The sequence below is a fragment of the Artemia franciscana genome, chromosome 11, assembly GCF_032884065.1.
Source record: "Artemia franciscana chromosome 11, ASM3288406v1, whole genome shotgun sequence".
Lineage (NCBI taxonomy): Eukaryota > Metazoa > Arthropoda > Branchiopoda > Anostraca > Artemiidae > Artemia > Artemia franciscana.
In genome coordinates, this window is record NC_088873.1 from 37,915,659 (window position 1) to 38,059,837 (window position 144,179).

The window sequence follows — 144,179 nt, forward strand, 5'->3', positions numbered from 1 at the left end:
CACCCCCGTCGCTTCTCCCTTGAGTCCGTGCTTGGTGTAACATCTATTTATATCCTTTTATAACGTCATAATATGGTAGTTGGTTTTTACGTCATATATTGTTGTAACCTAGGATTATAGCGCCATTCGTCATCTGGTATATGAAAATATAGGTTTTTTTGTAAAAATATTGATTTTGTATTAACACCTTTTTTTTTTACAAAATGCACTAAATTTTCAGTTCTTATTTCTCGATTGGGATTCTTAGTAATCGATATTTTAATTTAGGAATGATTCTTAACAATTTCGTTTAGTTAGGGAAATCACCCTTCCCCTTATTCTTCCTGCGAGTGTGCACAAATTTGTGTAGATCAATTTTATCTCGTAGGTGACATGCCAGCTTACCATTCTCAGCTTTTCAGCAAATTCCAGGTAGTTGGAAACACTGCACTTCTGCCACTACGGACCAGTGTTCGAGGTCCTGCTCCAAGAGAAACTACAGAACAAGATATTATTGACGAGACTTTGTACTACTTTAAGGCAAATGTCTTCTTTCGATCTTATGAAATTAAGAGCGAATCAGATCGTTTGTTGATCTACTTAACTTTATACATTACTGAGTGTTTAAAAAAGCTGACAAAATGTCCTACTAAAGACCAAGCCCTTAACAAGCTATATTCCTTAGCTGTAACAAGATTTGATATTCCAGGGGACTCAGGTTTTCCCCTTAATTCAGTCTATGCAAGACCCACCAATGCTCAGGAGGAAAAGCTATTACGTCAATATTTGACCCAAGCAAGACAGGAGTTGGGAATGCGACTCTGTAAACTTGTTTACAGTGCCCCAGATGGCAAGCCAAGCAAATGGTGGTTGTGTTTTGCAAAGAAGAGGTTTATGAATAAATCGTTGAGTCCTTATTAAAATAGGGGTCATTTAGAGCCCTTATTTGTAGCTGAAATATAGTCAACGGAATTCTAGAAACAAGGTTGAAGAGTTTTATGACTCGGATATGATTTGAAGCTTTTGAGAATGAACTTGTACTTTGAAAATGACGATCCACTTCAGAGTAATTCCCTGCTGAATGAAAGAAACTGATTAGTTTCCATTTTTAGTAGAATTCTTGCAAATTGTCTACAGTAAGGGTGAAAAAAGTCTCCGTGTATTTGCTTGGATTGCCCAGTTGATCTGTTCTCTTTCAGTGACACTCATAATTTAGAAAATAGGTAGAAGTTGACAGGGGCCATTTCAGGTCAACTTCTAGGGGGATGGGGTGCAGAAGCATCCAACCTTCTTGCTCATAGCTTACCCTTTACTGGGTTTTTTCTCACTTCACAGAAACGTTTCAGTCTTTTGTTCATAACACTGACTGTGTATGAATAATTTTACTGTGTGTGATGAAATTTGAAAATGATGGATATTTTCAGTTCTTATTTCTCGAATGGGATTCTTAGTAATCGATATTTTAATTTAGGAAGGATTTTTCACAATTTCGTGTTGATATCGTGCTTATGTAAACCAAAGATATTGTATGTCTTCGGATTGTGGTTGTTATTAAATAAAAAACAGTTCTTAAAATTGGAGGGCAACTAGGCCACCTCCCAAGCCACTTTTTTCCCAAAGTCGTCCGATCAAATTTTTGAAATAGGGATTCTGTTCAACATAGTTGAGAGGCCCAATAACTATGCCTTTGGGTATAACGTGACCCCCCCTCCCCACAGCCCCAGAGGAAAGGTCTTTGAGCTATGAAATTTGCCCATTGTTACGCATAGTATTTGTTATTGGGATGCGTGCATACATTTTTAGGCGGGGGGGGGGGGGGACAAATTTTCTCTTGGGGGGTTTCCACGGGGGAATTTTCAATGAGGAGGGAAGTTTCCAGTGAGTGAACTTGCCAGGGGAAATTATACACTGCGGGAATTTGCCAGAATTCATACAAAATTCTTTTTATATACCTTGCTTTCGCTTTTCCATCTCATTTTTAAGCGCGGAGTGGCTACGACTAATTGACCGGTGTAAAGAAATAAAATAAAGAAAAGTTTTTTCAATTGAAAGTACGGAGCAACATTAAAACATAAGACGAACAGCAACTATTACGCACAAGAAGGGAATTGCCCCTTCTTCAACACCTCACTCTTTACGCTAAATTATGAATTTTGTCTCAATTCTTTAAGAATGACTCCTGAAACACAAGGGCCGTTTAATTAGAACAATAAGAAGCTTTTTAAAATTTAGAAAAACTTTAGTGTAAAGAGCGAGGTGTTGAGGAGGGGGCAACCCCCTTCATATACGTAATAATTTCTGTTCGTTCTAAGTTTTATTGTTGCTCCTTACTTTTAGTTGAAAAAATTTGTTCTCTTTTACTTAATAACATAATTAGAGCGAAACCGACCCCTATATATTTCTGTTGAATCCCGGCACTAGTTCAGATTCTTCCTCGGCGAGATCAAAAGGAGTATGTGTATCTCTAAGGAGTATCTCTCTTCTGTATTTGTATTAAGGAGTATGATTAGTTTCTGATAAGTTTGTGATAATCCAGCAGAGTCCAAAAGGGAGGCATAAATACAGAGGTCACCTTAAACAGAAAGACTTAATTAATTATCTTTCTAGGTCGAGTTTTTTTTGTAATTAGTATGAGAGGGGAAAGAGTAATGATGATTAAAGATACTTCGTAGGAGACAGTTTGAGCCCCTAGCCGAATTCATCCCAACAGAGAACATTGGAGTTGGAAGACCATCCTGCCACTATAATTCCGTATACTCTCATGGCAGAAATGTATAATTCTATATATAATTGTATATATAATTCTATGTATAATTATATAATTCTATATATATATATCTATATATATAAAAATAAGTTGTCTGTCTGTGGATCAGGTGACGTCATGTTTCTGTGTCGGCTGACGTCATGAAGTTAGTTGTCGTCATTTTTGCTATGACGGTGACGTCATTAAAGATATTTAAGACATATATGTTCACGTAGAAATCTATTAATGTTTAAGTTTAAAATGACTGATGAACTTACAATGGCAAAAGCCGATGAAGATGCTCAAAGAGTCTATGCCAAAAAACTTGCTGCTGATAGAGAAAGTCAGAAAAGAAAGCGTGCCGAGGAATCAAAAGAACAGCAAGGAAACAGGCTTGAGGCTAAAGAACGCAAAACCGCGCAGTTAGATGAAGATCCACCTGGACAGCGAGAGTCAAAACATATCAAAACTGAAAATGATAGCGATGATGATTGGGTTTGGGATTTTGACTCGGATAAGGTCATCAATGCCTACCAGATTTTAGTTAAAAAAACAAAGGTTCGGCGATATGTATTTCATAGTGAAGCTGAAAAATAAAGAAGAAAACTGAAAAAAGAAAAAATGTAAAAAACTAAAAAATACTAAAAAGAAAAAACACTCAAAGAGAAATTACAGACCGGGACACAAATGACGACCGGGACAGAGGGAATATAAATAACGACCGGGACACTCAAGGAGAAATTACAGACTGGGATACCGGGACATAAATGACGACCGGGACACAGGGAATATAAATGACGACCAGGACACAGGTATTTAAGAATATCGTTCAAAGACAAATTTTTAATTGTAAGAAGACCGTTGAAAGAGAAATTTCTAATTGTAAAATGACTGAAGAACCTACAATGGCAACGGTACCACCATCGAAGTAGATAACCAGTGGGTTGTTCCATATTCCCCATTAGTGCGAAACGTCAACCCCAAGTCAAATTCGTGCATTGTTTGGCATCATTTTAACAACTTGCTCTCCATCAGCTCCTACAGAGTTATGGGAAAAATATAAGTCAAAAATGTCCGAAGATATACTCCATCGAAAACAGTTAGAGACGTCAGATATGACTTTTGATTTTACATCAGAAATTTATAACTACACTTTAGTTATTATAGAAGATTTGTGCGTACGTATGGCAAACAAACCTCTTCAGGATTTGGGAATGCCTTCACCTAACCGTATCGCTGCTGTTTCGACATGTGTAGAATTGGATTGTGAAAAAAGTTACAGTACGAATGATCTATTGTCGTATGTACAAAATAACATTTCCAAGTTAACGTCGGAACAAAAAGACATTTATGATACGATAGACTCAATTTCAGGACGTATACAACTACCTGCTGATTTCTGTAATTTAGTGACGTCCAAAAATTAATTGATTGAAAAAGTATTTCCGAATATTCTAAAAAATTATAAAAATAATAAATGGCTAAGTGAAAGAGCGATTCTCGCACCCAAAAATATAGACGTCCACGAAATCAACAATATTGTTTTGACCAAGATTCGAGACCAGGCAGTCCTTTACAAGTCGGTCGACACAGTTTTGGAACCAAATGAAGCGGTTAATTATCCATCTGAATTTTTAAATTCCATAGATCTTTCAGAGTTTCCACGACACGTGCTACAACTAAAAATAGGCGTACCAATAATACTTTCAAGAAATATCAACCCACCAAAGCTTTGCAATGGCACGCGACTTGCCGTAAAAAAAAAAACAATGGAAAACCTAATAGAGGCCACAATCTTGACAGGGCCTTTTGAGGGTGAGGCTGTTCTTATTCCTCGCATTCCCATGATTCCAACGGATCTGCCTTTTCAATTTAAAAGATTGCAATTCCCAATTCGATTAGCATTTGCAATCACCATTAACAAAGCTCAAGGTCAATCATTAGAAAAATGTGGTATAGATCTTAATACTGATTGTTTTTCCCATGGACAATTGTGCGTTGCATGTTCGAGGGTCGGTAAACCTGACAATCTATTTATATGCAGCGACAATTGGACAGCGAAAAATGTTGTATATTCGCAAGTTTTACGCAGTTAATTTGTATTGTATCTACCTATCTATCTATCTATATAAAAACGAGTTGTGTGTATGCATGTTTGTTTGTTTGTAAAAAGAGCGTTTGCATATGACGTCATTATTAGTACATACGGCTTTGTATATGCACAGACAATGGGAAAGCCAAGAATGTTGTATATTCGCAATTTTTACGTAGTTCCAACTCCTGCAGACGAAATGAATGCTTGCCTGAAAAATTCTAATTTATGGGCACACGTAAAAATATTAAAATTAACTACAAATATGCGTGTCCGATTGCAAAACGATGACTCTGGTCAAACATTTTCAGATCAATTGCTGGCAATTGGAAACGGAAAGCTCCCAGTAGTGGGAAAGCCAAAAATGTTGTATATTCGCAATTTTTACGTAGTTTGAAACACATATATAAATCTATCTATATTCACAGGTGGGACACAGGGACACAACTACAATGGCGCGTAACTAATATGGCGCGTAACGACTTACGCGCGCGGGGGGGAACTATGATTGTTTGAAGAAAAATAAAATTGATGATTTTCGCCCGTGCTATCATTTAAGGTCTTTTTATAAATAGATTCTAAATCTAAGGCATTTATCTGCCAAGTTGACACAGAAACCCATGAGGTCCTTTCGTACTATCATGAATGGATTTCCTTCGGGTAGAAACTAACCTGGCTTTTGCCGGTCTGAACTTAGATCACGTAGGGATTTAATAGTCGAAGAGACCACCTTACTGGGCTACTGCACCGAATAGGGTGCCTGAACCAACATCATTATCGCAAACTCTTTTGTCGATTTGGACTCTCCAAAAGAATTACGCTGTTATCCCTAAGGTAACTTGTTCTATGTCCATCTGAGGTCGTACCAGTGCTCGATTTGAATTATAAATGCAACGAGTTCTGTCTTTTCTTTTATGGCTTCTCCTTTACTCCTCCCTCATATTCTCCTTGACCTGTTTCTTTCTCTCCCTATTATCGCACTTATTATCGTCTTGCCCTATTATCGAAAATGCAAATACATATTCATCTTTCTTTGCTATTGTATATTACTTCCTTAGTTTCTTGACTGCAATTTTTGTTTTGTTTTAATTCAGAATTGGTTTCAATGCTTTTTCAAATGAGGATTTCGAAGGTCCCAAAGCGTAATAATAATGACATTTCTTTAAATAAAGACTTGGTATTCACTAAGTTCTTTATGCTCAAATTTAATTAAAAATGATCTAACAAAATATTTTAGTAAACCAATTTATAATAGTATTGAACTGGTTACAAAAAGGCCTTTGAGGCAAGCTGCCAAAAAAGCAAGATTAGCTTTTAAACTTGTATCTAATTATTTTTGTTCTGTTTGGTTTAAATGAATTTATCGTCTCATATCATTTTATTTATTAGTCCTTGTTGAACTTCGTTGATGTAAGGATGCTAGGGCTGTTTTAAAAAGTTTTTTAAAAATATTTTTAATTAGTTTTAATTTTCACATTTTGATGTAAGTTCTTATATATATATATATATATATATATATATATATATATATATATATATATATATATATATATATATATATATATATATATATATATACCCACTGAATTGAATTCCACTGTCTTGGGAAAGATTTTCCTATTGTTTCTAAGTTGTTTTCGTTTGATATGAAAAGGCAGTGTCGCTATTTATTTAAAATTAAATTTTTCAATTCTTTGTATTCTCTTTTTTCTTGCTGCATAGCATTTTTTCCCCTTTTTTAGTTATTTTTTTTCTTATGCTGTAGCGGGTTAGTGCAGTTTTATTCTCGTCGATAAAGGTATCCAGACGTAGTAGTGGTTTTACCAATACTTTGGTTTCGGGTGCATACAGACCATAAATGTCAAGTATTGTGGTGACTTTTGAAGTTACAATCGTGCAATTTTTATTTTAGTTCATCGTTTTCAAGGAGCTTCAAGGTTTTTTTCTAACTTAAAAAAAATTCGTGATAAACTTTTACAGTTGTGAAAAAAAAAACTTTGTAACAGCTCTTATCCCTGTACAACTTTAAGAGAAAAATGTTTCTCACTAGATGGTTTTCTAAAACGTATTTTTAGACTTACGGTTAGTATGGGCAGTGGTTCGCTCTAAGCCAGTATTAGACTACCATTACCAATTTGCTCCAAAAGTAACCAATGGACCAAATTGGTAATCAATTTGCTCCAAAAGAAAAATTGCGAGCTCCACAACAATCACAACCGACATTGTTCTCGGAAACCGAAAAGGAAACAGGAGTTTTGGAAGATACAAAATAAGAGGCAAAGAGTGGAAATAAGGTGGAAAAAGGGAAAATAGGAGGAAAGACAACAAAATTTGGGCTCCATATCTGTGTCCTATAAACATTTTCGTATTTTCCTGAACTCTAATGAATGTTTATAAAGAGCCTTTTGAAGGTAATAATTTAAAATCGATAATGTTCACCTGTTTTCTAAGACTAGAGTCAAGAATATCAAAAACTTTTCCATTGACTAACACTAAAATAATGGAATAATTTTTGATAATTTTGTTGCTACTCAAATTGGAATATAATTATCTACATATTCAGTTTAATTTGAATAAAAGATCGTTGAGATCCTAATTGCATGTCTTTTGAAAATTGCCATACAGAATTACCGTACATACATACGTATTTATTTTGGTTCTCAAATTTATTAAATCACGGATTATTTATATAACAAATAATAATAGCGTCTGAATCGCAACTAGAACATCCACTAGGCTTAAATAAAATTGATTGCCTTTCCAGAGTAGGCCATCAAGTTTGCTTCCCTCAGAGCCTCAGAAACAGTCTAGAAAAAAGAATATTAGACAAAATCAAGCTATGTAGTGTGAAGGCTCCTATAATATTACATAAAGAGGAGAACAATATAGGGAGAGAGAGAGTGAGTGAGTGAGTGAGTGAGAGAGAGAGAGAGAGAGAGAGAGAGAGAGAGAGAGAGAGAGAGAGAGAGAGAGTGAGTGAGAGAGAGAGAGAGAGAGAGAGAGAGAGAGAGAAAGACAGAGAGAGAGAGAGAGAGAGAAAAAAAAAGAGAATCAGAAATTCGTCTTCTTTTGGATATCTATTGTGCAGAAATTTCGCAAGGCCTCTGTCCATACTTTGCTTGAAATTTTTACCTCCGTTCAAGTCCGCTATTCCACTAAGCGGTGGTTGAGTCAGTGGAAGGAATAGGGCACCCCTAATAGGAGGGGAAAATACTATTCGCATTTCTACAAAACAATTTTTCCCCCTCCAACTCGCTCTCCATCATAAGTATCTAGTTGACAAGACTTCTTGAAAAGTAGTGTCTAACTGTTCGCTCATTTACTCTGTAGAGGAGCTTCATGTTCTGTACATTTTTTTTTACTTTTCTGACATTCTAGAACAACACATTCCCATGTCTTTTAGGGAAAGAACCGCATCATACAAGGCAATTGTATTTTATCTTCTCTTTATTAAATGTTTCTTTCACACGATATGTGTTCATTTTCCTTTTTTTATTCTTAAAACCCAAAAACCCCAGGTTATTGACATATTCAATGCTCTACATATTAAAAAGCGGTGGTAGTGCTTTTATGGAGATGGCGTTTATTTGCACCATCTTATACGCCAAGTGTTCGCTCAAACAATGCTTCAGCTTTTTTGGACCCTTTTAATAATAATAATAATAATTTAGTTTTAACCTCTTTCGCTACATTATCAAAATGCACTAGACAAGAATAATTGGAGAAAGAAAGATGTAAGGACTATACGATGAAGTGACCAACATATCTAACGGTAAAATTCTGTTTGATCCATCCCAAAAATCTCAACTAAATTTAAAAAAGCAAATATTAGATTGTTTACTAAAATTTTGATTATTCACCATTGATGATGGAAAATTAAAAATTAGACTATTTGATCTTCTTATTTGTGTGTTTTGTTTTTGGGTCCCTGTGTCTGGGATGGCCTCCCACGCCCCTCCTGCCCGATATTTATTTATTTGCTTATCCTTATTACTTCTCTTTTATGAGTTTTTTTCTATTTTGTTAATCTTTTGCCGTATTAAATTTTGGAATCATTATTACGATGAGATGTTGATGTTTTTTCTATGTTTTTGCACTGTCCCAGCCTTACGAGCTCTGCTCTCTGTTGAGGCATAATATTGTTTTTGTATTTTTTAAGTTGAATAAAGAAAAAGTTGAAGTTGAAGGAACATCAACTAGAAATTTAAATCAATGCTAGGACATTAAACATGTCAAAAACAGGGAATCTTTTTTTAACGTATGAATTCCAGAACCACAGAGGGGTACAAATAAAATACTTAGCATACAGGAAATTTTTTCTTTTGTCATAGCTCGAAAAGGCTTTTGTATCCTTCACGCAACTGAAGATTGGTTCATAAATACAGTATAGTAGAAACAGACATCGCTGTTTCAAAATTTTGCAAAAATCCTCGAATTACCAGGTCAAAAATACTAGGAAAATACTACGTCACCTATGTTTTAATGTCCTTCTTTGATTTATTTGATAATTGAGCTGTTTGACCTTTTTTTCGGCTCAAATTGCTGTTCGTTATTTCTATTTATTTATCATCTGTTTTAACGTTTAACCCATCATTTTTTATTATTATTTAAGAATTAACGACGCTTCTTGACTACTAAGGTCCCTGCGTCGGCCCTGCAGTGCATTCCTGCAGCGTGATTCGATCTCTGGGTCCCGTATTACCAAGCTAACCCATCATTTTTTATTTTTTGCAGACGAGTATTCAAATAAATTGAGTCACTTGTAAGAAGAGGAAATAGTTGGAACAAAAGAAAAGTTAAAAGAGAAAATAAACCATACTCTTCCAGTGTACCATTTGAAAAATACTAGATTTTCGGGCAAAGAGGATGAGAAAGAAGAGAGAGAGAAAAAAAAGTGAAAGGGACTTACTGGATGAGCATGGCACACTCGTGCAATATCTTCACATGATGCTCCATATTCCATTGCCAGTGCAGCTTCGTTGATTAGCTCGCCAGCAGCCTAATAATAATTATATATACATATTTATATATTTAAGTTATCATTTGCTCCCCCAGGATTACGAAAAATACCTTTTTTTTTGGTATTTTCACCGAAAAATGTTCTTTTTTGTATTCTTACAGAAAAGCTGAAGTAAACAAAAAAATTTGCGCACTCATAGATTCTGAAAAGTACATTTTTCCCCTCCCCTCTACATTTTCGTGAATTGACGTAACTGAATGAGCCCTATGTGCTTGCAATTTTTTGTAACAGTAACCCACTTCTTAAGCCCCCCCCCCCAAAAAAAATGGGAGTTCAGAAAGCCGATGATCTTTATTTTCAATTTCTACAGTCTAACACAAGAACCTTATGTTTTTGCTATTAATTATATAGACGTATAAGGCACTACCAAATGCTCGATAATACAAGAAAATCTGTTGTAATTACCATAATGAATTGGAATTCAAGGTAGCAGAGACTAGAATGAGTTGAATTTGACTAGTATTGTAAAATTTCCTTTCCATTCACAGAAAACAAAAATGTTTCCCCAAACACAAGAATAATTTTTAACACTAAGGGTTATAGCAATGAAACAAAAAAAATGGTTAGATATTAGTCTTATGATATTAATATTGCACTTTAGAGCCTTTCAGTCATAACTCAAATTTGTTAGAGACAGTCCACTAATTAAACTATGCTCATAATTAGAAAATATTTAAATTATAACTCAAATTTAAATTATAAGAATAAATAAATATTTATTGACACTAAAATAAGGAGAAGCTATCAGATATTAAACACCTAACTGAATAAGAAGAATATTTAATGATATTAATTACGTGTTCAACAGAGTCTATTCCAATCAGTTGCAATAACTTATTGATTAAGCATAGTTTTTGTGTTCTATTGAACGAGGATGAAGGATGACATATTACCGAAGATCGTCTCGGCCAACCATCTAGGCCAGTGATTCCCAACAGTTTTTCGGGCCATGTCCTACCTATGCATTTCTAAAATCCTGATGCCCTTCTCGTAATACTTGAATTCTGTAATTCAGAATTTTACGTGCTTCCTGAAGGGGGCTTAAAAGGCCATTAACTAGGCATTTTTTTCGGGCCTCCATCTATGCATATTTTATACTAAAGAAAAATATATCTTTTTTGTTCTTTAAATGTGTAGGAATGTGACGTCATTCACATAAAAATGTTTTTTATAATTAAGTCTCCAAGTATAGCCAGCTGAAAGGGCGCAAATCCTGTCCTTGACCCACCAAAATATGCCCATGCCCCACAGGCGAAGCCTGCGCCTCAAAATGGGAATCACTGAACTAGGGCCAAACGAAAAGCATGTAATCCCCAAATGGGGTAGGAGGGTTTCGTAAAGAAAGATTTAACGGAAGTTGGAACTTCTAGGGAGGGTGTAAAGAAGCTTCGAACAGATTGGGATTGAGGAGGAGCGTAGTTCTATTGGCCTCAGGCAATGTGGTGCTGCAGTGAGCAGTTGGTAGTAGAAGTACTGAAATGCTGTTTAAACATCAAAATTAATTGATAGCAAAAACCAAGAAAATAAACTTGCAAATCAAGAGAACATTTGAAACCAACAAAAAATATTGCTAGCTTACGCTAATAGATAAATACATGAAGATCTTTCTACTTAGAAAAGAACGAATTACATCTTATTGAGTGCAATGAGCAAAAAATTAGTTGCAATAGGTTTCAATATGTGCTTTTGAAAGCAAATCAAAAATTCCAATTGCATACTGAACGCTACAAATTTCAAAAATAAATTGCAATAAGTTTACTGAACGCAGTTAATTAGAATAAGTAGTTGCTACTGAATGCGTTTTTAAAAGTGCCTTAACAAATTATACTATTCTTTTTAACACCTCTACCCCTCCTATATACTCTCACTTCATAACACTGTTCATTAGTTATTAATTTGTGCAACTTTTTTAAACTTTTCACATGCTGACCAATGGTCTGCGTAGCGCAGGTACATATTCTCCTGATATTCTGCCTTCGGCCGGGAGTGCAATGCGCGTTGGGGGCAAATCATCCGAAGCTTCCCGTGTTTCCCCCAGATTTCTCCAAGTATTCTTTTAGAGCTGGGTCGAGTCTGACTGACCTTACAGAGTCACACACCTGATCCCCGTTCCAAACCAAATAACCGAGAGGACTCGGACCTCTGTCCAAGGGATTTCAAGCCTAGCGCGCCACTCGACTAAGACGGCTCTTCAAGATTTAAAATTTCTTTTTAAGATTTAAGCTCTTTAAGATTTCAAGCCGCTCGGCTAAGACGGCTCAATAAATTTGTATTATATAAAGTAATTAAATGAATGAGATCGGCTCAAAAATTGTTTCGTAGCTCAGAAAAATGATGAAGTGTAATAACTAAAGCAATGATAAGTCGTCTTTGTTACCTTGAGTGCATTTTTTTTAAACATCCTGTTCCAAGCTTAAAAATAATAATTGCCGGTAATTTTTTTTGGCGAAACAGAAGAAGTGAAAAAAAAAAAAAACCCTAGAGCCTTGTCCTCTCATTTTGCATCGTGAATATCCCTGGTAATTTAGTCATATTTCTAAGTTTCACTTGTGAAAAATCCCATGGCTCGTAAAAGCTCAAGACTGAACACCCGGGATCCCAAAGAGGTAATTTAGCTACCACTACCACTGGTAATTTAGCCAAAATCATGAGTTTCACTTCCAAAAAAGCTCGTTAAAGCTCAGAACTTGTAAAGTCCCAGGGTTCCAAAGTAGTAATTTAGCTACAGCATCACTACCACTGATAATTTAGCTGTAATCCTGAGCTTCACTTGCGAAAAATCTTAGAGACTGTGCAAGTTTAGGATTAAGTCCATGGATACCAAAGACGTAATTTAGCTACCGCATCCACTACCACCGGTAATTTAGCCATAATCCCGAGATTCACTTTCGAAAAATCCCAATGATCACCCTGATGAAGGTGAAAGTAAGCTGTTCAGCTTATCCAGACGAACTTCCACCCAAACTGATTCGAGAATACGGCCCTTTCATTGCAAAACCACCCTCAGTGCTGATAAACGTTTGCTTTCGTATAGGGATCTTTCCAGCTGTTTGGAAGAAAGCTTACGTTAGAGTAATTCCAAAGGTTACCAACCCTAAGAGCTGTGACGAACTTAGACCTATCTCGCAAACACCATGCCTGGCAAAAGTGGCCGAGACCTTTATCATGAGGGTCTTATTTGATCGAATCAAGGGATCTATCGACCAGAGACAATACGGCGGACTGAAAGACTGTAATAACTCAGTGTACCTAGTGCAGATGTACGATAGTCTCCTCAAGTGGATCGAAAAAGGTCACAGTTTTGTAGACCTTGGTGCCATAGATTTCCGAAAGGCATTTGATTTAATCAATCACATTGTAGCTGCCCTTAATCTCAAGCTAATGGGGGCTAAGAAAAAGACTCTTACGCTCGTGTTGGACTTTCTCAGTCAGAGGATGCATCGTGTGTTTGCTCTCTACGAAGGTGATAGTAATTTAAATGAAACATTTAGTACAAAACGGAGTTGTGACGCCACAATTCAGTTCAAATTTTTTCAGTGTTTTCGCAAAAGAGTGCGCGGAGCCAAATCTTGTGATTAATGTGAACAAGTCGAAGATAGTGCGCTTTAACCCCCTAAAAAGTGATGTTATGTAGCCAAATGTTCCATTCCTTCTAACAAACAGTATCAAGATCCTTGGAGTTACTTTCTCCAATGACTTCAGCTTTGCCGCACATATCGAAAGCGTGGTTAAAAGTGCAAACGCTAGTCTACAGACTTTAAACGGTATGCGTAGGTTCAGTGCGAACACAGAGAGTATTAAGTATGCATACATAGCTTATGTCCGCCCCATTCTGGAATATGCGTGCCCTGCTTGGGTGCCCTCAGCACTTAGAACAGTGTATCTTTGTCAGGAGCTTGAATCGGTTCAGAAGCGAGCGGTATCGATCATCTTGGGCCGCCGTGACATCCCCTACGAAAAGGCTCTGGAAGTGCTAGGACTGTCGTCACTCCAAAAACCGGTACGAAACTCTGATAATGAGTTTTGGAAAGTTCTTGCTTTCTAAATCTCAGCAGCGTGACATTCTACCTGATCAACCTCTACCATGAAGAACGAGAAAGCAAGATAAGTTAGTTCCCGTTAAAGCAAGAACAAACACATATGGTAATTCTTTCGTCCCAGTTTTCGTCAAAATATACAATAAGAGTAAATGTTTATAGTTTGATTTATATTTACAAGTGTAGTTTGATTTTGAATATGTTGTAAAGAAACACAAATCAGCGATAGCTGTCAAGTTTTTGCTATTAAACCTGTCTACTGCTACTACTACTACTACTGCTACTATTACTAAAGCTCGGGACTCAAATTCCAAGATTCTAAAGAAGTAATTTAGCTACCACTGGTAATTTAGCTATATTCCAAATTTTTACTTGCGAAAAATTCTAGGACGCGTGAAAGCTCAGGACCGAAGTCCCAAGATCCCAAAAACGTAATTTAGCTTCGGGTCATTTGGCTGTTCTGTTTTTTTTTTTATAATAATAATCCCATCTTTCTCTCTCATAATAGTATTTGCAAAATCTAGAATAAATGTCATTTAAAAACATTTAACATAAATCATGCAAAAAATCAGGTATAGGGCAAAGAAAATAAAGAATATTTTCAAAAACCGGTTTTACTAAAGGACCAAAGTGTCATACTTGACAACCCTGATGCTATTATAGAGAAAGCTGTAACGAAATCCAAAGATTTTTTTTTCTTTTCAAGTTTTAAAGAAATCCACAGTTTTAAATCTTCCATTAAAATCAAGAAACAGGACAGATTGAGGCCATTACAACAAGCAACTTCCTTTCATACTTCTACGCAGTAGAATCCCTGATCAGGCACATCCGTCAATATAGCAAAAAATATAAAGAAAATCACAAGAGTACATGGCGATAAAAATGATGACATTTTCAGAACTTTTATTTACTGTTTTTTTTGTTTTTTTTTTTCACTTGTGTTTTTACGAATTTAGGTCAATGGACCTACTACGCTAACACAAATTAAATTATTATAGGCTTTTATTTTATTTTTCATAAGGATCTTTAAATACAATTATTTTGAAAGTTTAACTTATTTCAGGTAACTTGCAGAGCAGCACAGAAAATGGGAAATTTCATTTTTTTTCTCTTCATAAAATGATAAAATTTATCATTTTATATTTTTTTTTTAAATATATGTATTTTTATATAATTTTATATATGATTTTTTAAATAAAATTTTTTAACTGATAAAAATAGTTAATTTTTTTGTCATTTTTTTTCTTATTCCATTTTTTTCAATATATCCTTATAAAATTAAGCAACTTTCAAGGGGCTTTATCTATTCCTTTTCGAAGGTTAATAGTTATGTTAAAATACTGACACTGTTAAAAGCTTCAGAGTTCTAGTCTCTGGAAGGTGTCTTCAAGGATTCTGAATCAGGATTTGGGACTATGTCCTGGAATCCGAGATATGACCCTGGTTTTGCTAAGCTGTACTCCTAGAGGGCGAAAGTCTATGACCCCTCATCAATATACAATCAACGTAAATAAATCGATGGCGGGAGTTCTTTTTACAACGCAATATAGTACTGTATAACACTGATAAAAAAAATCCTATCTACTTAAAAAATTTTACCTATAAATTATTAACAGCCAAATATAAAATGAAAAAAATTATTTGGAATTGTTCCAAGAACATAACAGTTGGCTTTCAAAAATCAAAAGTGAGTTAGAAATTAAAATACGTATTTAAAACTGTCCGTTTCCACTGTATTCAGAGAAATTTACCAAATAATATCCTACTATGCTTATCTGGGGGGAGGGGGTTGGGTTCACGGTAACAACTTACGGGTCCAATAATATGGGTGCCAAGCAGTCTATCTGTGTTTTTGTCGCTAAGTACTTTCACAAGTCCATCGGTCTCATCGTTAGTTTTTGCACGGCTATTGGCAGCAAATGGAAATTTGCCAACTTTGTATTCGATACCTTCATTCTTTAGATCTTCCTCAGTTTTGCCAACCCAGGCAACCTGGAAAAAAGGTTTTATGATACTTTTTCATCACAAAATGTAGTAGTTCAGGTACATACACAGGATCTTTTTCAGTGAGGGAGGGGAACTAATAAACAAATAATATTTCAGGAATTATAATAATGCAGGATATAATTATAAAATAAAGAAATTTTATTTGGCATTTTGAATAAGAATTGCTCAGACATGTAAATTTAGAATCCGAAGGGAGAGGGGGTGGGCTGCCAGTCCCCCCCCCCCAAACGTCTCTGTACTAATGTTACCACTCTTGGCAATTTATTACTAGTTTTAGCGATTTTCTCACATCCAAGTAAAACATTTTTCTTGTACCGACTCCTAGCAGTTTTAAATAATTTCGTAGACCACACTGCATTTCCATTAACAGAATTTAATAAGTGAAAATACAGAGAGAAAAAAACGGGTATAATATTTTAAACAAAGCAGTGGAAAGCACTTGTTCCACTGCTTTGTTTAAATATTATACCCGTATTTTAGTTGACTTTGAATTAAATCAAGTAGTTGTGGGCAGCTAGCCATGGCTAATTGTAGAAAAAGCCAAGAAAGATAGTATGATTAAGTGAGAGGCAAATCTGGCATAAGCCCTTATTAGGATTGTATAAAAATGATGTTAGTTAATTTCTTAATAAATAAGTCTATCGATCATCCAAGAACACATGATCTAAGAAATCATTTACAACTACATCTCGAAAGCATCTCTACACCTTCTCAAGCTGTTTAGTGCCATGTGGTTAGACTGTGTTTAGTGCCATTAGACTGGTTTTTATTCAATTTCAGTTCAAAAATTTCAGAACTATTGTGGTTTTTTCTAACCTGGCCAGAATTTATTCAACAAAAATATAGACAGAAAAAACGGATATAATATTTTAAACAAAGCAGTGGAAAGCACTTGTTCCACTGCTTTGTTTGAACATTATACCCCTTTTTCTCTCTATATTTTCATTTATTAAATTCTGGCCGTTTTAGAAAAATCCCAATAGTTCTGAAATTTTGAATATATTTTTTTATATTCCTTTCTCCAAATATGGTTGAATTTCGAAAGTTAAAGAAACATTTTGAAAGTTCAAAAAAAGTACAAAATAAAGCACAAAAAAGAGGAAAAAACAACAAAGAAACAAAAACAAATAATGACGCAACTTCAGTAGGATTCCGCTTATGGTGATTATTTCTCTAGACTAGTAATTTTTGAAAGATTTTAATTTTTCTTAGAACAAGAAATAACCCTGAACATCATGCGTCACTACACAAACAATAAGATAAACAACGAGGAATAACTCTAGGACAGTGAAAATTTTCACTGTCTTTGCAGTCTTCGTCGTTATTTTACCAATCACTACTGCATTTAATGCACAAATAATATTTTTCCAGAGGGGAAAGAGCGGAGGGGGGTTCTGCCTTATCTTTCATCAAATCTGTTGAAACTCGTCTTTGAAACTAGTGTGAAACCCGTCTACTGAATTTTCAAATATTCTGGTATACTTTGGTTAGTACTTACTTCTGGATGTGTGTAAATGACTGAAGGGACACAGTTGTAATCAATGTGTACAGGACCTCCGGCGATGCCTTCAACGCACACAATGCCCTCATCTTCAGCTTTGTGGGCCAACATAGGTCCATGAATACAATCCCCAATGGCAAATATATTGGGGATAACAGTCTGGAATCTATAAAATAAGGTTATTATTTTCTAATTTGTAAAGCACTGAGCAAATAGGCTATTTGTACTTAAAGCAATTTTTTTAATGAAAAAAAAAATCCTTGATGATAATGTGGATAAGAGAGGGATTAGTTGCCCACAAAAAATTGGGCAGTAGAAAGCGGAGTAACAAAGTATACAGAATAAAATAAATCGCGTGTCTTAAAACTGAAGACTCTGAGAGACAGAATTCCCCCCCTCCCCATCGAACTTTGTTTTTTTAAATTCTCTCAAAAAATCAAAATCTTTGCCCCCTCCACCTAAATTACTATTTCATAAATTAGTGCTCCTATGAAGAAATATTTTCGCTTCTTAGATGAATAGTTATGTGTTAATAGTTGTATTTTGGAAATAATTACACGATGATGGCGCCTATAGTAACTATGTTTTATTTATATCCAACAGCAAGGGGCAAGAAAAGTGGATCAATAAATTCTACAGAAGGAAAAAAAACAAAAGAGAAACAAATAGCTGTTAATTTTGTTTGAATGAATTAGTCTTTTTTTTTATTCCTGATTTAACTTCCTTGAAGTGATGATGCTATGACTTTTTTTTTGTTTAAATGGTTATATATTTCGTTGTGAGTCATATTTTATACTTACTTGCTGATAACGGCTCTTATGCAGAGCTGAAATATTCATTGTCTAATTATTTATTGTGAAATATACATTTTTTTACTGTCTTAAAATTATTCCTCGTTGTTTTACCTTTTGTTATTTATGTAACAAAAATCATAGGGCGTCTTAAGACTCTGAGAGACGGAATGAGATAATTATAAATTTGGAAAAATTATTTGAAAAAATCAAACCCACTGCCAAATCTCACTATCTTTTGCTCCTAGAAATACTGATACTCGTCTTCAACTGGCTTAGAGCCAAAAAAGTGAAAATGCATCGTTTGTTCAATTCGTGCTGCCTAATTTCGTTACTATGTATCACGATACCAATCATACAATGAAAATCATTTAGAATTCGTGACAGTACCCAAACCAGCCTTATATTACTTTAAGCTTTTCGCGTTTCCACTTTCCTCATATTAACAAATAAAATACCAACAGAACAGCCATGACATAGGCTAGTTTCTACAAAACTAGCGCACCTGATATATATTAAATTTAAAAGAGAAAATATGTTGGCTTGGTACCAATATTCTGTGCCAGTCATCACACAAGCTCCCTGAACTTTACCACGATTAAATAATTTCTGGCTAATTTAACTTTAGTTTTGGAGTTTCGTTGGCTTCAGTGGCCCATGTCGACACTGACTGGTGAAGGAGACGAGTTTACCCCTTTTTTGTACGTACTTTTTTTAAGTTAGTTCACCTACGACTTCAGTAAAGTTGATGTAAGTTTATGTTAGATTTGATTACGTTGGTCAGTAAAACGTGAGTTATATTTTATACGCTAAATGTTGGTTATTCTCCGGATCCGGTTAGGTTTGGAAAGAGAGTTTTAGATTTACTGTCATAGTATATACTGGGGGGACTTTCCTCCTCCAAAGATAATATATATATATATATATATATATATATATATATATATATATATATATATATATATATATATATATATATATATATATATATATTATATATCCTTTATGTATTACGTTTAACCGAAGGTTCCAGCAGTGAAAAATAGGGACTTCTTAACTCGAAAAAGAGACCTCTACAGGAATCATTCTGGACGCAAAAAGAACCACGAAACTAAGTTTTCAGAAGGCTTTTGAAAGAAAAGGCAGATACACAACAGAAAATTACAGTTGATTAAGAATAAAAATGGGAATGATAAAGGCCAAGTGATAATCAAGAAACCAACCACCTGAGAATCATCAAGTCATAGGAGGAGCTTTTTCCTTAATATGATGAAAGAGATAAGGGTACGGTAACTTGAACACACAAAATATTTGTTTCCATTTTTTTTGCACTGCCTTCGAACAGAGATGTGATCAGTAACTGTTTCTTTGACTCTAACTGCTGCTGGTTCTTTGACTCCGTTCTATCATAGACTGCGCTAACTGTATCTCGACCATGTTCTTCTTTTCAGTGCCTTTTTTGAGTCGGTTATGAGCTTCTTCAATAACTCCTCTGCGACCTGTTCCTTGAAACCAAACGCTTCTTTTTTTTTCTTTGAAAGATTTTTCAAGAGTCTCTATTGTTTGTCTTTTCAAAGAGGTTTTAACGAGCTACTGCTCTATCAGCTATTCTATTGCCTCTAAATCCTGCCGCTCTTTCTCAGTTTTTTCTTTCAGGTTTTTTGCTATTGTAGATACAAATCATAGCCCTTTCTAGCGGATTTGGCAAATTTTATCAAGTGTTCAGTGACAGCAAGATTTTGCACACTTCCTCCAAATATGTCCCACCTATCTATTACAAACAGTCTTACATCCGAAGTTCGTTCATTCATCGAAGCTCTTTCTTCGCTGGGAACTCACCCGGAAAGGGAGAAACCCCGCTCAATGCTGGCAGACCCGTGAGAAATGGTCAAAGCATTTTTTACGACTTCAGACAAGTTTGGAAATTTTCCTCCATGGATCATGTTGTTCCCCTTGCCGTCGATCCTTCCTGGCTCCGATGGAAGTCCAGGTAACTGGAATGCTTTCTGCCGACTTCATCAAGGCTCAATTTCCGGAAATAGGATCCAAGAGCTTCAGTAAAAAAAAATATGCAAACTTAGTTCGCCGAAGGAAAAGTTCTTGACCACTGTATCTCAGAAAATTTGTCCATATACATCTGCTTTTTTGTCTACAGATTTCCCTGAATAGTGAGACTCAATCATCTGCAGAGCTCATATAATTCTGCAACTGTTGTTTCATCCCGCACTACGTAAGCACCACGATGCATGGGCAGTTTTGCCGGTTCACCGCTCTCCATGGAAGATCCTGCCGAGCTGATTCAGCGTTAGCTTTATAGTAACACTCTTCTTATGTTCAGCACTTCTGGCGTGCTGCAGTAAAGCGTAGGAGCCCTTATGTCAGACAAGCGATGTATTGCAGATTGAACAGTAGAAAGAAAACAGATCCCCCGGAACGGCTCTACGAAACTCTTTCATTTAGTGTCTCATCGCATCTTGCTCTTCCAATCAAATCTCCCAGAATTTGCACTTTCCCATTCTAATTCAAACTGAAACTTCAAACCCTAAACTTAAAAAAGAGAAGAAGTTAATAGAAGAATATATAGGCTATAACCAGAAATGTATTCAAATAAAAAAGGACACTAGTAAGTAGTCTAATTGTTCAAGAAATGTATGTAAGCTCAACATCGCGCAAGAAACCAGGTTTTAGCACCATCTCCGTCGTCTTTTGTGCTTCGAGCCATCCTCTTATATTTTTATTCCTCTGTGTGCAACAAAGTGACACCCAGAAATGTTTTCTAATTAATTAACAAATCCAACGAAACCCTGCCACTCCTCCCCTATTGACTCCAGAGGTAAAGGGGGTCATTCCTTTTTGTTACTAGTCTGTCTGATCTATCCAGACAATAACGCTGTAGCCTATGTAACAACAAGTTTTGTCATTCTTGGACAAGCAAAAATAGGTTCCAAGAATCTCAATTGAAACAGAAGTACTGAATACCGTATGTATACCCACAATTACCAATGTAGCCTTCAGGATACGCTGCTTAAAACCAAAGCAAGAAAAGGAACTTTAGGGACCTTAATCAATTTAAGGGACCCATAGGGACCCTCACTCCGATTTTACGGATTCTGATAGATTTCTGTAGTTCATTTAAACAAGTATAAATAAGAAATTAAATATTCTCACACTTTCATAGCAAAAATTGCTAATTAACTTTGTGGTGAGCATTGGCTAAATTGAAATTAACACCTACGTCCAAATTTCAGATTGTTTTCAAAACGCCAATGATCGCAGCCAATTGGTCGATATCTCAACTGCGCAAATCCTACGCAAATATAAACAAAGTACAACTACTTCGTATATTTTTCACTCCCAATAATGCTAACTTCTTACCTTGAATTAACAGGGATGCGGCCTCGTTGATCTTTTTCAATGCCCATATCTTCTAAGCCAAGGTTAGCGGTATATGGTCGTCGTCCAACACAAACAAGAAGTACGTCACATTCCAAATCTTCTTTTTTCGTAGGATCTTTAACATTTTCGGTTGAAACGACAATTGTTGATCCTTCTTTCCGGCCTCCCATCACTTTAGTTCCAAGCTTAAATTTCAGACCCTACAAAAAATATATATTAGACATTTAACTTCTTTTGCATCATACCTTTAACAAGGGCAATTTGCCCTCTCATAAGATATTCCTAATAACGTTTACAGTTGAAGCAACAACTGATGGTTAGTGGCACCAGATCTGAAGGAGGCGGAAAGGGGACATCTCAACAATTCTGGATTTTTTTTTTTAGTATTTTCATTCAAAAATACCTCTTTTTTATGTTTTTTCACCGAAAAGAATTTTAAGAGGGAAGCGCGTAGCAATTAGGAAAACTTTACTTGAAACCCTCTTCAAAAAAGGTGATAAGAGTGAGTGTGGTAATTACAGAGGCATTAGCTTGGTTTCTGTAGAAAGCAAATAAGAGATACTGTAGATAACATTTTATGAGAAGAGTAGAAGGGGAGAGGATACGTCGACAGGATTTTCCCTCTTAGATTAATGCTTGAAATATGCCTGAGTCATCAGGCCCTTCTAATCCTCAGTATCATAGATTATGAACAAGCGTTTTTATTTTATTTTATCCTACCTCCTCTTTTCTCAGTGACACCAACTTTTAATTTCAAAATACATCTATATTTAACTTTAGACTTTTTCTAATATTAATTAGCAGTCGAACGGGAAACACTTCAAGTCACCATATAATGCAAAAAAAATTTCAAATTAACAACCTAGCCATTCCCGTGGAAAAGGGCGATCTCCCCCAAAAGTAAGCCCTTCATATGGTAGCTATTTTTTTCCCTTGCCTCAAAACTTTTCCAGATGGCAGCACTATGTGTCTCCATTAAAAACAAATAATAATAAAAAATGAAATCGAAACAAATTAATTAAAATTATTATACTAAAACAAAAATTCTAAATTGTCTATCATTACAACTTTCTTTTATAAAAAAAAAACAAATTGCGAAAACATCGAAGAAATTTATAGTGATACCATACTTTATCTTTTCATTTTTCCCCTTTAAATTATACTTCTGCTACTAATTAATTCCAACAAAAAAAAATGAAAAATAAAAAAATAAATAAAACTGGCAACGCTGTTTTCTCCATTTCTACTCACACACTCACAACAAATTTCCTCAAATATAACCTACATCTTTCCAATAGATTCTTCAACCAACAAGTCCATCCACCCACTCTTTCCATCTTTCACTCTCACTTAGACGCACTATTATTCTCCTACACTCAAAATCAAACCTTCTTAACTAAATCCCTTTACTTTTCTTCCTTCTTTTCGGTAGATATTTACATAATTTCATTACAATCAACACCGCAGATCTCTCTCTCTCTCTCTCTCTCTCTCTCTCTCTCTCTCTCTCTCTCATCTTACATTAAAGTGATAACTGCTATGTACAAGAACAACATTGCTTCGGTTAAGGTAGGAAATGAGGTTAGTAGCTGGTTTCGTACTGAATCAAAGTTAAGCAGGGTTGCATTCTATTCCCATTAATATGAATCATTTTGATTGACTTTGTCTTAAGAAACTTGGTGAAGACCGCGGGAAAGTATGGATTCAAATGGAAAAAAAAATCTCCCCAAGACTTAGATTTTGCAGATGATTTGAGTGCGCAGACGATTGACGAAGTGCGCAGAAACAGGAAGAGATAGCCACCCTAGTCTGGTTGTTTTCACTCATTTATTCACAGTAACACTTCAACATCCGTGCTCGGAGCTTGTTTGTCAATGCCCTATTGTCAAAGCAGCATTATAAGTGCGTAGTGTCAAGCCTGAAGACCACGGAAGAGTATGGATTCAAATGGGAAAGAAAAACTCCCCAAAACTTGGATTTTGCAGATGATTTGAGTGACCTAGATTAAAATGTTGGCAAAATGAACGATTTTGTCTTTTAGAGGTTTTGAGTGTTCAGAGTACAAGAATCGGTTTAAAAATTAATGTTAGGAAGACTAATTCTCTTAGACTGGGAATGACTGAATATGAAAAGACAATGTCAGGTAACGAAAAGATCAATCAAATGGATGGCTTAGCTTACCTGGGCAGTATTATAAGTAAAGATGGTGGATGCAGTGAAGATGTTAAAATTAGAATAGCCAATGCCTATAGTGTTTTTTTACAATTGAAAAGTTTGGAAGTATAGAAAGATAAGTCTACGAACCAACATTAAAATATCTTTATTAGATGAATTGTCGACGGAGTATGGGTAGGTTCAAGTTTCAATCGTCTGACTAACGATTGGTACCCGTCTGACTAACCGTATTTCAAACAGTAGGCTATATGAAAAATGTTTTTCTATCCCACTTACTAGGGCTACAATGAGAGAAAGGTTGAGATAGATAGGACACGGTCTTCAGATAAAGTATGACAGATTGTCAAAGATTGTCATTTTCGACCGACCGTCTAGTGCAAACGGAAAGCGAGTAGTCACCGACTGGAGTGGGAAGAGGCCACACGAAAGGATTTCAAGGAAAGTGGGACTTCCTAGGAGGGAGTCAAGAGGGAAGCTTTCAATACCTTGGGATACAGGAGTTAGAGTATAGAGTGTTTTGGGATAGAGGAGGCGGTTGAGTTATTAGTAGTAGTGGTCGTGAAATAAAGAAATAGTATTTTAGTATTTCAATAGTAATTTAGCATTTTTTCGAAATCTCCCCCGAGATTTTGAAAATACATTTTGCCGCTCTCCAAAGTTTTCGTGAATAGGCGCTACTGTTGTTGATCCTTGTCTATGATCTCTGATTATTTTAGTTCTACATCTACTTTTCAAACCATAAAAAGGATGCATATTCGACAAACAGCTTTGTATGTTTCATCCCCACAACCCAATAAAATGGTTCGCATCAGGGGGGGGGGGGCACATGCACTCCTTTATCCAATTAATGCCACTGCATTTAATTTTGTTGTTTATATGTTTTTTTTTTATATTCATCTTTCGTCACTTTTTCAGACTTAAAAACACGAATTTATCCCGTTATGCCTTGTGATAGGTTCATTATGCTTCATAAATCTTATCAAAAACAGATTTTCCGAATACGAAAAAGTTAATCCTATCCGAGTGGTAACACAAAGCCCTTTGATAATTCAGTTTTAGGATTACTATGCTCCACTACAAATACCCCAACTGTCACCGATAATACGAGGTCTAGCCGAGAAACACTGATCCTTTATAAGACTATCCACAAGACTAAAATTTAAAATAAGCTTAAGGGCCCTATCGGAAGACAAGAGAGGACTGGGCGAAAGGGGATGAGGTGTTACCACCTCCCCTTCCCTAACCCCCACAAAAAACTCGCAAGTTTGAAAAATCTTACCGTCAATTGATGTATTTAGACACAAACTAACCCAAATGATATTCAGTTCTCAATCTGTGTTTATGTGGCAAGTCCCAAAATTTTGAGCAAGTCCAAAGAATTTAAACGACAATTCTAAGATAACCTATTAATTGAAACAGTTGATAGTACTTGACAGATTGAAAGAGACGTTCTAAAGTCCTCCCCAAAATTTGGGATTCGTCATCTTTAAAATTTTAATGTACAGATAAAATCACAAAAAAATCCAATATCAAAATGATCTTCTGCTATGCACATACATTAACATCAATAACTGATAAATAGAACCCAGATTCGTATGTATTTACATACTGAATCATCCAGAATATTTATTTTACATATTTCACCGAGAACACATTTTTTCATATATTCTATCCATCCTTATATACACCTATTGCCTACACTCCATTTCTTAAGTACTACGCTTCCAGTTAGTTTTTTTATTCAGTAGAAACTAATACTTGGATGTAGAAATTTGGTTTCAACTGCCCCACTCGTGCTGCTCGTTAGGAAAGATGATGGGTGGGTGACCGGAGAGGAAATTATCTCAGAAATTGACGAAGTGCGCAGAGACAGGAAGAGATAGCCACCCTAGTCTGGTTTTTTTCACTCATTGATTAACAGTAACACTTCAACATCCGTGCTCGGAGCTTGTTTGTCAATGCCCTATCGTCAAAACAGTATTATAAGTACATAGTGTCAAGCCTGTAGAGCAGAGATGAAAATGCATGAAGTACCAACAAAAAAATTGGACCTAGTGAAGGAGTATCAGCGGGAGTTCCGCGATGAAACATTTAAAAGCGATTCTTCCGTATTATGCTGTTCATGCTGCAATACAGCAATGTCTAATTCACAGAGTTTTCAAGTTATTCACCATATTGCTACAGCTAAACATAAAGGGAATTTATGTCACGAATTAATTAGGGCAGACACCCCCTTTCAAAAACTCAGTAGCCAAGATTTTAAGAGTTTTTTAGAACGCTATTCAGGCAAAAAAAGTCCCTGATCAAAGCACATTATACGCGAATTTTTGCTAAAGTTCGAGGTAACGTTGGAGATGGCTCGATTTGGGTTTCAGCTGATGAAACAAATGAAGCTGAAGGGAAAACATTGCCAATTTATAAGTTGCAAGACTAAGCACCGATTCACCTTCACAACAGTTTCTTTAAACTGTGAAGTTTAGGAAAAGTGTAACCATACAACTGTCGCTCGTTTTTTCAATGATTCGATGAGTCTTCTTTAGCCAAATGGTGTATTGCACGAAATTTTTTTTTATTTTTGTCAGACGCTATTTCGTACATGGTAAAAGCGGGAAAGGCATTGAAGGTATTCTACCCGAATATGGACCATGTAACTTGCTTCGCACAAGCACTTCACCGAGTTGCAGAAATTGTCAGACTTAAATTTTCCGACGTTGAAAAACGGATTTTTAAAAGCCCCGATTCAAATAAACACTTTTAAAGCGCTTTATCCTAACCTATCCCTACCCCTCAGCCAGTAATCACGAGATGGAGAACATGGTTAGAAGCTGCAGGCAATTAAAGCAAGAGCTTTTTTTAAAAATTAATTAAAAATGTTCTCTCTGAACTAGACTCATCCTCGGCTATGGCAATAGAACAGGCTAAAGCCGTAATGGAGCAACCCACACTAAAGAATAACTTGGCTTACATTTCTTCAAATGCTTGTTATTTAATGCACTCCATAACAAACCTCGAATCTCAAAATATGACCTAAATGGATAGTTTAGCTGTTGTTAATGACGCTATTGAGAAGCTGCAAGAAGTGCCTGGGGAAATTGGAACTACGATGTGGAAGAAAATCTACGATGTGCTCAACAAAACCCAGAATGGAGAAATATTGAACTCCTGGCCAAAATCAACAGTGGACAGAACGTTAAAGCAGACTTTAAATCCTTCACGTCATCAGACATTTCATGTTTCGAGTCTGCGCCCATTACATCAGTGGATGTGGAGTGTTCCTTTATTTGTTTCAAGACAATCTGAAGACTAAACCGTCGATCTATTGTGTGTAATAATTTGAAGACGTATGTAGTAACAATTTCAAACAACGAATTGTTTATAATTGTTTAAAAGATAATTATTTTTATAACTGAACCAATTTATATATCTTAGATACCAAATTTCTTTTTCAATTATCTTTCTCGCACTAAACGTCGAATTTTTCTTAATGTTTTTTTTTAACATATTCTGCCTTTTTTCTTACATATTGTCCAATAAATAATTACATATATATGTACATGTTTTATAATTTTATCATATATAAATCCGGGCCCTATTGATAAGGAACTAAAAGACCACCCACAACAAACAATAGTAAAAACAAGCATAAAGACCTGAAAGGAAAGAAAGAAGAAAGGGAAGCCTCTAAAGGAAAGAAAGAAAATAAAGGAAAGACTGAAGATATGTTAGAAACCTCCCCAAAAACTTGAAATTCGCAAGGTTACTTGTATCGTAATTACCAAAATATAAGCAAGTCAAAAGAGTTTGAGCGACTCTTACTCTTCCAAATTCCTATCACAATAAAAAAAAAACATAAATGCAACACAACATTTAGTCAATAAACTAAGATACAATAATAAAATCACTACTTCTTTTTTGTACCATTCCTTGAAAACTCTTAACTACTAACCATTTCATCCACAAGGGACTTTTATTTTTAAATTTAATACTTTATTCAAATTTGTTTATAAATTATATTTATGTATATAATTTTTTATTTGAGAGTGTTACCACTTAAATCTTTACACAACCTTACGTTTTTACTTACGATTTAATAAGTCAATAAAATTAAATTTTCCACATGTAAAATTAAAGAAAAATATGACAAGTCCCCTGTTTTTTTTTTCAAACATTTTTAATAACCACCAAGATTCTAAATGATCCTAAGTTTTGTAAAAGCATAAACAGAAAAGAAGACAGAAAAGGGTACAAACTTTACCTGCTTTTGTAGTATCCTCTGGAAATTCTTTGCTATTTCAAGGTCAATTCCCGCGCCACCAATACTACTTAAAAACTCGATTGCAGTGACAGAGGATCCTAGTCGGGACCAAACGGATCCCAACTCAAGACCAATAACTCCACCACCAATGATGATCATCTTTTCGGGTACTTTTTTCAAGGAGAGTGCCCCAGTAGAACTAACGATTGTCTCTTCATCAATCTGAAATTTTCAGTTGAATGATCAAACTTAAATCTTGCTTTTCTGAAGATAGACCAAAAGAGTTATATATGATAAAAGAATTATGAACTGTTTTTTTGTGGAACCTATTAAACGTGAAGGATTAAACGTGCTTAAATTAAGGGATTAAAACGTCCTAAATGGTATATCATCACTTTTGCAGCCTATTGTCACTTGTGATAGAGCCGTGAAGGTAATGAAAAAAGAGGGAGGGTACCCACCCCTCAACCTTGTTGTTTACGCTCAAGTCTAACACTGAAGACTTGGTTCAATAATACGTTCAAGTCTAAGCTAGTTTGAGAAGGAGCATAATCCTTCATGAAATATTGCATATCTCGAAATATATTTTGTGGAAGGCGATTCGAAATACAAAAAATGTATTTTGGGGTCACCATTTTCAAGTTTTTCAAGGGCATTTCATTCCGACAAATCGTTTTATAAGGGATGCTCTAAGATGATTTGCCTCACATGCTTGGAAAAGAATGAAGTAACAAGAAAAATTGACCCCCCCCCCACAGATACACCCGGCGGAATGATACGAGAGAAATTTCTGGACCTTTAGCCAGTGGCGGTTCTGGCCTCTCTTGCACCCCGGGCAAAATCGTGACTAACGCCCACTCCTATCTCCCAAAAAATTGTCAGGCTAAATTATAACAAAATTTTTTATTTATTTAACAAAACTATTTTCAATTTATTACTTAAAATTTATTACTTAATTTGCTTTCGCTTGAGTCCTTTAGGTTGCTCAAAATTCCAATGAATTTCTTAAATGCGTGAAAGTTATGAAAAAAAAATCCTGAAAATGGACAGAATTTTTGGTTTCAAATAATTTTTTACTGATTATAAAATACTAAGGCTAGGTAAGCATGAAGTAGGCTGGCTTCGAAAAAAGGGTGTTTTGGAAAGATTTTTTCTTTTTTACCTTGGGCCCAGCACAAAAAATGGATTAAAAAATGACCATGATATCTAATTATTTTGAAATCATTAGCTACGGTCTTACTGAAATTAAACAGTGTGAGACCGCCCAGATGGTAAGAAACAAAAATATATATTCAAAGTGCAAATCAAACATGGCTTCGACAAGAATTTGACCAAGAGAATGTAGGAACGCTTTTACTAACCTTTCGTAATTTCCACTTTTAGGAAGAACAAATTTTTGGGCATAGCAAAAATTATTAACAGTTACTTTCAGTACCAATCATGGTCGTATACAGAGAGAGAGGTAATTGGATTTGAACCCATTTTGCCCAACTCGCAAAAACGTGACAAAATTACATAAAAACTATTTTTGACGTTTTTTAAAGCCCCCCCCCCCCCTAAAAAAACTCCCATGGTAACAACCCATCATAAGTACAGCAGGAATAATTATATTTCTGCATAAATGTTATTCAATCCATAATTGAAAGAGTTGAATAAATAATTATGTGTTTCCTTAAATCAAGTCAAGTTAAACAATTAAATAAATAAATAATTAGACAAAATGGTATTTGTACATAGAAGTTGTACTCGTGCTTTTTATACGAAATTCTATTTAGTATACGAGTACACTTTACTCAGTGGGAAGACATATACACAGCATATACACAGCCTCCAATCTCACATGAGGAAAGATTGGAGGCTACTCACCGATGCCCTGTGTGCCTCCGGAGGCACTGGAGGAACTAACGTCTAAGGTAAGGTACCCTGTATTCATATTTGTACATAACAATGATATTATACATTTTAAAATAGTAATCATGGGTGACTTTCACTTTGATTTATTAGATGTTCAAGCCAAAAATTTGGATTTCCTTAATGTCATACTTTCATTTGGTCTTTTCCCGTTAAATTCTATCCCATCCTGATTAACGGACCATTCTGCAACTTTGATTGATAATGTTTTCGTCAGTGGAGTTTTGGTGGAAGATAGCACGTGTGACCTATTAACCCATTCTGTTTCGGACCATTTACCGCTTCTTTGTTCGTTGCAGAAGTTAAAAGTTTGTAAAATTAAAAGGAAAAATAAGATTCTTCGGTGTGACATGAAAGAAGATAATCTGGCTAAATTTAAAAATGAAGTTAGTTCGTTGGATTGGGAGGTGGTTTACAATGAAAAGGATGATGCTTCAATAGCTTTTAATATTTTTTCAGATATCCTTTATCCTGTGTTTGAGAAAAATTGCCCATTGAAAGAAATTAATTACAAGAAAGCTAAACCGAAAAAGCCGCGGATTAATGATAAAATTTTGAGTTTAATTAGCCAAAGAAATAAATTGTATTGTCAATATCTTGATAATCCATCTGAAGTGATTTTAAATGAGTTTAAAGAGTTGAGAAATTATGTAAATAATTCAAAAAGAAATGCAAAGAACGAGTATTATTTAAATCGTTTGAAGAGTAAGGAAGGTAATATAAAAGATACTTGGGGAGTTGCCCATGAAGTGATAGGATGTGAAAAAAAAAAGATACGAGTATAACCGATTTAAAAACTAATAAAAGAATTATTGATGATAAACTGGAAATAGCAAATTACATGGGTGATTATTTTTCGAAGATTGGTAGTGTTATACAGAATGAAGTGTCTAGAGGTGGCGGTGCCGTCAATATTAACACACATCCTTTAAGCATGCAGAATGGGTTTGAATTTGTACCATGTACTGTTGAAGAAGTTGAAAAAATCGTTTGTAGCCTTAAATCAAATTCTTCTGGTGTAGATGGATTGAACCTAAAGGCTTTTAATTTTGTGTCGGTTTATCTTTTGCCAGTACTTGTTTATTTAATTGATCTCTCAATTGTTAAAGGACATTTCAGTTGGAACTGAAATGGTCTAAAATCATACCTTTACATAAAGATGGGGACCCTTCGGACCCCTTAAATGGCGACCGATTTCCATTTTTACCTTAATTTAGTACAATTTATGAGAAAGTTATTTATAAGCGATTGTGTGATTTTTTGGATTCGAAAAAAATATTGTATAATAGACAGTTTGGTTTCAGAAGTGAGCATTCCACTAGTCCATGCAATACACCATCTTTTAAGTTTTGTTGATAATGCGCTTGAAAATAATATGGTTCCTTTAACTGTTTTTGTAGATTCCCGTAAGGCTTTTGACACTGTTGATTTTAATACTCTTCTAAGAAGACTAAGTGGGCTTGGGTTAGGTAGTACTTGTGTAAAGTGGTTTTCATCGTACTTGCATGGCCGGAGTATCAAAGTTACTTTATCAGATATATTAAGCAGAGAGTTCGGTGTTAAGTGTGGAGTGCCTCAAGGTTCCGTGCTGGGACCTCTACTTTATCTTATTTATGTTAATTCGTTGGTTTTACATGTTGGAGTTGAGGCGCTGACCTCTTTCGCGGACGACACTGCGATAACAGTAATTGGTAGCCAATTGGTGCTGGTTGTACATATGGTTAATTTAGCACTTGAACGTTTGCGTAGCTTTACAGTAGGTAGTTCCCTAGCAGTTGACACATCTAAAACAAATTACATTATCTTTAGTAGAATAGGTAGATTACTTAATGATAATAATAACATTTTTGTTTGGACATTTACCCATTAAACAAGTTTTTGAAATTAGGTATTTGGGGTTTTGTTTAAATAATAATATTAGTTGGAAAAAGCATTGTAGTGTTATTGGTGCAAAAACGGCTAGGGGCCTAGGAATTCTGAGACGTGTAAAAAAACTTTTCCGTTCAAGATTTAAAATCATTTATTTTTCCCTTTTCCATCCTTATATAGATTATGGTTGTGTTCATTCGGCTAGCAATTTCTTCTCTAATTATTTTAGGATCCAGATTTTGCAAAATAAAAGCATTCGATTGATCGCGGACATAAAAGAGGAGGTTGAATCCAAAACTATTGCTAGCTTTTCCTTGTGTAATGTTTTAAATGTTGGTCAGATTCGTGACTACCACGCATCAATTTTTGTGTTCCAGGGCATGAAACATACATGCCCTGAGTATTTTCATGATAGTTTTTCCATGAATCAGGAGCGCCATAATTATGATACAAGAGATTCACAACTTTTAAGCCATGAAAAAAGAAAAACAGTCAGATCATCATTTGTGGTTCATAATTTGGGGCCTTCTGTTTTGGAATAATCTGCCAGCTAGCATCAGGGAGTCTGTCACTTTATATGGGTTTAAAAATAAATTGAAAACATTTTATTTAACTAACAGATCTTGAAGGGCAGGAGGTTTTTGATATTTTTTCGCAGTATTTTGGAGTGGGGCGGGGGGCTGAAACCGGTAAATAATATTTAATAGGATTATTTTGTTGTATTGTGTTCATGTGTATGTGTTGTTGTTTCTTATATATAAGATAGGCTAGGTGGATAATCATGAGTTGTTATGTTTAGAGATCTATTAATAAGATATAAATCATAATATGAATTTGCAGCACAAGTCCTTAGGACTTTCTTTTTGCTGCAATAATTTATTAGTCATGTCATTTTTATTTATGTTTATATTATGGATAAAAATAAAACCTACCTACCTACAGCTATGAATAATTTTTTGTCAAGCAGTACTAAGATAATAAAAATAAAGAGAAAAAAAATATGATAGGGTTAATAGTTAATTAAAGGATTAGTACCCCATCAGCGTCTTTCAGCAGTGAAAACAAACCTCTGAAACCTCTGAAACAAACCTCTTTTTCTCACTAAAAACAAACCTCTAATCCAGCAAATGGCGTAACTTCTGAGCCAGTGGCAATTAAAATATTTTTGGTATTTATGATTTCCTGGCTTCCATCTTCTTTCAGGACAGTCACCTGATTTGCTCCTGTGATTTTACCATGACCTCGGAAGTGAGCAATCTAAAATACAATAATAACAATAATTTTAATGTATTTTAAGCCACATCTTCAGTCACATTAATGTATTTTAAGCCACATCTTAAGCCACATTAATGTACTCTAAGCCACATCATACACAAATATGATACTTCCGGAGCATAACAAGAAAAAAGAAAAAAATACACTACTTACGTGAAATACACGAAAACTTTACAACAACAGAGGAAATAAAGGAAGGAAAAATGAAAAGAGAAAAGAAAAAAACAGAAGGAAAGAATGGAGTATCATCTAGTAATTGATCCACGTAAAACCATTTCATACATGGATTAAAGAAAAATTTGACACAGCACATGTGCTAATAATCCACTTCTACTCCCTTTCCCTTCTTCTAAGCTTTTACTGTTAATGAACTTGATTTACATTTACCTTATAACTATTGTACCGGACAAACACGAAAATAAATACATAATTAGGTCATAATTTTCAAAAGGACGCTAGATTTTAACCAATCTTAGCAGTGGGCGAGAATGCCTCCCCCCCATCAGTTATGATCATAGTATTTGCTAGCCGCATATTTCGTCACTTACTCTATACTAGAGGAAATTAGCCCTTTTTCTAATGCATAATATTATCAAAAATAATGATTGATAGGAGAATAACAGCATACCCGTACATAATTTACTAAATGACGATTGATTTCAAACGGACGATTGATTTTAACCAATCTTAGCAGTGGGCAAGAATGCCTCCCCCCCCCATCAGTTATGATCATAGTATTTACTAGACGCATATTTCGTCATTTACTCTATACTAGAGGAAATTAGCCCTTTTTCTAATGCATAATATTGTCAAAAACCATGATTGATAGGAGAATAACAGCATACCCGTAAACTATTTACTAAATCATTTTACTAATATACTAAATTTACAAAAAAATATACATAATATTATGACATAATATACTTCTTTTTTGACATTACACAACTCTTTTTATATATTTACTGCTGTTTACCACTTTTATAGCTTTCGCAGATATTTTTTAACGCTTGGTGGCGCTAGTGACTAACATAGACATTAGAGCCTTAAAATCAGAAGCAAATCGCTTTTTAGAACGACTAGTTAAAGAAGACTGAAGAAATGGCCTTCATTTAGAGGAGTCACAAAGGGAGTGTTCTTTTCTGATTGAAAGGCACATTGTCATCTCAGCGGGCAGTCCGTTTAATCTTAACAATTCATCCTTTGCAATGCGACATTACCAAGTCTAGCCCGAAATTATACCATTGCCATTGCCACACATGCTGAGGTTCCCGTCGCCACACATGCTGAGAATCAGTCAATAATAACTGAATACAGTCTATACAATACAGTCTAGTCTAGACTGAATACAGTCTAGAATCCGCCTATAATACAACTAAATACGCTTAGTGTCAATCGGAATATATGCTGAGAAGCCGTCAATAGTTACCTTTTGTAATAGCCTGTATTATAGTTATTACTGTATTAGAGGATTATGTAAGGGTATCACTCAAGTGCATTATTAAGTAAAAAACATATTTTTCCACTGTAAGTAAGAAGCAACATTAGAACTTAAAACGAACATAAACTGTTTTGTATCTGAGAGGGGCTGCTCCTATTGACGTCACTCGCTTTTTGACTTTTTGGGTAATTTTTTGAGAATGACTCCTGAAACGCAACAGCCGGTTAGCTTGAATGAGAAGTATTTTTAAAGAACTTAGAGCAAAGAGAAAAGGACGAGGAAGGGGCAGCCCTCTTATATAAGGAATAATTTCTGTTTAATTGTTTTAAGTTTTAATGTTGTTCCTTACGATCGGAAAAAAAACTGTTATTTATTTAATTCTCAGAAAAAGTGATGATAACACTTTGAACCCAGTGCACACATATCTGCAACTCAACATCTACAACTGAATTTTCTAAATTAATGAGAAGGTCACATGGACTTTTAGCTAAACTTTAAATGATTTTGAACAATCAATAATAAAGACTTTATTCTAAAAAAGATTTAAGATTTTACAATAAGGCTTTGATTCAAATTTCGATATGAAATTTAATATGAATCAGAATTAAATTTCACGATTAAAAATTTCCTTAGTATTGATTTATAAACTGATAAATCTCATGTAGCTCATATGGGTTACAAAAACAAACTGTAAAAAACACATCAAAAATTTGTTTATATTCATTTTTGTTACGTTTTTACAAGTCGGACAAACATTTCGGGGGAAGGGGGGGGGTTCAAACCCCCATCTAAGAGCCAGAGCTGTGAGGAGAGGGTTGAAGTCGCACAAATGGTGCATTTTGAGGCAACTATTTAAAAATTTTCCGGAACAAGGATTAATGTATGTTATTTTATATACTTAAAAAAAGGCAGTGTGATCTAAAATTATTAACCTTAATAGGAAGAATATAAATCACTGCCTAGTCGAAAAAAATAACAATAAAAGGAACAGCCATTGGCCAGGAATAGTCAAGCACTGAACAAAGTATGAAGAATATTATAAGCATAGTAACTTAACAACTATTATACGCATTTTCAATAAAACTTTATAGGACACCCAGAAGGACTAAGTGGCTCTAACCCCATCCCCCCAAGATATCTCGTGTTGCAGAACTATGCCCATTTTAAATAGATGATTTTATTATTTACATAATTCATGTTTATAATTCGTACTTTTGTAATTCTTGTCTTTTTTGTTTGAAAAACACGACAAATTAGACTACAAAAGTAGAAAAGTCCCACCCCCCTCAGAGCCAATTCTTTCGTCCTAGCTTTTTAGCCCCTCGCCCCTGCAATTAGTAAATTTACCTTAATTTCTGGATGCGCTCACTTCTTTTTACTGGCTTAATGCAGTACAAAGGTGATAAGTAAACAACACGAGGCATGATAATTACATTAAATACAAGAGCAAGAATATACATGTTCACATTATATTTATAAAATTTTACATCATCGTATCTCAAAATGAAATAATTAGTTACCTTATGCCGGTGCACTGGAAGAAGCCGAGTCTTTTGTTTTAAATGTTATGTCGTTCAATCCCGCACGGCACAAAAAAGCGGCGCGTATCTAATCGTTTCTCGTCTATATTTTTTTCTTGTTTCTAAAACTGGACAGATTTTGTAACAGTAAGAATTACGCATTTCAAACTTTATCTATTTTGGTCCTTAATCGTGGCATAAAAAGTTAAATCAAATTAAGTTCAGCAATTTCTGAAGAAATTTAGAAAATTGATATTTTCCCACTGATTGTAGGTTCACGTGCGATTTGATTTGTTCCTGCGTGCAAGTGGACAAAAACTGACTTTTTGGTCAATAATTGATCAAACTGATTTGCCAATTTGGTCATTAAACAAAGTCAAAAACACCAGTACATAATTTTTGCATGCGCCATCCTAAATTTTGTCCCACCATCCCAGACATTAAAATACTTTTTTTGGTGGTTCCATCGAAAAATGCCTTTTTTGCGGTATTTTCAGTGAAAAAAAAGAAAAAAAAGATAAAAATTGCTCTGCTAGATTTTGAAGAAATACATTTGCCCCCCCCCTTAATTGTCGTAAATTGACACTACTTCAAAATGCAGGTTATTTATAGGGTTTAGTCCAGATAACCTTAATTTCGTAGTGAAACCCTGGTACTGGAGTTTTCTGATTCGTTGAATCTGAGTCTGATGAAATTCACATATAATTGGAAAAATTTTAGAGCCAATTCTCTTGATGCATACATTGTTACCAAAATTTTCGTTTTTGGATTTTTGGTTGCTATTAGCACAAGTTACTCCTCAAAGTTTGCTAACAGGAATAGTCTAATTCTAGCTCCAGTAATTTTCAGGAACAAATTTCGTAGTGAAATCTCTGTTCTAGGGTCCTCTGATGTGCTGGAATTGTCGTCAAAACTATCGTCCTTAAACTAAATTCATTTAATCAAATCAGTTGCTTTAATGATTTCATTGAAGAAACTCTATCAGTGGCACTAACCCAAGTGGTTTGTTGTGACACTTGTAGTTTAATATTGGTGGTGTTGTTTATACGTTTTTAGTTTATTTTTGTTTTTTAATCTTAGTTTCTTATATGCTGAAGACACCTCGTTTTTATACAGGCAAAATATCTGCGTCCTTTTAGCTTTTTTTTGTCTTTTCGCTACTTGCCCAAGTCTCATTTTGTCTGTTTTCTTCATTGAGCTTTCTCTCTTTGTTTCTTTGTTGGTGACTAAACTTTATTTAAAGAAAGCTCAGAAATGAGCACTTTAATAGCTGAATACAATGAGCATAAATACTATACAGGATGGATTAAAAGCAATCGTCAACCATATAGAGGAAATTGGACAAAAATCAGTAACATCTATTGAAAATCAATAACAAATAGTTACAGTTCTGTTTTTGTCTACACAATCTTAAAATAAAAGTTTAAAACCATAGAATAAGTCTCAAAAACATAAGTTGCATACTATAATTATTTAAGCAGATTAGCATAATTGTAGGATAACTATGAACTACATATAGACATCAAAATTTTAATTAACTAGAACTTACAATGTAAATGTAGAAACATTTGCAAATATTCTTTAAGACAAAATCGAAACATCAATCAAGCTTTGGGGGGAAACATCAATGGGGGGGGGGGGGGGGATCAGCAGAAGATCAGAAGGACATATTGAGTCTAACTTCTCCAGCTGATCCTCCCAGTGAATGGAGCTCTGTAAACTGTTTTTGGCAGTCGTTTCAGAGGTTTAGAGATGTCAAATATGGCCTTTAAGCATAACAGCAACAAAATTAACTCCTTATCACTAAGAGACATTTACTTATATTGATATAGTTTGGAATGAGAGTGATAGGGCATAACAATAAAGTAGTGATGGTGAATACTTTACTAAAAGAAGAAGAATAAAAAATGGTACCTTATTCTGTTTAAACAAATGGGCAATTCCACCAGTTAGGGACTTCACAGCAGTGTCTTTGGCAGACATCATCTTTTCAAGGTTTAAAGACAGACCAGTAACTATAAAAATAAATACTTTAGTCTCTTACCAATACCTATTCTAATTCATAGTATCTCTAGAAGTAAGAAATTTTTATCAATACATCTAGAGCTTAATAGAACAATATCGGCATTATGACAAATTTGTACGTAGTAAAAAAAAAAAAAAAAAAAAAAAAATTCACTTTCGATAGTTGGCAACCCTTTTGGGGAACCTAAGGGCCAATTTTGAAATTTCAAATGGTTCTGTACTTCTAATTTCACTTTTGAAAATTCGAAGAAACGGGATGGATTTTCAGGGAGAAAAACTAGAATTTTAGTTGAAAAAATTGAAGATTATCAAAATGAGATTATCTACTTTGATAATTAAATTTTTATTGATAATTTTAACAAGTTTTATTGATAATTAAATTTATTGATAATTTAGTTGGATATGGGCGACCCAACCCTAACACTTGCTTAACTATGTTTAACTAGGCCTGACAAAATGAAGACCAAAAGACAGAGAATTAAGCCAGAAAATCCTTTGAAGCTGAAAGAATTCTGACCTAGACTCTAGTAGCTGAGTTCAGGCGATGAAGGAGCTGTCTTATGTGAAACAAACGGTATTAAATAAAAAGAAACAACATTTCATTCTTATTCTATATTTTGTTCAAAAGGATTCATTGGTTGTGTCATACATTTCATGTTGGTACACCATCTTAGTAACAGTTAGTGAGTGGCTTTTCAATCTAATTTTAAAACAGAATAGAAAAAAAAAATCAAACCAGACAAACATGGGTGGGTCATTGTCAAATGTTTACTGCAGAGTTTACCATAGAATTCAAGAAAATTGCGCCACAAGCGCAGTTTAGTAATCAGCACAAAGCTTGGATGAAATTCCATGAAATCTTTTTCTTTTCTTTTTTTTTTAATTTCCAGAGAAGCTAATTTTCTTTCAGAGAAATCACAATTTCGGACAAATCCCCCAAAGTCAAAGATGATGGAAACACTGCCCTCCCCCTTTTTAAAACCGTAAGAACTGAGAAAAACGTTTAGCCATATAGAACAGTGTTCTGAAGATCTTGATCAGACCGATACTTGCCACCTTTTGCTTTACTATTCTCTGATTTCAATGTTAATTTACTTTACGATTTGAATGCTTGAGCTTCCACAGGGCCATACTCTTAGTTTTATAAAAGAGTAAAGTCCTTCTGGTGGAGAACTGGTTATAGGTAAGCCTAGATTATATAAGTGCGATGCAGGTTAATACATGAAGAAGCAGCCCATCTCCACCCCCTCCCAATTAAGCAAATTACCATTAACAGAAATATGAAGAATCATACTCTCTTAAATGTATATAGGATCAAACTTCTTCCAAGTTAATGGGACAATTAGCCCTCCAGGCTTTGCAAGGATGAGCCCCTTGTAGAACTAAGCATATTGTAGAAGAAAAAAAGCCTTGGTCTTGTCTTTTTTTATACTCCCAAAACTTCGCAAGATTTCGCATGTGTTTATCCAGGCAAAAATAAAGTCTGCCAGACAATTATCAGATTCTTATTTTCAAATAAAAAAGAGAAAAAAAAAGAGAAAAAAACATAAAGGGGATTAAATGCCTTGAAAGATTACCTTATTTCACCCATTATAAACTTTTTAATTTTGTGTGGCCAAAGTATTCAGAATTGATTGGGCACTCTTGTCATGACTTGTAGAGATTGGATAAGAAATATGAATTACAACACCTAATTTACCACCCATCTTAGAAAAATCATTCAACTTGTTTCATTTGTGACAGAGATATAGATATTCAGATTTAACAAAACTTGTTTTTTTTTGGTTGAATTTTGTTTTTTGGTTTAACAGAGCAAAATTTTCTTTTAGATTTTAGGAAAAGGCAGTCCCAAACAATATTCTAGAAATCTGCAAACGTTCTTATTAGCAATAAATATATGTAACTTATGAATTAACTTCCGCGACGAACTTCTATATTCGTAAAATTTTATTACGTATATGAGGGGGTTCGCCACCTTGTCAATACCTCGCTCTTTACGCTAAAGTTCGAATTTTTTTCCAATTCTATAAGAATGACCCCCTGAATCACAAAGACAGTTTAATTAGAATAAATAGCTCTTTTGAAATTACTAAAATACTTAGAAAATATAGCAGAAAGAGCGAGGTATTGAAGAGTGTATGCATTCCCCTCATACGTATAATTTCTGTTCGTTTTAAGCTTTAATATTGCTCCTTACTGTCAGTTGAAATTTTTTTTTTTTTGTTAAATTTCTGATTAATTTTTAAATAATGCTAGAAAGCACCTACTTGGAAACGTTAAAAATCGACTCGAAGTAAGTATCATTTGAGTAATTTGACAGGTTTGTGAGTTCCCTGTTGCATCACCTACTTGATTGAAAACCTTGCTGAAAGAAAACGTTGATTATTTATGTTGTGTGCACATTGAATAGACAGCACTTTGGTTAACAATTAGTCTTTGCTTTAAACTAGCCTCTCGTTAGCATTTTAAACTGCTGACACATTTAGCATCTCTAAGCAATTACTACCAAAATCGCTTTGGGAGTTCCCTGTGGTGCTGAAAAAATAATTCTCTAATGAACCTGTTGTCTTAGAGACAGTCAGCCAAAGCTAAGAATCACAAAATGACTCCCTGAAATTTTTCGACCCCCCTCCCCCCAAAAAAGAAAATGAACAAATAGCATCATGAACCATATATATATATATATTTATATACATATATATATATATATATATATATATATATATATATATATATATATATATATATATATATATATATATATATATATATATATATATATATATATATATATATATATATATATATATATATATTCATATTTTAGTTGACGTGTACTTGTACATTACTGTTTTGACTTTCACTGAAATTTAGCAACAACGTCCTCAGCAAACCAAAAAATTTGGACTTTAGTACAAGTCATAAACATTTATTTCTCCATTTAATAGTCCACATACAGTTATTCCAACTTCTACCCTTTATTTTATTTTACTTTTATTTCTTTGTGTGTCCGTATTCTCGCAATCCTTCCCTAAATTTATTCGAAGCCCCCCCCCCCAAATAAAAAGGAACAAATTACATCATACACTTAAAGATCAATTATTGTTGAAACTCAGGGATCCTGTTTTGAAAGAGTTCAAAACTATGAGAAAATTCTTTACTATATATGAATATTTTAATTGTCAAACATTTATGCATAACTGCATAGGCTATTACTGAAAATTCTCACAACTTTATTAGGCATAGAAAATCAACTATATAATTAAGCAATAAGAAATAAAAAGGACTAACTCTCAATTCCTTTTTTTTTAAATTCCGTGTGTGCCATATGATAGTAATGGGAGTTGTTTAACAGAGCTTTGGAAGGGATGCAGCCAACATTCAAACATGTTCCTCCAAATGTGGCATTCTTTTCTACACAAACGGTCTGAAACAAGAAAAAAGGGGAGGAAATTAGATTTATAAACGACGAGAATAAGTAATCAGACAATGATAAAGTGAAAGAAAAGAAATTATAACAAGGGAGAAGAATCCATAGAAAGGAAGGGATTAAGAAATGACAAAAGGAGTCATGAAGTAAGTACATTAACATCCACCTAATATGACAAATTCAAAATAGCAAATATGTTTAATATAAATACACTAGCTAGAAGAGAGAGAGAGGAGAGAAAAAGGGAGAGAGAGAGAGAGAGAGAGAGAGAGAGAGAGAGAGAGAAGGGCAGTGACTGCGATTGAGAGATGAGGAAGAAGGAGAAAAGTAACGAAAGAGAAAAAGAGACAGACGGGCGGGGGAATAGAGATAGGATAAAGAGAAACAGAGAAAAAAGACAGAGACTGAGGGGAAAATTAAGAGAAGGATACAAAACTAGTCAGACTTAATCTCACATATCTGAATTATGCCTTTTAGGGCTATATTAAAGAAATTAAGAAATTTTAACTTTTTTTTATTAGGGATTGCTGACCAGCCAAAATCCCATAGTGGAGTTTGAGGTTGAACCAAAGATTATTTGAAAAGAAAGCAGAGATGACTGGTTCACATAGAAGTACAAGCTTACCTTCATTCCAAGCTGTGCTGCCTTAATGGCTGCCACATAGCCTCCAGGACCAGACCCAATAACGACTAAGTCATTTTCAATTGCATCTGAGAAAAACCTAACACCAACAATCCTTCCATTGCAGATTGTCTAAAAAAGAAAATAGAACCAAAAGCTCGATATTATATACACAAAGGGGGAAGGGTGAGAAATGGGGATGCATAGAACCAGCTCCATTTAAAGCTGAGGAAAAACAAGCTAAATAAGCACCATTAGGAATAAGCACCATCTGGATATTTATGGGGGAAAATGTTAAGTATCTATGGCTTTCTTTATTCGTTAAATTAAACAAAACAAAAAACAAGTTTTTTTTTAACTGAAAGTAAGGAGCGACATTAAAACTTAAAACGAACAGAAATAATTCCATATACGAAAGGGACTGTCCCCTCCTCAACGTTGCACTCTTTATACTAAAGTTTGACTCTTTCTCACAACTCTACTTTTGAAAATAATAAAAAACTTTAGCTTAAAGAGCAGGGCGTTGAGGAGGGGACAACCTTTTTTCATATACGGAATAATTTCTGTTCGTTTTAAGTTTTAATGTCGCTTCTTAAGGTCAGTTGAAAAAAAAACTTCTTTTAAAATTTAATTTCTGACCGTTTGAATTAATGCAGGTTTTGATTTTGGCTCACAGTACATGGATAATTAAACCAAAACTTGCATATTAATTTTACTTTTTTTTGGCTAAATGACTTTCTCAAATTTTTGATCGGATGATTTTGAGAAAAAGGGGCAGGGGTGGGGCTTAGTTGCCCTCCTATTTTTTTGGTCACTTAACAAGGGCACTAGAACTTTTAATTTTATTTTCAAACGCTCTTATTAGTAATAAATATATGTAACATACGAATTAAATTAAGTGATGAACTTCTATATTCGTATAACTTTATTACATACATGAGGGGGTTCGCCTCCTCGTATTCTGTTCCAATTCTTTAAGAACAATCCCCCTGAAACACAAAGGCTGTTTAGCTAGAATAAATAACTCTTTTGAAAATACTAAGAACATTTTAGCGTAAAGAGCAAGGTATTGAGGAAGGGACAACCCCCCCTCATATACGTAATAATTTTTGTTCATTTTAAGTTTTAATGTTGCTCTTTACTTTCAGTCGAAAAAACTTGCTCCTTTATTTAATTTCTGATTAATTTCAAATAATGCTAGAAAATCCAGCACCCCCTTCATGGAAAATCTCTTCCCCCACATCCTTCCACGTAACCCCCTCTCCACGACCCTCTCCCACCAGAAAAAATTCCCCCTAAATACGTATGTATACTTCCCAATACGCAATACTATATGTAAACAATGGACAAAGTTTATAACTTGTAGCCTTTCTCCCGGGAACTGTGGGGGATTAAGTCATCATAGTTATTAGATTTTTCGACTATGCTGAACAAAATGGCTATCTCAAAATGTTGATCTGGTGATGTTGGGATAAATGAGCAAGAGAAGGGCCTATTTGCCCTCCAATTTTTTTTGGTCACTTAAAAAAGACACTAGAACTTATAATTCCTGTTCAAATGAGCCCTCTAACGACATTTTAGGACTACTGGGTCCATACAATCACCCATGGAAAAAAAAAACAAATAAACATGCGTCTGTGATCTTTCTTCTGGCAAAAAATATAGAATTCCATATTTTTGCAGACATGAGCTTGAAACCTCTACAGTAGAGTTCTCTGATACACCAAATCTGATGGTGTGATATTCATTAAAATTCTATGATATTTAAGGGGTGTTTCCCCTTTTTTTTTGGAAATAAGGCAAATTTTCTCAGGCTTCTAGCTTTTGATGGGTAAGACTAAACTTGATGAAACTTATATATTTAAAATCAGCATAAAAATCCCATTCGTTTGATGTATCTATTGGTATCAAAATACAGTTTTTTAGTTTCAATTACTATTGAGCTGGGTTGCTCCTTACTTACAGTCCCTTACCACAAACTGTTTGATTTAAAGAAGGCAGGATACACAACTTCAACTTACCCAAACGTATATGCATGATCATGGGAGACTAGGAAAAATACCTAACCCAGATTTGCCCTAAACGATTATACATCCCCTAGAAGTATTGTCACATAAAAATACAATTTGTTACTACTAACAAGTCACTGCGGCACCAAGCTACCCGAAGCCAACACAGCTACACACACTCCTCCTCCATCTAAATCTCCTTAAAGTCTCCCTCTTTACACCCACTAAGAAGTTCCAATTTCCCTTAAACCAACCCATAATAGAAATATAAAAACCTTCACTGTATTTATCAACTTTGGAATTTCTAAAAACCCATGTTTCCAAATCCCTAAACAAATTTTGTCTTTTGTGAGGGACACTGACACTAACACAAAACGCATCTCATTATTTTAGAGAAAATGCTACCCCTTTTATGCCTTTGTGACTACGATAACTTCGAAAATCACACTGCCTTTCCATGACGAAAGTAAAACAGTTCAAAATAGGGATGAAACCTTTTTATTGACAGTGAATAGATATAAAATTATTTAACTGGATATTTCGAACACATATACAGTGTTCATCATCAGCAGTTAAACTGATGAACACTGTATATGTGTTCGAAATATCTAGTTAAATAATCTTTTATCTATTCACTGTCAATAAAAAGGTTTCATCCCTATTTTGAACAGTTTTACTTTTGTGACTACCTTTTACCTTTCTATTTATTCTTTGTTGAAATTAGTCTACCTGAAGCTAAATCTTTCTAACATCCTGGGAAGGGATCTTTGCTGGGTTTAGAACTAAATCTGTTGGTGTTTGACACTGAGTTTTAACTTAAACTAATATTAGCAACTGCAACTCTCCCTAATTTGTAAGTAAACACTTAATAGATAGAGCAGGGATGCCCAACCTGCAGCCTGCAGGACATAAGAGGTGCATTGTGAATATTTTTCAGGCCAGCAAGATCCATGACACTTGTGGTAACAGTTTTTTCAGAGAGTTTATTCCAAGTGTTCATGATTCTCGAAGAAAAGAATTGAGTATGGACTCTGGATAGGGTAGGCTGCTTAACAAGTTTCAACTGATAACCTCTAGTTCTTGAGTTAGGACCAACAGTGGGAAACAATGCTGGGAGTGTATTAGCCCTCATTAACTTATAGGTTAAAATGGTATCACATCTATTCCTCCTGGGTACATGAGTTGGTAGTTTCAGCTTTGCTAGACTTGCAGGGTAGGAAAGTTCCTGCACACCAGATATCGTTTTGGTGGCATGTCTGCACATTTTCTAACACATTTATGTCTTTCTTAAAATAAGGGGAGGTTACAGACATTCCAACTTTAAGCTTAGGGCGCACAAGTCCCTTGTACAGAAGACTGATGACTTTAGCAGAATGAGTGGAAAGAATATACTTAATCAGCCCCATGGTTGAATTAGCACCAGCAGCAGACTTCTTTGTATGAGTACTATATTTTAATTCATTATCAATAGTGATTCCAAGATCTTGCTCAGTATTCACCGAGGAAAGTTGCTGACCTGAGAGACATCGACGAGGGTTCATTTTGTCACGGTGAATGACATGGCACTTGACAATATTAAATTTAAGAAGTCAAGCCTCAGTCCATTGATCAAGCAGTCCCAGATTATTTTGTAGAAGGGTATGATCTTCACAGGACAAGGCTGGTCTGATGAGCTTCAGGTCGTCAGCATAGAGCATTAGCTTACTGCTGACAGTGGAAGGAGGATCATTAATGAAGATGTTAAAAAGTTTAGGACCCAAAACACTACCTTGAGGAACTCTACTCAAAACATACTTTGACAAAGAAAAAATAAAGCTGCCAAAGTCATAAAATGACTGAACATTGAGATTGCATATAAAGAAAATCAAGGATCAAGAGCAGGAGCTTCTCTCCAAGCATGACAGCATGTGATTTGATTGCAAGTGGCTTGAGACAAACTTTGTCAAAAGCTTCAGAAAAATCAAGAAGAATCATGTCAGTAGGCACCCTTGCATTAAGTAACCTAGTGACATGGTCATAAAATTCAAGGAGATTGGTATCAACAGATCTTCCAGAACGAAAGCCATGCTGTGAGCTGTGCAAAAGATTATTTGCTTCAAGATGTCTAATATTTACAGAATTGATTATTTTTTCAAGAACCTTAAATCTGCTGATGTCATGCTGATAGTTTGGTAGTTTTCAGCAAGGTCCTTTCTACCTTTCTTAAATATTGGAATGATATGGGCTGTTTTCCAATCCAGAGGTAGTCTGAGAAGATTTAATGATAACTTGAACAGTAGGGAAAGAGGTTGACACAAGACTGTTTGACATTCATAGGGGATACAGGGATGAATGCAGTCTGGCCCAGCAAATTTATTCAATCTGAGTGACAAAAGCTCCTTTAGAACTCTTGAATCAATAATCAGAACAGGGTTCCATAGTATGTGATACATCATACATAGGAGGTGGGGGAAAAACAATACTGGAATTGGAAGAAAAACAAATGCAAATAGTTGGTTGAAAATTTCAGCTCAGGATCAGCAACTGGTAGACTATCATACAGGATATCAGGGACAGTCCATCTGTTGTGATATTTTTTAGAGGGTGTGGTTATTTCATTCTTAATAAGAAGGTCAGGATTACTGAGAATGACCAGATCAAGAGTGTTGGCAACTTGCCCCTCCTTGAAACAAGTTGGTTATGAAATTGTTTGAAAAAGGGAATTATCAGAGAGAGCAGACAAAAAAGGAGAATCTCTGGTGCAAAAACCAGATCCATCAATCCATTAGATTTCAGGAAGGTTAAAGTCCCCTACAAAGAACAAAAAACATGTGATAACATAGCAACCAAATTAGATTTGGAGTCCAAAACACAGGGGGCACTGGGGCTTCTATAAACAAAACCTGCTATAATTGAGATTGTTTGATTATGTATTTTTATCTGAACTGACTCAATTCTATCAGTAATGAGAGAATTAAAATAAATGAGAGTAACCGTTAGTCCATCTCTTACATATAAACACACTCCTCTGTGACAAAGTAGGGAATACATTACCTCCAGAGAGCAGTGTATTTCTGGCAGAAGTTTATGCCATTAAGAAGGTGCTGGAGTTCATTGAGGAATCTGTTGAAGAGGACAAGGTGATCATTTGCTCTGATTCAAAAAGTGCTATTCAAGCAGTTGTAAATGCTAATACTATGGCAAAACCAAATAGAGATGTCCTTATATGTTACATTAAACTACAAGACATATTAAAAAAGAAGAAAGTAGTTATCCACCCACATTGGGATCTCAGGAAATGAAACAGCAGATTTGAAGGCCAAATCCACAGTTGACTCAGGAACTTGTAACTGACATGGACACTCCTTACAAAGAAATGATATTTGATAAAGTGATTAAAGATATTGATCATCAGGGTTTTAAAGCAAATAGAGATTTGACTGGGAATCTTTTTGTGACTATGAAAAAACAGAGAAATATAGAAACAAAGGTGTATAAAGAACTCACTAGATATGAAGTAAAGAAACTGTTTTGACTCCAATCACACCATGCTGGAGCTGGTTGTTACAAAGCAAAATTTTTGGGACAGAGTGAGGAATGTCCTAAGTGTGGTGCATCAGAAACTATAGAACACTTGATGATAATGTGCTGTGAAAGCAAACAAGAAAGACATGAAATAACCAAATTTTTCAGACAGAAGAAATTGCAGTTGAGCCTATATATGTTATTAGGAGGATTTGATAGTGAGGAAGAAAATTGTATGATAGTTAGTCTTGTCATACAGTTTCTGACAAGAATTGCAAGATTAAATTTGAATTAAAGTTTCAGGAAAGACAATTTCCTCCTACTAATTATTAAGAAGTGAGAATCAACTTGCCATAGAATGTCCTCTAGGCTGAACAGCAAGAGGGGAATTAACATCAACATCAATGTTTTATTCTAAATTTGGGCAATGTATTTGCATATATCTTTAAAACCTTATAAAATGGAATTGAGCAAAGTTATGATGCTGAAAACAATTTTGTTGTACTTCAATTAAGCAGAAGACCTATTATGCAAGGTTTCACTTATATAACACACATAGCCTATGTTTAAAGGTCATCAAAGGTCAGGGCCCTCTAGAGGGAGAAGGAGTTGAGGTAGTTGCTTCAGAATACTTTCCCGGGACATGCTTTAGCATGTAGATTCATCCCTGAAAGTTTCATTTTCCTAACCTAAACCCTTTCTTAGATAGCAAGAAGTCAATTAACTAGAATTTTACCCTTGTTTTATTCATTTTAGAATAATAATTACTTATTGACAGAGCCTATATTGTACTGGGAAAAATAGGCATATTGGGAATCAAATGGTGTTTTTTCCAAGGCTATCCAATTTCTTTCCTAGGCTAAGCAAAATGATCGAAATTTTAATTTGTGAGAGCATTATTTATAGCCTAAAAAATCACGAAGAAGTCTATTGAATGTAAACTTTAAATGCTCACTTTTAGCAATGACGAGGCTTTAGCAGGGGACTGCATAACTTCTAAAAAAAAATTTACAAGTGCTAAAAAATTCTGCCTTTCAGTAGGTGCTATTAGGAACGAAATTCCTTAAAACTGAATATCCTTATCAAAGGATTTTATTTCAAATTGACAACACTTAATTTTTAAAATAGGAACACATGGGTAGAATCTAGGTGAGAAAGAAGAGAAGAGTTAATAGAGGGATACAAGTTACTAAAGCAAACACAAATCCTTTAACAGCAGGAACATTTTAAATGGTAGGTCTACCGATATTTAGGATTACTTGTCCATTATTAACGTTCCAAAAGGTGCTAGTGCAATAGTTATACTTCTGAGAAGGAAACAGTAGTCTATAAAATTATGAAAACAACTTAAAAAACTATAAAATGCTTTCTTTGATCTATCTTTCCCAACCCTTGGTCAAATATATAGACTACACTTAGGATCACATCTTGTAAAGACTTTGTCTTGTATTATTTACCTTGGCCTACCAATTGATTCTAGTTTAGCTAAGACTGTTTTATCTGAGAGGTTGTTCCAGTGGTAAAAATGACAAAACATGACAGGTAAAACATGGTAAATGGTAAAACAGGTAAAATGGTAAAACATGACAGGGGAAAAAAAGTTGTTGGTGTCAAGTTTTGGCAGATGGCTTGAACAGCTTCTTTGAGCATTTGAAAAAAAGAAAAAAAATGGTAAATTTATAGACAACAATATAACTGGCTTTTATATAAAGTGAATATACCACTTTATGCCTTTTTTATGCTATTTACAAATATAATAATCACTTTTATCTTAAATTGATATTTAAGCACTTTTTTAGCTCCTAAAAATGACAAATTTTCAAAAAATTATGACAGTTCATATAACTAACTTACCAATAAAGCAAACATACAACTTGATGCCTTTTTTATGTTCCTTACGAATATAATAGTCTCTTCTACCACAGATTCACATTTAAGCACTTTTTAAGCTCTTAAAAATCATGAATTTTCAATTAAAGTAGGCCTACAAGTGCATTTTCTCAGTGCAAAGAAGAAAACAACATAACATTTGTAAAATTAATCTATCCAAATTAATGTTGGGGAATCAGTACTTGTGGATTATCTAACATTAAAAAAATGGATTTGTAATGAAACAATAAATTCAAGATCAATGTTTTAAAGTTTAAGACAAATGCTTTTAGCTTTTTTTATACCCCATATTTAGGTCATTTTTAAGAGCTCAAAAAGTGCTTAAATCTAAATTTGAGGTAGAAGCAATTATTATATTTGTAAATAGCATGAAAAAAGGCATTGAGTGGTATATACACTTTATATGAAAGCCAGTAATATGGTTTGCTATAAATTTACCTAAAAAACTATGGCAAATATCTATTCAAATTTTGGAAATTATGGCTAAATATTCAGTAATTGTTTATTTTTGTCACATGCTGTCTAAACTGTAAACTATACTGCTAAGCAGCATAGTTTCCATACTATGGCACTTAGAAATGCTAAATCTAGAAGCACAGCCATTTCTGGTTGACCCTCCTCCTCCATGGGGCAAACAAAAAATGCATGTAGTGGGCAGGGATTTGAAGCTGAAGGAAAAGTGGGGGTTGTACAATATGAATGAAACTATATTTTAAATACAAATTCCAGTCATCACTGGTAATTTCTGTATAGTAGGAAGTTGAAAGAAGTTGAATTGAAAAAGTCACACATCCACTGATGTTAATATCCAAGATGGTTCACTTAAAAAAAGAAAATGTTTGATTTTGCTTACAGGTAACATTGCCTACAGAGCAATGCATAGTAGTCCATGAGCCCTGTTAGCAGTGGGGCAAGGTCTGTATTCTGATTGGTTGAATTGTTAGTTGATGCTTATGACATACTTTAGCCCCAGAACAACACCAAACAGCTTTTTTCAATGCCACAAATCACTAAAAAGCTGCTTTTTCTCCATTTTACTCTTTGAGGTTTCAGGTCAAATAATTATTTTATAAATATATAATACAGATCTCACCCCTCTGTCTGCAGGGCTCATGGACTAATACACTTCACTCTATAGGTAATGTTACCTGTAAGCAAAATCAGACATTGTGCTGCCCACCTTCAAATCAACAGAATATAAATGCAATATTTGACTAATTGCTCTGACTCCCAGTTCAAATTTCATCAAAGGCCAATGTCACAACAGCTAGTATTGCAATTGTTCAGAAACAGCTGGTTAATTTTAACTTGAAAGTGAAAGTGAACCATCTTGGATGTTAGCAGCAATTGAAACTTGAGTTCTTTAATTATCTTTTGACTTCCTACTATACAGAAATTACCAGTGATGACTGGAATTAGTATTCAAAATATAATTTCATTCATATTGTACAACCCCAACTTTTCCCTTAGCTTCAAAACCCTGCCCATTTTACAAATTTTTAGTTTATCCCATGGAAGAGGAGGTTCAACCAGAAATGAATACACTTCTAGAATTAGCATTTCTAAGTACTATAGTACAGAAACTATGCTGCTTTGCAGCATAGTCTCCAGTTTAGATAGCTTGTGATGAAACTAAAGTCTAACCAAATATTTAAACTGTCTGTTGATAATTTTCTACATAAATTGTTTGTGTTTGTTAGGGCAAAAGGTAGCCTACAGATAGGCTATATATTAGTGTGGGAATCAAATAGTAAAAAAAATCATGAATTCATCATTCAATGCTCTTTCCAAATTTAACAATCAATACTGTTGCAATTGCAGGTAAACTTGTTACAGTTGACCATATCTAAAGGAAACATGCTAAAAAGTAAAAGTAGTACCATTAGATTTAGAATTTTATATATTTTCTAAATATCATGGTTGCTTTCTGAAAATATCTCCCCACTTTTTATGGTCCTCAATAGTCAATAGGTCCTGAATCTGATGGTGTGAATTTTCATCAAAATTAAATGACTCTTTGGGGGCGTTTGCCCTCTTTTTAAAAAATAAGGGAAATTTTCTCATGCTCGTAACTTTTGATTGGTAAGGCTAAACTTGATGAAATTTATATATTTAAAATCAGCATAAAAATACAATTCTTTTGATGTAATTATTTGTATCAAAATCAAACTCTATGAAAAATCATCTTCTCTTACCCTGTTTTTGTGTGGAGTTGTGTCTCCTAGTTAATTAGCTTGGTAGTGATGAACAGTGTGATATTTAAAATCAGTTTATCAACTTCAAAATAGTACTGTAACTAAATTTGCATTAGAAAAACAAGTTAAGAAAACAGAAAAGTGGAAAAAATGTGTGGTCAAATTCAGAAGTGTTTCTCAAAGTATCCTACCTTGCTTGTTTTGTGACCAATTGTCATTTTTTTTTTTTTTTTGACTAAGCCCTAGCTTTATTCTCTTTGAAGGACTAAGCCAAGACTAGCTTAGGCAAATCAGAAACACATTGCTAGGCTAAATAAAATGGAGCAAAGACACCCTGTCACTGCCTAACCTAGCCTTAATTTTTCATTGATGCTTCAAACCTGTAATGGTCTATCACTGTATAGAAAGCCCACAAACTTTGAAGCTAATCTGGGAAAAATTACATTTTTGGTCCTCTTGTCCCAGCTGGGGAGGAGAATAATCTTGCAAAAAAGTCATTTCCAAGTGTCCAAAGCATATTCCTTCCCTGTGATGTTATTAACAAAAATAAAGTATTAACTTGACTAGCTGGATTTTCCACTTTCTCTAGTCTATTTGTAATTTTTTTTTAATTCTGTATCTTTTTTTCAGATAAAGGATGAATGGAGCAAAAGTCGGCTTTTTTTCAGGTACTGTTTTTATTGTAGTATTTAGGTATAACCACAAGGAATGATTACTTATTCTTACCCAAACGTGTATCCATGGGTGGGGGGTCACCTGTTTCAACAAGTGATATTCAAATTGAACAAAAATACATGTAAACATACTTTTGCTATGTTTTGTAAGTTTGTTTTGTACCCCCACCCCTCCATGAACGAAAATACCCCCTGCCAATAAATTCTTGATATTGCCCTATACCAGATATTCTTTTAAACAAAACTAAGAGCTTGCAACCAACAGATGTTCTTAGGGTCTTACAAAGATTATTCTTAGGCCACAAGAAAAATTGCTAATAATTGTAAAAACTGAATGTTAGCCTATCCACATATGTCAATTTTTGCCAGTATGTATCACTCATGGGGATGAAAGGGGAATAAATATAGAGGAACTTACATGTACCCTGTCTCCCAAGGCTAGTCCTAATGGAACCTTCCTGTGGAAAAAATTTGGCCTCAAAGCGATTTTTTTTCATCCCCTATCCTCTCAAGGAAAGATTCTTTGACCCTGCCCTGTCCTCTAGACGGTTGAAATCCATTTATGTTTTAGAGGAAGCAACATTCCTTTGAATTTTTATAATTTGGAGTGTTTGAATTAGACTGTCATTAAATTAATCTAATTGGAAATCGAGATAGAAGACTTTAGTTTCTTCCTTTACATCCATCTCTAAGTGGCTAGCCATTTAGCTGGAAAGGCGTCCCAGGGGGATTACAAGCTACAAACTTATATCCTTAGTAAAGAAATCGGTTTGTAAATATTGTAATTTGGTAATATGGCAGTAAAGCTAGATGAACCCTTTGTTTTTGGAAGAACATATATCTTTTCTTTTTTAGTTACTATATATAGGTCCTCTTAGCAAAGGGCAGGGACTTAGATCCAGCATTTTTATTGGGGGGCAGCAAGAAGGGGTCCGCAAATCGGTAGTCAAGGGGAATTTTCTATCCTTTAGGGGAAAGTAGTGGTGGTTCTGGCCTCTTGAATTTGCATATGCTCACAGCAAGTATTAAGCATTATTATATAAGTATTACAGTAAGTAAGTTACTGCCAACCATAACCTCTACTTTATTTTAATATGGATAAAATTTTAAAAATTCCGAAATTATTATAAATGTTATATTTTTTTTTTGAAATTTGTGCCCCTACAATTTCTGCCTCTGGGTGAGTTCCCACTTAAACCTCCTCCTCTAAACCAACCTATGGGGAGAGGGATGTCGGAAAACTTGTGGAAAACACAAACCTAACTTTTTTTAGGATGTTGAAAATTATGATGATTCTGTTCCGAATTTTTATCCTGCTATTCTAAAGGAAAATCAAGTCTCTTTGTTCAAAGGGTTTATCGCAGATATGAACCAAAGCTGAGACTGGACCAATAATTGGATCACGTTTGTTAATTAATTTGAAGAAAATTGAGCTGCTTTCACTATTAAGATTGTCTTTACTTTTTTTTATTGTGTTAGACCATAGGTGGGAATCAAATTACTTTTCAACTATCCTTTTATTACTTTTCTATTACTTTAATTACTTACCCTTCTTCTTGTTGTTCTACTTTCAGTTGTTGTTTTTTTTTTAAATTTCGTTCTGAGCCAAAGAAAGTAAGGAGCTCTCCCCCTTCTTTGTTGGTAACTTTATAAAACGCATCAAAGTTAAGAGCTAGACAAAGCTGTTTTTTACGAAACTGGTCAACGAACCGATAGTTTGGCCATCTTACATCGCTTAGCCTACAGACGCGCTTATTTGGAATGGATAATTTACATAATCTGTAGCAGCCCAGCTATCCGATCTGGGACCTGTGTATGGGCTCCTCCACCTGACAGGGAGGATGTACCAAGCGGTTAAAAAGTAAAGATGACTCGTTCTTTACCAAGTCTTCAGTAGAACATTTTTCTTCAAGTGATAACGAAGAACTAATTATGGGCTCATTTATAAATCCTTGTTTATATTTAATTGCTCTTTATAAATTTGACTTCGTAAGGTAATCATAAAATGCCACAAGGCACCCAAAAAGTGAACTTCGGGTTGCTTTTCCGTTAAAAAAAAAAGTAACAAAAAGAGTTTTGTCCAATGGACGAATTTCATCTAGAACTTTCCCCCAACCTTGCGGAAATTCTCCTCCATGGAGAATCTCCTCTGGAAGTTTTGTTTATATTTGAAATAGCGATAGTATTTTAACTTAAAGTATTTGAAAAGAAATATGTGAAATATTAACTTATCTGTTAAACATTGTTTGATCAAGAATAGCCCATCCAGTAAATCTGAACAATTCTTGGCATTATTGCAGCAGATTTACATTAATAAAACTTGCCAGGGATGACGATCGGATGGGAAAATTTGACACGTAGAGTTTAAAAACTCTCTTCCCCTTTGCATCTTTATAAAAGATTTTGAAATCTAGAAAGATTACACTGAACTTTTTGTGTAAATCAGGATGTGAGAGGTATACATTTCCGGAAGGGGGGGGGGACTAAATATTTTTTATGTCTAAATCCCTTCAAGCGAAGCTTGGTCTCCTAGGGCTGCAAGTTAAAACTGATTATAATAGATAAGAGTATGTTCCGCATATATGCGAGCTTAAAATATTCTAAATTCTGAGAAAAATATATATATATATATATATGCTCACTTTATTTGACTAGTAGCAGGCATTTCTCACGAGTAGCGCTGGTGTTATGTGAAATGCAACTAATAACAGTAATAATTCTCAATACATTTATGTCAATTCTTGTTTTAGAGCTGGTTAAAAGAAAAAAAAATTATACAAGCAAAATTAGCAAAAAGTCAGTATGGTATTGTAAATAGGGAGAGTTCAATATTAATGCCTTAGTATGTGAATCCAAAACGTAAGCACAAAACGTATCAGCACTTATTAGATGCTTCAATTACAAATTTTAGAATTTGGAGCTATATTGGACTCTTGATTTGAATATTGGAAGTAAAAACTAGCTGATCCCCCTCCCTACTAGCTTCTATGACCAAACTACAACCGATGGACTTATCTAGCTACATACGAGTGTTATTATAAAAATCACCAAGTCTTATTTTTTTCGGTGATTTCTCAGTGATACCATTTCTGTCCTATTTGCAGATGTAAAGGCTGTATTCGTATCCATTTTTGAAACTTTTAAAACAAGAAAATCTAATCTTGAACTGATAGATTTTAGGATGTAAAAGACTTAACTATCAAGGGAAAAATTTGACCTAATTAAACGTGGTGAAACAGAAAGTATAGTACATTTTTGCAGTTTTTCCATTAACTAGACTCATCTAGTTACTTGATGATGTAACTGAAAAATTACAAATTCCCCCCCTCCACCCTACACATTGAAAAATACATTTTGTACCCCCTATATTCGTGTGAATTTACTCTATGCACAGGTATTGGGGGGGGGGGCAGTTAAACTAGAAGATATTCTGAAAACCAATAGGTAGAAATTTCCTTAATAAAAATGGATTCAAATTTTGTTAAGTTGTATTTAGTTTATGACATATGAATTAGATTATCACTCATTTTTTTCTATTTATTATAAATATGCTTTGATTTTTATAGGGTCGAAGGCAGGGGCGATCAAATTATCTAGTTTTTTTTTATACAAATGACCTCTACCTTCCCAGGAAAAGAATTTCACTTATGACTTCCGGTTTAGTTTTTTTCTTTGTGTGATATGCTCTCTGCAAACACACTCTCTCATTGTCCAATGTAGCCTAAAAAAAAAAAAAAAAAAAAAAAAAAAAAAAAAAAAAAAAAAAAAAAAAAAAAAAAAAAAAAAAAAAAAAAAAAAAAAAACCTCAGTAAAACAAACGCTTCTAAAAACGTCAATTGCGTTTCGGATCTTAGGTTTTTCTCAGGTTGCCTTGCGACTAGCGGCTGTAAGTTTCAAACTCACCAGAGATAAGGAGATTTTGTACCATAGGGTTAACTCTCTCCCTCCCACTCCGTCAACAAAATATGTGTTCTTCTTGGTCAAGGAAACTATCCGTGAAAGTTTAGAGGCCGCTAGACACTCAAGACTAAACATACCCCTTATTTTCCTCCGTGAAACCTATCTGTAAAAAATCACCATTTTCTACAATTGACATTTGACCCTTGCTCCAAGAGTTGTGGGAATAATTTCATTCACTAAGGTATATTTATTGGACTTGACGACTATTCTGAACAAAATGGTTATTCCAAATTTTATTGTATGTCTTGGGGGTCGAGGGTCGGGTAACAAGGCCACAAGTGGATGCCTGGCTGCCCTTTAGTCACTTTCGTATCTTAGAAGAGATCTAGCAGTTCCATTTCTAATCGGAAGACCCCCCCCTTCCCAAGTATCTAAGATTCCCTTTTGATGCAAAGTGACCGAGTCAGAAAAGGAACAAATAAATAAGTAATAAATTGAAGGCCCTTGGATCTTTGTTTAGTCTGATAAGGCTGTTGCCCCTTTCAAACCCTCCTCTTTCTGCTTTAATTTAGCCTTTTCACAATACTTTAATGCAAAATAAAAGATTTTCGAGATAAAAATTGTTAGAGAGTAAATGTTTTCCAGCTCGGCAACCATAAATATCTGTACTATATATTGGACGGACGTCGCGTTGAAAGTTTGAAATTTGGGCCTAAAAATGTTTTTTTGGAGCTTGAAATACCCCCATCTTACGCAAAAAGACTCCCTAACCTCTATCCTAACAAATGTGGGGATCTAATGCAATGCTGTTTAACTGTATAACTATTAGTATTACTCGTTGAACGATAGGCTTGACGCCCTCCTTGCCTTCTAAGGACTAGAACATAATTTAGACTTTGCTGAAAACAATTCTAATTTCGAGCTGTGTTTTTCTACTTCTCATATTATAGAAAATAAATCACCATCATAACAAAGATTACTAAGAAAATGAATGTGGATTCACAGTTTAATATAAATACTGACATTCAATCCTCAAAATCTGAATAATAATAAATTTATTAAAGTTAAAAAGTGAAAACATTTAAAATGTATTTTGTTTTCAATAAAATGCAAATTATGTTCTGGTCTTTAGAAGGCACTTTGGGTGTCAGCCCTACTACTCTTAGTTTTTGCTCGTTTTGTGTTTGACTCGGTTATAAGAATCAATATCAAGGCATACTATTTATATGTCGGAAAATATTTTTCAACGATTTTCTGTAATATACGCCCTTTTAAAAATATGGACACATATAGTATCTTTTTATTCAGTTCTACACCTCAACTTTCCCTTAGAAATAAAACTTAATATTCTATTATGTTTTCAAGACATTGTGTCTATGCCTACTATACTACTATAATAGTAGTAGCCCTGAAAGTCTAAACTTAATGCCCTCAGTCGCTCTTGAAATATTGCTGTCCTATTGACAACCAGCATGCATATAGTTCCTTTATTTAGTTTCCCTTTCCGTGGATAAGAAACAACTTTTTAAATTAAACCATCTAAAGAAAACGACAACGAAACGCAAAAAAAGAAAAAAAAATAACGACAATCTTTTGTTCTGTTCAACTGTTTTATTTAAATTAAACTCGTTTTTCTCTCAATTTTTGTAAATGAAAAAATTGTGGGGTCTAACAAATTATTTACTTCACCTTATACCCTTGGCTTTATCAGTATGCATATAGCATATTTTGTTGTTGTTTTTTCAACATCCCCTTAACACACGCTAACAGTTTCAACAAAATACCGTAAACAGCTGTTCCAGTATTGCAGATACGTCCTTTAGACAACCAGCAAGCTCGTAATGTGTTTTGATTTAGGTCAACAATGTCTGAATATTTATTGAAATTTTTACCTTTTTAGTTTTAACTTTAGTAATAGTAATAGTAGTAGCAGCAGCAGTAGTGGTAGAGGTGGTACTTGAAGCAGTAGTAATAACATACAAATATTGCCTTTTGGTTATTTAAACACCCCCACAACAATCCCTGTATGTTTTAACTTCATACTCTGAGCCGCTTTTAAGATATTGCTAATTGCCCCCTTTTGATAAACCTCAATGCACACAGAGTATTTTGATTCAGTTCAACTTCCCCCTCAACATTCCCTGAAATTTTCACCTTCATACCTTTAATCTGGGTTGTAATAGTAGTCACAGTAGTAGTAGCAGTGGTGGTTCTGGCCTTTCTCGCATCCAGAGCAAAGTCTTGATCAAAATGAAAATCACACTATATGAAGAGAGTGAAGGTTGTTTGCCCACAGATAATTGGGATACGCCTTTCTTCAGGATAATGTCAAACAGGGATGTGTCCTATCCCCATTCCTGCTTCTTGTTGCTATGAACTACATTCCGAGGCAGTATTCACCCTGGAGTGAATTTTTGCAGTCGACAAATCTCCAACATGGACTTTGCGGATGACGTTGTTCTCCTCGAAGAAGGAAAAAGCAGCTGCAACTGCTACTCGACGCCATAGATGAAAAAGCCAAAAAATTTGAACTTATAGTGAATGTCAGTAGCACAAAGAGCATGGCTACATCTGATTCTCTGCTGACACTGAAAAGGAATGATAAAATAATTGGAACAGGCCAACGAGTTTAAGTACCTCGGTAGTTGGATTGATTATAATGGTGAAATAACCAACGAAAACAGACGAGGATTGGACAAGCTATATTGGCTTTTAATAAGTTGGTGCAGTTTTATGGTGCAGTTTCATAGTATTTTATGGTGCAGTAAGAGGGTGTGCTTGAAGCTCTGCCTAGTAAATAACAGAGTGAAGTGCATTCTCCTTTATGCAAGTGGATGCTCAAAGCAAAATGTTCAACCGGAGAAACGTGTCCTAGCCTTTGGATACATATGCCCTTAAAGAATGCTGAATATACCGTGGCAAGACAATATCATGAACATAGTAGCTTGCTAGAAAACCGGTCAAACATTAGTTACTGACCTTTTGAAACATAGGAGATGGACGTACCTTTGTCACGTCCTTCGTATGCCAGAGGATCGGCTCCCATGTACATTTTATGAGTGGTGCCCTGAAGGGAGGTGCAGAAGAGGTCGCCCGAGACATACGTTGTGACGGTGGTATAAACAGGATCTGAGTAGAGGGTAGATTTCCCTTAAACCACAGTAGAGGGGAGATGTCTCTGCAGCTCAGCTCTGCAATATGTAGCGCGGTTTTGTAGATGCCCTATGCACCATTCCTGGCTCTGGAGGGTCTAAGGTAAACAACCTCTCACTACTGGCCACCGACACTGTAATCGCTAATAGTATTTGATTAGCAACTCTTACATTTGTGAAGATTCTTTCGTCTCCTCGTTGCGCAATAAATTCTAGCACATCTATAGGTTTCTTTCAAGGAAATATGTCAGTGTTGAATTATTTTCTGCATGTCTTGGAGTTCGTGGGACAATTGAAAGGGATCTAAATCACCGCAATATATCGCTTTTATTGCTACTTAATTTTATTTTCAAGGAATGGTGATGAGGATACGGGGAAGATGAAAATATTGGATTCAATTTGCTAATACTTACTGCGAAATGTGCCCTCTAATTTATCTGAATAAAAATAAAACTTCAAAATATCAAAATGAAAATAGCCATTAGCTTATTTATTTGAAATTATGCGCCCCTAAAATTTCTGCTCCCGGGGAAGTACCCCCCCCCCCATTGACTTAGTGGTGGAATTGTGGTTGCGACCGCTTGCTCTGGTTTGGGTTAAGACGAAAGTTATCTTTTTTTATAATTGGTTTTAATATTTGAGTTTTTATTAAGTTTTTAATTATTAAGGCTGTTTCGTTTTGTAAACAAGTTTGAAACAAGCTTTCAGTTACTTTGTGCGGTCTCTGTTAGATTTTACTAATGACGCATACCGCCAAAAAGTATTTAATTATATTTAGGTTTATCATAGGAATCCGTCCGCATTACCACAAAAGCCAACTGAGAGTCGAAAATCTTCATTTCGTAATAGCAAGGAGGAGAAATTTAAAATCCTAACTTTTTTAGGCTGTCGAAATGATATTTCAGAATTGCTGTCACAACGGGTTGAAAAGCAAAATACTGTCAAAAATTTGTTTTCGAATCTTGCTATGGCACTGAGGCGAATAAATTGATATCATTACTTTTTCTGGCTGTCTGTATGGGTTTTTGGGTTTGCTTTTTTTGCAAAGCAGGGTGGTTTTTACAACAGGTGGTTTTGCTGGTTTGCTGGTTTTGGTGGTTACAACAGGGTGGTTTTTGCTGTTTTTTAGGGGATTTGTTTAATAGAAAGTAAATGTATGAGAAATGCAAAAATTATTAATTTAAGTTTTGGATTTTGGTGAGCAAATGGTGGCCCCTTTACCGCCTATATTCACCTAATTAATGCTCTGCAATATGTGACATCACCTCCTCTGTTCATCCTAAAACATTAAAATAAAGGACAAACTATTAGAACTTTAATTAAGGTTCGTATAAGTATATACTTAAGACTAAGTAAATGAGTTGAAATGCTCCTTCAAAGTTCGGGGTAATCATTTACGAAGAATAGATTTTCGAAAAATCGTTTATAAAACAAGGCAAATAGTTATGTGTTTTTTTTTTTTTTTTTTTTTTTTTTAATCTAGCTGGTACAGATGGGTCTCTGAATTCTCAGTTTGAATTAGTGGACTGGTATCAATTTTTTTTTCAAATATTTACTAATAAAATGTTGATAAAAAGTGGATGTTCACACAACCTGAATTAACCGCGGAAATGGAATACAACTACATTATTACTTCAGAATTTCTCACCTTTTCAATAGCAACCAGTCACAAAATATAGTTATGTTTTTGTATAGGATTACAATTATTTGTCCATAAAATTGTCTAAACTGCTAAATATACCGCTGAGGATTTTAATACTTATTTTGATACATGTCATCGAATCATAATTCTCCGATTAGTTCTTTATAAATAAAAATTTTAAAGGGCAATTCTCTTACTTACTGCTAAATTTGAGTCAAATTTCAAATTTTTATTTTTTTGCTCAACAGACATATCGAGATTTAAAGTTTGGATTGAATCTATGAAAATCTCAAGATTAAAAAGAAATAAATTAGATATCTACCAAGTTAGAAACCAGCTATACCTACGTGCATTTTTATTAGAGTTAATATTTTTCTGACGATTTTGGTCTTTATTCTTCGAATATTTTAGGATGAATAGAAGAGAAAATACTAACGAAGATCTCTAAAATGACAGGACTAGCCATTATAAACATTCACCAAAATATTAAGGTGGACATCGACCGCGTAATAAATAGATATGGCGGTTGTGGAAATACAAAAAGACACTTTTCTTATAAAATTGTCAATTCTGTAACTTAAGCGAAATATATAAAACTTTAAAAAGTGAAAAGATATGCCAAGTTGTTTTGAAAAGTATAATTTGACCTTTCGTCAAAGTTGATACTGTTTATTAAAACCTTATTTTTAAAAATAATCAGTGATTAGTTAATAGGCTACTTTATTGCCTATACTTAAAACCCTCGTTTTAGGTTTCTTCTATGCATTTCTATCTCTTCGTTCTGTTTTTCTTGTTACACCCCTGAAAGAATTAGTATTTAATGTTTAATATATATTTCACGAATATACAAGTTATATCTTTATCCTCATTTCGTACTCTTCATTACTATCGTAGTTACTAAGCGATGCCATAAAGTTAAACGACATGCTAAATGGTTTGACCTATAAAAATTGTCACAAAGAGTGCATGACCCCAAAAGATGGTTCAAGACCAATCTTTTTTTGACCATAAAAAGCTGAACTCACTTGCTATAGCGGCCAGAAGTGTAAAGCCAAAAAATTATTCAGAAAATATTAAGTATCATATTTTTTTAGTTGGTGAACAGCTTTTATTTTTTTATGGCGGGGTGGTTTTATAACTTACTATTTTTGGTATCAGTATTTTTAAACCATTTTAATTTCAACAGATGTATTAGAACTTTAACCCTCACCAGATTTTAGATTAAATTTACGACCATTTCCACTACCTACCTACGACACATAATTGTCGAGGTTCCCTGTAAATTGCAGATATGTCTTTGCTCGCAAGTTCATCGAAGTAACCTATTATCCCCCCCTAAAGAAAATCGTGGATCCTCCCCTGAATGTGGCCCTTTGAAGCCCAAAATCTGGAGATTTCAACTGTTATTCTTTTAGTAATTTTTACACTGCAGGTAACGCTAGGATATTGCTGACCTTGTATCATAGGCAGTACAAAAGCGCTGGTTAATTAAAAAGTGATGTGGGCACAATGTATTATTTTTTTAATTACTTATTTTCTTTTAGACCAGGGTGCCTCGTAAAGGAGTAGTTGTCATAGAAACCTCCAAATGCTTCATTCGAATGGAAATTGGAAGTATAATGTCCTTTTAATAATCGGAAGTGATTGAAGGGCAACCAGCCCCCCTACGCCCATCATAATCCCAAATGCATTCTATCAAAATTTTGCGATTTTCATTTTGTTCAGCGTATTGAAAGGTGCAGTAGTTATGTTTTTGAGGATGATGACCCCCCCCATACGGCCCCTATGACAAGCATTGTAACCTCTACTACTACCGCTACCACTACTACTACGACTACCACACTACTCTATTTTCAATATTGAAGGGAAATTTTGTACTAAATAAAAAGACGCTATGTGTACCTACATTGTCAAAAAAGCGTATGTCAAGAACTGATTTGGGTATAAGTTTGAACTTTCAGAGAATGCCTAAAGGGGAAGATCATCTGACCAAAAGGCAAAATATGCACGCTACTACTAATACTACTATCACTGCTAAATTTATTACTACTGCTTCTATTGCAACTACTTGTAAAGGCAATACATGTATACTACTGCTGCTATTAGTACTACATCGAGCGGCGTAGTGCTTCCAAGCGTAAAACTACCACAAATCCCCCACCAAAAAATAAATGAAACCATTAACTAACAGAAATCACAACAAATAAACGAGTCAAACTCAAAACGAGCAAAAATTGACATAAGTAGGGCTGACAACCCCTATTCCTCTTTAAGACTAGAACATATTTTGCACTTTCCTAAAAAAAAAAATGACCGCGGATTGTCAGTTTAATATACATATACTGATATTTGTTCCATAAAGTTTTAATAATTTTTATTCATTAAAGCCAAAATTGAAAACATTTAAAATTTATTTTGTTTTAATAATCAGAAAATTCTTACTGAAATAATCAGGGAATTCTTTCGCCTAATTTTTCAAGTATCAAAATGCTGCAATACTGGTTTCCCGAGATACAAGCCTGAAAAAACAGTTACAGGATTATTACGTAATTTTAACAATCATTTTGACCATGGATCACTTTGAATGAACTAACTGAGAAATTTATTTATCCGAAACTCAATCGAGTTTGTCTCAGTCTTCAGTTGAGCACTAGACAGTTCTTATTTATAATTATGAGGATAAAGAAAAGTGAGTCTCTTATTACTTTTAAATAAAAAAAAAAAAAAACGATTTTTCAACTGAATATAAGAAGCAACATCAAAACCTAAAACGAACAGAAATTATTAAGTATATGAGGGGAGTTGCCCCCTCCTCAATGCCTCGCTCTTTACGCTAAAGTTTGACTTTATGTTGCAATTATTTAAGAATGGCTCTTGATACACAAAGACCGTTTAATTAGAATATATATTTTTTTTAATTAAAAAAACACAAAGCTACCCCCTTCATATACGCAATAATTTATGTCAATTTAAGTGTTAATGTTGATCCTTAGTTTAAGGTAAAAAAAAACTTGTTTTATTTATGATAGTTTTTTTAATTAATGCCGAAAAATCCAGCTCTCACTCCATGGAAAATTCCATTCCCCCACGAAAACTCCTCCATGGAAAGATATTTCCACGTAAGCACCCCTGCCAGAAAATCCTCCCCACTCTCCAAAAATATATTCGTAATTCCCAATAGCCAATACTATATGCAAGCAATGGGCCAAGTTCATAACTTGTAGCCCTTCCCCCGGGGGCTGTGGGGGTCATATCATCCTCAAAGACATAGTTATTAGATCTTTCCACCATGCTGAAGAAAATGGCTATCTCACAATTTTGATCGAACAATTTTGGGTACAAAAAAGGGGATATGAAGGGGGCTATCTGCCCTCTAATTAAAATATTTCTCTATGCAGCTAAAGTGTTACACTCCCATATCTACGAGCATAGAGGTGGAAAAAGTAAGACAGGTTATCATATCTTTATATTATATGATATGTTTTATATGTATTCTATGTTTCATTAAGCTTAGTCTTATCCATCGAATGCTACAAGCCTGAGGAAATTTGTCTGATTTTTGAAAAAGGGGGGAACAGCCCCAAAGTTCTTAGAATCCTAATGAAAATCACTCTATAAGATTCAGCGTATCAGAGAACCTTACTGTAGAGATTTCAAGCTTATATCTTCAAAAATGTGGAATTTTGTAATTTTTGCCAGAAGAAAGATCACGGATGCATGTTTATCTGTTGTCTTTTTATGGCACTTGGTATTAACCAAGTGACATATAGCAATCGCCAATTCTTTCGGTCTGTCTGTCTCTCGGTCTGTCGGTCCCGGTTTTGCTACTTTAGGCACTTCCAGGTAAGCTAGGACGATGAAATTTGGCAAGCGTATCAGGGACCGGACCAGATTAAATTAGAAATAGTCGTTTTCCCAATTTGACCATCTGGGGGGGGGGAGTGGGGGCCGGTTAATTCGCAGAAAATAGAAAAAATGAAGTATTTTTTAACTTATGAGCGGGTGATTGGATCTTAATGAAATTTGATGTTTGGAATGATATTGTGTCTCAGAGCTGTTATTTTAAATCCCGACCGGATCTGATGACATTGGGGGGAGTTGGAGGGGGGAAACCTAAAGTCCCGGTTTTGCTACTTTAGGCACTTCCAGGTAAGCTAGGACGATGAAATTTGGCAAGCGTATCCGGGACCGGACCAGATTAAATTAGAAATAGTCGTTTTCCCGATTTGACCATCTGGGGGGGGGGGGGAGTGGGGGGCCGGTTAATTCGGAAAAAATAGAAAAAATGAAGTATTTTTAACTTATGAGCGGGTGATTGGATCTTAATGAAATTTGATGTTTGGAATGATATTGTGTCTCAGAGCTCTTATTTTAAATCCCGACCGGATCTGATGACATTGGGGAAGTTGGAGGGGGGGAACCTAAAATCTTGGAAAACACTTAGAGTGGAGGGATCGGGATGAAACTTGATGGGAAAAATAAGCGCAAGTCCCAGATACATGATTGACATAACCGGAACTGATTCGCTCTCTTTGGGGTAGTTGGGGGGGGGAAAGTAATTCTTAAAAATTAGAAAAAATGAGGTATTTTCAACTTACGAACGGGTGAGCGGATCTCAATGAAATTTGATGTTTAGAAGGATATCGTGTCTTAGAGCTCTTATTTTAAATCCCGACCGGATCTGGATACTTGGAAAAGACTTAGAGTGGAGGGATCGGGATGAAACATGGTGGGAAAAATAAACACAAGTCCTAGATAGATGATTGACATAAACGGAACGGATCCGCTCTCTTTGGGGTAGTTGGGGGGGGGGGGTATTTCTGAAAAATAAAAAAAAGAGGTATTTTTAACTTACGAACGGGTGATCGGATCTCAATGAAATTTGATATTTAGAAGGATATCGTGGCTCAGAGCTCTTATTTTAAACCCGACCGGATCTGGTGACATTGGGGGGGAGTTGGGAGGGGGAAACCTAAAACTTGGAAAACACTTAGAGTGGAGGGATCGGGATGAAACTTGGTGGGAAAAAAACATGAGTCCTAGATACATGATTGACATAACCAGAACGGATCCGCTCTCTTTGGGGTAGTTGGGGGGCGGGTTAATTCTGAAAAATTAGAAAAAATGAGGTATTTTTAACTTACAAACGGGTGATTGGATCTCCATGAAATTTGATATTTAGAAGGATATCGTGTCTCAAAGCTTTTATTTTAAATCCTGACCGGATCTGGTGACATTGGGGGAAATTTGGGGTGGGGAAACCTAAAATGATGGAAAACGCTTAGATTGGAGGGATTGGGATGAAAATTGGTTGGAAAAATAAGCAGAAGTCTTGCATACGTGATTTACATAATTGGAACGGATCCGCTCAATTGGGGGGGGGGGTAATTCTGAAAAATAAGAAAAAATGACGTATTTTTAACTTACGAAGGAGTGATCGGATCTTCATGACAATTCATATTTAGAAGGACCTCGAAACTCAGATATCTTATTTTAAATCTCAACCGGATCAAGCGTAACTGGGGGGGGGGGCAGTTGGGGGGGGACCGGAAATCTTAGAAAATACTTAAAGCGGTGAGATCAGGATGAAACTGAATGGGAAGAATAGAAACCTGTCTAAGATACGTGATTGACATAACTGGACCGGATCTGCTCTCTTTGGTCGAATTGGGGGGGGGGGTAATTTTGAAAATTGAGGTATTTGTAACTCACGAAAGGGTGACCAGATCTTAATGAAATTTGATATTTAGAAGGATCTTGTGCTTTAAAGTTGTAATTTCAAATTCCGGCCAGATCCTGTGACATTCGGGGGAGTTGGAGGGGGAAACCGGAATTCTTGGAAAACATGAAAATTGGGGTATTTTTATCTTACGAATAGATGATTGGATCGTAATGAAATATGATTCTCAGAAGGAATTCTTGTCTCAGAGCTCTTATTTCAAATCCCGACCAGATCTTTTGACATTGGGGGGAGTTGGAGGGGGAAATCTTGGAAAAACACTTGGAGTGGAGGAATCGGGATGAAGCTTGGTGGATAGAATAAACAAATGTCCTTGATACGTGATTGACAGAATCGTACTGGATTCACTCTCTTTGGGGGAGTTGGGGGGAGGGGTTCAGTGATTTGGCGAGTTATGTGCTTCTGGACGTGCTAGGGCGATGAAAACTGGTAGGCGTGTCAGGGAGCTGCACAATTTGACTTGATAAAGTCTTTTTCCCAGATTCGACCATCTGGGGGGCAAAAGGGAGAGGAAAAATTAGAAAAAACTAGGGATTTATAACTTACGAGTGGGTGATCGGATCTTAATGAATTTTGATATTTAGAAGGACTTCGTGACTCAGAGCTCTTATTTTAAATCTTGACCGGCATTAAGCCTCTTATTTTCCTTTTTAAATCAATCTATTGATTCATAGAATTTTGTTAGAGCTCATACCATATGATCTCTTGGCTCTTAGCTCTTCTCGCCTTGTCACAAGTGCCATATGAGCTCTTAGCTCCTGTTTTCCAGGGGTGATCGTATCGACCCAGTGTGCCTCGAACGTCGGGAAAGGGCTAATTCTAACGGAAATGAAACGTTTTTGTGCCATTTTTAATTGGCCAAAAAATTTGGAGGACGACTAGGCCCCCTCCCACGCCGCTTTTTGCCAAAATCGTCCGATCAAAATTTTGAGATATGCTTTTGTTCACCATAGTTGAAAGACCCAATAACTATGTCTTCGGAGATAAAATGACCCCCTACAGCCCCTGAGGAAAGGTTTTTAAGTTATAAAATTGCCCATTGTTTACGTATAGTAACTGTTATTGGGAAGTATGCATACATTTTTCGGGTGGTGAGGGTAGGACAAATTTTTGCTGGGAGGATTTTGCACCAGGAGAGTTTTCCAAATGAGAGGAAAGTTTCCAGGGGTGAACTTTTCAGGGAAAAGTTTACACTGGGCGAATTTGCTAGAATTCCTGTACGAAATTTATTTATATGTCTTGCTTTCTCTTTTTCGATTCAATTTTACGCGTGGAGATGTTAAGGGTAATTGGCCGGGGTAAAGCATTGCCAGGATTGAATTGTGAAGAAGATATTTCTGTTGGGAGAGAGATTTTTCTGTGGAGGTGGAGCCAGGTATCCTGGCGTTATTTAAAAATCGATCAGAAATTAAATAAAAAATAAAGTTTATTCAACCGAAAGTAAGAAGCAGCATTAAAATTAAAAAACGAACAGAAATTATTACGTCTATGAGGGGGGTTACCCCTTCTAAACACCTCGGTCTTTACGCTAAAGTTTAAACTGTGTTCCAATGCTTTAAAAACGACTCCTGAAACACAAGGCTCGTTTAATTAGAACGATTAGTAACTTTTTTTTAAAGTGCCGAAAAACTATAGCGTGAAGAGTGAAGTGTTGGGGAGGGAGTATACACCCCTAATATACGTAATGATTTCTGTTCGTTTTAAGTTTTAATGTCGCTCCTTACTTTCAGTTGAAAAAACTTGTTTGTCTCTTATTTAATGGCGGTTAGATACAAACATTTTTCTAAAGGCAATAGAAAAAAAAAATGTCAGTCAAAGTAAAAGTATATAGAAAAGAACAAATTAAGTAATAACAAAAAATACACAAATTAAAAGCCTACTTACAAAAACTAAAATATAAACTCCCAGCTTTCAATTCTGCTGAGCATTGCCGAAGCGTTGAACGGATATTTTTTAATAATATCAACAGTTTGGAATTTGGTTATATAACTCCAAAATATTTAATGTCTTTAGACTCAGTGTTTATAAAAAGTAACACATTATCAAAGTAGTTTGTTCTAAGTAAAACGTTAAAACTAAGATTAAGAAAAATCAAATAAAAATTTGTAATTTAATATTTTAATTTAATTTCGATACCAAAAACCAGCTCATGGGTGCTCTTGCAATGCAAGCTAAAGTTGACGGCATATTTTTTGTCGGAATTGCTCCTTATTAAGTTGTTTTTCTTATGTTTTCTATAATTATATGAACTTTCTTGTGTACTAGTATCTGCACTAATTACTAATAAACAAATACATATTTAGGATTGTCATAAAAAGCTGATTCTTTGATTGAATGTTACCAATAGTTAGGCTCTTATACTTTCCTTGTTCAGAAGGATCATTATTTACCTACCATTCATTACTATAAAGAATTTGGTTATTTTTGTTGCTCCAACCAAACCATCTTGCAAAAATATTGTGGAAAACTGGAAAGGGGTCATTCAGTCACAAATTGGAACTTATATTTTCTTATTAAGGGTCAAAATCTATTGGCAGGCAGCAAACAATGGGGCAACGCACATTTTTTTCCGTGTTTTTTTCCTAATCGGCTCTCTTTCCTTCGGTTTCCTTATAATTACTTTACAGTCTCAAATTTCCAGGGGGCATGGCCCCACTGCCCTCCCCCTGCTGGCTTCCATGAGTGGTAGTGGCTCTAGCGATAGTAATATTAGTTGTCGTGTTCACATATTGCCTTTTGGTCAATTCATCTTTCCCCAAAGTATTCCCTGATACTTCCTACTTAATATCCTAAACCATTACTAAGATACGGCCTTTTAACAACCTATATGCACATAGTTTGTTTTAATTTACTTCAGCTTTCCCCTGAATACTTTCTTCAATTTTCACCTTCATACCCTTTGTCTTAGAGTACTAGTATAATAATAGTAGTATTATTATTAGTAATGTTAGTAGTAATACCCCCTCTCCCAATAGCAGGGGCTCAATGTAAATAATGGACTATTACATAACGTACAGCCCTTGCCCCAAAGGGCCTGGGGGTAGATATCCCCAGATATATAGCTATTGGACCTTTCAGCTATGCTGAAAAAAATGGATATCTCGAAATTTTGGTTTAATGTGTTTGGGAAATAAAGGGGCGAGGAAGGGGGAATGATTGCCCTGCGATCACTGTTGACTCTTGAAAAAGTCACTAGAACTTTTAATTTCCAATCTAATGAGCTCAAAAAAATTCAATGGTGAAAATTCATTGGTGAAAAAAATATTGTTCCCACTTCGCTCTTTACTTAGTCAGCGGTATTGCCCTGCTTATGATATACATATATGTATATTGATAACTGGTAATTTAGTGGTTTAATGAATACATTGCAGGAGACAGAGAAAAACCGACCCTTTTATTCAAAAAGAATAAAAGCATAAATATAATAACTATTCAGAAGGTTTATCATTATTACTTGCATTTTTTTTATTTTGTATAAGGAATCTTTAGTACTTTCTTTACAGAAATTGAAAAGATAATGCATGGTTTTGGAGATGTTCCAAACCCACTCCGAATGTCTGTCGAGCTTATGGAAAATCTGATAAAGAAAGAGCTGAATGAAATAATTAGAGAAGCAGAAACAGTTGCTGAGTTTCGGATGTCATCAAAAATAGACATAGAAGAGATTGTATTCTTGCTAAGAAGAAATAAATTCAAATTGAGGAGAATATACAAATGCTTAGGTAATGTGATTCTAATCAATTATTTTTGTTTTTCTTCATTTTCTTATGCTCTTTTCTCTTTCTTGTTTTTCTTTTCTTCCGTTCCTTTTTGCCTAATATGAACTGATATCTGCTTGGTAGTCTAGGGCCCATTTCACATTCCAGCTGGTACAGGTCTATCGCAAGGAGCTTTTTTGTCAGGAGGTTTCGTTAATTGTACAGACTAAGCTAGGCTTAGGTAATGGGTTTGAATTCTTTGATGTTAAACATTAGCAAGCCTGTTGTCAAATAAACGGATTTGAGATAACACATCACAAACCCTAAAATAATACTCATAAGAATGCAACTGTCCAGTCGAATAAATTTAGCGAGCGAAATGAAAGATAAAGATAAGGAAGAGGAACAAAAGGTGAGAAGTGAAAATTTGTGGAAAATACGCGAAAAAGTGCGTTTTGCTGACAATTATAACTTCAAAAATCAACGTAAATTAAAATCATAGAGTACAAAATTTACGGCCCGGGATACATTAAACTCTTTATGCCTGAAACATAAACATGCATTATTTATGTTTCATAATAACATAATGTTTATGTTTCAGGCATAAAGAGTTAAATGTATCTCGGGCCGTAAATTTTTTTACGTTGATTTTTGAAATCAAAGTAAAATGTAAACATAATCTTGTTTATGAATATTGACAATAATATGGATATAATTAGATAACTTCGAAGACCACACTGCCTTTCCATGACGAAAGTAAAACAGTTCAAAATAGGGATGATACCTTTTTATTGACAGTGAAATATAAAATTATTTAACTGGATATTTCGAACACATATACAGTGTCCATCATCAGCAGTAAAATCAGCATCATCATCATCAGCACTGTATATGTGTTCGAAATATCCAGTTAAATAATTTTATATTTCACTGTCAATAAAAAGGTATCATCCCTATTTTGAACTGTTTTACTTTCGTCATGGATATAATTTATTATAAATTATGAATAATGATCAATATTATGAATATTGTCAATTGTTTCAAATAAAGATACAATCAGCAAGATAGAAAAGAACTGGCGTCGGTTCACCAAATTTAGACAGAAAGAGCAAAAATACTTTTTTTTCTCATAATCAAGGGGAAGTTAATTATGATGTTATTTCCAGTTTCTTCATTTATGAACTTGTAGCCAGCTAAGTGTAAAAACTGCATACCTGCGTAGAACATATCGTGCACATATCGTAGAACATATCGTGTATTAAACATTGTGCTCCTGGGTTTTCTCAGTTTTCTAACACACATATGTTTGTGAAAGTTTCCAATTGATCAATATAAAGAATTACATTTAATTTTTAGTGGCCTTGGTACTTTAAGAATATACCAAGCACCGAATAAACTGAAAAAACCGAAAACCGAAAAAAAAAAAACACAAAAAGCACCGATTTTCAATGTATAATTGTTGCATAAATTGCATACCAACAGCTGTAGTTGAACAAGCAATATCATACGTAAACTCCAAGCGTGAAATTCTCAATTTGTAATTTAACGAGATTTTGTGGTTTATATTTTAGAAAGAAAACAGATTCGTTGCTTATGTTTTTGGAATCAATCTGATTATTTCTTTAGTTTCTAGAAACCAGTCAAATTATTTGTTTATTTTTTAGATACGAATCAGATTAACTTTTGTATTTTTAGAAATCAATTACACTTTTTTTTTGTTTTACAGAAACCAATCAGATTACTGGTATTAGTTTGTTTACCAATCAGATTGTTTTGTATTTTTTAGAAATTTACCTGATTATTTCTTTAGTTTTTAGGAACCAAAATAAATCGTTTGTTTATTTTTAGAAACCAATTACTCTATTTGTTTTATTTTAGATACCAATCAGATTATTTGTGTATTTTTTAGAAATTAATTAGATTTTCCTTTTATATTTTAGAAACCAAACAAATTTTTCAATCAATCTAATTACTTCTTGTTTATTTTTCACATACCAATCAGATTAACTTTTGTATTTTCAAAATCAATTCAACTATTTATGTATTTTACCCAAACCAATCTGATTACGGATCGACTCTTTATACCTAAAACATAAAAATGCATTTGTTTTAAATAAAGATATAATCAACAAGATAGAAAAAAAGTGGCGTCAGTCCACCAAATTTAGGGAGAAAGAGCAAAAAATTTTCAGAATAAAGGGAAATCAATTATGATGTTATTTCCAATTTTTCGGAGCAAAACACCATAAATGTACTTTTCATTGAAAATACCGAAAAGTATATTTTTAGCAATATAGAGGAGGTACCCCCCCCCCCCTATTTACAGTCACTGTACAAATTGTATAAAACAGCCTGTAAAGCCCATTCTATTGCATTATTGTTTATTTTTTCCCGGTTTGAAACCACCCTCCCTACCCCTAAATTTTTGTCCGGCTGGTAAAAAAGTAACAAAAATGTACGTGAAGAAAATTCTATGAAGTGTTTCTCGTTAAGAACAGAACGTCGTTAAATTTAACCCATTTAAGCCAGATCGAATTCTATGATAAATTTTTGAAAGGTGCTTTTTGGAGAAGGGAGATAAAATTGGATTATTCTTATTTAACAATACCTATGATAATTTCCAGCGGTGTATGCATCTAATGGGGATTGGTCTCCCACTTGGCTGGTCAAAATTTAAAGCATTTTTGCAATTTCATCCGCCCAGTGGTTACCAGTTATACCTGGGTGGCTTGAAACATACTGAAGGTATGTTCTTATGCCTCTTGAAGCAAAATCATCAATAATGCTAAGACAGTGAAATGTGTCTATATCCATCTTATACTGAGAAGCTGTTGACAGCAGCTCTAGGCTTGGCAAGGAGTCAGAATAAACTATAATATTTTGTAAATTAGTAATCAAGGGTTGATTACTCATGAGGTGCTCTAATGCCATGATTATGGCTTTTAACTCTGCAGACATTATAGACACATTTTCATACATTCTTTCACTCATTGCAATATTACAGGGTGAGAGAAAAGCTCCACTTGCCACCTTCTCATTCGTTTTAGACCTATTAACAAAATTTTGGAAAGGGTTTTTATATGTAATTGTAATAATTTCAACAATTTTTTTTTCTGTATGCAAGCAATGGGGGTAAGTTACCTTGTCTACTTTGAGAAATTAGTGCTTATTATGGGGATTGACAAACTCCATGGGGGGGGGGAATGCAGGTACAATAGACTTTGCTGGCCCTTGCAATTTCTTCTGGATATTGGCATATTCATTTGCAATGCCTATATACATGGATGGATTTCTTAACCAGTTATACAGCGTTTTTGACCTATTGGCTTCAGTTTTTGTCAGAAAATTTATCAAAAGAAATCTTTGTCTTTCATTTATTGTTGATAATCCACTCTCAGTAAGCAGAAACGTAGTGCTTGTTGGTTTCCTTAGACCAAATATGAGACGAATTATATCATTTTGTGTTGTTTCGATTTTTTGCATCAGGGTCTTTGCACAAGCACCATGAGCAATGAGCCCGTAATCAATTTGGGGTCTTATATGTGATTTATAAAATTGGAGTAAAGTTTTCTCATTACAACCCCAGGATGTGAATATTAGTCTTTTTATTATTCTAATTTTTGTATAGCATTTTTTTATTGTGTTTGTGATGTGAAGTTAGAAATTAAGTTCTTGATCAAGTATGAGCCCTAGGTAGTTAATTTGACTGTCCTCTGGATAAATGTACTTTTAGCACCAGATTGGTATTCTTCTTTCATGTGTATTCCGAGGAGTCTCTTATTTCGGTAAACTTCAGAGTGTAGCTGTCAACTATTCGAATGCATATAGCGACATTGCCTGGCCAATTTTGCGAAAATAGTCATCTTCTGTTTTTGCTTCAAAGTAAAATACTTTTACACCATTTTTTATTTTTCAGAACCTATTGAATTAGTAGTTTATTTTTAAAAGCAAATTGGATTATTTGTTTATTATTTAGAAATCAATCAGATTATTCGTTTATTTTTAGAAACAAATCAGATTAATTGTTAGTTTTTTAGAAACGATTCTGGTTACTTGTTTATTATTAGATATCCATCAGATTATTTGTTTATTTTCCAGAAACCAACAGGTAGTGCCAATCAGATTACCAATCAATATTTTTTCTTTATGTTTTAGAAACCAGTCAGATTGTTTTTTTTTTATTTTTGAAACCAATTACACTATTTGTTTGTTGTTAGATACAAATAAGATGATTTATGTATTTTTAGAAATCAAGCAGATTATCTGTTTATATTTTAGAAACCAAATAGATTTTTCGGTCAATCTGATTATTTCTTTGGTTTTTAAAACAATCGGATTATTTGTCTATTTTTAAAAACCAATTATACTATTTGTTTGTTTTTAGATAACAATCCAAGAAACGAATCAGATTATCCGTATCTATTTTAGAAACCAAACAGATTTTTCGATCAATCTGATTATTTCTTTGGTTTTTAAAAACCATTCAGATTGTTTCTTGATTTTTAGAAACCAATTACACAATTTGCTTGTTTTTAGATACCAATCAGATTATTTGTGTATTTTTAGAAATCAATTAGATTACCCGTTTATATTTTAGAAACTAATCAGATTTTTCGATCAATCTTATTATTTTTTTTTGGTTTTTAAAAGCCAATCAGATAATTTGTTTATTTTTAGAAACCAATTACACTATTTGTTTTTAGATACCAATCAAATTATTGGTATATTTTTAGAAATCAATCTGATTATCCGTCCACAATTTAGAAACCAAACAGATTTTTTGATCAATCTGATTATTTCTTTGGTTTTTAAAAACCAGTCGGATTATTTGTTCATTTTTAGAAACCAATTGCACTATTTGTTTGTATTTAGATACCAATCAGATTATTTGTGTATTTTTGGAAATTAATAAGTTTATTCTTTTATATTTTAGAAACCAATCAAATTATTTGTTTATGTTTTAGAAACCAATCAGATTATTTGTTTATTATTTTAAAACCAATCAGACTTTTTATTTATGTTTTAGAAGCCAATCAGATTATTTGTTTATTTTTTAGAAATCAATCAGACTTTTTATTTATGTTTTAGAAACCAATCAGATTATTTGTTTATTTTTTAGAAACTAATCAGACTTTTTATTATGTTTAGAAACTAATCAGATTATTTGTTTATTATTTTAGAAACCAATTAGACTTTTTATTCGTTTTACAAACCAATCAGATTATTTATATATTTTTTAGAAACCAATCAGACTTTTATTTATGTTTTAGAAACTAATCAGATTATTTGTTTGTTATTTTAGAAACTAAGGCACTTGGCTCTAAAATTGAAAAAGATGCTTCAGAGGAAATCATCAGTCAGCGAAACTCGAAGAATGAAAGGAACCTCATTCATTTTGTTAAAGCACTAGAGGAGCTTGATACATTTGGTGATTTAGTTGATTTTTGCAAAGAAGAGGGTGAACCAGATTTAGCAAGAGTTGATAGACTTCTAAGACTGGAAAAGGTTTCCAGAGATCTAGATTCAGCTAGATATGAAGCGTTTGCGAAGGTAAGTTTTGTCCTATCATTGTCGCGACTTTCCTATTTGTAAGGGTAAGGCTAGGTTCTAACAAGGCATAGGAACTATTTGGAAGGGCTCTGGAAGCTTTTAGAAATTGGACAAAGACTGATTGAAGATCTTCGGAAAAGTTGCAGCTGAAAGAGGACAGTTCCCGCTAGTTTCCACCAAAATTCAATAAACAGGATCGAACAGGAGTCAGATTTTGCTTTGGCAGCCGGACCTAACGTCGCCCGTAGAGAAATATCTTTTGGCGGCTTAATAATGATTTTTGGATCATAGTTGAAAATATGTTTCTGTAGCTGAATAGTACTGAGGCTGGCGTATTCCCCCCGAAAAATCACCCCTGAAAAATCACCCTTGTGTAATACCCCCTGGAAAATTCTCCTGAAACATGAAATTGAGCAGCCCATATATTGTACCTATATTTTGGAATATTGGTAAAATATTCCAAAATAGCTTCTTTTCTGATTATTTTTATTTGTCATAATTTCTCTGTAACTGCTCAGTTTTATATGTGTGGATATTTTCCACGAGGGGGAATTTCCAGAAGAGAATATCTATTATCGAAACAAATAGTACTTAATAGCAAACCTTTTATAGAAGTTCACTGTTTATTCACCGGTAAAATCTGCCATTGATTTTCTTTTTGGCATGAATTCAAACGAGTCCGTTTTATTAATTTATTGGGCGAGTTCGGAGGATTTTAACCATAAATACTAGTTCTTTTAGGCATGTATTGAAACGCGTCCGTTTTGTTAATTTATCGGAAGAGTTCGGAGGATTTTAATGATAAACAATAGTTTGGGGGATGCTGCGTTTTCGTTATTGCTTGACGCAGTTTATTACTTTCTGTCAGACATTATCTTAAGAAACAGAACAACATCTGAAACCACAGTCAGCTTGCTTTTCGAGTGGTGTTGACTATAAAAAAATATATGAAAAACTTTAAATTTTAGATATAAATTTGACGTAAATATATAAATAAAATAAACATAAAATAAAAATATATAAACTTTATATTTTAATCATTTTACATTAAAAACTAAAAAAATTTTAAACTATAAAATTTAGATCTCATTAATTATGCAATTAGTTCAAAATTTTCGCCTAACAATTCTCTAGTAACCTCAATTTGGGATAGAGTAATTTTAAAAAGTAATTTTTAAGTAATGTTTACTTAAACTTTTTTTTTTACATTAAGTTTACAAAATTAAACTTAATTTTTGTAACTTAAAAATTTATTTTTAATTTTTTTAAGTAATCCCAAAGTGTTTTTAACTTTAAAAACTTCAAAAATTTTAAAACTTTAAAATTTGCATCTAATTAGTCATGCAGTTAGTTCAAAATTTTCCCCTAACAGATCTCTCAGTAAGAGAATGGAGAATTATGAAAGTAAATAACCTCAATTTGGGGTAGGCCTATACTTTATGCTTACTTTCATTATTTCGGCAGAAAACCCTATTTAATTAATCCCTAATTCGCCTAGGCCATTGAAAGGGCTTAATCTACCCTAAAGTATAGCAACATGAGCGTTGTCACCTCCAGGATGCCCGAAAACGGGGTGTATATTTAGGCATTTTTCTAGTTTTAGGCTTTTATTTGACTGTTTTGTTCGGATGACAGAACATAGTGATATAAGATATAAAAAGGTAAAATAGTATTTGTTTCAAAGGGGCTATCACGAACTCTGAGAGACTGAATCCGCTTCATACGTAACAAAACCTTAAAATCATGGGCAACAACTAAATTCATTATACGTATATATAACTAAAAAAATATATATGTCGTATCAAATTGTTAATACACTTCATATGGAAAAATACGATTCAAGCGGTCAGTTTAAAAATAAGTAAAATAAAGCATATACAATTTTTTTCAAAAATGTTTAGTATGGAAGACATGTCAAAATTGGCCATGCAGAAACCCCCTTTTTTCAGGGAAAAGAGAAAGAAAATCTCAATTTAAATTTCTGTAATATTTTCTTGATTGAAATGTTATTTTCTGTTAATTCAAGTCCAAGAAAACCGTACATGACATTAGAATTAGAAGACTTAATCATTTAGTACCCGATTTCCAACTACAGGAGGTCAAAAGGGGTAAAAATACCATCTCTTGTATTGTAATTATATAACGTATAATTGATAGGTTGTTTCCTACTAATTCAAGTCCAGGGAGACCAAAAAGGACATCAGAATTGAAAAATTTCATCACTTGGTATCCGATTTCCACCTCAAGCAAACCTCAAGCAAACATTCAAACCTCAAGAACATTTTGGTGCCAAAAACATTTCTGTTGCTCAAATGCCGAGTAGAAACCATATTTTTGCTGGACTATTTGATTTATTATTACCTGGAATCAGCAGTTTTCTAAGATTATTTTTTAGTTGTTTCAAAATGATGAAGTTTTTAATGCAGTTTCACCTTTTCGTCAGTGTTGTCACATTGAAATGTGAAAATGGATAATTAAAACTAATTAGTTAGATTTGACAACGCTTTTTGTCTTTAAAAAATGTAAATGTTAACAGCTTGTTGATTTCAGAAGTCAACTACACATTCAAAGGAAAGCCATACCTTCTTACGGTATTTGCTGCCATATGTTTATAGTTTATTTTTTGATTTTTTCACTCATGTTGCTTTTTTAATGTTGGGTCCTCTGCTACCAAAAATTAAATAACTTTATATGAAAATCTTTTTCATTAAAAATTTAATTTCTGGTTTTCCCTAGTTTTTTTTTTTTAAGATTTATAACTATAACTTTCCACTTATTCAATTTAAAGAATAACAAATGAAACAATCATTTCACGTTTTATTATCCTCGGTAATTTAATAAAATAAATTTTATAAATCAATTGATTATTTAAAAAATAAGGGGATTACGGGGAGACTAATTCAGTTATATAGGGCATACAATTTTCATTTTACTTCATTTGGAGAATCATATCAGTGTAAAAATAGGAATTTTCGTCGGACTATTACCAGGGAGGTAGTGTCTAAAAGGAAAAAGAACCAGCTAGGTGTTCAGTGATTAAGGACAGCGTATTAGTAAAGGACAGCGGAATTTTTCTGCTTATTCCCTCAAGGATAACAAGATTATTTTCGCGAAGAAATAAATAGATAGATACTACTACTACTGCTAACAATTCACCGCAGCACCAAGCCGCCTGAGGCCAACACAGCTACACACGCTCCTCCTTCCCCCCAATCCATTCAAAACCCCCCTCTTCATACCGTCCCAAGAAATTCCCATTTCCCTCAAATCTTTCTTTACAACATGCTCCCATCCCAACTGCGGACGACCTGCTTTTTGTTTGTCCATAGACGGTTGGCCGAAAAGTACAATCATCGACAATCTGTCATAGACAGTATCTATCATCTATATATATATATATATATATATATATATATATATATATATATATATATATATATATATATATATATATATATATCCAATAGACAGATAGATAGATAGATATCGCTACAGAAACCTACTCCGGCCATGGCAAAAAACACTTTCGGAGATAATAAAATATACAAAACAGTAATGATACCATGATATAATTATAATACAGCAATAACAGCTGTAATTACAAAAACCCGCATAATAAGACGCATAATACCTTAGTAGCACAACAAAATATAATGGAGCATTACAGATGATTCTTACGCATCTTTTATGAACTGCCGCAATACTTTCTGATAACTCCTTGAAGATGTTGGGATGCAAAACTGGGCACATGTATTCGAGTCTACTGGCCTGTTTGTAGTTATTTTTGAATAACTGGCCGTTGATTTTTGAATTTAAAAAAAAGGGAATAGTTGTGGGAAAAGTCAAAGTTATGGCCCATTGTAGAAAAAAGCCAAGACAGATTGTTCTGTATAAGTATCCCTTTATACAGTTATGTACATCGCTAGGTAACTGAAGTGGTATAGCTCTTTGTTGCCTGAAAAATACAGCCCATGACTATTATTGACCATTATTGGCTATTATTGAGAGTATTTAGATGCTGTCGGAGCCTGATGTCGGAGCTGTCGGAGCATTAAAAAAAAAGAATAAAAACAGTATTTAAAAAAAGTCAGTTCAACTATAAGCAAGCAATTAATTCATAAGTAATGAATCATAAATAAAAAACGTTTTAAGGTTCCTGCTAATACTAATAGCCTTTGAAGCAGGGAAAACATAATTGAAACTTATATTATTGCATCATTCCCTTGTGAGAAAGTAAGGAAAGAAGGAAAAAGGAAAAGAGCAAAGAAGGAAAAAAGCGAGTTACATTATCGTCAAACATGACAGTCTAAAGAAGGACAGGTGATACGAGGGACTCTTCCCAAAATCCCCTCAGGGAGTCCTTCCCTCCCCCTAAAAGCAAAGCGAGGGGAGACACATTTTTTGACTATGTGCAGCTACGGTTAATATATTTTGAAAGACATTTGATGAAAGGCTATATTGTCAGGACATATTAGAGCCATATTAAGGTTGTATTGTCGTGTCGAACGGAAGTCTGCATGTCAAATTATCGTAATTTCGCAAACTGCAATAAGTTTTTTTTTACTCCTGCAGTGTTTTTTAGCATTTAATGGAGGAAAACCCCTAAAAAATTGAATCGGGTTGTTTAATAGTGTTGCTTCAATTAGGCGTCTAGAACAAAATGATGCTATATTTTTGAAAATCAGGGATGGCAAGGCTCAACACCAATGAACTAAATATGTGTGCGATGATCCAGTGAATAAAATACCCAAAAGATGTGTCTTTTTTCACTCTATATTACCTTTCTTAAAAAAAAAAGAATAAAAAAAAAACGCTGCGAAACAGGCTTTTGTTTTGAGGCTGACGATATAAAGGAATGATAACTAATACAAATTATAATATTTTTTTTACATGCGATTATTATTTTAGCCTAGAATAATAAAGACAGGGACCATGCACCCAATTCAGTAAAAAATTTAGTATTTTGAACTAAAAAATATATTATCTTCAATTTTTTGTATTTATCTTCTTAATTTCTTTTATATTCTTAGACTTGGTTCAATTTATTTCATAACTTATTAAAGTTGCCCTAAATGCTTACTTCCTAAATAAAAATAAGACTGATAAATATTAAGTGAGCCAATAAATAAATTAATAAATATTAGATAAATAAGTTAATAAAAATGAACTTATTAAATGAAAATTTCCGAGCTGAAAAATATCTTGTTGTCAATTTGACCTCACCTGACTTATATCCCATCCAGCCTTTGTGGCTGTATTTGGGTTTCTTCTCTTTACACTTGTCCTTGAATATTGCGACGGTATTCGGTTCTATCTGGTGCTGGACGAAGGAATGGGGGAAGTTCTGGCCATTGAAGTTGTCGTAACGTATGTCAATTTATTCTTTTCAATTTGTCTTATTAGTTCGTCTCGTTAATCTAATTTTTTAGGCCAGAACAATCAGGTTTTCCTGTGCCAAACAGAAATTTGCACAATGGGCCCTATCTGGCTCAGAGCTGTCGTCTAACATTACTGAACTGGCATGGCTTGCTCTTGATTTCCTTGCTTTTGAAGCCATCGGTCAGGTAAAGTAAACAATTTAGGTACCTTGCCTAGAGATTATGTGTGTAGTCTAGTAAAACTGTGGTTTGACCTCAAACAAATTGCTATGCTAATGATTCTGTCACTACACAACTAAACAATATGTGCTGAATCTGAAGGATTTACCGCTCTAGCTCTTTCAAAAATTAAGAGTTTTTTTTTAGGTTGAATTCGAGGTTGAGGCGAAAAATGTTGATTGAGTTAATACCAACAAATGTGATTAGATAATATCATTTCTACGCTCTTTTTTTTGCTGAATAACATGAAACTAAATGTTTAAAGTCAAAACCAAATTTTTTGGAGCTTAAAGCTTTAAGAGAAAGTGAGGTTGGGGGACGAGTTCTAGGAAAATTGTGAGGGGTCAACCCCAAACAAAATGCTATACAAATATTTCTTTCATTGTCCGACCAAAAAATGTGCTGATTGAATCTGAAAAGTTTGCCACCTATCTCTTTCACAAATTTAAGTTTTTTGAGGCTGAGTTTGAGGCTGAGAAAAAATGTTGATTGAGTATATGCCAGCAAATGGGATTAGATACGTCATTCTGACGCTCTTTTTTTGTTGATGAACATGAAACTAAATGTTTGGTAAAACTCTAGTTAATTGACTTCTTGCTATCTCGGAAAGGTTTAGGTTAGAAAAATGAAACTTTCAGGGATGGGTCTAGAGGCTAAAGTATGTCCCGGGAAGGTATTTTTAAGTACATACCTCTACTCCTTCTCCCTCTAGAGGGCCGTGAAATTTGCCTACATGACAGGTCTACATACCTATTGAAATTTTGACAAAACAAATTTACCTGAATTTTCAGTTACTAGTTGCTTTTTCTCTGCCTTTAGTTCTGAAAATGCAATTCCTGTTATTTGAGTAGAATTTTGAGCCATATCAATGTTTTTTTTTCAAAATTTAGGAAATGTATTCGCATATCTTTAAAACCATATAAAATGGAATTGAGCAAAGTTGTGAAGCTGAAAACAATTTTGTTTTACTTCAATTAAGCAGAAGATCTATTTTGCAAGATTTCACTTTTGTAACACACATTTTTTTAAAAATCCTCAAAGGTCAGGGCCCTCTAGAGGGAGAAGGAGTGGAGGTAGTTGCTTCAAAATACCTTCCCAGGACATACTTTAGTCTGTAGATTCATCCCTGAGAGTTTCATTTTCCTAAACCCTTTCTGAGATAGCAAGAAGTCAATTAACTAGAATTTTACCAAATGTTTAAAGTCAAAAGAATTGCTTGAGGCTTAAAGCTTTGAGAGAGAGTAAGGTTTGGAGACAGGTTTTAGGAAAATTGGGAAAACAAAGGGGTCAACCTCGAATAAGTTGTCATATGTCTATAAATGATTATTTCAGTACCCGCCCAAAAAATATGTGCAGATTCCGAATCCGAAAAGTTTACGGCTCTAGCTCTTTCAGAAATTTGATTTTTTATGACACTTGCCCTTCGGCCAAGTGCCATATAGCGATCGCAATTTCTGTCGGTCGGTCCCGGTTCTGCTAGTTTGGGTACTTCCAGAAAAGCTAGGAACATGAACTTTGAGACCGGATCCGCTCTCTTTGGAGGAGTTGAAGGGGGGTGTTAATCCAGAAAAATTAGGAAAAATGAGGTATTTTTAGCTTAAGAACGGGTGATCAGATCTTAATGAAAATCGATATTTAGAAGGACCTCGTGTCTCAGAGGTCTAATTCTAAATCCCAACCAGATCCGATTTAATTGGGGAGAGTTGGGGGGGGGGAACCGGAAGTCTTGGAAAACACTTAGAGTGGAGAGATTGGGATGAAACCTGGTGGGAAGAATAAGCGCAAGTCCTAGATACTCTATTGACATAACTGGAACGGATCCGCTCTCTTGGGGGAAGTGTTGGGGATGGGATTTCCAGTGCTTTCGTGAGTTCGGTGCTTTTGTACGTGCTAGGACGATGACAATTGGTAAGCGTGACAGGGACCTGCACAAATTGACTTTATTACGGTCGTTTCATCGTTTCGAACATCTTGGGGAGGGGCTTGAGGGAGGGGAAATCGTGAAAATTGATGTATGTTTATCTTGCGAATGGGTGATCGGATCTTAATGAAATTTGATATATAGAAAGATCTCATTTATCAGATGCTCCATTTTTAATTCGGATCGGACCTGTGGACATTAGGGGGTAGAGGGGGGAAACTAAAATCTCGGAAACCGGAAATCTTGTGAAACGCTTAGAGTGAAGAGATCGGGATGAAACTCGGTGGGTCGAATAAGCACAAGTTCTAGATACGTGATTGACATAACCGGACCGGATCTGAGCTTTTTATCGAAAACTCTAGTACTGAGTCTAATTTTAGGTTCCGACCTCGTCAAAAGTACCATATGAGCTCTTGGCTCTTGTTTGAGGAAGAATTTGAGCCTGAGACAAAAAAGTTGATTGAGTAAATACCAGCAAATGTGATTATATGTGTCATTTCTAGGCTCTTTTTGGGCGATGAAAATGGAACTAAATGTTTAAAGTCAAAAGAATTGTTTGGGGATTAAAGCTTTGAGAGATATTGAGGTTGGGGGGGGGGGAGATTCTAGAAAATTGTGAAAAAAGGGGTCAACCTCAAGTTAATTACTTTACAAATGATTATTTTCTACCCGACTAAAAAATACGTGCTAATTCCAAATCTGAAAAGTTTGCCACTCTAACTTTCACAAATTTTAATTTTTTTTAGGTTGAGCTTGAATTTTTTAATGCAAAGAATGTCATCCTGAAAAGACAATGCCGAATTTAGGAAGTGGTTTAAGGTTTTGGTTTAACATCCCTAATACATCAGAACACTACAGCAACTAGTATTGAGTATGGAGAGGGTGAGGTAGTCTCTGAGGCAAATTTGAGTTACATAAAAGTGACCTTTTCGAAAATCGTCATAGTCCATCGAGTTTCGAAGGATTTTCGTGTCTCCGATTCTTTGTTTGAAAATTTTACTTTCTAACTGATGGGGGAAGATACAATTTTGTGAAATAGTTGGAAGGGGATAGAATTATCCAAGGCTAAAGGGGGAAAGATATAATTGTGTGAAATAGTTGGAACAAGATAGAATCGTACAGGGTTAAAAGGGGAAGGATATAGTTGTGTGAAATAGTTGGAAGAAGATACAATTGTACAGGGTTAAAAGGGAAAAGATATATATTCTAGATATATCTCTGAACCGTGTACAATTCTATCTTCTTCCAACTATTTTAAACAATTATATCTTTACCCTTTTAACCATGTACAATTCTATCTTTTTCCAACTATTTCACACAATTATATCTTTCCCTTTTAGCCCTATACAATCCTATCTTATTCCAACTATTTTTCACAATTATATCTTTCCCTTTTAACCCTGTACAATTCTGTCTTCTTCCAACTATTTCAAACAATTATCTTTTCCCCTTTAACCGTGTACAATACTTCTTACGACTATTTCACACAATTATATCTTTCCCCTTTTAGCCCTATACAATTCTATCTTCTTCCAACTATTTCACACAATTATATCTTTCCCCTTTGAACCCTATACAATTCTGTCTCCTTGCAACTATTTCACACACTTATATCTTTCCCCTTTTGATCCTTTACAATTCTATCTTCTTCCAACTATTTCACATAATTTTATCTCTCCCTCTTTTAGTCCAGTAGAAACCTATCTTTTTCCAACTATTTCACACAGTTACATCTTTCCCCTTTAGCTTTGTACAATTCTATATTCTTCCAACTATTTCACACATTTTTATCTTTCCGCTTTTAGCCCTATACAATATTATCTTCTTCCAACTATTTCTCACAATTATATCTTTCCCTTTTGAACCCTGTACAATTCTATCTTCTTCCAACTATTTCACACATATACATTTTCCCCCCTTTAGCTCTGTACAATTCTATCTTCTTCCAACTATTTCACACATTTATATCTTTCCGCTTTCAGCCCTATACAATATTATCTTCTTCCAACTATTTCACACAGTTATATCTTTCTCCTTTTAACTCTGTACAATTCATGCACAATTCATTTAAATAAATTTCTCTTACGTCATTTGTACTTTCAGTTTGAGAATTCCTTTATCAAGCTCATTCGTTCTGTGACTACAGGCAGGCTTTCAAACTGAAGGAGCATTGCAATCTAATAGGCCCAATTTTGAATTAAGTTAAAGTGTTCAGTTAATCGATTTTCTTTTTGAAATAAAGAACTTAGCTAGATTTTGGATTCCGCAAAATAAATTTAAGATTTCGCATACACATAATACTATGTAATCATAAATCGTAAATACGCATATAATTTACGATCACGCACAATATTTCTAATAGATTTTGCAGCTAAATAAATAGAAGTTAGTAGTCATAGCAATTTAGTTTTCCTAAAAACAGTATGTGCCTAGTTTTTTACTGATTTTTGATTTTGTTTTCTTTTAGGCTGGTCTCACGTGTGCAGGCCTCCTAGGCAAGCCTTTAACACCTGATGAAATAAGTGAAGCCTATAGGCGATTAACAACTAGAATTAGGGTATGTCTCAGTGGCCATCAGGAATTGCTCCCTAAGTGTCTCTTAATTTAGCTACATTTTGCTCCAGGGGTTTCGCACTCGCTTTTATAAACATGCGAGTTTGTGTCTCTCATCATGCCTTTGATTTTACTTTGTGGTACTCTTATCGCCTTCTAGGATCACAGACCTTTAGATAAATTGAGTATGCAGTAACCAATTGAGTACGTACCCCCCCCCCCCATTTCGATTTAGAAGAATGGGGCTACTCTTTGTCCGTAACATTTCACCTAAAGTTTTAAAATTGATGGTAGTTTGGAGTTTTAGTATGTTCATTCACGCTATTCAATAAGATTCATTAAAGAAAATGAAGATCAGATATAGCAATCTTTTGTAATACTCTCTTTTAAAATTTTAACTGGTTTTAGCCTTTATAATAAAATTTTTGTTGTGTAAGTGTGTTTCTTTTTATTGCTTTTTTTATTTTTAATAATAGTATCAAGTTTCGCAGGAACTTCCACTTGATGTATTGTCTGTTCTAGAACGTCTTAGTTCACATAACGGCATTTCATTGTATGAACTCAAAGACTTTGTACATAACCCATGGCCGTATCCAGGATTTTTTCTGGGGGGTGGGGGGGGTACAAAAACTTTAAAAAATGTATCAAAATTTGTTTATATTCATTTTTGTTTTTGCGTTTTTACGAGTACGACAAACATTTTGGGGACATTTTGGTCGAATTAACCCCTCTGGATGCGGCCTTGACGTTACCCCTGGATCTTGATTCGTCGAGAAGCTATTCTATGTCCATAGCACCTCGTCAGGACTTTTAGGAGTCTTCAAGCATGCAGTTATTTTTAGTTTTTCTCTAATTATTTGAAAGTTTTTTAACCTTCTAATTCACGGTAGTTTCCTCTTTCTATTTCAAAATAGTTGCTCACCAAACAGACTATTGAGTGCGTTTTTATTGCTGCATTCTGTTATGTACAAAGCAAGTTATCAGTTGGGTGGTATATTTAGTTCAGACCAATCAAGGCGGCTTTTGAAAAGGTAGAATCATATGTTTTAAACGAACACGAGTGATCAACGGCGTTGTAAAAAATAATGATTTCTAAAAATTAGTGCCTTCTAAGGCCTACATGTTTATCGTCACTGGGGCATGGGCATAACGTCAGTGTCACGTCTAATTGTCGTTCAGGCTTTTCACGAGAAGACTTTTCAGAAGCGCTGTTCTAGTTTCTCTTGCTTCCAGGACAAAATCTTGATGAGTCCCCCGTCTTCCAGAAATTTTTGGGTTAAATTTTGACAGAATTTTCATTTGTTAACAAAATCTTCATTCATTGATGAAAATCGAATAGAAAATATCATAAAAAACATTAATATTAATTAAAGTCGGGTTGATTACTTTTTATTTTCAAGGAATGGTGATTTCGAGAATCTCAAGGAAAATTTCGGGTTCAATTTGCTAATACTTACTACCAACTGCGCCCTCTACTTTATTTTAATAAAAATAAAACTCCAAAAATTAAGACGAAAGTAAAAGAGTTCAAAATAGGGATGAAACCTTTTTATTGACAGTGAAAAGATATAAAATTTAACTGGATATTTCGAACACTTATACAGTGTTCATCATCAGCAGTAAAACTAAAAGACATGAATAAAAAACCAAACAAAATTTATACCTAATAAACTAATTACATATAGTTTATTGCTCTTATTTTTTTCAATGCAACAGCGGAAGCCAGTCTCTTTGACCTTTTCGGTTCCGGTTCATTAGATTTATCTGACATATTACGTGGACAGAGATCATAGCTTTTAGGTGAGGTGATATTTACTTTATTTGAACTTAGTAAATTATCATAAATTGAATTCAATCCAAATTCACCCGTATCTCTGTTTATGGAATTATTCTTGAATAATTTTTTTTTTTTTTTGATTGTTTCCCTGAAAATTTGCTTTAAACCTTGGTCCCTAGAAATCAAAGAAACATCTTCAAACAAAATAAAATGATTTGGAAAATTATTGATATGTTCCGAGAGGGCCGACGTGAAATCTTCAGGTTTGGTATTTTGCTTTATAGACGATGAAATAGAATTATGGTGTTGTAGCAATCTCATTTTTAAATACTGGTTAGTACGTCCCACATAAGAGCTTCCACAAGTACATGGGATTTTATAAACCCCACTTTGTTGCTCTTCGGACGTTCGATCCTTTCCAGAATTTAAAAAACTAGCCAAAGTATTACTACCTCTTAAAGCTACCTTTAAGCCATTATTTTGAAAAATTCTTTTAAGCTTTTCACTCAACCCTGGAACATATGGTAGAGAACAAAAAATATCTTTCTTTTCTGTTGTTTCCAGAATATCGTCAGAAAATTCTAGAATTTTTTTTCCTTCTTTTCGAAAAAGTCTGGTCAATTAACCAACCCGGATAATGGTTACTTATTAAAATCTCTTTTAACAACAATAATTCCTCCTTAATGAATTTTGGAGAGCAAATTCTAAAAATGCGTTCAGTTAAGGATATGATTAAACCAATTTTTACTTGGCGAGCATGACCGGAGAAAAACGACAAAAATCTGTTATTGTTAGTAGGTTTTCTGTAAATCTTAAAATCCAGACTATTTTCATTTTTTAAAAGAAGAACATCCAGAAAAGGAAGTTTATTATCCTCTTCTAATAGAGAAGAGATTTTATAGATATGTTATCTACAAAAACTAAGAAATGATTATTACCGTTTTATCTATTTGAAATTTTGCGCCCCTAATTTTTTGTCTTAACAATGTTACTGATTTACAGGAGTTGCTAAAAGAAAGAGAAATTTATATGAGTTGGATATTCGGCAATTTAACATGGGAAGATAAGGATTCAAAATTCTAGCGCTACTCATAGGGTAATGAATGGCAATGTCAGTAAAAAAGTTGAAAATTTCAAAGAAAATTGGATAATAGTGTATAATGCAATATGAATGAAGTTTTCCAATTTCTCTTCAAACGACAATTAATCAGTATTTGATATATGTGGTAGTGTGATGAATAGTGTGGTAAATGATTTGTTCAAATATGGTGGTTATGGAGTTGGAGATAAGTTACTGAAGATTATGAATATGATTTCTAAAAAGAGGAAGTACCTAGCGGTTTTATGAAAACACTAATTAAACCCCTCTATAAGAAATTTGATAAGAGAGAATGTGACAATTATAGAGGCATTAGCTTGTTGTTCGTAGGAAGCAAATTACTTAATATGATGATACTTTTTAAGCTTAGAGATGCTGTAGATAGAGTTTTAAGGTAAGAACAGTGTGGTCTCTAGGAAGGGGAGAGAATGTGTCGACCAAATCTTCACTCTTAGGTTATTAATTGAGAATTGCCTGGGTCATCGGACACTTTAGTCTTCAGTTTTATAGATTATGAGCAAGTGTTTGATTCTGTTTATAGAAGAGCTTTAGCAAAGGTCCTATCCTGGTTTGGTATACCAGATAAATACATTAAAATGATTAGTGCTATATACGAGAATAAAATTGCTGCGGATAAGGTAGGAAATGAAGTTAGTAGCTAGTTTCGAAGTGAATCAGAAGTTAATCAGGGTTGAGTCCTATCCCCATTTATAGGGATTATTTTGATGGACCTTAGTCCTTATAAGCAGAGCAAAGACAGTGAGAGAACATGAAATTCATTCGGAAAGTAAAACTCTCCAAGACTTAGATTATGTTGATAATTTAAGCATCCTAGATCAAAATGTTAGTAAAATGAATGAATTTTTAGAGATTTTGCGAGTTCAGGGTGCACAAATAAGTTGAAAAATTAATGTTGAGCCGACTAAGTTGCTAAAACTAGGAATAACTGAAGGTGAAAAGTTTGGGTAAAGGAAAGATCGATCAAGTAGACGGCCTCACTTACCTCGCTAGTATTATTAGTAAAGACGCTGGGTGAAGTGAAGATTTGAAAAGTGGAACAGCCAAGGCTTAGGGTGTTTATCCACAATTGAAAAAAAAAAATTGGAAGAATATGAAGATAAGTCTGCGCACGAAGATTAGAATATTGGAAGCTACGGTGATGACGTTGGTCAAGTATGGTTCTAAAGTGTGGGCGCTCCGAAAAACGGAAATTGTACCCAAAACGGACTGTTTTGGGTACGCGGCAGACTGATTGTATCTCAAACAGAAAGCTGTGCGAAAAATTGGGGCCACAATCCTGCTTCCTAGGGCTATAATGAGAGAAAGTTCGAGATGGATAGGAAACATTCTGCAGATGGAAAATGATAAATTACCAAAAGGCCAGCCAACCGCCTATTTCCAAACAAAAAACAGGCTTTTAATGTAACGTGATGGAAGATTGGAGGCTTTTAATGTAACGTGATGGAAGATGAGCGCGTATAGCTGTGCTGGCCTCATATGGTTTGGTGCAGCAGTGAGTTGTTAGTAGCACAATAGTAAAGGAAATCCTATGTAATAAAAAATAATAAAGAAAAGGTTTTTCTCTAATTAACATTTTGCTGCATACCATATTTTAAGAAAGTCCCATCTACACTTATTATTTTTCCTAGTTTAGACTAAGAAAATAAATTCAAATCAGATTTAAAATTCTGGTAATATGTTTAGAAAGATGAGCCTCACACATAATTTATTTTAAAACGTGTATCATTACATATGGTTAATATTTGTAACATGTTTATATACGATACTAAAAATGTATACTGTGTACAGTTCAGGGAATTTCATTTCTTATATCAACGAGGTTATTTTTTGTGTGACTGAAATCATTCAACATAATAAGCTATCAATAAGGAACTAAATCCATTAGAAGTTTTATACTGTACAAATTCTTTTCTTTGTCCATTGTATGTCTGCGCATTTCATTTAACTTTTCATTAAAATTGTGTGAAATAGTTGGAAGAAGATACAATTGCACCGGATGGTGGCTATTTAGAACAACTCTGAGTATGACGTAAATAAAGAATGAACAGAACTAAAAACAAATCATAAGAGTTCTTAAGTGACAGAAAGAACTACATTGAAGGTTAAAACAATATACGCGTAATCAAACAGTTTCAGTGATTATCCTCACTTCTTGACTTGACTTACTTGACTTATGTCTCCTGCAGGGCATGGTTCAGTGTAGAGAGTGATGTCAGCTTCCTCCAACTTGTGCGATCAGTGGCTAACGCTGGTGCGTCATGGACATCAATGTTTGTCAGCTTCAAGTATTTCGAAAGACTATCGGACCATGGTTGTTTTGGTCTTCCGCGGGATTGTTTCCAGCCAGCTTCTGCGGGATTAAAGTCCAGCACAATTTTTGCAGGTGGGTGTGATAGTATTCTAAGGAGATGACCGTAGCATCGTAGACTGCGCTCTGCAATTTGGATGGAAAGCAGCGTCTGCTGCGTTGTCTATAGTAACTTCTGGTTGCTGGCAAAGTCGAACCATCTCAGGCCTTCTATCCTCCGAAGGCTTTTTGTCTGGAACACCTGGAGAGAAGGGAGCCGTCGGCAGTAATTACAGAGCCCAAGTACGTGAACTGCTGGACCTCGTCGACAGTAGTCTTTGGTCCAGGGCCACAGGAGGGTTGGCGATGCTAGAGGATGGATCAACGACCATAATCTTGGTTTTGTCCCAATTGTCCTGTAGTCCTACTTTCGCAGCTTCTTCTTGGTGCCCACGGATTCCGCCATGAATGCCAGCCGTTGGCAAAGTCACTATCCGAAAGGATGCGATTGCTCCGTATATGAAATGGGTTGTCCCCTCCGCAATCCCTCGCTCTTTACGCTAAAGTTTTTAATTGTTTTAAAAAGTAGAATTGTGGCAAAGGGGACAACCCATTTCATATACAGAGTAATTTCTGTTCGTTTTAAGTTTTAATATCGCTCCTTACTTTCAGTTTAAAAAACTAGTTTTTCTTATTTAATTTCTGAACGTTTTTTAAATAATGCATTTTTGATTTTGGCTCTCCGCACATAAATTATTAAAATGAAATTTACATATTAATTCTTTTTTTTTGGCTAAATGGCTTTCTCTTAGTTTTGATCAGACGATCTTGAGAAATAAGGGGTGGGGAAGGAGGCCTAGTTGCCCTCCAATTTTTCGGTTACTTAAAAAGGCTACTAGAACTTTTAATTTTTAACGAATGTTTTTATTAGTAAAAAATATACGTAACTTAAGAATTAACTTACGTAACAAACTTTTATATTCTTATATTTTTTGTTATGTATATGAGGGGGTTGGTCCCCCCGTTAATACCTCGCCTTTTACACTAAATCTTAAGTTTTATCCCAATTCTTTAAGAATGACCCCTGAATCAGAAAGGCCGTAGAATAAATAGTTGAAATTACTAAAAATACTTTAGCATAAAGAGCAAGGTATTTATCTTCTCCTAAATACCTCGCTCTTTATGCTAAAGTATTTTTAGAACCCCTCATATGCGTAAAAATCTCTGTCCATTTTAAGTTTTAATGCTACTCCTTACTTTCAGTTGAAAAAACTTTTTCGTCTTTATTTTTCATTGTTTTTTTTTATAGTAATGCTAGAAAATCCCGCGCCCTTTTCATTAAATTTCTCTTACCCCATGACATATTCCTCCAAGAGAAGATCCTCCCACATAGCCCTCTCCCCTCAACCCCAACCCAAACCAAAAAAAATCCCCCTGAAAACGTCTGTACACTTCCCAATAACCATTACTGTATATAAACACTGGACAAAGTTTGTAAATTGCAGGCCCCTCCCAGGGACTGTGGGGGAGTGAGTCACTTCAAAGACATAGTTAATATGGTTTTCGACTATGCGGTACAAAATGGCTATCTCAAAATTTGGATTCGTTGACTTTGGGAAAAAAAATGAGCGTGGGAGGGGGCATAGGAGCCCTCCAGTTTTTTTGGTCACTTAAAAAGGGCACTAGAACTTTTCATTTCCGTTGGAATGAGCCCTCTTGCGAGATTCTAGGACCACTTGGTCGATACGATAATCCCTGGGGAAAAAAAAGAAGAAAAACAAATAAACACGCACCCGTGATCTGTCTTCTGACAGAAAATACGAAATTCAACATTTTTGTAGATAGGAGCTTGAAATTTTTTCTATAGGGTTCTCTGATACGCTGAATGCGATGGTGTGATTTTTGTTAAGATTCTTTGACTTTTAGGGGGGTGTTTCCCCCTATTTTCCAAAATAAGGCAAATTTTCTCAGGCTCGTAACTTTGGATGACAAAGATTAAATTTGATGAAACTCATATATTTAGAATCAACATGAAAATTCGATTCTTTTGATGTATCTTTTAGCATCAAAATTCCGTTTTTTAGAGTTTCGTTTACTATTGAGCCGGGTCGCTCCTTACTACAGTTCGTTACCACGAACTGTTTGATGTGGTGGCATTCGAAGCAGGTGTCCGAATCATCGTAAGGTTCGCTCGGCTACTTGAGTCAAAAACCGAGACTGCTTCGTGAGTTGCAGAAGCTTCTAATTGCTGACGAAGTCGGACCATCGTAGGCCCTCGATCCTCCTCAAGCTCTTCGACTGAAATACGTCGATTTCTTTGAGGTTTGCAGCTGATGCTTGCCATGCCGACTAGGCCGTTGAAGATCCGCAGTTTTGTTGTACGAATGATGTTTGGTTTTCGCCAGAGGTGACGGATCAGTCTGCCCATAGCAGAAGGCGCTTTGGATAATCTCGCTTGCATCTCGGGGAAAAGCGAGCCATCTGAAGAAATTATGGAGCCCAGGTAGGTGAACTCTTGAACAACTTCGATGCCAGTGGGGCTGTCCAGGCTAACTGGAGAGCTAACAGTTGGAGAAGACGGGTCTATGACCATAATTTTAGTTTTGTTCCAGTTTATATGCATTCCTATTTTGGCAGCCTCTTTTTGTAGAATTCGGAGTGCTTCCAGCAGCTGCTCCATGGAGTTTGCCAGAATGGCCAAATCTTCAGCAAAATCAACATCTGTGATTGCACGATATTTAAATTTGAGCCCAAAGCTGAGACGCGAAGTGGTTTTTGTCATAATGTAATCTACGATGACGTTGAAGAGCTCTGGGGCCACTGCACATCCTTGGTGCACTCCTGTCGTGATTTGAAAGAACTGGCTGTGTCGGCTGTTTACTTGTACACAGCTCTCCTTCTAATGTTGCAGTGCCTTTAGAAGTCTGCAATATTTCTCAGGAAGGCAAGTCAACTCTGGAATCTGCCAAAGAGCTTCTCGATCAACTGAGTCAAATGCAGCAAGGAAGTCGACGAAAGCAATAAATGCTTTCTGTCGAAACTATGTGGTCTTCTCTACTATTTGTCGAATTGTGAAAATCTGCTCGATGGTTGAACGGTCCGAGATAAAACCAGCTTGCTTCGGTCGCCATATTTTTCGAATGATATTCCGACATCGATCCAGCAGGACCATTGAAAACGGTTTGTCAGGGACTGACAGTGGGGCTATTCCCCGTTAGTTGTAGCAGTCACTTCTTGAGCCTTCCCTCTTCCATAAAGGAATGATGACACCTTTGGCCAATCCTCAGGAATTATCTCTTTTTCCCCGATTGTACAGAACAGGGTGTGGAGACACAGGAGCATTGCAGGACCTTCATATTTAAGCAGCTCTGAGCTTATGTCACAGATACCAGCAGGTTTATTATTCTTGAGGCATTTTACTGCATATTCGGTTTCTGAGGGCCTGAAAGGCTCGTCTGGAGGAACATCTGTTTCAGGTCTTTGACTGCTAGGTTGGCTGTGGCTCTCATTAGGAGGCACGGACGGGCTAGTATTGTTGAGGAGTGAACAGTGGTCCTTCCACCGCTCAAGACAAGAGCCTTCATCAGAAAGAAGTGTCCTATCCCTGGATAGGACGGGACCCAAGGTGGGAGTTTTATTTTCCGTGAGGTCTCGGAGATGCTTGAATAGGCTACCCGTGTCTTTCTTTTTTGCAGCTAGTTCAATTTCATCGGTTTTCCTTGCAACAAACTGGGTTCCGTCCCGATGAATGAGTCTGGTCCGCACTCTAATGAGCCTTCGATATGTGGTCATGTCCCCAAGAAGTCTTGCCTTCCGTCTTTGCTCTATGACTTGCAGTGTGCCATTGGTTAGCCACAATTTCTTTGGGTAACTCCTCTTGCCGAGCACTAGTTGTGCTGCTTCGCTAGTCTGCGATTTAAAATGTTGTCAGAGATCCTCGCTGCTATTAAGTGAGCCAAGTGGCTCGAAGCGATTCACAATCTTAACACTGTACTTCTGGCTAGTATCTGGCTCCTTTAGTTTCACAATATCTGCAGCAACGGGTTTTCTTTCCGATCGTTGCGCATGGAGGTGAAGCCAGAAATCAGCGCACGCAAGCCTGTGGTCTGCGTTTCCGAGCTCTGCTGATCTGTAAGTTCTGCAATTCTTCAACGATGATCTCCAGCACTCGGAAATAATGACATAGTCAATCATCTTCTTTGTACGACCGTCGTTACTATACCACGTGTACAGGTGGATAGTTTTATTCTTGAAATAGGTGTTTGCAATACAGAGGTCGTGAGATCGGCAGAGTTCAAGTAGGCGAAGCCCATTGTCGTTAAGTGGGTCGGGGATACAGGACCAATTTTGCCACGCCATACACCCATATCATCGCACGCTGTCGCATTGAAGTTACCGAGGAGAACAGTTGTATCACGGGGGGAGCACTGTCGCAAGGCATCTGGACAAAGCAGAGTAGAAATCTTCCTTAGTCACATCGCCAGAATTGCTGGTCGGGGCATAGCACACGATGACAGTCATCTTGCCATGCTTGTGTCCAAAGCGGGCCTTCATTAATCTGTCAGATACGGCTTCGTGTAAAAGTAAGGCCTTTCTTGCAAGGCTGTTTAGAGCAAGGTCAACGCCATTCCTTCTCGTGCTTCCTCCAGACCAGAGCAACGAGTCACTGTTACCTATTCGCTCTTCTCCGCATCCGGTAAGACGAGTTTCTGTAAGACCCGTAATCGACACTTTATTCTTACGAAGTTCTTCTGAGAGTAGGTTCTTTGACGCAGGTGCATTCGGAGTCAAGACATTCCAAGTGGATGTTCGTAGCCCCCTTTGGTCCATAAGGTTTAGTCTGTCAGTCTTCCTGACGTCCGTCAGCATGTCCGCTGACGCGCGATGGTCGAGATCTTAAATGGGAGTCGGGGTCCGTGGCCATTTTGTCACTTTTCATAGCACTTAATTTTCGGGTGAAGGGGGTCAATAGCGAAACCGACCCTAGGCCTGGAATCTGATTAGAGCTAGGTTATACCTAGGTACTGACAATCCTGAGGTGGGCTCCACCTGGCACATGAGGTTGCGGCCACCCTGATCGGAGTGTCTTTTTAGGGGGTATACCCCATATTCAGAGGCACTTGGTCAGCTGACAGAGTCTGCCTTATTCCGGACGAACTCCATTCAATGCTTCAAGAATCTATTTTCTAACGCTTAAAGTGAGGAAAAATTACCCTATTGCACCTTTTAAGTTTCGCTTTATTTGCTTTAAATAACACCATTTTTGGGATTGACTTTTTGAAAAGCAGTTAGTAAATGAAATACTTGACATCACCAACCAGCTATATTTGCCATAGTTCAATATATTTCCAGGAAAGCTCTTGTCGAAATTTATTGCAAGCGATGGTCAACCATCCTTTACGATAAACTGCTCTCAAGAGCAAGGTTGGTAGACCTTCCAAATATAAAGATGTGGTTGGTGTATCTGGTATACTGTGCTGGTTTATCTGGTGTATACACCAGATACACCGTACTGTGTTGGTTTGTTCCATTAAAAGTTTTTTTCAATTTTTAATACGCTTCTTCTACGTAAAAAATTTACTTTCCGGATTACCGTCTTTTAAGTCAGTTTCCTAGGTTATAAGCCTCTTCTGGTGAGTTAAATAGCAATCTGACACAGTGTAATAGCTTTAGATAATGTCTTCTTAAAAGCTTTTTGACTTCCAAGTCCATTATTTTATCCTGACTATGAGAAAGTAAACATTGTATTTTTTAAACCAGGTTTTTAGTTTATTATCAGCAACTGTGAATGAAGCTTAGAAGTCGGCGGTAACTATTTGAATTTTATGAATTTCTTGCTTTTTTCATCGCACAGAAATAATACGTTTAAAATGCAAATGATATTTAAAAATACAATGTTTCATCACTGTTAGGTCATTATTGACATGAATATCTCTGCTTACTGTTCATTACCCGATCTGTTTGATTAACATGACTTTTTTGTCTTTAAGTATTAAGTAGTTCCTTTCATATCTTGCACCATCCACACATACTAGGCTTAGTGGCAATAAATCACGACTCCCCACCCCTGAGTACGGCCTGACCTATTTGTATTTTTACTTAATAAATGTTGTTTTTTTAACAACACTGTTAGTGTTCCAGAAGTGGTGGTAATGTTGGACTAGACATCCAGTTAGATTAAACTTGCCCCACCATTAAGACAATTGGGTGTATTATACTGACTGAATCTGATAATATTCGGCAATAAAGGCATCTGCGCCTCACTCATTATCTTTTCCCCAACAGAACACAAACATAGTGTTATGGTGTGTCGTTTTCAATTCAAACAATAGCGTAACTACGTTTTATTATTTGGTATTGCAATTATTGTAAATAAATTATAACGAGCCGTCAAATAAAGCTACTTTATTATTAGAAATTAAATATTATTGAAATTAAAAATTAAATAATATTAAATATTGTTAGAGATTAAATATTATTAGAAATTATTAGAAATTAAGTAGCCAGTGGAATCGTTGTTTTTTTACACTGGGATACAAAATGAGCAAGGCATGATTAAGAAAATTCTTTTTTTGGCTAAATAGCTTTCTCTTAGTTTTGATCAGACAATTTTGAGAAATAAGGGGTGGGGAAGGAGGCCTAGTTGCCCTCCAATTTTTCGGTTGCTTAAAAAGGCAACTAGAACTTTTAATTTTTAACGAAAATTTTTATTAGTAAAAAAATATACGTAACTTAAGAATTAACTTACATAACAAACTTTTATATTCTTAAATTTTTAATTATATATATGAGGGGGTTTGTCCCCTCGTTAATACCTCGCTCTTTACGCTAAATCTTAAGTTTTGTCCCAATTCTTTAATAATGACCCATAAATCAGAAAGGCCGTAGAATAAATAGTTGAAATTACTAAAAATACTTTAGCATAAAGAGCGAATTATTTATCTCTTCCTAAAGACCTCGCTCTTTATGCTAAAGTATTTTTAGAACCCCTCATATGCGTAATAATCTCTGTTCGTTTTAAGTTTTAATGCTACTCCTTACTTTCAGTTGAAAAAACTTTTCATGTTTATTTTTTCATTATTTTTTTTTATAGTAATGCTAGAAAATCCTGCGCCCTTTTCTTTGAATTTCTCTTCCCCCATGAAATATTTCTCCAAGGAAAGATCCTCCCACATAACCCCCTCTCCTCAACCACACCCCCAACCAAAAAATCCCCTTGAAAACGTCGGTACACTTCCCCAATAACCATTACTGTATGTAAACATTGGTCAAAGCTTGTAACTTGCAGCCCCTCCCCCAGGGACTGTGGGAGAGTAAGTCATCCCCAAAAACATAGTTATTATGGTTTTCGACTATGCGGAACAAAAGAACTATCTCAAAATTTCGATCCGTTGACTTTGGGAAAAAAACGAGCGTGGGAGGGGGCCTAGGTGCCCTCCAATTTTCTTGGTTACTTAAAAAGGGCACTAGAACTTTTCATTTCCGTTAGAATGAGCCCTCGTGCAACATTCTAGGACCGCTTGGTCGATACGATGACCCCTGGAAAAAAAAAACTAACAAACACGCACCCGTCATCTGTCTTCTGGCAAAAAAATTGGAAATTCCACATTTTATTAGATTGGACCTCCGTTGACTTTGGGAAAAAAACGAGCGTGGGAGGGGGCCTAGGTGCCCTCCAATTTTCTTGGTCACTTAAAAAGGGCACTAGAACTTTTTATTTCTGTTAGAATGAGCCCTCGTGCAACATTCTAGGACCGCTTGGTCGATACGATGACCCCTGAAAAAAAAAACTAACAAACACGCACCCGTCATCTGTCTTCTGGCAAAAAATAGGAAATTCCACATTTTATTAGATTGGACCTTGAAATTTTTGCAATAGGGTTCTCTGATGCGATGGTGGGATTTTCGTTAAGATTCTATGACTTTTAGGGGGTATTTCCTCCCATTTTCCAAAATAAGGCAAATTTTCTCAGGCTCGTAACTTTTGATGACAAAGACTAAATTTAATGGAACCTTATATATTTGAAATCAGCCTGACAATCCGATTCTTTTGATGTATCTTTTAACATCGAAATTCCGTTTTTTAGAGTTTCGTTTGCTATTGAACCGGGTCGCTCCTTACTACAGTTCGTTACCACTAACTGTTTGATAAATTATGTCTGTTTGACTCAGTACAAAAAAATACTACTATTTCCATTGAGGTCCCACTTGCTCTGTCTGAATGCCCTGTAAGTTTAAGTCTCAAGGGAAGCAAAAAATTGACCAAATTTTATGTGTCACATGTTGGTACAGCCAAACGTCGAAGTACTTTGTCTTCATTGACGGCAACCAAAACCTGTCTACTGCAAGATTCAAGCTTATCTACGACCATGTAAGTTTTGGCCCATTTTGGATGCCTAGAACCACTCCAAGATTAATATAAATTTTTATCCCTGGAACTTGTATTTGTCTGATTGGAATAAGTTTCTGCCTCAAGTTCTTACTGTATTGATTCTTCTGAGTAGTTAAGGCTTAGGCACCTGAGAAGAGCGAGGAGGAGGGGCTTGTTGCATTCAAATATCTCCTCAACACACTTAAATTTTTCAACTTAATACCCTCAGTCGTTCTTTAGATATTGTTGATCATCCCTTTTCACAACTAGCAAGCATATAGTGGATTTTGATTGTGTTTGGTGTCCTCTCAGCATTTACTTAAAGTTTCACCTTATTACCCTGTGTCTTTTTGGAGACCCAGGATCAAACGTGCCGTCTTTCCCAATTAAATTCATCATATGCTAACAATGGGTAAAATTCAAAACTTGTACCCCTTGCCTTGGAGAATAGGGGTCGTTATCTCCAGAGGCATAGTTACTGGACATTTGGACTCTTTCGAACATCTCAAATTTGGATTCAATTATCAAATTTTCTATTTAAAATTGAAATCATCAATTTGATTTGTCAATTTTATATCTCAAATTTTGATAGAATGAATGTGGGGAAAACGGCTGGGGGGGCTGGTGGCCCTTTGATCACTCTGGATTCTTAAAAAGTAGCTATAACTTCCAATTTAAAATCAAAGGAACCCCTTAAAAGTTTGTACGACCGACCGTTCAACAAAAACCTTATATGTTAACAATATGCAACTCTCATAAGTTACAAACCTCGGGGTTGTGAGCAGTTTTGACAACCCTGGAAGCATAGTTATTTTTCCCTTTTGACTAATTTAAACAACATAGCTATCTCAAATTTCGATCGTATTTATTGGGAGGAAAAAGGCGTAGGGGGTTGGTTGCCCTCCGATTGTTTTTACTCTCATAAAGACCTCTAGAGCTTGTTTTCCAGTAGAATGAGCCCACTCCGAATTTATGCAACCACCCCTTCCATAAAAACCTTTTATTTTAACAGTGAGCAACTTGCACAACTTATAGCTGTTGCCCTGGGGGCTTGGCGAGAGAGAGTTGTCAAGCCTGAAACTATAGCTATTTGACCTTCAGCCTTTTTAAAACGTAATTTCTATCTCAAAATTTTGACCAGAAGTAATTAGGGGAAAAGGACGTGGGGGGTGCTGGTTCTCTTCTGATCAACATTTGACTGTTAAAAAGAGAACTATAGATAACTTTCAATTTCAAATCAGACGAGCCTCCTCCGAAGTTTATACGACCACTCCTTATCAATAATCTTATATATTAAGAAGGGGCAACTTGCATAACTTACAGCCCCTTCGTCGGGGCTTTGGAGGGTTTTTTCAACCCAGAAGGCATAGTTATTTGACCTTCAGACTATTTTCAACAAAATATCTCGTACAAATTTTGATTGGATGCATTTGGGGAAAATAGGGTTTGGCTTGGGGGATAGTTGTCCTCTGATAACCTTTGACCCTTAAAAAGAGCACTAGACACTTCCAATTCCCAATTGAATTAGCCCCTTTAAAGTTTATTCGGCAACCTTTTCCATATGCGAGTCCTTCTAAATCTATACATATAAAAATAAGTCGTATGTTTGTTTGTTTGTACGCATATGTCGTCATTATAAGTATATAAGGCCTTGTATATGACGTCATTATAAGTATATAAGGGGCCGATTCAAAGAGAAATTTTAGTATAAATCCTACAATGGCAGAAGAAACAGCCGAGGAAGCTGCTCAAAGAGTTAATTCAAAGAAAAATTTTAGTATAAATCCTACAATGGCAGAAGAAACGGCCGAGGAAGCGGCTCAAAGAGTTAATGCCATAAGGCTTGCGGCTAAAAGAGAAAGTAAGAAAAGAAAGCGTGCCGAGGAATAACAAGAACAACGTGAATACAGGCTTGCGTCTCAAAGAGAAATTACCAAAAAAATCGTGCCGAGGAATCACAAGAACAACGTGAAAACAGGCTTGAGGCTCAAAGAGAAATTACCAAAATAAATCATGCCGAGGAATCACAAGAACAGCGTGAAAACAGGCTTGCGGCTCAAAGAGATAATTCCAAAAGAAAGCTTGCCGAGGAATCACAAGGGCAACGTCAAAATTATCACCTGGCATTCAGGTACAGCCCAGTCGATGATTATAGCTTGAGTAGGTATGTTCAAATCGGGACTATGTCTAAAATTTGTCCCTATTGCAAGGCCTTGAAATGTAATGGTGAAACAATGGGAATGTGCTGCGCCTCAGGAAAAGTTAAACTTCCTCAACTGGCTGTACCACCAGAGCCATTGAAGACTTTATGACGTTACAGACCGGGACACAAGGAATATAAGTGACGACCGAGACACTCAAAGAGAAATTACAGACCGAGACACCGGGACACAAATGACGACCGGGACACAACTACAACGGGGATGCCGGGAGGGCACAGGGGGGGATATATAAATGACGACGGGGACGCAGGGAATGTTTGATTAGCAATCGCCATCAACAAAGCTCAAGGGCAATCAAAAGAAAAATGCGGTATAGATCTGAATACGGATTGTTTTCCCATGGACAATTATATGTTGCATGTTCAAGAGTTGGTAAACCTGACAGTGTATTTATATGCACAGACAATGGGACAGCGAAGAATGTTGTATATTCGCATGTTTTACGTAGTTAAAAACATATATATATATATCTATCTATATTCACAGGTGGGACACAGGGACACAACTACAATGGCGCGTAACGACTTACATGCGCGGGGGGACTTGGAGGGCACGAAGCGCCCCCTCCAACAAGGTGTTGGTGTGGCGCGAAGCGCCACACTAACAGCTAGTGAAAGAATAATAATAAATAATAAGACGCTGAAGCCTCATAGCTCTTCACTATAGGCAACGCTATAGCATAGCCACTGATTTCTTTTAGTTGAGTATAATTTGTGTATAATTGGTATTCCACTCCAAAAGGGTTGAAAGAAAAAAAAATATAGAGGCAACATCGTTCTTTGCCAAGGAGACCCAAGTGGGCACACTTTTGATATGGGGGAAACCCCTCAGCTTTTTACTTTGCTTGAACTTGCTAAATCAACAACCCGATTTTCAACAATGAATATGATGCCAAAAACTGTTGTTCTGTTAAAATTGGGTATTACTTTAGTTTTATAACTTTCAGTTCTTAAAATAGTACGTCAGGTGCTGATGTAAAAGGTTGCAAGCAGGTTACAACCATAAATGACCTCATAAAAATTGCATCATAACATTGCAATGCCACTGTGCACTAGTAAAAAAGATCCCTCCATCTTTACGCTAAAGTTTGACTCTTTGTCACAATTCTGCTTTTTAAAACAATTAAAAACTTTAGCGTAAAGAGCGAGGGATTGCGGAGGGGACCACCCATTTCATATACGGAGTAATTTCTGTTCGTTTTAAGTTTTAATGTCGCTCTTTACTTTCAGTTAAAAAAACTGGTTTTTTTTATTACATAAAAAACGTTACGTTTTGACAAGTTTTGAATTTTACCCATTGTTAGCATATGATGAATTTAATTGGGAAAGACGGCACGTTTGATCCTGGGTCTCCAAAAAGACACAGGGTAATAAGGTGAAACTTTAAGTAAATGATGAGAGGACACCAAACACAATCAAAACCCACTATATGCTTGCTAGTTGTGAAAAGGGATGATCAACAATATCTAAAGAACGACTGAGGGTATTAAGTTGAAAAATTTAAGTGTGTTGAGGAGATGTTGAGGAGATATTTGAATGCAACAAGCCCCTCCTCCTCGCTCTTCTCAGGTGCCCCCTCTCTCCACAGTAAGCAAAATCCTACAAAAAGGAAATAGCTCGTTTATTGCCTCTCCACTAAAACATATAATTAGCTCATTCGGTTTTAACCCGTCACTTGTAGTAACTTCACCAGGCAGAACCGGATCTGTTGAAGATATAACACTTTCAATAATTTTCCAAGTTTTAGCTGGGTTACCACAACCATCTTTAAATTTACACTCAAAATATTTTTTCTTCACGTTTCTCAAAAGTTTATTAAGAGCATTTCTATAATTTTTATAAACTCTTGTGCAAACTGGATCATTTTCATTCCTTATAGAATCCCTATATAACCGGTCTTTCTTATTTTTGCACCGCAGAAGACTAGGTGACAACCACGGCTTTTTGGGCATCTTTTTCCTTGACCTTGTCCGATTCATTACACAAGTTTTACTCAAAATAGAGATAATGTATCATACAATCTCTGTTTAAACTTTTCTAAGTTACCCTGGTTGAGCACAGGTAACATACTCATTTTCAGTCTAGGGTCTTGCTGCCTCGGGAAACAAACTTTAAAACTTGACGAAATCCCAAAATGGTCAGAAATATCAGTAACAATAACCCCTGTATATGAAAATTTATAATTAGAAACAATATTATCAAGTAGCTTTGCCGTTAAAGTGGTAACACGCGTACAAATATTAACAGTGGGAAATAAACTATATGACATGCAAAGCTGTAGGAAGTTCATAGGAGTATTCGAATTCATATCGTTAAGGTCAATATTAAACTCCCCAAGCATGAAGAATGGGTGCGAACCAGTAGGTACTTTATCCAACTCTTCCTCCAAAATATCCAAAAAGGCCGGTATAGGCCCAGATGGCGGTCTATATAGTACAACGACATAAACATCTTTTGGCTTAAGCCTGAGCTGAAGGATAAGTGGCTCATATAACATCTAGTGAAACAGCACTAGATCACTTCTTACCAAAACCTCGATATCGCTTCGTATATAAGCTCCAATACCTCCATGTTGACGAAATTGACGATTCCTATGATAAAATGTATACCCTGGAATATCCAAGAGAGCAGAGTTATGCTCATTTAGCCATGTTTCTGTGAGACCAATAACCTGAAAAATGGAAAGTTCACATACCTCGCTTAAAAAATTAAAAGATGAATTCAAACCCTGGCAGTTGAGATGGAAAACTCTGAGATCTTCAGAATCACCACCACTATTCCCGGACCTCAAACCATCTTTAAATAGGTACTTTGAATTACAAGAAACATATTGACCAGCAATCCCAATATCATAATTCCGGTGGAGCTGCTCCGTAAACATACTACCAAAATCCACAAATGAAGCTTCCAAATTTTTAAGACGGCTGTTGCCCGGGGTGCCACGATCACCATCAACCATATTCATACAGTTTTAAAACAAAGTAATATGGCCTCATCTCTACAACAAACAAAAAAGAAAAGAAAAACAAGAACAAAATAGAATATAACAAACAACAAAAGAATGACACTTTCCATCTCGGAAAAAAAAAAAAAAAAAAGAAACAGGCCGTATTTGGTTTGCCCGTAACGAATCCATATACAAGTTACCAAATACAACGGCTACTAATTCCCACAATCACACAACCATAATTATCGCGACAAAATAGCAAGTTTTATTTTTTATTTATTTTTTTTGTATTTTTATTTTTTTTTAATTGATTTTTTCAATAAAAAACAAACACTCACTAATTTTAACAACAGCAAAAAAAAAATTAAGAATCCAACAAACTCTTAGCATTGTACCAAGGCACTTTAATAACACGGTTGTCCTTTTTAACAGAGATGCTGGGTGGTAGGGTAGGAGGTACCCAGCATTCCACACCTTTATCCACCAAACGCTTACGTAACCCAAGTAATTCTTTACGCAAAACCCGTACACGCGGTGAGACATCATCACTAATAAAAACAGACTTATAAACACCGAACTCTTTCCCTTTTTTATTTTTTTCGCATTACTTAGAATCAAGAAACGTGCCTGGACACTGTCCACCCAGAGGCGCCATCTGAGGGGGCAGGGGTGGGCAAATGCCCACCCCAGATTTTTTAGGGGGCCTAAGCTTCCACCACAAAGGGCCCTTTGCCGGCCATAACAATTACGCTATATGTTATTAACCATTGTTAACTTTGGAAATAGGTTAGATACATAATTAAATTCTCAAGTTCTGTCAAATGCCCATTTTCTAGATGATTATATTAATATTTTAAATTCTGAATATTTGCAGTAATTCCTCTAAGTTGACAGATTAAAATAGGTAAGTTCCTGGCAAATCTTTCAATGTTCATTTCCTTCTTTTAGTGAATATAAGCCACCCTTTTAGATTACTCGAGTCAGTTCTTATTCTATTTCTGTCCTCGTCTTACGTACATTTACTGTATCATATGTGTAAATAAACATTTTTGTACTCGACACATAAACCTTATGAAAGTTAGAGATGCTTGACATCCTCTACCGTTCAAACCCCAGATTGTAGGCTAACGCTACCATAAGACTCTAAAGAACATTACAGAGAAAGTCACACTTTACAGAGAGAAGTAGGAGACTTTACACCATTAAGCCTATTAACCTAAGGTATTAACAGAAATTAGCATTAGTTAGTATAAAGTCGTCCTAAGGATTGGGATTGGAGTGACAGAATTGTTTGTGATTTTGTTGATTCAATATCTTATTTGTTTGTTATCAAGAGTTTGTCAGGAGCTCAAAAGCGGAAATTGGCAGCCTTGAAGATAGAGAAAGAGGCAGAAAATCAGTCTTCGCTAAGTAGATGGATTAAGAAACAGAAACCGTCACCATGTGAACCGGCTCAGCGAGTGACCGTCCCTCAGATCGAGCAAGAAGGAAACGAGACACCCCGAGGAACCACTCTACGACTGTGGCAGGTCTGTTGGACCCTCAGTTTCAGCGACATACGCCTCAAGATGAAGGGTATCGCCAGTCTAGCGGCCTTACGGACATTTCTTTGTCCTCTCTCGATCCACCATCCCAACCGAAACTAGTACAATACCCTGCGCAAGTGACGGCAAACGGCAATCTGGTTTACTGGTTCTGGTGCAGACACTTCGGCGGCACATCTACTCTTCCCGGACAGCTGTACGGGTCTAGACATTTCATAAGCGTCGGCGTGAGAAGATGGAAAGACATCTCTAACCTCCTCGAACAGCATACAAGAAGTGACCGCCACAAAGACAGTGCAGTTTCTTGGACGAAGTTCAAAGCCATACAAACTAAGAAGATGCAACTAATCGCGTCTGTCTTAATGACAGACAGAGACAATGAAATCAAGGAGAACAGAGAGCACGTAAAAGACTTATTAAAAGTAACAGCTTTATTGGGGTGACTCGGCACTGCCTTTAGGGGGCATGACGAAACAGAATCCTTGACAAACAAGGGAAGTTTCGTCGAGATGTGCAATCTTCTCGCAGAGTACTCTCCTACGCTCTTCAACAAGCTACAGAGACGGTACGGTCACTACATATCCCATGAATACCAGAACGATCTTATTTCGATGATCGGTTCCAGGCTTTAGCGCACGATAGTGCAAGAATTAAAAAGCACCAAATACTTTGCCGTTCTGGTCGATGAAACGAAGGACAACTCGAAGAAAGAGCAGCTTGCCATTCTTCTTAGGCACTTCGACGAAGGAAAAGTAAAAGAAAAACCGATCGGATGCTATCACATGAAGAGCCTGGATGCTGAAAGTCTAGCAAATTTCATTCATGACACAGTGACAAGAATTGGACTCGATTGGAACTACTGTGTCGCGCAGTGCTACGACGGAGCAAGCGTAATGAGCGGACCGATCTCCGGTGTTCAAGTTCGTTTGAGAGCGAAATCGCCACAGGCATTCTGCATTCATTGCCATGCACATAAGCTAAATTTGGTCATTGCGAGCTGCGTTGAATCTGTCGGCACTGTTGGTTCTTTTTTCTCACTGGTCTAGACTCTATACACATTCATTTGCAACAGCAACACTCGGCATCAGTTGATTATTGAGGCCCAGAAAGCTGCCGAACTGCAAGCTCTAGAGCTGGAAAGAAGTGCTTCCACACGATGGTCTTACTGGTATCGATCTATATCGAAGGTGAGACTCCGATATGAATGCATTTTAGCTGTACTGTCTGCTCTAAGCGAGGGAGCCGACGGCGAAGCACGGGCAGAGGCAGCTGGGCTCCAGAAGAAGATGGAATCGTTCCTTGTTATCTTCCAATGGCACTACATAAAAGCAATCATGCGAGCGACGAACTCGGTGTCTCAGCAGCTCCAGGCCGTCGACTTGGTTATTTCCCGATCGCGCACCCTGATTCAAGCCACAAGAAGCGAACTCACCAACCTGCGTTCAGATGCTTCATTTGTATCACTTTTCGAGAAGGCTAAAGAGTTTGCAACAAAACACGAAATTGAATACCTGCTATGAATGAACCCGCGACTAGACCCTCCTCTGTTGGTCAGAAAGGACAACCTCGAAGAACTCAAAAGATCACCAAGCATCTGAAACAATTTGTGACAACTTTGACGCTAGGAAAGAATTTCATCGAATCAGGAAATCGGAATACTACTTTGGCGGATGAAATGAATCGAGAATACTTCGAAACTTTTGACCGTCTACTCGCTGAATTTGACAGAAGGTTCACAGATAACTTGCCAGTGCTGAGTACACTCGAAGCCTTGGATCCAAGCTCAACCAAGTTTATGGACACAGAGCTGCTCTTTACGGTGAGCTGGATATCGACGACATTCTTCTCGAATCTCAAGCTGGTATTGCCAAGCGTTTCTTGCTCGATGAGGAGAAAAAGCTGGAAAACTTTCTAGACATTGTCGACCACATTCAGACATTACCAGTGGCTTACTCAGAAGTAATTAAAGTACTTCGTATTGCTGCCACACTTCCTCTGACAACACTTCCTCTGGCAATGAGCGTTTGTTCTCTAGCCTAGAAATAGTGAAAAACTACCTGCGGTCTACAATAGGAGATGATCGTCTCAGTCACCTTCTTTTGATATTTGCAGAGAAGGATTTAGTAAAAATTTTTGACTACGACCAGCCTCTTGACGATTTTGCAAAGATGAAACCTCGGCGGTTCCCCTTGTTACCTTGAGTGTTATAATATTTTTTTATCTTGTTATGTTTTTCCTTTTTGTAAATATATTTGATCTGGAAGATTTCTGCTGAAGGAAAACCGAGATTTTGGTTACAACCCTCAGCATAGCAATGAAGATTACTTTCACCGACGTATTGTTTACTTAAATAAGAAAGTTTCTCGCTGAGGAATGCCAGCCTTTAGTCTGGTTGAATTTTCCACTTTCAGTTTAATCATTTAACCTCGTTGATTGTATTCTTCGTTGTTATAATTAATCTTATATGTCAGTGTGGCTGAGTTCCACATTCGGTTACAGTACATTTTCAAGCAACGCACGGGTGCTGAACCACAGTGAATGGTGGCAACTTGTCAGTTGGGAGTGACAAACCAGCTACAATCACCTCGGAAACCCGAGATGCAGCCTCATTCAAGGGTACATTATTAAGGCCCCAAAACAGCAAATCATGCAACTTGTCCCGATTTTCATCAACAAGAGACTGGGACACAACCACATTCATTTCCTCATTGCATTTCTTAATCAGCTGTGACTGGGCTTTTACAAAACTTTGCAGAGCTAGAAATTCCGATTTCACTGTTGCAATTTCATTTTCCGTTGCACTACTTTTATTTTCAAGCACCATAACACGACTTTTAACTCTACCCAAATCGTTCTGAATTTCAAGTACACTCTGCTTTAGGGTTTCCATGTTCACATTTATAGATTGGACCATTTCCAAAATTTTAATGATATTCTCTGCATTCGTTTTCTGGCAGTCCGCATTGACACTCGCATCCGAATTACTAGTAGAATTCAAAACCGGATCCTATAACTCAGCTTCTGTCCGGTTGCGTTTGGGTCTGGCTTTCTTTCCCATTCTGACTATATCAAAATAATACTAATAATAAGTCACCTACATTTGCAAAAACTTATTTTTTACCCACGCTAGTTGACAGCGTGCAGTTTGCATAAACCGTTAAAAGACCACGGCTAACACCCACATCAGGATTCCTCAGGAACTAGCTCGAACGCAGAACTCACTCCTTTGTATCCAAAATTTTATTGTAACAATTAATTTAAGCAATTATCACGATATCATTCACTACATGGCATAACAACATAAGTCTACAACATGGCATGGCAACCGTTGTATCCGGGGGAAAGCAGTCAGACAAGTTTATCCATTGACTGCTAAATGCGAACTGATTAGATGATCATACTTCAACAAGCAGCAGGATATTCGTTGGACTTGACTTCCGGTTGAAGTTCCAATGTCAATATCAGATTTTATGCTGGTAATTTTTGGGTATCCGTTTGACTGACCGTATTTCAAACTGTAAGATACATAAAAAATATGGTTCTATCTTGTTTCCCGGGTCTATAATACGGAAAAGATTAGGATAGCTAGAGCAGATGTTGTGGAGGGTGAGTGATTGCCAAAGACCGTTCTTCTTGATCATCTATATAGGACAAAACTAAAAACATCTTTTGCAGGACAAAGCAAAAAAGATGTCGTCCCCAAATGGGTTGGGAAGAGGTCGTAAGCAATAATCTAAGGAAAATGGAAGTTCTTGGTAGGATGTAAAGAAGGAACCTTTAAATAGGTTGACATAGAGGAGGAGTGTACAAAGCTGCATTGTCCTCAGTTGAAAAAGTGCTACCTTGATTTATTGTTAGTAGTAGTAGGAGAGAGGCTTATAGTCTATAGTGATAAAAAACCTTGAATCTGATACATCAAGGCATCAAAGCTTGATTTTTCAGTCAATGTGCTGAATTCCCATTTCATCACATCTTAGAATTATCTACCCTTTAATTTCAAAATTGTATTAATACATCATATTTCAGAAGCATTAAATCCTTGCCATATCCTTATCATTCCTGTTGTCATTTTAGGTACTTTGATAAGTAGAGTGCTAACTACATTCTACTTAAGTCGGAAAAATCTTTATTACATTTGCATAGATGCAGAAACACTAGAAGGTGGAATTTTCCATCAAAGTGGTGTGATGTTATTTCTTGTATATTTTTCACTCACCTATGGAGTTGATATATTTCTCATGCTGAAACTTTGGCTGAAGCAGCGGAAACGTTATAGACAGGTGAGATAGTCGTTATAGACAGGTGAGATAGTCGTTTAGTGGCCATATTTTTACATTTGTAAAACGAATATACAGAACAAATCCAGACAAAGAAATTTATCTTCAAAAATTATGTTTTGCTTACGGAAAGAAAGAGTGAAGCTGAACCTTAAAAGGAACAAAAACTAGACCTCCGTTGCCTGTGCAACAGGAAGTGTTGCAGCAACTGTGCCCTGTTCCTTAGGGCACATTTGCGGACCAACACGTGCAACTGTGCCCTACGGGACACAGTTGCGGAGCAACAGTCTCCATTATATCCTTCAGAGGACATTTTTCTAATGCGGCTTCGATTGTTATCTTGAAGCATCTTTGATATGGTTTTATTTCGAGCTCCTACTAAACTGAGTTTGGTATAACGTTTAGCTGGTCCAGAAATAAACGAGAAACATCTATAAAAGTTCTATATGAGTTCATAATTATTTTACCTCTAAAACGTTTACTTCCGAAACTAGGGCCGTCGTAACTTGACGCCAATTCGAAGTATTATGTTTCGAGACGCACATTTCGGGAATTATTTCCGGGAAATCTGAAAGAGATACGGAAATAACGTCTTATAGTTTTCTGCTTAACTTTTGATGGTCTAAGCTAAGGAAATATAAAACAAACCAAATTCACCAAAAAATTTAAATTGCCCCGAGGGCATGACAAAACTTCCAAATAGAAAAACCCAAAGAAGGAATTTTATTTCGGAGAAACTATTGTAAGCTTCAGTTGTTAGGAGATCGAGACCTGTCGAACCGCGTTGGAAAAAAAATTCTAGCTGGTCCAGAACAGAAGTTACCTCTAGAACGTCGAAACTTCGGAAATTATTTCTTAGAGAACGAAGCAACTTGGTATATAGAACACTTCACTTCTTCTTGTATACTTTTCATAGCACTACTCGATAAAAATATAAGAAACATCAAAATCGAAAATTTGAGAAAATTCCAAAAAAAATCGGAACGAGATGGACTTTTCCGGAATTATTTCCGGGAAATCTGTAAGAGCTACGGAATTTTGTGCTCCGGTTCTCGAAGAGACAAATGAAAGTTCTACATGAGTTCAGCATAACTGTATTTCTAACAAGTTTATTTCCGAAGCTAGGGTCGTCTTAACTTGACGCCAAACATCGAACGCAGAGTTTCTAAGAAAAAACGGTTTTATTTTTTTTTATGGGAAACTGTTAGAAATTTTAGGAACTTCTCTGGAACTTTTTTACTCTGTTTCACGTTTCCCTTCCCTCTGAAAAATCTCAAATTTTTAACTCTTACCACTTCGGAGCTACAGGTCGCTGATCACGGCGAAAAAAAAAAAAAAAAAAAAACTACGAAAGCAGTAGTGTTGCTCCGCAACACAACTAGTGCTTCCCGAGTTTCAAGATATTAAAAAACTAGCTGGAATAAGACAACTCTTGGTTTTTTTTCAGTATCTTTAGATTTTCAAAAATTAGTAATTTACTGAAAACACAAAATCGGACCCCAAAAAAACAGGACGTTCTCATTAATGCAAAAAACCCATGAGTAGCATACAGCTAATAAAAGACAGGTTTATAAATCTCTCAGTATTCTTTAACCAGCCAGGATATCGAAAGCTTTTCATCTAAAGTTTAAATTCAAAGACAAAATCAATCGGAAAACAAAAATCTAATTTATAAATATCTCAATAATCTTTCAACAACAATGATTTCGATAACTTTCAATGTCAAATTCTGATTCTAAAAAAAGCTTAGTTTTCGGTAAAGAAAACTCCATGGCAGAAAATGCACTTGTCAGTGGTACCCCCTCTCTTGCTACTTAAATGAATCAGCATCAGCTGATTATTGATCCACCGCATTAGTGGTCACTTCAGCACTTGTTAATATTAGCTAACAATTTATATATAGGTTTTAATTTTGTGTTATGTACATAAAGTAACCTCTTTGACCACCCCTGGGGCCAACTAAGACTCTTAGGGGATGTATTGATTAATCATCTTGGTTCTGAAAAATTTTCTGGGTTGTTTTTCGAAATTTTCACATATTAATTATTATTAGTAAATACAATCACTATTTTCGTCTGAAGGAATTCTTATCAAAAAAGTTGTATCAGAAATTTTCATCAAAAATTTCATCTGAAGTTGTAACAGCCTTTGCGCTACGGCATTCTTGTTGAAAGCATTGTTTGATATGACTCCAAACAAAAACATTATTGAACATTAATTGGATTTTTAAATATTATAAAAAATGATTAAAAATGTTTTAATCAGTAATAAGTGTCTCACCAGTAACCGTAGCGATGTGTAAACTGCGACTAATTTTAGTAGCAATCCTTAGTACAATAGCTCCATTTCTTTCTAGCTGATTAAAAAAATGTATGAAAAGGCGAAAATAACGAGAATTCCGAATGATATTATAGATACAGGGAATTCAACATTTATTTGTTAGTATAGAATTGAAACGTAGAGAATAAGACATTGGTAGTGCTTTAATAACAAGTGTTTCAATTAATAATAATTTATTTAACTAATAAGCGTTTCAGTAATTAATAATTTAATTAATAAGCGTTTAAAATACAAATAATAGACCCATATATTATACCCATATATTATACCCGTATATACCCATATATACCAGATAATAGATAATACATCCCATCCATCCTTCCGCTGATTATGCGTCTTCCTACGTCTTTTTTCATAGGTGCTCCACACTATAATACTCATCTTTTTTTTTGGTTTACAAATTAGTCAGTCAATACACTAAAAATTAATTATCTATATAAAAATCGAAAAATCCTTTCAGGTTGGAATATTAAACTTGAATTCCATAAATGCAAGGAGACAGCAGAACCTTCTAACATTCAGTGGAAATGCCCTTTCAAGATTATTCATGCTTTTGACCTACATCCTTCTCTCGTTTCTGTATGGATTTATCAACAAGGAGGATCCAGTGTATAACAGTCGACTGTTTTTTGGCCTAACTTACCTAATTTATTTTACAATTTTTACTGTGGTTGTTCCTCTTGTCCAGTTTTTTACGAGTCCACTTTTGAGACTTGTTCTTTTCTCGGCTTACAAAAAATTTAGGAAAATCCTTTCTAAAGAAGCTCTGCATCCATCTGCAAAACAAACAGGACCGAATATTTTTACAGTGAGTTAAAGAAAACCGAGGAAAAGCTAATATGAAAAGATAATTAGTGTGGAAGTAGACAGATAGTTAGTGTGAATATATTTATATCCTTGAGTCGTTTCTATATGGGTTTATCAACAATGCACAAACAGTGTATATAGTCGTCCTATTTTTTGTCTAACTTACCTCCTATTTCTTGCAATTTTTTTGTGGTTTTTGTTTGATTTAGTTCTTTACCAGTCCACTTGTGAGATTCGTGCTGTTCTCAGATACAAAACAAAATAAGGAAATTCTCTTCTAAAGAAGCCCTGTACTCATCAGCGAAACAAAAAAGACAGGATGTTTTTACAGTTAGAAAAAAACGAGGAAAAAGCTAACATGAAAAGATAGTTAATGTGAAAATAGACAGATAGTTAGGGTGAATATATTTACATCCTCGAGTCATTTCTATATGGGTTCATCAACAATGCACAAACAGTGTATATAGTCGTCGTATTTTTCGTCTAACTTACCTTCTATTCCTTACAATTTTTTGTGACTTTTGTTTAGTGCAGTTCTTTACCAGTCTACTTGTGAGACTAGTGTTGTTTTCAGATGCAAAACAAAATAAGGAAATTGTCTTCTAAAGAAGCCCTGTATTCATCAGCGAAACAAAAAATAGAGGATGTTTCTACAGTTAGCTAATCAAAATTGATAAAACACTAGCACAAAAAGTTAGTTAGTGTAGAAACAAACGGATAAAACAACAATAAGTTCTTAAGCTCTCACTGGGAAAATGTTCTCTGAAGATTGCCTTTCGATTTTTATGTACATTCTTATATCATTTCTTAATGGATTAAATAAAAAGAAAACAAATTTTTTCAACTGAAAGTAAGGAGTAACGTCAAAACTTAACGAAAAGAAATTGTTACCTATATGAAAGGAGTTGCCCCCTTCTTAATACCTCGCTCTTTACGCTAATTTTTTTCAGAACTTTTAACAATGCTTATTATTCTAATTAAACGGCCCTTGTGCTTAGGAGTTGTCCTGAAGGAATTGGGACAGAAGTCAAAATTTAGCGTTAAGAGCGAGGTATTGATGAGGAGGCAACCCCCCTCATATACGTTGGATAATTTTTTGTTCGTTTTAAGTTATGACTTTACTTTCAGTTGAAATTTTTTATTTAATTTCTGATTGTTTTTAAATTTAGCCGGGAATCTGGCTCCCTCTCCATGGAAAGTTCCTTCCCCTCATGGAAAAAAATTCAATGGAAAATTTCCCCATGTAAAACTCCCCCACCAGAAAATTCCCCCCAGACGATTCCATTCTAGCTGAAAACTCACTTCGAAAAATTTCTTGCGGATGCTTCTGGCTGAATATTTTTCTTAGATCACTTTCATTTCAAAACGAATAATTTCTGTTTGTTTTTAAAGTCATGCTGGAAATCCTCCCTCCCTTCGTCGAAAATTCTTATTGAGTTTATTTATTCTTATTGAGTTACTATTAAGCTGTGTTCCTCCTTACTTACAGTTCGTTACCACGAACTGTTTGATTTATCAACAAAATACATACGGCTTATAATAGTCGGCTATTTTTCAGGCCTAATTTACTTTCTGTTTTGTCCAATTTTTACCGTGTTTTTTATTTGGTACAGTCATTTACCAGTCCGATTGGGAGGCCTGTGTTCTTCCCAGATAAAGTAAAACTAGGGGTTTTCTATTTTTAGAACCACTGTGTTCATATTCGAAGCAAATAGGGGAGGAGGTTTTCACAGTTAACTAAGAAAAATTGATAAAAATAGACGGATCAAACAACTACACTAGTTTTTTCACTATATCTGTAGAAAATTTACTGTAAAAATTATTTATGCTTTCGATTTGTATCCTCCTTTTTTCTCTTTCTTCCTTCTCTTTCCCCTTCTCTTTTGTATAATTGTTTTTGCGGTTTTTCTCCAAAATCGTCCGATCGAAATTTTTAGATGGGCATTTTGTTCAGCATAGTTGAAAAGTCCCAAAACTATGTCTTTGGAGATGACATGACTCCCCTCCCTTCAGTCCCTCGGGATAGATTTTTAAATTATGAAAGTTGCCCATTGTTTATGTATAGTATTTGTTATTGGGAAATATACATACATTTTTTTTTTTTTTTTGGGGGGGGGGTATTTTGTGTTAGTTTCTATGGGGATAATTTTCTGTTTTGAGGATATTTCTGGGGGTGAACTTTCCAGAGGAAATTACAGATTGGGGGAGTCGAATGAATTTCTCCGCGAAACACTTTTTATTTGTCAAATTGCTCTTTACTTGCTCAATTTTGCATGTAATAACGTTCTTGGAAAATTGTGCGAGGAAATTTTCAGAGTGCTTGAATTTGCGGTGAATAATTTTGATAGATGGGGGGACCTGTGTGATCGGAAAAACGATTACAACTTACGGTCCTTTTCCAATTATAGTATGCTCAGGAGAATTTTTCAAGCAGAATCTTCTGCAAGAAGTTTTACGAAGGAGGAGGGATTTTTATCGAGGATTGAATTCTCTGGAAGGAATTTGATGAGGGGGGTTGTATTTTACGTGAGAAGAATTTTCTCATGGAGGACTTTCCCTTGAGGGGAGAAATTTTTAGTGAAGGGTGAGCCAGATTTACTGGCATTATTTAAAAAAAAACGATGAGAAATCAAATTAAAAAAAAATAAGTTTTTTCAACTGAAAGTAAGGAGCAACATTAAAACTCAAAACGATCAGAAATTATTCTGTATTTGAGGGGTTACCATCCCCTCAATACCTTGCGCTTTACGGTAAAGTTTGACTGTTTGTCCCAATATTTTAACAACGACTCCTGAAACACATGGGCTGGTTACTTAGAATAGGAAGCTTTTTTAAAAGTGTAAAAAACTTTAGTGTCAAGAGCAATATATTGAGCAGGGGGTAACCCCTTCATGTACAGAATAATTTTTCTTCGTTTTGAGTTTAATGTTGCTTCTTATTTTTAGTTAAAGAAACTTTTTTTATTTTATTTATTTATAGATCTATATACAAAGCATATAGACCCATAAGTAAACACTGCATATATGCTTGTATGTACACTGTATATACAGTGTATATGCAAAGTATATAGATCCATAAATAAATACTGCATATACATAGGTATACATACTGAATTTACAGTGTATATGCTTTGCAGATACATTGTTTATGCAAAGCTTGTTCACTGTATATCAGTTGACTGTTTTTTGGCCTAATTTATCTTTTGTTTTATACAATTTTTACCGTGTTTTTTTGTTTGATGCAGTTTTTACCAGTCCACTTGTGAGAGCGTTGCTCTTCCCAGATAAAAAAAAATAGCTAGAGAAATGCTATTTTTAGAAGCACTGAGCTCATATATTAGGCAAAGAGGGGGGGGGGATGTTCTTACAGCTAGTTAATAAGAATTGATTAAAAACTAGCACGAGAAGTAGGTTACTGTAAAAACAGACAGATCAAACAATTATAGTGGTTTTTTCACTATATCTATAGAAACTTACTATAAAGATCGTTTACGCTTTTGACTTAAATATTCCTTCTTTCTTCCTTGTCATCCCCTGTATCGTTTGTACAATTTTTACTGGGGGTGTTTTTCCTGTCCAGTATTTACTACTCCTGTTTAAGACTTGTGCTTTTCTCAGCTTAAAAAAGCTAAATTTCCTTCTAAGGATGACACTTTGTATTTATTTAAAAACACAATAAATATGATTTTAATTGATAAAAAGTTAGTTAATGCAAAAAAAGACGGGTAAAACAACTACAATGGTTTTTTACCTCTATGAGTGAAGATCCTTTTTCAGAAATATTTTGTTTTTTATCTACATCTTTAGAATATTTCTTCATGGATTTATATGCAAACCAACAGTCGAGTGTTTTTTAGCCTAATTTATCTTCTGTTCTGTATAAGTTTTATCGTTGCTTTTGTTTGGTCAAAAAAAATCGGAAAATTGTCGTCTAAGGAAGCACTGCATTTATCGAAGTAAAAAGGGGAGGATATTCTTACTGATAGTTAAAAAAAAAATTGATAAAAAATCAAAAGAAAAAATCTACTGAAAAAATAGAAGGATATAGTTGAAAACCATCGGGGAAAACTGTGATATTTTTACACTCTATCTGTAAAAAATCCCTGTCAAGATTATTTGTGTTTTAACCTACATCCTTATATCATCTCTGTGTGTATTTGCCAACATAATACATTTATTGTAGAATATTTTCTGCCCTGGCTTACCTTCTTTTTGTACTTTTTTTTTCCTCTGGTCCAGTTTTTACCAGTTCACTTTTAGGACTTGTGCTTTTTTTTCAGCTTAAGAAAAACAATTAACTTCTACAGAAGTACTGTATTGATTCAAAGACCAAGAGAGAATTATTTTTCACACTTAGTTAAAAAAAATGATGACAACTTGAAATGAAAAGTTAGTTGGTATTACAAATGACGAATAATGAATAAATAAATGACGAATAATGATAATTGACGAATTGACGATAATTGACAAATGACGAAAAACAAAAATGATTGGTTTTCCAGCTTTCGTTGAGGAAATACCCTTTAAGATATTTCCAATAAAACGATCATTTTTATTTACATCCCTCCACCATTCCTTTTCGGATTTATTAAAAGCAAAGGTATAATTATCGACTGATTTTTTGCTAAATCTTTCTGTTATGTACAATTTTTGGTGTGGTTGTTTGCCTGTTCCAGCTTTTGGAAACTTGTGACTTTCTCAGCTATAGGAATAATTAGGAAAATACTTTTGAAAGAAGCACACTACTTACCCTTTGATTGTTCCTCTGACTGTTCAGCTTTCTACCAGTTGACTTTCAAGACGTTTAATTTCTCAGTTTAAAGAAAAATTATGAAAATCCCTTCTAAAAAGTACTACATTATTCTATACAACAAGGAGATGTTGTATTTACAGTTAGTTAAAATGTCAGAATTAAAGTTCCGCTTTTGGCGGTTTTTGGATACCTTTGAAAGTAGTTGAACTTCAAGGTACCTGGAAAGGTACCTTGTGGCTGGATGTAAAGAATTAATAAAAAAAAGTCAAGACTCGGTCGTTAAAAAAGATAATTTACAGAGGTTTGATAAAGAGTTAAGCATCATCGATTTTACTGAAATTTTAGATATAATTAATGACACTTCTTATGCATTTGATCTCATAAAGGGGATCGTACAGCCAATGTATAATAAGACTTACCCAATGCAATGTTTGAAACCACATGGATGAGCCCAGGAAGGCTTGGATAACTGCCAAAATTCTTGAAGCGTCAGATCTAAGAAATCAACTGTATGTGGATTATTTAAATAGCGAATGTGCTGAAAAACTAGAAGAACTCTAAATAATATGCAATAAAGTGAACTCGATGAGAAGAAAAGCTAAAAAAGAATACCTTTCGAATCAATTGAGTTTAAATAAGGATAATACCAAAGGAACTCGGAAGGTTATTAATGATCTCTTGGGAAAGAAGTAAGAAGCTCTACCCAATTTGCTTCTGATTCAAGATGAAACTGTTATGATGAAACAATTATTACTAGTAGATTGAGCTGAGTTTTTTTTAAGTATTGGCCAAAATGTACAGGGCCACTTCCTGGCTGAAGGGCCAAGAAACGGAGATCAGCACCGCCGGTACGGACTGTAAAGTCTAAATGCCGCATCCTTTACCTTTACCTTTTTACCAAAATGTACAGGCGGAAGGACTGATGAATTCTAATGATGATTTCCTGGACCAGGAATTTGTTGATGATAGAGGAACTGGAAGCGAAATTGAAATTCAGCCATGTACTGGAGACGAAATTCTGAAGGTTATGAAAATAATCAGATCTAGTTCAAGAGGGACATGTGGCATTAATCTTGACACTTTTAAATCAGTAATTTTTTATTTACTACCATGCCTCGTTTTATAATTGGTTTTGTCCTGTGGTGGCGCAGTGGATTTGACCTTAGCTTGGTAATACGGGACCCAGAGATCGAATCACGCTGCAGGAATGCACTGCAGGTCTGACGCAGGGACCTTAGTAGTCAAGAAGCGTCGTTAATTCTTAAATAATAATATGAAATACCATGGCTCGTTCAAATATTCAATCTTTTCCTCCGGCGTATTCTCTAATGCACATAAAAGGACAAATTTCACCCCCCTTCACAAAGGAGTTTCTAAGCTAAATATTGAAAATTAGATACTTATCAATCCTACCCTTTTTTTAAAATTATTAGAAAAAAATTTCTATAAAAGACCTTACGAAAACGGGTATGTTAAGCGAACCTCAGTTTGGCCTTAGGAAAGGTCATTCGACGTCGGACACCGTGGATTCCCTCTGTGATGCTGTAAATAATTACTTTGAATGTGATGAAATTCCGCTGACTATTTTTTATTGATTTTAGAAAAGCGTTTTATTGATTTAGACTGGCTTCCAACCGGGTTGGTTTTTCATATTGAGCTTCTAGTCTTAAGCCTAAAATGTTAAATTGGGATGCTAAACAGTCCTCTATAATGTTCTAGTGCCCCACTAGCAGTGGAGGAAGAAAAGGAAATCAAGTAGACACAGTACTACCCATGCAAAAAGTTAATTTTCCTTATTGTTCAAGGCAGGTTAGTATTAGTTTTTTGTTTGGTGTTTTCCGCTATGGCAATTCTAAAGGTGTACTCTTTATTTTTATCTGGTATCATATTTTAAGGGTGTTGCGTTTCAAGCTGCTCTTTTAAATTTGTATTAAGTATATTTTTAAAACAACATTTTACTTTTAAAACTAATCGAGACAATAGTTACCATTCTATTGATATTCTTCCTTGGGAATATGGGGCCCAGGGTTCGATCCCCGCCGCAGCAAGGTTGGGCGACAAGCTTGCTACTTGTCCCTGTAAAAAACACCCTGCAACTGAAACGTCAATTTAACACCCTATGGAGGATCTTTATCCTTTTTAGTTACCATTCTGGAATTAGCAACAAATGCAATTTTTTCTCACGGGCCAGTTTTTAAAGCGCATCTTAATTTTTTTTAATATATAGTCTGTGTTTGGTCCTTTACTAGGTTGTCTGTATTGCTTCAACCACGATACACTGACAAATGATAGCAAAAAACAAGCTGCTTTAAAACACATATAAGAGAATAATAGAAGAATATAATATAAAAAATATATTATAAAAATATAATATAAAATAATATAAAAGAAAAATAATCTGTATGCCAATTGATATACTTTTGAGATTATTGTAAACATTCCAGTGTCATCTACGGTTTTATTAACTTTCCTACTGGTCGAAGAGTTCATGGTAACAGACCGTAAATAAGAAGTGACTCGGCCTAACACTAGCTGAAAAATTAAAAAAATGGAATTTTATAACAATTGATACCTCAAAAGAATAGATTTTTATTCTGATTTAATACCATACAAAGACAGGGGCTCTAGGCAACCCCCCCTCCGGAAATACCCCTTCAGAAAACATCACCACAGAAGATACCCCTCCTCCCCCTGAAAAATCTCTCCCCGCAGAAAATACCCCCTCGTGGAAAATACTGTCCCACAAAATACCCGCGAGGATGTTTTTTGTGGAAATTTTCGCGGAAATTTTCCGCGAGGATGGATTTCTTGGGGGGGTAAATACCAGCCACCGTAAGACCTTCGTTAAAGCCCTTCTATCGACTGAATCAAACGCTTGGTGAAAACCTGAATAACTGAAAAGGTATGATAGCTCAGGCCCTCTTCAATTATTAATCTAACATTTTTTGTATAGGACTATGTTTCAAAGTAAAAATGACATAATTTAGATATGTTGCGTGTTTCCACATTTTTCTCTGACCATTTTGCTTTAGTTGAGTCCACCCTTGCAGGATATTCATTTTGAAAACTGACCGAGAAAGAATTTTTCCAAGAAAAGTAAAGATCCATATTAAAACTTGGTGTGAGCATAAGTTAAGTCATGTAACAGCTCAAGTTTGAAACGGCTACAAAATACTATTAAAGAATAAATAAAGCTGGAAAACCAAAAAAAAATCTATCAGATAGAAATAGGACTTATATAAATCCTAGAAATATAAATAGGATTTAGTATAAATCCTACAACGACAGAAGAAACAGCCGAGGAAGCGGCTCAAAGAGTTAATGCCAAAAAGCTTGCGGCTAAAAGAGAAAGTAAGAAAAGAAAATGTGCCGAGGAATCACAAGGACAATGTGAAAACAGGCTTGCGTCTCAAAGAGAAATTACCAAAAAAATCATGCCGAGGAATCACAAGAACAACGTGAAAACAGGCTCGCGGCTCAAAGAAATAATATCAAAAGAAAGCGTGCTGAGGAACCATAAGAACAACGTGAAAACAGGCCTGAAGCTCAAAGAGAAATTACCGAAAAAAATCATGCCGAGGAATCACAAGAACAACATGAAAACAGGCTTGCGGCTCAAAGAGATAATACCAAAAGAAAGCGTGGCGAGGAATCACAAGAGCAACGTCAAAATTATTGCCTGGCATTCAGGTAGAGCCCAGTCGATGATTATAGCCTGAGCAGATGTGTTCAAATCGGGACTATGTCTAAAATTTGTCCCTATTGCTAGGCCTTGAAATTCAATGGCGAAACAATGAGAATGTGTTGCGCCTCAGGAAAAGTTAAACTTTCTCAACTGGCTGCACCACCAGAGCTATTGAAGACTTTATGACGTTACAGACCGGGACACAGGGAATATAAATGACGACCGGGAAGCTCAAAGAGAAATTACAGACCGATACACCAGGACACGAATGACGACTGGAACACAGGGAATATTTATGACGACCGGGACACAGGGACAAAACTACAACGGGGACGCCGGAAGCGCACAGGGGGGATATATAAATGACGACGGGGACACAGGGACCATCAACAAAGCTTAAGGGCAATCATTAGAAAAATGCAGTTTAGATCTGAATACGGATTGTTTTCCCATGGACAATTATATGTTGCATGCTCAAGAGTCGGTAAACCTATCAATCTATTTATATGCACAGACAATGGGACAGCGAAGAATGTTGTATATTCGCACGTTTTACGTATTTAAAAACATACATATATCTATCTATATCCACAGGTGGGACACAGGGACACAACTACAATGGCGCGTAACTAATATGGCGCGTAACGACTTACGCGCGGGGGGGGGCTTGGAGGGGCGAAGTGCCACACCAACAGCTAGTTATCTATATAAAGGGGGATAGAACACAGTATTGAAGCTGATTTAATTTAAGCTGGATTAATTTAAAGTTCAAATTTTTGAACTTCATCCGGTAAGTCATGACGTTGGTAAACTCACAACTTTTCAAAGGGGGGGGGGGCAGCCACTCCAGGTGCTGTGGCTGGGGACGTTTGGCTGAGGGTTGTCCACTTTTATCAAATTTATCACCCTGATTCGCCTGTTTTTTGTTGTTTTTTCTTGTAGCGCCGCCTACAGCGGTAGGCGGCGCTGTACTTAATTTTGCCACAGGCACCATTAACCCAAGGAACGGCTATAGTTAAACTCCAAGTAGAATTTGTTGAAACTTTCTAAGAATTTATAGTGAAAGCATTAAAATATGATTAAGAAGTAGGAAGTGTAGGCCGTAGATAAACTGCTGAAGATCTGGAAGATGCAACCATAGAGCATAAAAGTGAAATACTGCATTGGGTTGATAAAATTGAAATGGAATAGTCAATCCAGACTTTGTCCCCATAAAACACAGGGATGGGACCACAACTAGCGACAAGGAAAGAGCTAAAGAGAGGTGGGAAAAACATTTTGAGAGTGTGCTAAATCCTTTTTAAGTTCAAGACTCTAGCCTTTAATTGTATAGATATAAGCCAGTGTCTGATTCAGTCGATAGATGAGCTTTAAAGGAGGTCCTATCCTTGTATATACCTAAAAAATGTTTTTTATACCTAAAAAATGCATTAAAGTAATTAGTGCTATGTACGAGAATAACATTGCTGCGGCAAGAGTGTGATATGGGGTCTTTAGCTGGTTTTGCATCGGATCACGAGTTAAGCATGGCTGCATTCTATCCCCATTTATATGGTATTGTATTGGATTAACGACGCTTCTTGACTACTAAGGTCCCTGCGTCGGCCCTGTAGTGCATTCCTGCAGCATGGTTCGATCTCTGGGTCCCGTATTACCAAGCTAAGGTCAAACCCACTGCGCCACCACAGGACCCCATTTATATGGATTATTATTATTTAAGAATTAACGACGCTTCTTGACTACTAAGGTCCTTGCGTCGGCCCTGCAGTGCATTCCTGCAGCGTGATTCGATCTCTGGGTCCCGTATTACCAAGCTAAGGTCAAATCCACTGCGCCACCACAGGACCCCATTTATATGGATTATTATTATTTAAGAATTAACGACGCTTCTTGACTACTAAGGTCCTTGCGTCGGCCCTGCAGTGCATTCCTGCAGCGTGATTCGATCTCTGGGTCCCGTATTACCAAGCTAAGGTCAAACCCACTGCGCCACCACAGGACCCCATTTATATGGATCATTTTAATGGACTTAGTTTTAAAATACACGCCAAGGGCTATGGGATAAAATGGGATCGAATAGGAGTGTAAAACTCTCCTTGACTTAGATTATGCTATTGATTTGATGTCAAAATGAATTGTTTTTTGGAGGTATTGAGAGCTTAAGGTTCAAGAATGGGTATGAAAATTAATTTAAGAAGACTAATTCACTTAGACCGGGAATTAGAGGTGATGTTAAGTAAAGAGGAGATTAATGATTTAGACAGCTTCATTTAATTGGGAAGTGTTATCAATGAAGGTGAATGTTGATGTTTAAAGTAGAATAACCAAAGTGTTTTCACAGTTGAAAAGATTTTGGAAGAATGGGAAGATAGGCGTGGGAACAGCGATTGGAATATTGGAAGTTACAGTAATGACAGTGGACAAACAGAAGTCAAGCAGTGGTTAAGCAGAGAAAATGCTTACAGATTCTTTTCGGTACCTGTCTGCTTGACCATATCAAACAGTTCGTGGTAACGAACTGTAGTAAGGAGCGACCCGGCTCAATAGTAAACGAAACTTTAAAAAACGGAATTTTGATGCAAAAATATACATCACAAGAATCGTATTTTCATGCTGATTTTAAATATATAAGTTTCATCAAATTTAGTCTTTGTCATCAAAAGTTTTATCAAATCAAATTTAGTCTTTGTCATCCAAAATTTGCCTTATATTGGAAAATAGGGGGGAAACCCCTAAAAGTCTTAGAATCTTAACGAAAATCACACCATCATATTCGGCGTATCATAGAACCCTATAGCAAAAATTTCAAGCTCCTATCTACAAAACTGTGGAATTTCGTATTTTTTTCCAGAAGACAAATCACGGGTGCGTGTTTATTTTTATTTTTTTTTCCAGGGGTCATCGTATCGACCAAATGGTCCTAGAATTTCGCAAGAGGGCTCATTCTAACGGAAATGAAAAGTTCTAGTGTCTTTTTCAAGTGACCAAAAAAATTGGAGGGCACCTAGGCCCCCTCCCACGCTAATTTTTTCTCCAAAGTCAACAGATCAAAATTTTGAGATAGCCATTTGGTTCCGCATAGTCAAAAACCATAATAACTATGTCTTTGGGAATGACTTACTCCCCCACAGTCCCTGGGGGAGGGGCTGCAAGTTACAAACTTCGACCAGTGTTTACATATAATAATGGTTATTGGGAAGTGTACAGATGTTTTCAGGGGATTTTTCTTTTTGATTTTGTGGGTGGGATTGAGGTGAGGGGGCTATGTGGGAGGATCTTTCATTGGAGAAATATGTCATGGGGGAACAGAAGTTCAATGAAAAGGGCGAAGGATTTTCTAAAATTACTGTAAAAAAACAATGAAAAAATAAACATGGAAAAGTTTTTTCAATTGAAAGCAAAGAGTAGCATTGAAACTTAAAACGAACAGAGATTATTATGCATATGAGGGGTTCTAAAAATACTTTAGCATAAAGAGCGAGGTATTTAGGAGGAGATAAATACCTCGCTCTTTATGCTATAGTATTTTTAGTAATTTCAATTATTTATTCTACGGCCTTTCTGATTCAGGGGTCATTCTTAAAGAATTGGGACAAAACTTAGGATTTAGGGTAAAGAGCGAGGTATTAACGAGGGTACAAACCTCCTCATATACATAATAAAAATTTAAGAATATAAAAGTTTGTTACGTAAGTTAATTCTTCAGTTACGTATATTTTTTTACTAATAAAAACATTCGTTAAAATTACAATTTATAGTTGCCTTTTTATGTAACCAAAAAATTGCAGGGCAACTAGGCCTCCTTCCCCGCCCCTTATTTCTCAAAATCGTCTGTTCAAAACTAAGAGGAAGCCATTTAGCCAAAAAAGGAATTAATATAAAAATTTCATTTTAATAATTTATGTGTGGAGAGCCAAAATCAAACATGCATTAATTCAAAAACGTTCAGAAATTACATAAAAAAAACTAATTTTTTTAACTGAAAGCAAGGAGCGACATTAAAACTTAAAACGAACAGAAATTACTCCGTATTTGAAATAGGTTGTCCCCTTCCCAACGCCTCGCTCTTTACGCTAAAGTTTTTAATTGTTTTAAAAAGTAGAATTGTGGCCAAGAGTCAAACTTTAGCGTAAAGAGCGAGGCATTGAGGAGGGGACAACCCATTTCATATACGGAGTAATTTCTGTTCGTTTTAAGTTTTAATGTCGCTCCTTGCTTTCAGTTAAAAAACTAACTTTTTTATGTAATTGCAAACAGAAATTGGGCGAAAAATATGGTACTATTTCTACGGCTATAACGAGGGAAAGGTAGAGATGGCTAGGACACTTTGCGCGTATGAAATCATTCTTTTTATCCAACGATTTAGGGTCGAAAGAGAAGCAGGTTGTTTCCGAATCGGGTGGGAGGAGGTCGTAAGGAAGGACTTTGGTGAAATTTTAACTACTTGGGAGGTAGTAACGTGGGAGGCTTTAAATAGACTGGGGCAGAGAAATAGCGTGCGTAGCTGCCTCAGCCTCATGTGGCTTAGAACTGTAGTGAGTTGTTGGCAGTAGTAGTAGTTGTAGCTCGGTTGAATCAATATAACGCTCAATATGTCTGAATCAACGGCTATTAGAGATGTTTTTTCACCCCAGAACTTCTTTGAAAACCTGACTTAATATTTTGGTTATTGTGGGCTACGGGTTGGTCTTTATTAAGTTGCTGCTACCGCTCTAACCGTAATAGGTGATTGTAAACCTTCAATTGAAGTTTTGCACAAATGGTGATTTTAATGGTATTCATCTTTGTTTTTAAGATAGTACAGAGTAATTCTTGTTTTTAAGATGTATAAGACAATGGCAGTTAAAATGATGTGATGTTCATTTCGATGTGGTATGACGTCATAATCAAGGGGTTTCAGGCTCTTGTCGAAATTCTTTCAAATATATGTTTTCATAATTAAACTGTGCTGATATGTCGAATCAATATGTATAATTTTTTTTGCAAAATCAGTGTCTTTTGGAATTCTTTTTACTAAATAGAGTCTTTGCAAATGTGTTTTTAAAATGTCTATTTTTACTCTTTACTTCTTCGCTACGGTTTACTCTTTACTACATTGCTGCTACTGCTTCAACCACAGTTGACCTTACGTAAACCTTACGTTGAAGCTACAAAGTGATGGTGGTTTTAATTGTCTAGTGTTAATGTTTCCTAACCTTCTCCACTCTAGAAGTAGCACGAAAAACTGTCATTTTTTATGCTCTAGCACTTCACTCTGGTGATACCAATGCAAATAAAAAGCGGGCAGATATTACATTACCTCTACAATTAGCCATAACCTTTATCTTTACTATCTTCTAGTAGCATGCTAGCGGTAGATTAAAGAAAAAGGATCATCAGAAGTTTGACCTTATCTCTGATTCTTTCAGAGAGACTCCTGAAACACAAGGGTCGTCTAATCAGAATAAAAAAATTAATTTAAGTATTAAAGAGCATTAGTGTGAGAAGCGAGGTATTGATTAGGGGCAACTCTCCACACATACACAATAATATCTGTTCTTTTTTCAGTTTTAATCTTGCTCCTCGTTTTGCATTGATTTTTTTCTTTTTTAATTCAATATCTAAAGAGGCTGTAATAGACCATGTCCTTGAGGTATTGGAATTCAGCTCAGTTTGGAAGACAAAATTTGAATGAAAATCAAATTTAGCGATCGGATTTTGAATGGGGTTATTGGGTCACTCCTGTTGTTGACGAGCTTGTATTGGTATATTTCGGTCAGCTAACAGTCCTAGGAAAGCTATCAATGCCAATTTGGTCACAATAAGCTACTCTAGTCATTTCTGGCTTGCAAAGAATCATTTGAAAAAGTTTATCAACGATTTTTTTTTCTTGAATGAAAGGTGAGTAAGAAGGAACTAGCTCGAACGCAGAACTCATTCCTTTGTATCCAAGATTTTATTGTAACAATTAATTTAAGCAATTATCACGCTATCATTCACTACATGGCATAACAACATAACAACATAAGTCTAAACATGGCATAGCAACCGTTGTATCCGGGGGAAAGCAGTCAGACAAGTTTATCCGTTAACTGCTAACACTGTTGCCAGATTGTCAGCGCAGAAAAACGCCCAGGGGTTTTCAAAACAATCCCGAACAAGCCCCAGAAAATTCTACCGAAATAATCCACTTTTGACATTCCACTTTATAGTGAGCGCGTACGAAAGCTTGTTTCACGAAGAATGCTATATCTAGATGCAGAATTAATACTGAATTTTCAGTCCAAAGCTATTCTCATCGTTTTTTCTTTAAACTTCTGGAAGAGTCTCAATTTTGTTGATCTCCCCTCAACATTTGCAGGGAAGAAGAATAAACCTACCCGGCAGGCGGGAATACTTGACATTTTTTTCTGCTTTTAAGTTTGAAATATAAAAGAAATACCTTAAGCTGTATGGCAGCCCATAGCTCTGGCCTCTCCTAATATCGAGTTAATCTTTCGTTTCTTTTTTAAGCTGTATGGCAGCTAAATATTTTGAACTCATGTTTTTTTTCTGACGCTAAGCTTTTGCATTGACAAACTTATGGTGCGGAAGTAAAACTGTTTACTTGGAAACGAATTCGTCCATAGAATTTTCAAACTCGAGACTTTTGGAATCAAATATTATGTGTTCAGACCTAGGATCAAAGTTGGACCATTTAATTGTGACTGCTGCTATTTTAGATGAAAGCTAGATAAAAAAGACAAAGGGGCCATTTCCCAGCCGAGCCCTCGAGGCGAATCCTAATATGTTATTATTCCTTACAGTTTCAGTTTTCCCTCTGAATTTACACCTTTCAACAGAGTTGCCGCCTCTCCATGCCCTTCCGAAAGCTATAGCCATACACAAATAAAGCCACTTCCCCTTGCCCTACTGCCCTAATAAGTGATATTTTTTTAATTTGTCACTAAATATTATGTTTTCTTTATGTTTATCTCTTTAGAAACCTATTTTGAAGCAAGATTATTTAATCTAAAAATTACCTTCAGCTAAGTGGCAGCTATATATTTTGAACTTTTATGATTATTTCGGATGTTAAGACTTTTAACTGAAAACCTTTTTTTTCTCGTCACCTAGTTTTAATGGACGCGGTTCTCAGCTATTTCTTAATGTATTGACTTCATAATACAACAAAAAAAAAAATTCACAAGTAACAGAAAACACAATGAGATCTCTTCAATAAGCAAAATAATTTTTGTGAACAAAACAGAATTTTGGCCAAACTATCACGACAAGAAATACACAGGCTTAATTACTTCTTTGGATAGAATGGTAAAATGCAAAAAAGAAAATAATTGAAGCTTGAAATTTTGTAATACAAAGGAAAAAAGCTTCAAGAGAATAAACACAATGATTGAAAACTCTCAATACTTTTGGTACATTTTCTTAGTACCTCAAGTAAGAAAAATTAAAAATAATTTTTGAGAAATGAGATACTATGTACAGCTTTTGACAAAAAAAAATGCTACAACAGCTGAAATACCAATATATTGAACGAACACGAGGAACTTTTGATTTAAAAAAGCTAACTGCAAGCTAAAATTTCAGCGTCATCACCTTAGGAAAATATGCATATCAAAGGCTGATTATCTTGTAATACAGCATTTTGGTTTTTAAATGCAGCTTATCAATCGATTTCTTTTACCAATCAGGCTTCAACCAAGATTCCTAGTTTTGGCTCCACTGAAGGGGCTCATTTTTATATTAATTTCACAGAATCTGAAGAATTCCAACATTCGTTTTTCTTTTTTTTTTTAAACCTACGGTTTCTTATTCAATTCCTATTCGTACCTTGAGGTGCAAATTGAAAAAAAAAACTCTGATTAAAAAATAATTTCGTATCTTATTTTCAACATTATTTACTAGAATAATCAGGAAAACGTAGAATATTAAGCTTTCTCGTTGGATTTTCAAATTTTTTTTTGGAAAGTCAGCAGAGTGTAAAATATAAAATTCTTTCATTGGAATTCCAAACTAATTGGTTGGACTTTGAAAAATTGGGTATTGGAAAGTCAAGAGAACATGAAATATCAAACTTTTCGCTGGACTTAAAACGTTTTTTGTTGGAAAGTTAAACAAATCGTTGAAGATCACATTCACTTTTTTGATTTTACATCTTTGCTGAAAATTCAATTATAATTTTTTTTTAAGCAATTGAAAGTTTAACACATTTTCTTGTTGGAAATCCATTTTTTTTTTAAAGTGTATATCTACAACTCAAGAAGTTAGAAAAGAACACCAAGAGAAAAACAGCATCAGATGAAAAGAAAGCGAATAAAGAGCCAGCTCTGCAATTCTATAGTAAAACCAGTATGTCATCAAGATCATTGTTAAAATTCATATCTGTGGTTGCAGTGGAACCCCCAAGCCTATAGATTTCACTGTTGAACTGCAACATTTTTTTAGTAGGCTCAAACTGGGAACAGCAAATACCACACACTGACAACCACAGCCGAAAGACTACTATTGAGTTCAGCATAGGCAACAACATTCGATTCCGAAGTTTTTTCTTCACAATATTCATCATAGAAAATGACCTCTCAACTACAGCATTGCTTATTGGCAGGCTGAGGAGGGTCAATGCCCACCTCGCTAAGTCACTACATGGAGGAACACCAGCTGGATCAAGATGGTGCAGGACCTTGACCCAGAATTCACAAGAGTCACTTGGAATTTCTCCGCCACAAGCTGATGCCCAGTCAACTACCAAGAGTCTTCTCCACTGACTCTCTAACTCACTAATATTCAGCACTGGAATAACATCCAAAGGCAAATCACTAAATCGAGGACGTAACTGCGACAAACAAATGGTCGGAGAAAGCACTTTCAGTTTCAGCAGAGAATCAAGAGCTGGGGGCAAGCGCTTTAAAACTGCTCTAGCAGCTGTCTTGAGAAATTTGAGGCAACGCAGCTTTACTTCTTCCTTTTGATGACTGATCAGCTTAGATCTTTCAAGCTCCAAATTGAACTCGTATCCGTAGTCAACCTGGGCTGTAGGAAGGTAATAAATTTCGAAGTCCATATTCATTGTTAATGACACTGCAGACGTGTGCAATATTCTCTGCAGAAGACTTAATACAAACTCTTTTAGCTCTTGAAATAAACGAAAGTGATCTGCGTTAGTGTGTTGGAAAAGGAGGTTAACTCTCTGAAATTCGGCCAATAATGGCTTCAAGAAAACAATATATGCCTTATTTCGTTCATCGAGGTACATATCATGGAGCATTCGGGCAGTGTAGCAACGTTCCTTTTCCTTCGCTAATCGAAAGTGCGCTGACAGCTCAGAATACTGCTCGAGTATGCGAACGACTGCTCTATATCGAGATAGCCAACGGGTATTGGAAGGAGCAATCATTTTCAACGGGGTATTCCCATCGTTTATGAGCTGGAACATTTGCTGATATGCCTCTCTTCGTAAAGGACTAACGTTAAACCACTTGTAAGTCTCTGAGAGCATGAACTCCAAATTGCTTGGAAGCTCTCTAACAGCCTCGGAAGCACACAAATGTAGGGAGTGACATACACATTTGAAGAGTTGGAGTTGAGGCAACCCGTCATCTTGTAATAACGTGAACAGCGAATGGTTCCCACCACACATGTTGTTTGCTCCATCTGTCCCAATACCTATCAGATTTTTAAGGGGAATTCCACATAAAGCTAAGACGTCTTTCAGTTCTTGATGTAAAATCACAGAAGTGGTCGAAGGTACTTAAACCATGCCCAAAGTAGCACAAAGAACTTTCTTCATCTTGGGGCTATAGTATCTCACACAAATACACATGAATTTCATGGTGGCAACGTCGGTCGATTCGTCCAGAATAAGGGAATATCTGCTGTCACCAACATCAGCAACAATCTCTTGGAGACTTTCTGGTCCAAGAACATTCTTGATAAGGGCTGAACATTTTGATCCTTCAATTTCGTTGCCTCAGAAACTGGTCCAGGAAAAGCACTCTTGATAATGGTGGATAGGTGGTCAATAGTCATAATCGATGAATGACATGCGACATGTGCTGCCAAAATCAGTTCTGCTTTTCGTGCTTTGACATCGAGCTGAGTAATTCCTAAGAAAAGAATGGGGTTTTAATTCAGCAGGTTAATCTGCAAAGTGTCAAATAATTCCTGCACTGCTTTCAACAGTTACTTACTTTTAAAAGTGAGAAATAATTTGAAAGAAGACTAAACTGACTTTTTGTGCAAGCTTTGGATAAGCATCTAACGCAAGGGTAAAGACGCCCTACAGGCTGAGGTTGAGGAAAGCCTCATATTCTCTGGTATTGACTTTGAATAAAAAGCTTTGAGATTGTAACATCCAGTTTGTGATATTTTTTTTACTTCAATCGTTTGAGCTGACAAACCACAGTCTAGGCTACTAGTTCTGCATGTAGTGAGGCCCTGAATATGTAATGAAGATTGAGACTATATGGATCTTTTCGGCCTTCTGGCCTTTGCCTCCTTACACTCTATCTCCTTGTACATCTATATCTATCTATATAAAAATAAGTTGTCTGTCTGTCAGGTGACGTCATGTTTCTATGTCGACTTACGTCATGAAGTTAGTTGTCGTCATTTTTGCTATGACGGAGACGTCATTAAAGATATTTAATCATGAAGTTTGTTGTCGTCATTTTTGCTATGACGGTGACGTCATTGAAGATATTTAAGACATATATCTTCACGTAGAAATCTATTAATGTTTAAGTTTAAAATGACTGATGAACTTACAATAGCAAAAGCCGATGAAGATGCTCAAAGAGTCTATGCCAAAAAACTTGCTGCTGATAGAGAAAGTCAGAAAAGAAGGCGTGCCGAGGAATCAAAAGAACAGCAAGGAAACAGGCTTGAGGCTGATAGAGAAAGAAAGAAAAGAAAGCGTGCCGAGGAATCAAAAGAACAGCAAGGAAACAGGCTTGAGGCTGATAGAGAAAGAAAGAACAGAAAGCGTGCCGAGGAACTACCAGAGCAACGCGAAAGCAGACTTGCTGCTAAAAGAGAAAGTGAAAAAAGAAGGCGTGCCGAGGAATCACAAGAACAGCAAGAAATCAGGCTTGCTGCTGATAGAGAAAGTAACAAATGAAAGCGTGCCGAGGAATCACTAGAACAGCAAGAAATCAGGCTTGCTGCTGATAGAGAAAGTAAGAAAAGAAAGCGTGCCGAGGAATCAGAGCAACCTGAAAGTTATCGCCTGGCATTCAGGTACAGCCCAGTCGATGATTATAGCTTGAGTAGATGTGTTCAAATAGGGACAATGTCTAAAATTTGACCCTATTGCAAGGCCTTGAAATTCAGTGGTGAAACAATGGGAATGTGTTGCGCCTCAGGAAAAGTTAAACTTCCTCTATTGGCTGCACCACCAAAGCCATTGAAGACTTTCTAATACTGGAACTACGTCAGAATCTAAGCGTTTTTTGTCAAAAATCAGAAAATACAACTCATGTTTCCAAATGACGTCGTTTGGAGCCCAAATCGAAAATCCAGATCAATTTATGTCTACTTTCAAAGTAAAAGGGCAAATTTATCATAGAGCAGGGTCCCTTCTACCATTCTCAGGCGAGAATCATAAATTTTACAATTGTACTTCATCAGTGATAGAAATTCTGAATTGAATGCACGTTGCGAAATTTCTCCCAACGTTGAAAGGACAATCGTTTCCCAATTGCAACATCTTTTCCACGAAAATAATAATTTAGTGCGTCTGTCCAAAACAGCCATCGATTTGATGCCTACTGATACGCATAAAATTGTTATTTCCGCTGACAAAACGCCTCCTGGCCAACATGTGCGTAGATACAATGCTCCAACTATCGACGAAGTGGCAATCGTTATGGTCAGTGATCAGTTTTTACCTCGAGATATTATTCTTCATAAGCAAAACGCTCAGTTGTTAAGAATTGCTGAAACTCATCGATGTTACGATGCCCTACAATATCCTATTATTTTTTGGGATGGAGCCGACGGCTATCACTTTAATATTAAATTGATGAATCCAGCCACTAACAAAGAAATGAATAAGAAATGCAGTGCAATGCATTATATTTTAAAATGCCGTGAATTGTTTCACCAATTTGTCGTTGATATGTTTGCTAAAATTGAATCAGAACGTTTGCTATATATCCGCCTGAATCAGACCAAGCTCCGCTCTGAACAATACATTCATTTGCGAGATGCAGTTATAAATGACGGTAATACCACAAACGTTGGAAGATTAACAATTTTACCTTCGTCATATGCTGGCAGTCCCCGTCACATGCATGAATATGCTCAAGATGCTATTGCGTATGTTCGTCTCTATGGTCGTCCAGATTTATTTATTACATTTATATGTAATCTATCTTGGGACGAGATACTGCAGCTTTTACTTCAAGGACAATCGGCGGTTCACAGGCATGACATTACGGCCCGTGTCTTCCGGCAAAAGTTGAAATTACTGATAAACTACATAGTAAAACTTAAAGTGTTTGGGTCAGTGCGATGCTGGATGTACTCAGTGGAATGGCAAAAACGAGGTTTGCCATACGCACATATACTAATCTGGCTACATTATAAAATTACTAAAAACGAAATTGATGATGTGATTTCCGCTGAAATACCTGATAAAAATGTCAATAATGGGTTACATGATATTATTGTAAAAAATATGATACATGGACCTTGCGGTGCACTGAACGAAAATTCACCATGCATGGCCAAAGGAAGGTGCACAAAGTAATATCCTTGACTTTTAGTATCAAACACAATTACTGGCATTGATGGTTACCCACAATATAGAAGAAGATCTACTGAAGATGGCGGTAAAACAGCAATAATAAAGAAGCGTAACGGTACCACCATCGAAGTAGATAACCAGTGGGTTGTTCCATATTCCCCATTATTATCAAAAACATTTAATGCACACATAAACGTTGAATACTGTAACTCCGTAAAGGCAATCAAATACATATGTAAATACGTCAACAAAGGCAGTGACATGGCAGTTTTTGGCTTGCAGCCCGAAATCAAAGATTTCGACGAAATCGTACAATATCAGGCTGGAAGATACATAAGCAGTAATGAAGCTGTTTGGCGAATTCTTTCATTACCGATACATGAACGTAGTCCAGCTGTTGTTCACTTAGCGGTACATTTACAGAATGGTCAACGTGTTTATTTCACGGAAACCAACGTGCAACAAAGAGCCCTGAATCCACCGGATACAACATTAACAGCTTTTCTTCGCTTTGCAAAAATGATTCTTTTTCAAAAAAAACTGCTGTATACTGAAGTGCCTTGGTATTACACGTGGAATACTAAAAATAAAGTATTTGAACGTCGAAAACAGGGTAAGTCAGTCGACGGCCAACCTACCATTTTCAAAGATACCACGATAGGAAGACTCTACACAGTTCACTCCAATCAACATGAATGCTTCTTTCTACGCCTGCTTTTGGTGAATGTACCCGGTCCGACATCCTTCGAGTATTTGAGAACTGTAAACGGTACTATACATGACACTTACCGTAGTGCATGCCAAGCTCTGAATTTATTGGAGAATGACCAACACTGGGATAACTGAATCAATGACGCGTGCGAAACGTCAACCCCAAGTCAAATTCGTGCATTGTTTGGAATCATTTTAACAACTTGCTCTCCATCAGCTCCTACAGAGTTATTGGAAAAATATAAGTCAAAAATGTCCGAAGATATACTCCATCGAAAACAGTTAGAGACGTCAGATATGACTTTTGATTTTACATCAGAAATTTATAACTACACTTCAGTTATTATAGAAGATTTGTGCGTACGTATGGCAAACAAACCTCTTCAGGATTTTGGAATACATTCACCTAACCGTATCGCTGCTGTTTCGACATGTGTAGAATTGGATTGTGAACATAGTTACAGTACGAGTGATCTATTGTCGTATGTACAAAATAACATTTCCAAGTTATCGTCGGAACAAAAAGACATTTATGATACGATAATGCATTGTGTCGATAACAACGTTGGAGAAATTTTCTTTTTGGATGCACCAGGAGGTACTGGTAAAACGTTTGTGATAAAACTGATTCTGGCATCAATTCGATCAAAAATGATATAGCGTTGGCAATTGCGTCGTCCGGAATAGCCGCAACATTGCTGCCTGGTGGAAGAACTGCTCAATCCGCTTTGAAATTGCCTCTGAATTTGCATTCTACAGAAACTCCCACGTGCAATATTTCCAAATCATCTGGGATGGATAAAGTATTGCAGCAATGCAAACTTATTATTTGGGATGAGTGCAAAATGGCACACAAAAAATCGCTCGAGGCTCTGGATCAATGCTTGAAAGATTTGAGAGGGAAGTCGAAACCCTTTGGCAGCACATTAATATTGCTTGCGGGAGATTTCAGGCAAACATTACCTATAATACCTAGATCAACTCCTGCAGACGAAATGAATGCTTGCCTGAAAAATTCTAATTTATGGGCACACGTAAAAATATTAAAATTAACTACAAATATGCGTGTCCGATTGCAAAACGATGACTCTGGTCAAACATTTTCAGATCAATTGCTGGCAATTGGAAACGGAAAGCTCCCAGAAGACTCAATTTCAGGACGTATACAACTACCTGCCGATTTCTGTAATTTAGTGACGTCCAAAAATGAACTGTTTGAAAAAGTATTTCCGAATATTCTAAAAAATTATAAAAATAATAAATGGCTAAGTGAAAGAGTGATTCTCGCACCCGAAAATATAGACGTCCACGAAATCAACAATATTGTTTTGACCAAGATTCGAGACCAGGCAGTCCTTTACAAGTCAGTCGACACAGTTTTGGAACCAAATGAAGTGGTTAATTATCCATCTGAATTTTTAAATTCCATAGATCTTTCAGGGTTTCCACCACACGTGCTACAACTAAAAATAGGCGTACCAATAATACTTTTAAGAAATATCAACCCACCAAAGCTTTGCAATGGCAGGCGACTTGCCGTAAAAAAAAACAATGGAAAACCTAATAGAGGCCACAATCTTGACAGGGCCTTTTGAGGGTGAGGCTGTTCTTATTCCTCGCATTCCCATGATTCCAACGGATCTGCCTTTTCAATTTAAAAGATTGCAATTCCTAATTCGATTAGCATTTGCAATCACCATTAATAAAGCTCAAGGTCAATCATTAGAAAAATGTAGTATAGATCTTAATACTGATTGTTTTTCCCATGGACAATTGTACGTTGCATGTTCGAGGGTCCTGACAATCGTAAACCTGACAATCTATTTATATGCAGCGACAATTGGACAGCGAAGAATGTTGTATATTCGCAAGTTTTACGCAGTTAATTTGTATTGTATCTATCTATCTATCTATCTATATAAAAACAAGTTGTGTGTATGCATGTTTGTTTGTTTGTAAAAAGAGCGTTTGCTTATGACGTCATTATTAGTACATACAGCTTTGTATATGCACAGACAATGGGAAAGCCAAGAATGTTGTATATTCGCAATTTTTACGTAGTTTGAAACACATATATAAATCTATCTATATTCACAGGTGGGACACAGGGACACAACTACAATGGCGCGTAACTAATATGGCGCGTAACGACTTACGCGCGCGGGGGGGCTTGGGGGGGGCGCGAAGCGCCCCACCAACTAGGTGTTGGGGTGGCGCGAAGCGCCACCCCAACAGCTAGTATACTATAAAAGCATCAAAAGGGCGGATTAAAATTGAAACATAATTTCATGAAACCTGTATTAACTCAGAAGAATAGAGTGTAATAGAGAATCAGCCTACAGAGGATTTTTTTTAATTCTCTATGGCACTTGTTCAGTGTATTGAAGGTTCACAAATACAGAAATATTTACAATTTACAAAAATAATTTGTAAACTTATAAAGCAAGTTCCATCCAGTTTTGTAAAAAACGATTTGCTGTGGTCTTTTGGCTCTTCTTGGCAAGGGCCCATATCAGGCTCTTGAGAGTTGGGATTAGGTCAGGAAAGAAAAGCTATCCAGCGATCTTTCTGTCAAAGCACTGTAGCTGAGATATCCCTTTTGTGCACTGTTAAGGTGCTAACACATTTCCAACTTACCATGGCTTATAACAGGTTCCTGAATCCTCATGGCTTGAGAGTTCTTCTTATGTTTGGCTGAATTGTAATGCTGATGCAAATCAGACTTGTGAGCTCGGAGTACTGCTCCATTGCAGATTTTGCAGCAGGCTTTTATATTGTTTCCAGACAAAGGCTGTAGCCATCCTTTGAAATCAGGTTCCTGCTCCCATTTAGGGTTGTAGACCCTTTTGCGATCTTTTTTTCTGAGAGGAGTAGATGGCGTGTCATGAGTGTCTGAAATTAACAACAAAGGCTATATCTCTAAGTCTCCACAAATAATATTTCTGATAAAACAAGTCTGAAAAATTTTAGTAGGATCAAATGCAGTGGTATTTTGCTATAAGTAGTTTTTCAACTTTTATTTTAATTTAATACCTCTTTCATAAGTTATGCTAATAAACTGAAGAACTCGGTTTGGCCCTATTTTACTTAAGGTCTTTAGATCACAAGTTAATATCAGTAATGGTATCAGGCATCTTTGTTTCAATTTCCATATAAACTTGACAATTGATTCACTGGTTCACAGTCAAATGAAAATTCTGTTTTTTTCTAAACTTCAAACCCTATTTTCCTTTCCTATTTGACCTAGGATCTTCATCTCAACACTTGATGTGATTCATGATTTTAGGCATTTTTTGTCCATCTTTGATTCAAATCTGTCACTACATTCATATACTATACAAACAAAACGAAAAAAATCAACTTTTTGAACGCTTCAATCTGACTCCCCCTCATACTATTTAGCCTAGAGTCTTCATCTCAGAGATGAAGAGTTTGGAATTTGATCCGACTTTCACTGAAAACTGCGAAATTAAACTTTTTTCAACACTCGAAATTCCCTCAATCTGTTTGAGCTGGGGTCCTTGATCTCAGAGTTTGATTTGAGTAATGATTTTAGGCATCTTTGATCTAGCTTTCATTAAGAACCATCAATCTATACATAAGTTATACTGAATTAAACAAGAAGCTCAATTTTCTTCAGCACTGAAAGTCTCCTCTCTCTTGCCCTATTTGAGCTAGGGTCTTCACATCCAAACTTGACATAAGTCATGGTCTTAGGCATGGTTGGTTCAATTTTCATTCAAGTCTGAAAGGGCAGTTCATCTGCTATACTTAATTGCACAAACTCAACATCTGCAGGTAACATCTAAGGTATCTATGTTGGCACATTGGCTCCCAATTATACTTTCATCTTTTGTCTTAGATAATGGGTCAGTATTGCATACATAGTCTAATAGGGTCAATTTTAACATGAATAAAGGTTTTGATAGGATATTTATGTTTAGGTTTTATATTTGGGTTTTCATCTCCTGTAGATTCTGCAGTAATGGAACATTAGCTGATATTTAGTCTGCTAATTTTCTTTTTAATTTGACTGTTTTGTAAAAAAAAAAAAAAAAAAAAAAAACATAAAATAGTGCAGCAGTCAGAGAAGTGCTAAAAAATGCAAATCTCCATAATACCCATTACATTAGAGGTATGCTTAGTTGAATATTTGCTTGTTCTGAAGTTTGCCATTTTCATGCCCTTGCTGTCACTAAAACTGACCACCAATTAGCCACAGAAGGTAATTAAGGGCCTCTCAAAATACATGAATAGGTGTTTGGCATCTTTATTCTTCTATACAGCCCAAAATTATACAGTTAAAATCTAGGCATTTCAATAAGCATGCCTCTATCATAAAGTCAGTAAACTACCTGCTCAACTTCCACCAAAAATATGCTTTTTAATAACAGGCAAACCTTGTCTAGGAAGCTACCTGAATCCAATAGGGTATGCAACTTTCTTACAACAGCAATGAGGATTAAAGATTGGCACTAGATTCAACAGTTGAATTTCCTTTGACCCTTGAATATAGATGTTACATAATTTACAACCCTTGAATCTCACAATCACCCAATTCGACAGTGGGGTCCAAAAGTTTTTATCTGGGTGACCGCTCATTTGACAGGTCATCACTACAGGGACAGATGGACCAACCTTGAAGTCTGGGTGACCTCTCTACGGGTTGATGACCCAGTCTAGGTGACCTCTCTTTGGGTTGATGACCCAGTCTGGGTGACCTTTATATGGACTGATGACCTAGCATGTATAGAGAGATTACCCAGATTTCAAAGTTGGGCCATAAGTCTTGGAATGATGACGTGTCAAATGAGTGGTCACCCAGGAGAGCTTGTGGACCCCACTACAATTTGATTGATCACTAGATTCAAAATTCAACAAGAATTCAATGCTTGAATGTGATGATGAGCTTTGATCTTCATTGTCATTATAAAATAGTCATGGACCCATTTAGAGCCCACTGCCTGGGTCTCCATTTTGTCTAAGTCAGGGGTGAGCATGGGTCTGAGTAGGCAGAAGAATCCAGCCTTAAGTCAAATAACCTTGAAATTGACATAAAATGCTGATGAAAACAAACTAAATCATAGATTACAAGAAGCAAATTCAAAATGACCTAGGACAAAAGTAGAACTGCAAGGTATTCGTTTGTAACATTTTGAGTGTTCCATGCTTGGGGGTTATGAAGTCCATCTCGATCTATTTCAAACACAATTTCAAGAAAAAAGTATTTGGAGTCTTTCCTTTATCCATGTTTTGTAGATGAAACATTTCTATTAAATAATTTATAACTAGTAATCTGCTGCAGTACATATTTCCATGTGATTCATATTACTTATTTTCTTTTTCTTCTTTAGTGAATCCTAGGGTAAACTTTTCCTTAAATCCGTTCCTTTTCTTTCCTCGAAAGTTTTGTAAAAGAATGAACTTGAACTTGAAAAAAAAATCTTAAAAACAAAATAAGAAATATTATTTTTGGAGTAGAAAAAAGCCCAAAACAAGCCAAATTAAAAAATAATAAGCCCCGTTTTCCGCCCCAAGCCCGCAAAAAAAAACGCCCGCCCCAGCCCAGAGAGATAAGCCACCCGGGCTTGAAACAAGCCAATCTGGCAACAGTACTGCTAAATGCGAACTGATTAGATGATCATACTTCAACAAGCAGCAGAATATTCTTTGGACTTGACTTCCGGTTTTTCCTGACCAATTTTAAACTTACAGTCGTAAGCCCTTGGGCCAAGTTGACTAAGTAAGGTATAAGGAAGCTATTTAATGATTGGTTCCTTTGAAACTGGTCCCTCCTCTTATAGCATGGGCTCCAAAAAGGGCCGAATCTTTCCAATTTGCCTTAAACTTACGAGAAACTTTTGGCTAAGGGGTCCTAATGCAAAAGGGAATAGATATTTATATCCCCTCAAAATGCAGCCCAAAAAAGTGTCAAAAACTTTTTTTTCTCATCTATTTCTAACAGAAAGGACTATTTTAGAAACTTAAAAGGGGGACTGTTCTATTAAAAGTTGAAAGTTCTTCTATCCTTTTCAAAGGCCGAAAGCTACTAAAGCGTATTACACCTCCATCTCGCTTCCTTTTCTGAAATCTGGCCTTCCTCTAATGCGTTTGATATCGAATGAGATTTTGAGATATCTGTCTCATTCGAAAATCTCCAAATGTCTGTTAAGTTTGTCTTTGGAGTTGAAGCCAGTCCCATAACCGCAATGTCAAACTTTATCTTACTCTGAAATGATAACACAAAAAAAGTATTAAAATAGATTGGTATTGCAAAAACAAATACTATGAGACATTCTACAACACGTATTTGGCCTACATTTTGGAATATTGGTAAAATATTCCATAATCTCTTCCTTTCTTTTTTTTTTATTCGTCGTATTTCCTCTGTGCCTGCTTAATTTTTGAATATGGGATAATTTTCAGTGGGGTTGATAAGCCTAGCACCGTTGTATTGATCCAGTTTTTAAGAAATGGTTAATCCGGGTGGATTTGATCTCCTAATCTAGACTGTCTTTTGTTTCTTTTTGTTTTATTGCAAAAAACCTAGATTAAAGCTCAAATTTAGCTATTAACAGCAAGCCTGGTGATTTCGCCTCAACTGCCATTTCATATTTAGATGTTAGTTGGGAATTTGTCAAACTGTAAGCTCCCCCAACTCAAATCAGTCTACAGTGATAAATACCTATATTGATGTTCCTTTTTGATAATAATACAAATAAAATGGAAAAATAAATGTCGCTCAGTAACTTCTGAAGAGAACCAACAGAAAATGAGCTAGGTTGTTTGTTGTACAACTGCGTACGCTCCTTCTCCGCACCAACCTGTTTCAAGCTTCACTCTTTACTCCCTTCTTTAACTTTCTTTTCTACTGTTTATTATGACCTCTTCTCGACCCATTCGTAGATGTCCTCCCTTTTATTTGGTCCGTAGATGGATGCCCGAAAAGCCCGATTCTATCATACACCTATCATAACTCATCGGTAATAAGGGGATCGAACCACATTTTCACTGCCTATCATTTGATATATGGTTATTCAAAAAAGCATCTGAACTTTTCCTTAGACAATTCCAAAAAAAAGGCAAAAAACGATTGCTGAGGGTGGGTGTTAGAGGGTTTTTAACTGCTTTGGAAGACCAGTTTACGAGTCTGAAATTAATTTAGTTTTTATGAGAAATAGTGTTTTATTTTCGTTTTTACGACCAGTTTATGAGTTGCAGAAATATTTTGGAGGTTGGGGGGGGGTCAAAGTCTAAAATATCACCCTACATTCGGAGGTAACTGCCCTCAAGATCCCTTTGTGAACTTCAAGCATCTGAACTTTTCCTTAGACAATTCCTGTGGAAAGTAACTAGAAGGTCTTCCTCGCCCTTTTGAATTGCCCATGTTTCAAGCTAAACTTGACAACTGCATTTTTGCTTCTTCCAGCATCCCAGTTATACTTTAGAAATTATCTTCCTGTTCTTGCAAACTTTTCAACTGTAAAAGATACTGTTCTCCTTGGCTTCTCCTTTTTACACCTTTTCTGCATCCACTGTTTTTGCTAATAATGCTACCTAGATAAGTGAAACTGCCCATTCCTTGGTCGTCTCCTGGCTCTTTTCATCACCTCTTCATCCACATTTAGTCCTAGTTTCATGACTTGGTCTTCTTAACATTAGCTTTAGATTTCAAAGTTTCAAAAAGTTCGTGGTAACGAACTGTAGGAAGGAGCGATCCGGCTCAATAGTAACCAAAACTCTAAAAAATTGAATTTTGATATCAATAGCTACATCAAAAGAATCGCATTTTAATGCTGATTTTAAATATATAACTTAGTCTAGTTTAGTCTTACCCATCAAAAGTTACGAGCCTGAGAAAATTGGCCTTATTTAGGAAAATAGGGGAAAACACCTCCTAGAAGTCGTACGATCTAAACGAAAATGACACCATTAGATTCAGCGTATCAGAGAACCCTACTGTAGAAGTTTCAAGCTCCTATCTACAAAAATGTGGAATTTTGTATTTTTTGCCACAAGACAAATCACGGGTGCGTGTTTATTTATTTATTTGTTTGTTTTTTTTTTGTTTTTTTTCCTCAGGGGTCATCGTATCGACCAAGTGGTCCTAGAATGTCGCACGAGGTCTCATTCTAACGGAAATGAAAAGTTCTAGTGCCCTTTTAAAGTGATCAAAAAAATTGGAGGGCATCTAGGCCCCCTCCCACGCTCATTTTTTTCCCAAGGTCAACGGATCAAAATTCTGAGATAGCCATTTTGTTCAGCATAGTCGAAAACCATAATAACTATGTCTTTGTGGATGACTTACTCCCCTACAGTCCCTGGGGGAGGGGCTGCAAGTTACAAACTTCGACCAGTGTTTACATATAATAATGGTTATTGGGAAGTGTACAGACGTTTTCAGGGGGATTTTTTGGGTTTTGGGGGTAGAGTTGGGGGAGGGGGCTATGTGGGAGGATCTTTCCTTGGAGAAATAAGTCATGGGGGAAGAAAAATTTAATG

The 144,179-nt window shown here is 35.6% G+C and overlaps 5 protein-coding genes across 9 annotated transcripts; 2 read left to right on the forward strand and 3 right to left on the reverse strand.

Annotated features, from left to right (window-relative positions):
* The first annotated feature begins 368 nt into the window (after window positions 1–368).
* On the forward strand, window positions 369–1,508 carry LOC136033386 (actin-related protein 2/3 complex subunit 3-like). Its single transcript, XM_065714168.1, has one exon. It carries the CDS (start codon window positions 373–375, stop codon window positions 898–900), a length of 528 nt encoding a protein of 175 aa, XP_065570240.1. The 5' UTR covers window positions 369–372; the 3' UTR covers window positions 901–1,508.
* Window positions 1,509–7,444: 5,936 nt separating this feature from the next.
* Window positions 7,445–48,677, reverse strand: LOC136033182 (dihydrolipoyl dehydrogenase, mitochondrial-like). The gene is made up of 11 exons (XM_065713883.1): window positions 48,558–48,677; window positions 42,093–42,221; window positions 41,329–41,464; window positions 37,927–38,027; window positions 32,893–33,036; window positions 28,000–28,221; window positions 21,549–21,769; window positions 17,380–17,548; window positions 15,687–15,866; window positions 9,727–9,816; window positions 7,445–7,624 (listed from the first exon to the last, which is right to left on the reverse strand). The coding sequence occupies exons 1-11, from the start codon at window positions 48,591–48,593 to the stop codon at window positions 7,556–7,558; spliced, it is 1,497 nt and encodes a 498-aa protein (XP_065569955.1). The 5' UTR covers window positions 48,594–48,677; the 3' UTR covers window positions 7,445–7,555.
* Window positions 48,678–48,712: 35 nt separating this feature from the next.
* On the forward strand, window positions 48,713–86,329 carry LOC136033183 (uncharacterized). Of its 5 annotated transcripts, none has more exons than XM_065713884.1 (6): window positions 48,713–48,835; window positions 52,318–52,355; window positions 70,299–70,517; window positions 75,796–76,043; window positions 81,473–81,607; window positions 86,029–86,329. In XM_065713884.1, exons 2-6 carry the CDS (start codon window positions 52,325–52,327, stop codon window positions 86,167–86,169), a joined length of 774 nt encoding a protein of 257 aa, XP_065569956.1. In that variant the 5' UTR covers window positions 48,713–48,835; window positions 52,318–52,324; the 3' UTR covers window positions 86,170–86,329. The 5 variants fall into 5 exon arrangements, with proteins under 5 accessions (XP_065569956.1, XP_065569958.1, XP_065569959.1 ...); XM_065713886.1 differs by having other exon boundaries at window positions 52,318–52,353; window positions 70,296–70,517; XM_065713887.1 differs by having other exon boundaries at window positions 48,727–48,751; window positions 52,318–52,353; window positions 70,296–70,517.
* A 9,382-nt stretch (window positions 86,330–95,711) lies between these two features.
* On the reverse strand, window positions 95,712–96,167 carry LOC136032612 (uncharacterized). The gene has a single exon (XM_065712883.1). The coding sequence runs from the start codon at window positions 96,165–96,167 to the stop codon at window positions 95,712–95,714; it is 456 nt and encodes a 151-aa protein (XP_065568955.1).
* Window positions 96,168–130,344: 34,177 nt separating this feature from the next.
* LOC136033185 (uncharacterized) lies at window positions 130,345–140,245 on the reverse strand. Its single transcript, XM_065713889.1, has 2 exons — window positions 138,315–140,245; window positions 130,345–132,324 (listed from the first exon to the last, which is right to left on the reverse strand). The coding sequence occupies exon 2, from the start codon at window positions 131,856–131,858 to the stop codon at window positions 130,557–130,559; it is 1,302 nt and encodes a 433-aa protein (XP_065569961.1). The 5' UTR covers window positions 131,859–132,324; window positions 138,315–140,245; the 3' UTR covers window positions 130,345–130,556.
* Window positions 140,246–144,179: the final 3,934 nt, after the last annotated feature.

Coding starts and splice junctions, on each gene's coding strand:
- LOC136032612 (XM_065712883.1), bottom strand. CDS start 96,167: ATGCTGACGGACGTCAGGAAGACTGACAGACTAAACCTTATGGACCAA.
- LOC136033182 (XM_065713883.1), bottom strand. CDS start 48,593: ATGCAGTCCCCTGCTAAAGCCTCGTCATTGCTAAAA. Junction 38,028..41,328: donor TAAAAAAAAAGGAATTGAGA/GTTAGTCCTTTT, acceptor TTATTTTTATAG/TTACTGGTCTGTCTTTAAAC. Junction 28,222..32,892: donor CGCCATTTGCTGGATTAGAG/GTTTGTTTTTAG, acceptor TGAAAATTTCAG/ATTGATGAAGAGACAATCGT.
- LOC136033386 (XM_065714168.1), top strand. CDS start 373: ATGCCAGCTTACCATTCTCAGCTTTTCAGCAAATTCCAGGTAGTTGGA.
- LOC136033185 (XM_065713889.1), bottom strand. CDS start 131,858: ATGTGTGGTGGGAACCATTCGCTGTTCACGTTATTACAAGATGACGGG.
- LOC136033183 (XM_065713884.1), top strand. CDS start 52,325: ATGAATGGAGCAAAAGTCGGCTTTTTTTCAG. Junction 70,518..75,795: donor GAGAATATACAAATGCTTAG/GTAATGTGATTC, acceptor TTGTTATTTTAG/AAACTAAGGCACTTGGCTCT. Junction 81,608..86,028: donor CTTTTGAAGCCATCGGTCAG/GTAAAGTAAACA, acceptor GTTTTCTTTTAG/GCTGGTCTCACGTGTGCAGG.